The sequence below is a fragment of the Xenopus tropicalis genome, chromosome 7, assembly GCF_000004195.4.
Source record: "Xenopus tropicalis strain Nigerian chromosome 7, UCB_Xtro_10.0, whole genome shotgun sequence".
In the NCBI taxonomy this organism is placed as follows: Eukaryota; Metazoa; Chordata; class Amphibia; order Anura; family Pipidae; genus Xenopus; species Xenopus tropicalis.
This window is the reverse complement of record NC_030683.2, coordinates 131,159,669-131,303,847: the sequence shown is the minus strand read 5'-3', so window position 1 is coordinate 131,303,847 and position 144,179 is coordinate 131,159,669. Positions and strand designations below refer to the sequence as shown.

At 48.4% G+C, this 144,179-nt stretch overlaps 3 protein-coding genes across 27 annotated transcripts in view; 2 read left to right on the top strand and 1 right to left on the bottom strand.

The window, feature by feature from the left end:
- Positions 1-10,347, top strand: part of LOC105946182 (protein-arginine deiminase type-1-like) — a 14,568-nt gene extending 4,221 nt beyond the window's left edge. For 2 of the 4 annotated variants that reach the window (XM_031905645.1, XM_031905648.1), the window contains 8 exons: positions 1,638-1,749; positions 1,991-2,098; positions 4,751-4,905; positions 5,048-5,219; positions 5,954-6,047; positions 6,352-6,428; positions 7,935-8,066; positions 8,290-10,345. In XM_031905645.1, coding sequence (XP_031761505.1) covers positions 1,638-1,749; positions 1,991-2,098; positions 4,751-4,905; positions 5,048-5,219; positions 5,954-6,047; positions 6,352-6,428; positions 7,935-8,066; positions 8,290-8,523 — 1,084 coding nt within the window. In that variant the 3' untranslated portion in view covers positions 8,524-10,345. Of the gene's footprint in view, positions 1-1,637; positions 1,750-1,990; positions 2,099-4,750; positions 4,906-5,047; positions 5,220-5,953; positions 6,048-6,351; positions 6,429-7,934; positions 8,067-8,289 lie in introns of all 4 variants that reach the window. The other 2 variants (XM_031905646.1, XM_031905647.1) reach the window with 2 other exon arrangements.
- A 1,861-nt stretch (positions 10,348-12,208) lies between these two features.
- Positions 12,209-22,883, bottom strand: rcc2 (regulator of chromosome condensation 2). Of its 4 annotated transcripts, none has more exons than XM_031905644.1 (13): positions 22,751-22,883; positions 19,708-19,981; positions 18,429-18,522; positions 17,180-17,323; positions 16,933-17,064; positions 16,684-16,772; positions 16,460-16,574; positions 15,855-16,021; positions 15,286-15,466; positions 15,095-15,200; positions 14,903-14,975; positions 13,774-13,851; positions 12,209-13,682 (listed from the first exon to the last, which is right to left on the bottom strand). In XM_031905644.1, the coding sequence occupies exons 2-13, from the start codon at positions 19,963-19,965 to the stop codon at positions 13,578-13,580; spliced, it is 1,542 nt and encodes a 513-aa protein (XP_031761504.1). In that variant the 5' UTR covers positions 19,966-19,981; positions 22,751-22,883; the 3' UTR covers positions 12,209-13,577. The 4 variants fall into 4 exon arrangements, with proteins under 4 accessions (XP_031761504.1, XP_031761503.1, XP_031761501.1 ...); XM_031905643.1 differs by having other exon boundaries at positions 19,708-19,978; XM_031905641.1 differs by lacking the exon at positions 22,751-22,883 and adding an exon at positions 22,465-22,621.
- Positions 22,884-39,074: 16,191 nt separating this feature from the next.
- On the top strand, positions 39,075-130,071 carry arhgef10l (Rho guanine nucleotide exchange factor 10 like). Of its 19 annotated transcripts, none has more exons than XM_031904845.1 (29): positions 39,075-39,172; positions 41,770-41,843; positions 62,681-62,740; positions 65,687-65,896; positions 68,768-68,795; positions 88,788-88,879; positions 89,999-90,115; positions 92,733-92,947; positions 94,050-94,166; positions 95,639-95,747; positions 97,637-97,749; positions 97,873-97,950; positions 99,066-99,245; positions 100,130-100,246; positions 101,745-101,837; positions 101,911-102,084; positions 103,362-103,507; positions 106,143-106,324; positions 106,427-106,542; positions 107,908-108,035; positions 109,339-109,439; positions 115,201-115,322; positions 119,025-119,111; positions 120,509-120,726; positions 121,476-121,630; positions 121,926-122,068; positions 126,130-126,298; positions 127,646-127,768; positions 129,373-130,071. In XM_031904845.1, exons 1-29 carry the CDS (start codon positions 39,108-39,110, stop codon positions 129,900-129,902), a joined length of 4,062 nt encoding a protein of 1,353 aa, XP_031760705.1. In that variant the 5' UTR covers positions 39,075-39,107; the 3' UTR covers positions 129,903-130,071.
- Positions 130,072-144,179: the final 14,108 nt, after the last annotated feature.

Below are 144,179 nucleotides of genomic sequence, written 5' to 3'. Positions count from 1 at the left end.
CTGCAGGCAGCCTGTCTGTATTTGCCCAAGGTGAGAGCTGGCAGTGGGCAGGGCCCGCCCCTCTCTGTACCCAGCTTGTTGGGCGCCAGAGGTTTCTAAATATAATAGGAATGTTTATTCTGAGCGCAGCGAGGCACTTAGTCATGTGACTGAGCAAACACTCCGCCTCCGCACAGCGCAACCGTCTCCCAAATACCAATGGGCCGAGGCAGAACCTGCCCAACGCCTGCTGTTAACCCTATAGTTTCCCATCATATAATGACATAGGCTCCTATTGGCGCTCTGATTCTCTGTACTTCCTGCTCCTGGGCTGCTCTCTTTCCCATGGTCAGACTGGAACCTCCCCCTGGGTAAGTGAATCCAATCTCCCCCCAGTACTTACCCAGGTACAGAGCTCTGATTCTCTGTACTTCCTGCTCCTGGGCTGCTCTCTTTCCCATGGTCAGACAGGAACCTCCCCCTGGGTAAGTGAATCCAATCTCCCCCCAGTACTTACCCAGGTACAGAGCTCTGATTCTCTGTACTTCCTGCTCCTGGGCTGCTCTCTTTCCCATGGTCAGGCAGGAACCTCCCCCTGGGTAAGTGAATCCAATCTCCCCCCAGTACTTACCCAGGTACAGAGCTCTGATTCTCTGTACTTCCTGCTCCTGGGCTGCTCTCTTTCCCATGGTCAGGCAGGAACCTCCCCCTGGGTAAGTGAATCCAATCTCCCCCCAGTACTTACCCAGGTACAGAGCTCTGATTCTCTGTACTTCCTGCTCCTGGGCTGCTCTCTTTCCCATGGTCAGGCTGGAACCTCCCCCTGGGTAAGTGAATCCAATCTCCCCCCAGTACTTACCCAGGTACAGAGCTCTGATTCTCTGTACTTCCTGCTCCTGGGCTGCTCTCTTTCCCATGGTCAGGCAGGAACCTCCCCCTGGGTAAGTGAATCCAATCTCCCCCAGTACTTACCCAGGTACAGAGCTCTGATTCTCTGTACTTCCTGCTCCTGGGCTGCTCTCTTTCCCATGGTCAGGCAGGAACCTCCCCCTGGGTAAGTGAATTCAATCTCCCCCCAGTACTTACCCAGGTACAGAGCTCTGATTCTCTGTACTTCCTGCTCCTGGGCTGCTCTCTTTCCCATGGTCAGGCTGGAACCTCCCCCTGGGTAAGTGAATCCAATCTCCCCCCAGTACTTACCCAGGTACAGAGCTCTGATTCTCTGTACTTCCTGCTCCTGGGCTGCTCTCTTTCCCATGGTCAGGCAGGAACCTCCCCCTGGGTAAGTGAATCCAATCTCCCCCCAGTACTTACCCAGGTACAGAGCTCTGATTCTCTGTACTTCCTGCTCCTGGGCTCATAGTAATGTGATGGGGGGGGGGGGGCAAAATCAGGGGGGTAACTACAGAGGAAACAGACCCGGGAGCCCAGGAGTTATAGGGTCCAGATTACTTATATGATATTTTGGGGCCCTAAATTAAAATTGCTGGGGGGCCCAGTAACATCTAGTTATGCCACCGGGCAATATATTTTTGCAGGGGGGCCCCGCCGCTGGGTACCCCCCTTTCCTTCCATGTTGAGTTGAATGAGACATTCAATTGTTTCCCCAACTTATTTATTCTTCCCCCCCCTGGGGGGGGGGGGGGTTGTTGCTCCAGTGTGCAGGGCAATAAGAAATTCCTAAAGGAGCTGAAGGATTTGGTGCAAAAGGCCAAGTGCAAGCTGAATATCTGCCCCGACGTGGAGAATAGGGGAGACCGATGGATTCAGGTAGGAATAACTGCCCCCCTCATTGTCTCTATAGCCCCCATCAGCCTCTGGACTAATCCCATGATCTGTATCTTTAGTGACACAAATCAGTTTAATCAATGAGTAACATTGTATCACTCACAGGTAGCCCCGCCCCTTCCCTATTCACACTTCCTCTCCCTGAATCCCAGAGCCCCATACCAGTCCCTGGCAGTGCCCACTCGTGGGTAAATGTTCCCTTTTCTCCCCCCCCCCCCCCCAGGATGAGATGGAGTTCGGATACACAGAGGCTCCGCACAGGCGCTTCCCGGTGGTTCTGGACTCCCCGCGGGACGGGGAACTGGATTTCCTCCCTTTCAAAAAGATTCTGGTAATGGAAATCCTGTTGGACTTGGGGGGCCCTAGGGGGGCTCTTTGGCTTCTCAAGGCCAATTAGAGTAGTGGGTCCAGTGGTTCCGGAGCAATGGACTCTTTCAGTTTTGGCAACTTTTCAATTGGTCTTCATTATTTATTTGTTATAGTTTTTGAATTATTTGCCTTTCTCTTCAGACTCTTTGCAGCTTTCAAATGGGGGTCACTGACACTGTTCCCTCTAAGCTGTGCGCGTGTGCGCGCGCACACGACTTTCCGAACCCGCGCACACAAATTAAAATAGCGCGCACAAAAATTAAATTTTTGCCTAAAATGATTTTTGCCTTTGGAAATAACTCAGACGTCTCCTCGGTCTCCCGCCCTCGTTACCCCGGCAACAGGTACTTCTGGCTCCTGTCCGGTGCTGAACGTGCTCCTTGCGCGCACCCCCCCCAGACGTCCGTGCGTGGGCAAGTACGCGCGCAGGTACGCACGGACACTCTACACATTGCACCGGACAAGAGCCAGAAGTACCTGTTGCCGGGGTAACGAGGGCGGGAGACCGAGGAGACGTCTGAGTTATTTCCAAAGGCATTGCGCTGTGGGAAGTGCTGGATGGCACGTCATGAGGACCAGGTAGGTGTATACAAGTATGTACAGCACAGTTACACTGCCATCCCAGCTAACATGGAGATTCTGCTTTGGTAGTGCTGGCTCAGCAGCAAACAAATCAATGGGGGATTAATAACTTTGGCATCAGGCTTCATTTTTACCAGCCAGGGGGCAACGGTAGTTGGAGATGTGGCATAGGCACACAATGTATAGTGAAGGTCCTTCACTGAAGGAATGCTAGGTGAGGGTAAGGTTGGGGGAAAGACAAAGTCTTGTCCTGATTTCTAAATGTGTAAATCCTTATAGGCAGTTTTCGCCCCAGCAGCTCAGTTTTCATAAGGCCGGGCAGGTTTCAATCCTAGACACAACAGACAGGTCCTGGGCAGAGAGAGGTGAGAAAAGGTAAAACTGGGACTAATTAAGAGCTTAAATTGGTCATCCAGGGGCTAAGTTTAAGGGTATTACAGCCAATATACCAGCCAATGCTGGAGCCAGTATTACTTATACCACAGTTAAATACAACAATGTGCCTTGCCCTTCACCCAGGGAAAAAAAAAAAATCACAACTCTTTCTTCATTAAATTATGACGTAAATCAGTTTTTCATGGACACTCACCCCACTGATCCATTCCAAATTCAATTTGTACTAAGTCCAGCATCAAGAATTATTTTGCCCTAGTAACTACTGTTGTAGTACTGTGGTGGGACTTGGTGGTGAGGAATGGTCTGCTTTTGACTGTACAGCAATAGCACAATGTGACTTTGACTTTGGAATTGAACATATCCGATCTCTTTGTTTAAAGTACAAACAATTTCTTCAGGAGGAAAGTGTCATTATTCAACAATACAATGACTTTAAATTCCTTGTTGCAGAAAAAATCAAAAGCAATCTGATAAACAGCTTTCCAGATATGACGAAATTTTCATTTCAGAATGATCAATTTGCAGAATTAGCAAAATTGATGGACATTGGTGCCACATTCTTAGCTTCGAGTGCAGATTGTGAGCGTGGTTTTAGTTTAATGAACAATCTGAAAACGAAGCAAAGGAACCGTTTACAGTTAGAACATTTGGAAATGCTGATGCGTATTAAGAGTAACCTTCAAAATGGAGGCACGATAGATCTTGACAGAATTTATTCAGACTGGATAAATATGAAAGATCGCAGAGAAAAACTGTGAAAACTAAATTACTCTTAGTTTCGAAATGCTACCTATAAAATATAATTACACGTTATTAATAGGTATAGCATTTAACAATGAAACTTGTTTGAATAAACAGTGTTATTGATAACTGAAATAACATCGTGTTTTTGTAACTTGATTTAGACAAACTGAAAGACCTGCGCAAAAATGCCCATAACTGAACTCCAACAAACATTCTGTAGCGCACAAAAATTTAATCTTGCTTTAAAATGCGCACGGATGATATTTTTTGCGCACACAGCCTATAAAAAATTAGAGGGAACGTTGGTCACTGACCCCGGCAGCCAAACCCTATTGCTCTGTGAGGCTCCAGTTTTATTGTTATTGTTACTTTTTATTCCTTATCTTTCTATTCAGCCCCTCCCCTATTCATATACCAGTCCCTCATCCAAACCACTCCCTGGTTGCTAAGGTAATTTGGACCCTAGCAACACTTTCCAGCTTTCAAATGGGGGTCACTGACCCCGGCAGCCAAACCCTATTGCTCTGTGAGGCTCCAGTTTTATTGTTATTGTTACTTTTTATTCCTTATCTTTCTATTCAGCCCCTCCCCTATTTATATATCAGACTCTCACTCAAACCACTCCCTGGTTGCTAAGGTAAATAGGACCCTAGCAACCAGATTGCTGCTGAAACTCCCAGCAGATGACACACTGGGGGCCTTCGTTTATTCTGTGGGGCCCCCTTTTACTTACTAGGAGAACCCACCCCCGAGCAGCCAGTAGTCCAATAGTAATAATTGGGGCCCTGCTGACTTCATAGTATGGGGCCCCATGATTACTGACGGTGGCCCAGAAGGGCAAGTTTTTGGAGATGGGCCAAATGCCCCATTTCTTTGTGTTTTTCTGCCCCAGGGCCCGGATTTCGGGTACGTGAAAATTCAAGTGGAGCAAAGGGACAGCGTCAGTGACTTGGACTCCTTTGGGAACCTGGAAGTGAGCCCCCCAGTGGCGGTGAAAGGAAAGAATTACCCTCTGGGAAGGATCCTGATTGGAAGCCATTTGCCCCAGTAAGTTACCTGCAAAGCAACATGGGTAATGTGCAGGGGGGTCTCATACCCCTCTGGGGGGCAGCTATTGGTCAGATCAGGCCCATGGTGAGATCACATGATCTGTCATTACCCTGTGTAATTAGTGAATTTGATTTGTCAGAGACATTGAACCCCCCAACCCGCAGCCAATCAAACCTCGCAGGATGAATAAGGCGGTGCGGGACTTCCTCTCTGCTCAGCTGGTACAGTCTCCCGTGGAGCTCTACTCCGATTGGTTGATGGTGGGACACATAGATGAATTCATGTCTTTTGTACCCGTCCCCAACAAAAAGGTGAATGGAAAAATAATAAGCGAGTACTATAGAGAGTGCAGTGACTTACCCAGGGGGGGGGTTCCTGTCTGACCATGGGAAAGAGAGCAGCCCAGGAGCAGGAAGTACAGAGAATCAGAGCTCTGTACCTGGGTAAGTACTGGGGGGAGATTGGATTCATTTACCCAGGGGGGGTTCCTGCCTGACCATGGGAAAGAGAGCAGCCCAGGAGCAGGAAGTACAGAGAATCAGAGCTCTGTACCTGGGTAAGTACTGGGGGAGATTGGATTCACTTACCCGGGGGGGGGTTCCTGCCTGACCATGGGAAAGAGAGCAGCCCAGGAGCAGGAAGTACAGAGAATCAGAGCTCTGTACCTGGGTAAGTACTGGGGGGAGATTGGATTCACTTACCCAGGGGGAGGTTCCTGTCTGACCATGGGAAAGAGAGCAGCCCAGGAGCAGGAAGTACAGAGAATCAGAGCTCTGTACCTGGGTAAGTACTGGGGGGAGATTGGATTCACTTACCCAGGGGGAGGTTCCTGTCTGACCATGGGAAAGAGAGCAGCCCAGGAGCAGGAAGTACAGAGAATCAGAGCTCTGTACCTGGGTAAGTACTGGGGGGGTGGGTTGGATTAACTTACCCAGAAAAATATTGTAGTAGTGAAAGTTGATGCAAGACACATAGTTATTTTGGGTTGTGGTTGGTCCATCTTTCTGTCCAGAAGGTGTCTGTGTGACTCTGTATCTCCCCCCAGGGGTTCCGGCTGCTGCTGGCGAGTCCCAGGATGTGCCTGGAGCTGTTCAGGGAGAAGCAGAATGAAGGATACGGAGGAGCCATCATGTTTGAAGGTACAAATGAATTATACACATACACCTCCCGAATTGGGGGGGCGGCACTTACTGGGGGTCCTTCATGTAAACTCCCTGTAACTATGGAGCATTCAGTAAAGTAATCTTCCCTATGGCCGGTCCTGCTTGTAGCAAGAAGAACCCCCGGCGCTATCCAATAAGGACATATAATATATATATATATATATAAGGTTTCCATGGATACAGAACATAACAGTATCAGGACCAACCCCTGCCCCCCATACTGTTTGTATTGAGATGTCGATTGCTCGACTGCTGTATCTGATGCCTTTGGACCCTACAGGGTTAAGTACAGAGCCGCACACCATCGAGAAGCTTCTCTCAAATGAAAAGTTACTAAGGGATTCCACCTACACCCAGGTAAGTAGGTAACATTGCAGTGGGCTCCAGTCCTTGTTACCATAGAGATAATGTATTTAAAAGGGTAAATTGTCTTAGGATCAAACCAGGGCTCAAAATCTGCCCCCCCCCCCCCCCCCGGTAAGTGACTCCAATCTCCCCCCAGTACTTACCCAGGTACAGAGCTCTGATTCTCTGTACTTCCTGCTCCTGGGCTGCTCTCTTTCCCATGGTCAGGCAGGAACCCCCCCTGGGTAAGTGAATCCAATCTCCCCCCAGTACTTACCCAGGTACAGAGCTCTGATTCTCTGTACTTCCCGCTCCTGGGCTGCTCTCTTTCCCATGGTCAGGCAGGAACCTCCCCCTGGGTAAGTGAATCCAATCTCCCCCCAGTACTTACGCAGGTACAGAGCTCTGATTCTCTGTACTTCCTGCTCCTGGGCTGCTCTCTTTCCCATGGTCAGGCAGGAACCCCCCCCTGGGTAAGTGAATCCAATCTCCCCCCAGTACTTACCCAGGTACAGAGCTCTGATTCTCTGTACTTCCTGCTCCTGGGCTGCTCTCTTTCCCATGGTCAGGCAGGAACCTCCCCCTGGGTAAGTGAATCCAATCTCCCCCCAGTACTTACCCAGGTACAGAGCTCTGATTCTCTGTACTTCCTGCTCCTGGGCTGCTCTCTTTCCCATGGTCAGGCAGGAACCCCCCCTGGGTAAGTGAATCCAATCTCCCCCCAGTACTTACCCAGGTACAGAGCTCTGATTCTCTGTACTTCCTGCTCCTGGGCTGCTCTCTTTCCCATGGTCAGGCAGGAACCTCCCCCTGGGTAAGTGAATCCAATCTCCCCCCAGTACTTACCCAGGTACAGAGCTCTGATTCTCTGTACTTCCTGCTCCTGGGCTGCTCTCTTTCCCATGGTCAGGCAGGACCCCCCCCCCCCCTGGGTAAGTGAATCCAATCTCCCCCCAGTACTTACCCAGGTACAGAGCTCTGATTCTCTGTACTTCCTGCTCCTGGGCTGCTCTCTTTCCCATGGTCAGGCAGGAACCTCCCCCTGGGTAAGTGAATCCAATCTCCCCCAGTACTTACCCAGGTACAGAGCTCTGATTCTCTGTACTTCCTGCTCCTGGGCTGCTCTCTTTCCCATGGTCAGACAGAAACTACCCCCTGGGTAAGTGAATCCAATCTCCCCCCAGTACTTACCCAGGTACAGAGCTCTGATTCTCTGTACTTCCTGCTCCTGGGCTGCTCTCTTTCCCATGGTCAGGCAGGAACCTCCCCCTGGGTAAGTGAATCCAATCTCCCCCCAGTACTTACCCAGGTACAGAGCTCTGATTCTCTGTACTTCCTGCTCCTGGGCTGCTCTCTTTCCCATGGTCAGACAGGAACCCCCCCCCTGGGTAAGTGAATCCAATCTCCCCCAGTACTTACCCAGGTACAGAGCTCTGATTCTCTGTACTTCCTGCTCCTGGGCTGCTCTCTTTCCCATGGTCAGACAGAAACTACCCCCATCCCATCATTCTGCTCCAGGGCTGCATTGACCGAAACAGACAGATCCTGAAGGAGGAGCTGGGACTCTCGGAGGGAGACATCACAGACATCCCCGCGCTCTTTACTCTCCTTCCCTATTACAATAAAGCGGAAGCCTTTTACCCCAACATGGTGAGTACTGTAACGGGGGGCGGAGCCATGAGTTGTGTGCCAGGATTATAGGAATATAATAGATAATTGATGGCTTTTGATATAACTATCATTATATACTGTACTTATTCTCCCTTCTTCTAGTTTAGTCTGTCTCAGGCCCCATCGCCCAGCAGTGCAGTAACAGTATGGCAGCTCCTCCCAAACTCACTCAATGACCATTTTTTTTACCTTGTTCCTGCAGGTGAACATGTTGGTTCTGGGGCAATATCTGGCCATTCCCAAGCCATTCGGACCCCTCATAGATGGGAGGTGCTGCTTGGAGCAGAAAGTGTGTTCTTTGCTGGAGCCTCAGGGGTTAATCTGCACCTTCCTCGATGACTTTGCCACCTACCACCAGAACGCAGGGAACGTGCACTGTGGCACCAACGTGATCCGGAAGCCTTTCCCTCAGAAATGGTGGCACTGCCTTCCTTAGGCGCGACTTATTGCCCCTCTCTGGGGCAGTTGGGCCATACAGGCATCGCCATGGGGGGGCACTGCTCATATTCACTAATTAAAGAGACACAAACAGTGTCGGAATCTTGTACTGAACCTTTTGGCCAATTGGGCAAGGAATAAGTAGCTCCAGCTGCACCACTCTTCAACCTGCAGCCCTCTGATTGGTGCCCAGCTACTCCCAGCACCCTCTACTGCTCATACTGTACCACTTGGCCCGGGTACTTTGGGCACTTACCCATACACCTACTGATGCTCCTACTGTTTGTATTACAATTTCACTCTGATCATGTGACCATGCATGGCCTGGGCTACGGCCAATAGGGGGTCTGCTTTATTTCTATATAAAAATAGCTTTGAGACCCCTTTCTATGGGAGGGGCCCATCTCCTGGTTGTCTGTGGCCCCATGTGAAAGTCCAAGCAGTCCGGCCAAAAGTCAAGATTATAGCCCTCCACAAGTCTGGTTTCCCCTTAGGAATAATTTCCAAAAAGTCAAAGGGCCAATGGGCATCTGGCGAAGGACATGGAGATGTTGGGCACCATTGGTGAAAGAGGTGGAGACACTGCGCACCATTGGTGAAGGACATGGAGACACTGGGCACCATTGGTGAAGGAGATGGAGACACTGGGCACCATTGGTGAAGGAGATGGAGACACTGGGCACCATTGGTGAAGGAGATGGAGGCACTGGGCACCATTGGTGAAGGAGATGGAGACACTGGGCACCATTGGTGAAGGAGATGGAGACACTGGGCACCATTGGTGAAGGACATGGAGACATTGAGCACCATTGGTGAAGGACATGGAGACACTGGGCAACATTGGTGAAGGACATGGAGACACTGGGCACCATTGGTGAAGGAGATGGAGGCACTGGGCACCATTGGTGAAGGACATGGAGACACTGGGCAACATTGGTGAAGGACATGGAGACACTGGGCACCATTGGTGAAGGAGATGGAGGCACTGGGCACCATTGGGGAAGGACATGGAGACACTGGGCACCATTGGTGAAGGAGATGGAGGGACTGGGCACCATTGGTGAAGGAGATGGAGACACTGGGCACCATTGGTGAAGGAGATGGAGGGACTGGGCACCATTGGTGAAGGAGATGGAGGGACTGGGCACCATTGGTGAAGGAGATGGAGGGACTGGGCACCATTGGTGAAGGAGATGGAGGGACTGGGCACCATTGGTGAAGGAGATGGAGACACTGGGCACCATTGGTGAAGGAGATGGAGGGACTGGGCACCATTGGTGAAGGAGATGGAGGGACTGGGCACCATTGGTGAAGGAGATGGAGGGACTGGGCACCATTGGTGAAGGAGATGGAGGGACTGGGCACCATTGGTGAAGGAGATGGAGGGACTGGGCACCATTGGTGAAGGAGATGGAGGGACTGGGCACCATTGGTGAAGGAGATGGAGGGACTGGGCACCATTGGCCAGACAAACTTGCAGATGATCCCCAGGACACAGACCAACTGTGAGACGTGGGGGTGTTTGTACCCAGATAACAAGATATTACAGGTCACACCTGCCCCCTCCCCCACAGCGAGACTCGGCATTGGCTTCTGCTCATAGGCTGCCGAGTTGCCCCCATAGTCCAGTTAAAAACGGCCAAGGGAAAGGCAGTGGCAGTTACAGTGAGTGCAGGTACATCCCTTCCACCTTATTAGCAGGGATTCCTACTTACTGTATATAGTGCAGCTGTGTGTGCTGCCTACTCCCAGGCATTGTAGGGAGTTGTAGTTCAGTGGTATCCCTGCTGCTTTTATGAATTAAAATAGAGTGCAGCCAACACTGTAACATTTGGTTTCTTTTTTTATTCAAGAGCGTGTGCTTATTTATATACCTGTAACGTGCTGCCATCTAGTGGCCATACACAGACTGAACACCTGCACCATTGGTTCCCACTCCCCAATACCCATTCATCCCTCATTCTCACTGGGTTTATAGTTATGTGTAACTGTCACTGTGTCTGTCCCTTTCCCTTCCCTGCACTGCTGGTTCTGACTCCTGATACAACTCCCCAATACCCATTCATCCCTCATTCTCACTGGGTTTATAGTTATGTGTAACTGTCACTGTGTCTGTCCCTTTCCCTTCTCTGCACTGCTGGTTCTGACTCCTGATACAACTCCCCAATATCCATTCATCCCTCATTCTCACTGGGTTTATAGTTATGTGTAACTGTCACTGTGTCTGTCCCTTTCCCTTCCCTGCACTGCTGGTTCTGACTCCTGATACAACTCCCCAATATCCATTCATCCCTCATTCTCACTGGGTTTATAGTTATGTGTAACTGTCACTGTGTCTGTCCTTTTCCCTTCCCTGCACTGCTGGTTCTGACTCCTGATACAACTCCCCAATATCCATTCATCCCTCATTCTCACTGGGTTTATAGTTATGTGTAACTGTCACTGTCTGTCCCTTTCCCTTCCCTGCACTGCTGGTTCTGACTCCTGATACAACTCCCCAATATCCATTCATTCCTCATTCTCACTGGGTTCAGATAGCTAGAATCTCAGCCATAAAGCAGGAGAGGACTGCTGCTTACAATGGGGGGATCAGATAGGATCTGTGCCACTGTGACAGAATGCTCTGTTATACAGATAGCTAGAATCTCAGCCATAAAGCAGGGCAGGGCTGCTGCTTACAATGGGGGGATAGGATCTGTGCCACTGTGACAGAATGCTCTGTTATACAGATAGCTAGAATCTCAGCCATAAAGCAGGGCAGGACTGCTGCTTACAATGGGGGGGATCAGATAGGATCTGTGCCACTGTGACAGAATGCTCTGTTATACAGATAGCTAGAATCTCAGCCATAAAGCAGGGCAGGACTGCTGCTTACAATGGGGGGGATCAGATAGGATCTGTGCCACTGTGACAGAATGCTCTGTTATACAGATAGCTAGAATCTCAGCCATAAAGCAGGGCAGGACTGCTGCTTACAATGGGGGGATCAGATAGGATCTGTGCCACTGTGACAGAATGCTCTGTTATACAGATAGCTAGAATCTCAGCCATAAAGCAGGGCAGGACTGCTGCTTACAATGGGGGGATCAGATAGGATCTGTGCCACTGTGACAGAATGCTCTGTTATACAGATAGCTAGAATCTCAGCCATAAAGCAGGGCAGGACTGCTGCTTACAATGGGGGGGGGATAGGATCTGTGCCACTGTGACAGAATGCTCTGTTATACAGATAGCTAGAATCTCAGCCATAAAGCAGGGCAGGACTGCTGCTTACAATGGGGGGGGATCAGATAGGATCTGTGCCACTGTGACAGAATGCTCTGTTATACAGATAGCTAGAATCTCAGCCATAAAGCAGGGCAGGACTGCTGCTTACAATGGGGGGATCAGATAGGATCTGTGCCACTGTGACAGAATGCTCTGTTATACAGATAGCTAGAATCTCAGCCATAAAGCAGGGCAGGACTGCTGCTTACAATGGGGGGGGATCAGATAGGATCTGTGCCACTGTGACAGAATGCTCTGTTATACAGATAGCTAGAATCTCAGCCATAAAGCAGGGCAGGACTGCTGCTTTGTGATTACATCTAACTTACTACTCAAGTGTAATAAACCCCATTTCCCTGTATTTTGCTTTAGCAAAAACGAGTTATTTTTATACAAAAACCCACAGAAAAATAAAAATACACAAAGACGTCTTTTATTTAAACAGTGAACTCGAGAAATATAAAACTCAAAACCGAAAGATACAACAGTAACCCATTAACCCTGTAACCTCTGATGAAAAGGATTCCAAGTCCCCCCCGTGGGAAGACAGAGCTGCGGCAACTCAGAACCCCCAGAAAAAACCATTGGGGCCATAGCGCTCAAGTCCGAGGGCAAATAAAGCGCTCCCTATATACAGTAATACTAACCACTAGGGGGCAGACACCCTCGGTTCTAAATGGGGGGGGGGGGGGAGGGTACAAAAAAAATAACCCACTATACAAAAATAGAACAATGGCTTTCCCATAACCTAAACTGGATCTACAGGTGGGAGGGTTAAGGCAATGACATCACTTGCCTAGACACGCCCCTCTCACATATAATTAGCCAATGGGTTCACCTCCGCTAATTAATCTCAATGCGGTAACAGAGGATTTTTATTAATTACTCAACAAGTTAACGACCTGGGGGGGGGGGGGGGGGAGGATTACACTTCCACTTAAAAATATACAACAAAAATGCTGGAAACTTTCACCTGGAATCCTGATCCCCAATAAGGAATGCAATAGAGTAAGGATTTGCTTCTCTACAGTAGTAGCCCAGGGGCCGGCTAACCGGGTCAGAGGGTTTGGGCACGGTCATGCCTTTCTACAAAGAGATGAATTTCTTACATTGAAACAAACTAACATAGAACGAAGCTTTGTAACAGCTCGGGAGCAGGGGGGGGGCGGTGGCTAACCGGGCGCAACGGGGGTCAGTGTGTGCGCAGACAGGGGGTAAAGGCACCGTAAGTGCGGCACGGCTGGGGCAGGGGGACCGGGCACACTGCAAGGGCTCATTCGCAAGGCACCTGTTCCGAACAACTGAAATCAAATATAAATGTGTCGCTGCACAGTTTCTGGGGGGGGGGGGGGGGATAGTCGGCAAGATCAGGCAATGAGCCCCTTCCCAGACCTACCTGCCTCCCAACAGGACGACTTCCATAGGGGACACAATGCAGCCGGGGAGAGACATAGCAAAAGATTAATAGTGCATTGTGGGTTAAGGTACCAGTCTAGCTCCGCCCCCTTGAGACAATTGGCTGTCTTCTGTTCCCACCCAAACTTAAATTTTAACCCCATCGGACTCCGCTGTCCAGAAATAAGAGCAAATGGAGGAGGAATGTATAAGAAAAAAGTCCTGGTACCCATAGAGAGATACAGCTGCCTTAATGGTTTAGTGCTGGAGAGGCCTATGGGGCGGGCAGCACTAAGTGGGCAATGTAGGGGGGGGGGGGGAGGAGTGGTTGGAATATTGCATTTTCGGCATCTTGGCCCCGCCCTCTTGGGGTAGGGGGGCTGCTCAGCATCACAGAGTGCGGGGGTTGTACTCCGGAAGTTTCTTCAGCTTCTCTTTATCCTGCTCCGTTTCATCCCGCGCCACCACCAGAGTATGCGAGTAGCCCATGCAGACCTGCCGAGATATGGTACGAGCCCAGTCAGGCCAAGGGGGGACACACAAGGGACCCCCGACCCCCCAAATACTGCCCGAAAGGCATGCTCACCTGGTCCGAGTAGATGCCATCCAGCGTTTTTACTTCCTGAGCTGTGGTTGACGATTTGGCCTTGTTGTCCCCGTAACCCTGAGGGGGAAAAAGGAAAAGCCAATGAAAATCCAGATATTCAAAAATAAACAGAGGGTTAAAGGGGAACTAAACCCTGCGGCACAGCGCGGCTCAACCAAACGTTACTCAGCTGTTGCCGGACTACAAATCCCAGAATAATGTAACATATAATGAAGGGTGAGGCATGCTGGGAGCTGTAGTCCAGCAACATCAGGGCTGTATTCTTAAAGCAATATTGCCCAATAAAACTGCATTAAAATGCAAGAAATCCCCCAATGAGAATCCCAGCTGATGTGAGTAAATCCGGCTCCCTGTTCTCTGTTCCTGCAATTGGAGTTGGGAGCAATAAGCACAGTTTCCCAGCACTGAACAAGTCTGTCCCTTTATCCCCATGTCTGATTCCTGTGCCATATAATGAGGGGAAAATGCCATCATTATCTCTATATGTAAGGTACCAGCAAGGGGCCTGACACAGGGAATCAGCATTCTCATTGGTCACTTCTCTTGCACTTACAGTCACATTGTTGCTCAGTAGAATTCTCATTGGGGAATTTCCTTGCATCTAGAATTACGACTATAGCAACACTAGGGGGCGCAGTGGGGCAGTGTTATGGTTGGGTTTATATCCCCTTTAAAGGGCAAGTTCTGCTGACGCTGCAAAGGTATTGCATTTCACATCAACACCACCTTCCGCTGTCAGGACCAAACCCCATTCCCCTCACTATAGGAAAAGCTAATTCCATTGCCATCATCACCCCAAGATTTGCACCCCTTTTTGGCATTCTGATGACAGATACGGTGCATACTTAGCTACAATGCAGTGCATGCAGCAGCCCTTAGGCCGACTTCCCTTGTTGAGCAAGTGAGTAATGCACCAATAATGTTCAGACTGTTTGGATCAAGCCCCTCCCTCCCCAGCAGAACACTGGGAAAAAAGTGCCTCATCCCAAAAACTTGACAATTAATTGAACAAAGGGCAGATAAGGCTGATATTGCACAGACGCACCATTAATGATAGCGCCCCCCCACAATAAGATGGAGGCATTTGTACCAATAAGCACCTACTCACCAGTTCTCCAAATGTGGGCGAGGGTCCCCAACTTATTGTGCTCTCATCCGCTGCCAAAATGATACTGCTCTTCCTGCAAGAGACGCGCCACAGCCACATTAGCAGGATGGTATCTCCCCAGTAGCCCCCCCAAGCCCATTGCCCCCCCCCCAAGCCTGTGCCCCTAAGTGCCACACAGATGCCAATACTCACCCACACGCCAGGTTCCGTACTTTCCAGCCACAGAGATCCTGCACAGTTTTCGGGTACATGGTGGAATCACGTGAAGTGTTCGTTGCGCCCCAGAAAAACAATCCCCCTGGAAACAGGAAAGTATTTGTAAACATTGTCTGCTTAATGGGATAAAATTGTCGATACAGATGGCGAATCGCTAATGCACTCACCCATCTCGCTGACGGCGAAAGAACACGTGGCTCCGGCGTAGATCTGAGAGGCGCCACGGCCCGGGAAGTCAAACAGTTTAACCAGTCTGGGCACCATCTCGTCTCTCTGTTCTGAATGTCCCAGCCTGCCGTACCCCCCGAACCCCCAGGAGAAGACGCGCTTCTGGGAATCCAGTACCAACTGGCAAATGAAAAGTTACAGAACCAGTCAACCTCTTTGGACTACATGGGGGGGGGGGGGGGGGGTGCAAGTGAGCAAATAACCAGTTTCTATCCATGGCTGTTCAATAGCGGCTATTAAAGAGGAGCCCCGCCTATCAAAGTGCCTTTACGGAAGGTCAGGTCACATCAAGGGAGTTTGGCCATGACCAGTAATGCAGCACCCGCTAGTGAATGCTACAGTAGATAGGGACACATTGGGGCGACCCTCACAGGCACAGGGCGCCACTACTGGGGCGACCCTCACAGGCACAGATACACACATACATACATATTCTCTCACGTCACACAAAGGTCTATGGGAAAGTGAATACAGGGCAGGATAAGAGCCTCTGAGACTATAATCTCACCGAGTGATTGATGCCACAGGCAATGTCCCGCACAACCACGTTGGGAACTGGCAGAACCTGTCCATCCTTGGTTTTCTCTATAAATATGGCGATTCTGCGGGCGATCAGCTCACAGTCGTACTCTATGCGCTGGGCTCGGGCTATGTACTTGCCATCGGAGTTGTGGCCTAAAGTAAGGAAACAAGAAAGATTCAGGACAATGCAAACAAGTCTCCAGTTGAAGTAATTACAGTAACCTTCAGTCACACTTTACTGCTATGCTGCAAGTTGGAGTGATATCCCCCCCCTCACCCCCAGCAGCCGATCAGCAGGTCAATGGGAAGGGAGCAAGATAGCAGCTCCCAGTAGGTATCAGAATAGCACTCAATAGTAAGAAATCCAAGTCCGGCTTGGGACTCCTCCAGTTACATGGGAGTAGGAGAAACAATAGGTTAGCTGAAAGCAGTTCTAATGTGTAGCGCTGGCTGAAAGCTCAGACTCAGGCACAAGGCACTGAGATGGCGCCTACACACCAATATTACAGCTACAAATACATTTATTGGTTCAAGAATAAAATGTTAAATGGCAGAGGGAATTATATGCTGTGTAACAGTGTCAGTTCATACCTAGCTGGCCATACTCGGGGCAGCCAAAGGAATACAGATTCCCCTTGCAGTCCATGATCATGCTGAATTCAGCCCCACAGGCCACCTTGGTGATGGGTTGCCCATTATAAAGGATCTAGACATAGAATATATAATGAGATTAATGAGACACAGAACGATCCATACAAAATGGCTATCTGCCTCAGCAATACAGATTAGACACAGGGAAGAGAGGCATACGGTACCTGTGCAGGGCTTGGCACAGCATCAGTCTTGTTCCCCAGCCCCAGCTGACCCATTTTGTTTTCTCCAAAAGCATAGACGGATCCATTTTCTGGGGAAAGGAAAAGGGTGGAGTTATTATAAAGCACAAACATACTCTATGGCGCTGTACAAGGAATGGGTGTATACAGTGAGCATACAGAAACCCCTAATAACCGACACAAGAGACAGGCACGGCTGGGGCTATGAGTGATGGCTGCTGTAAGTCATACCTGTCAGTGCAAGGGTGTGGTTCCGCCCACATGCCCCATGCACAAACACTTCCCCCTTCAGGCTCTCGATCAGTTTAGGGACATCGATTCGCTTTACATCCCCGTGCCCAAGTTGTCCCTTGTCATTACGCCCTGAAAAATAAAAGCCATTAGCCACAAAGTATTTTTCCTCACTGTAACAGCCACTGGCCCAAGGCTTTTGGGCTCCCAGAACCTCTCTCTAAACAGCAGACATTGCCCTACTCACCCCAACTCCACAGTTTCCCCTCCACAGTGATGAGCAAGCTGTGAGCTGCGCAGGGACCAGCGGCCACAGTCCGTACTTGCACCCCAGTCAGACAGCCATATCGGTGGGGCCCCCACAGGTTTTGGCCCAAATTACGATAGGCAGCTGAATAAAGGAAAGAAAATATTGAAATTCCATTACCACGAGAGTTACAAAGGGACTATACCAGTCTGAGCATTTGCTTAAAGGGGAACTTCACCCAAACAACTTCATAAAAAAAAAAATTCATTTTTTCTATGCAACTTTCCAAAATGTTTACGGCTTTAAAAGTTATGTGTAAATGTAATTGGTATTGAAAGCAGCATTTTCTGAACTCCTGGTTGTTACTTTATAAACAATGTTGCAAAGCTCAGTCTCCTCCAGCGAGTCAGGTCTGTCAGGCTGCTCCCTTGTGTTACATTGTTTCAGTCTGAGCCCCCAAGGCAGGGAATAGGAAAGGCCAAACACTCCTAATAGCAATTATAAATACAAATAACCATAAAAACTACTGCACATTTAATAAATGTAGATTGCAAAGTTGCTTAGAATTTTCAAGAATAAAAAATTATATTTTGGGTTGACTTGTCCTTTAAGCTTTTTGAAAAGTAAACAGTTTCAAGCAACCTTGCAATATACATCAGCTAAAAAATATGCAGCCTTTTCATGATGTTTAATGTAATAATATGGTTTGGGACAGTTCCCTAAGACCCCTCTGTTCCCCTGCTGATTTGGCTGACTACTACTACTGTTGTCTGTCCTGAGCCTGCATCCACCCAATCCCACAATTCCCTGCTGCACACATGATGTCAATAAGGAAAGGAACATCACAGTGCAATGCATTGTGGGTTATGTAGTTCCAGGATTTCAAAGGATGCTGAATTTAGAACTACTGTTTTGCAGCTGGATTTCAGCATATAAAAATGGTATTTATTCACACTTTTGACTGGGCAGCCGGAGTTCCCCTTTAATATCTATTTTCTTGCATGAATCACACATGCACTTGCTACCATTTAAAGCCACAAATAAAGGGAACAACGTGCAGCTATTTACAGAACAGGAAGAGTGACCGTATCCTGCCTTCTGGGGGGCTTCACCCAGCCAGCGTAAATTGAACAAAAATTAGACATTAGCCTCAGGATAATGAACCCCTCGGTAAACAACAGAGATGGATTATCCAGGAATGCTTTCCCTGGGGGTTATTAGGACACGGTGTGGCTTCACAGACCCTTACCTTGTTGCTTAGGCACTTCTTTACGCCCAATGAGGTCCCAGTTGGTGGCACCAAAGATCAGAAGTTGACCTTTAGCTTTGGAGCCTTCAAGTTTCTGCAAAATACAGAAATGTTTCATTAAGTTAAATAAACTCAATAGATATAAATTCCTATAAGAAAGTATTTTTAGTACGGGTGAAGACACACAGAGCTACAAGTAGCAGCTACTTGATGTGGCTACTAAAACAGACAGTGCTGATCATTTACTGATCATTGTCTCTACATGTGTTTTAGCAGAGGCAATTTTCAGTATTGTCTATGGCAGGGGATTTTCTGGAGTTCAGTAGCCTTAAAAAATTAGCTGCTACTAGTAGCCCAGTGTGTTTTCACCCTAAGGAACACACCAATAATTTACCATTTCTGTAAGTCAAGATAACCTGGCTAAGGGCCGGGGAACACAGATAATCAAGACGGTCCGGACGTGTATCAGATCATTATTACAGAACCTTACATAATCATTGTGCTCTCCTGTATAATGTTTATTACATTATTAGTAACAAAATACAGCTCCTAAATACTGGAAAATGGGATTGCCACTAATAGAGAGAGGCAGGGACATGGTTCAACCCTGCGGAGGTAGGACCCTCAGTACGTGACTGCACTAAGGTCTGGCTGAATTACAGATGAATGGGGCAGACTTGCATCGAACTGCATGAAAAGGCGACTGGAAAGCGAGTCTGCAGGGTGAATAAGGGCTTATGGGGGGGGGGGGGGGGGGGTTTAAGTCTCCTTTGTATTCTCTGCTCTGCCTCTGTAACAAAGAAGGGCACTCATGCTGGTACTTTCCCATTATCTGCCATGTGTGTGTGTGTGGGGGGGGGGGGGTCGGACACCATTTTATCCCTCTGTGACCCCTCATAATAACAATACTGCTCATTACAGCAGGTAACACTCTAAAAAGGGTACAAACAGTACAATAAATCACTATAGAAGTGTAATAGTGAAAGACTCCCCTAAATGATGAACCATCTACATCACAAATTGGCATGGGGTGGTAAGGGGGTGCTGGGGCTTATTAATCATAATATAAATATGGGTGCTTTCCCCTATGTACAAGTGATGTTATACTGGGAATGCCCACACTCAGTACCCTAGGGCCCCCCCAATACACTTACAGTGCCCCCTAAAGTTTGACCCCACAGGCAGAGCTGTAGTTCAGCTGAACACTAAACTAGGTTATTGTGACTCCTTATCATAACAATATAAAAGCCCCCCAATAAAGAGGAGGGGGCCCCCTTACTATCTTCTCCTTGCTGTGCTCCGGTTCGGTGACAATGACGGCGGTGGGGGCTTTGGCTGCTCCCTTGGCGGGGCCCCGCTTGTTGTTGTTGCCCTGGAATCCCCCGTCGGAGCCCGGGCTCCCGTCCAGATCGTCGTCGTCGCTGCTGAACTCCTGGCGGGATCGCTTCTTGGCCGAGGCCGCGGCTTTCTTCCTGCTCCCGGGCCGCGCTGCCCCATTCCCCGGGCCGGAGCCCTCCGTCACCTTCTTCCGCGGCATCGTCCGTAAGGGTCTGCTGAACACAACGGGACACGGTGAGACACAGGGAACCCCCCGGGGCCACACAAGCGCAAACTGGGGGGCCCCATTCCTATAGCCCCCTAATGCACTTCCGTATCCCCCCAGGCAATAGTAACGTCTCTCAGCCGCCCCCATACTGTTCCCCGGCAACATAGGGGTCCCCAAGAGCCCCCTTCCCCACCACAGGGACTGGCCCTTTGCAATGAGTGGGTCCCAGTCCCCCTGTACCCCTGCGGGAGGGCCCCCCAGCAATGTAAGGGTCCCAGTACCCCTGTGGGAGGGCCCCCCAGCAATGTAAGGGTCTCAGCCCCCCAGCAATGTAAGGGTCTCAGCCCCCCAGCAATGTAAGGGTCTCAGCCCCCCAGCAATGTAAGGGTCTCAGCCCCCCAGCAATGTAAGGGTCTCAGCCCCCCAGCAATGTAAGGGTCCCAGTACCCCTGTGGGAGGGCCCCCCAGCAATGTAAGGGTCCCAGTACCCCTGCGGGAGGGCCCCCCAGCAATGTAAGGGTCCCAGTACCCCTGTGGGAGGGCCCCCCAGCAATGTAAGGGTCTCAGCCCCCCAGCAATGTAGTTACATCCCGTAACTACTGCGGCTTTACTCCCCCATTGCCCCCATCCTCACCAAAGCCCTTTAAAGCGATACCCCAAGTTCCTTCCAAACCAGCCCCCCCAGCCCCTCAACTGTACAGAACTTACTCCTTCCCGTTTCACTTTTTAAAGCCCCCCCAATGTACCCCTGCCCCGCTCCCTATAGAATGTAAAGCCCCCCCAATGTACCCCTGCCCCGCTCCCTATAGAATGTAAAGCCCCCCAATGTACCCCTGCCCCGCTCCCTATAGAATGTAAAGCCCCCCCAATGTACCCCTGCCCCGCTCCCTATAGAATGTAAAGCCCCCCCAATGTACCCCTGCCCCGCTCCCTATAGAATGTAAGCCCCCCCCAATGTACCCCTGCCCCGCTCCCTATAGAATGTAAAGCCCCCCCAATGTACCTCTGCCCCGCTCCCTATAGAATGTAAAGCCCCCCAATGTACCCCTGCCCCGCTCCCTATAGAATGTAAAGCCCCCCAATGTACCCCTGCCCCGCTCCCTATAGAATGTAAAGCCCCCCCCCAATGTACCCCTGCCCGCTCCCTATAGAATGTAAAGCCCCCCAATGTACCCCTGCCCTGCTCCCTATAGAATGTAAAGCCCCCCCAATGTACCCCTGCCCCGCTCCCTATAGAATGTAAAGCCCCCCCAATGTACCCCTGCCCCGCTCCCTATAGAATGTAAAAGCCCCCCCAATGTACCCCCTGCCCCCGCTCCTATAGAATGTAAAGCCCCCCAATGTACCCCCTGCCCGCTCCCTATAGAATGTAAAGCCCCCCCAATGTACCCCTGCCCTGCTCCCTATAGACATGTAAAGCCCCCCCAATGTACCCCCTGCCCCGCTCCCTATAGAATGTAAAGCCCCCCCAATGTACCCTGCCCTGCTCCCTATAGAATGTAAAGCCCCCCAATGTACCCCCTGCCCCGCTCCTATACCAATGTAAAGCCCCCCAATTACCCCTGCCCCGCTCCCTATAGAATGTAAAGCCCCCCCCAATGTACCCCCTGCCCGCTCCCTATAGAATGTAAAGCCCCCCCAATGTACCCCTGCCCCGCTCCCTATAGAATGTAAAGCCCCCCCAATGTACCCCTGCCCCGCTCCCTATAGAATGTAAAGCCCCCAATGTACCCCTGCCCCGCTCCCTATAGAATGTAAAGCCCCCCAATGTACCCCTGCCCCGCTCCCTATACAATGTAAAGCCCCCCAATGTACCCCTGCCCCGCTCCCTATAGAATGTAAAGCCCCCCAATGTACCCCTGCCCGCTCCCTATAGAATGTAAGCCCCCAATGTCCCTGCCCGCTCTATAGAATGTAAAGCCCCCAATGTACCCTGCCCGCTCCCTATAGAATGTAAAGCCCCCCAATGTACCCCTGCCCCGCTCCCTATAGAATGTAAAGCCCCCCCAATGTACCCCTGCCCGCTCCCTATAGAATGTAAAGCCCCCCAATGTACCCCTGCCCCCGCTCCTATAGAATGTAAAGCCCCCCAATGTACCCCTGCCCCGCTCCCTATAGAATGTAAAGCCCCCCAATGTACCCCTGCCCCGCCCTATAGATGTAAAGCCCCCCAATGTACCCCTGCCCCGCTCCCTATAGAATGTAAAGCCCCCAATGTACCCCTGCCCCCGCTCCCTATAGAATGTAAAGCCCCCCCCAATGTACCCCTGCCCCGCTCCCTATAGAATGTAAAGCCCCCCCAATGTACCCCTGCCCGCTCCCCTATAGAATGTAAAGCCCCCCAATGTACCCCTGCCCCGCTCCCTATAGAATGTAAAGCCCCCCAATGTACCCCTGCCCCGCTCCCTATACAATGTAAAGCCCCACGGTACGGGTGCCAGTAAGTCCCGGCCCTGCGGAGGCACAGTTACCCCCAGCCGGGGTAGTTACCTGCTCCCAGGCTACGGCAGGCAGGCGCTACAGAGTGTCCCTTGGGGCCCCAAGGCCGGAGTTGGGAGCGGAGCCGGCGGCCGGAGCTGCTGCCTGTTTAATTGATTGGGAACAATAGGATCTGTGTCTCCTCCGGCACCACGTGGTTCCGCCTTCCCTTTAGCCCCCCCTCCCCCTTTAAATCCATCACGTCTTCAAATGACTTTTAATTCCCCCCCCTCCTGTCCCGTCCCCCCCCCCTGCACCTCGGCACCCATGCTTGGGGGCAGTTACCGGGGGCAGTTACCTGGGGCAGATAGAAAAAGCTCCGGCTGGATCCGAATGACTGTGTGTCTGGGGCCCTCCTCCCTCTGGCACACTAACAGCCACCAGGAGCCGGCACAGAGCGATACAAACACTAACACATGGACGGGCACCAGCGAGAGAGCGCCGGCACACGGGGAATGGGGCGCACAGCGGCCGGGCAGCGCCCCCAGCGGCAAGGCGGACTCACTGCACTCGCTTTAACCGGTGCATCATGGGAAATGTAGTCCGACTGCGGCTAGAAAGTAGTTCCCGCCTGAAATTGGAATTGTAAACATGTCACATCCTTTCCCTTAGCAGCCTCTGGTAAATAATTCTACTGTGCCCAACCCCTAGCCCCCCAGCACTGCAGGAAGGCCAACCTATGGGGATAAACAGGCAAACATTCAGCCCTAATAATCACTTCCTATATACAAGTAATACTTTCCCACACCCAATGATATATAGAAACATTGGGGTAACAGTCACCCTGCTATAGTTCCAGGGGTACCCAGGGCACAAATAAGCACTCACCCCAAATCCCCCCCTAACTGGCCTTCAGGCTGGGCCCCCTTAGCCCATAACAAGGTTACAGATATATAGAAACATTGGGGTAACAGTCACCCTGCTATAGTTCCAGGGGTACCCAGGGCACAAATAAGCACTCACCCCAAATCCCCCCCTAACTGGCCTTCAGGCTGGGCCCCCTTAGCCCATAACAAGGTTACAGATATATAGAAACATTGGGGTAACAGTCACCCCGCTATAGTTCCAGGGGTACCCAGGGCACAAATAAGCACTCACCCCAAATCCCCCCCTAACTGGCCTTCAGGCTGGGCCCCCTTAGCCCATAACAAGGTTACAGATATATAGAAACATTGGGGTAACAGTCACCCCGCTATAGTTCCAGGGGTACCCAGGGCACAAATAAGCACTCACCCCAAATCCCCCCCTAACTGACCTTCAGGCTGGGCCCCCTTAGCCCATAACAAGGTTACAGATATATAGAAACATTGGGGTAACAGTCACCCCGCTATAGTTCCAGGGGTACCCAGGGCACAAATAAGCACTCACCCCAAATCCCCCCCTAACTGGCCTTCAGGCTGGGCCCCCTTAGCCCATAACAAGGTTACAGATATATAGAAACATTGGGGTAACAGTCACCCCGCTATAGTTCCAGGGGTACCCAGGGGACAAATAAGCCAATGGGAACCTGAGGCCAAGAGTTTCAGGTAGCAGTGAAGACATTGCAGCTAAAAGCAGCGCCACCTACTGGGCACCAGAGTGAATAGCACGTTTTAATATGAGAAATTAAATTTATAGAAAGTAGCCCAATGACCCGTAGTAAAACGTAGGGAAGCAGGGGCATGACAGATACGTTGGTAAGACTTAGCCACTCCCAGTTGCAGGTGATTGGTTGATTTGTAAGGGGTATAAAATGCGGGTAACTGTTCCCGCTTCTCAATCCATTTTAGTCAGCATAGTAAAACGCCCACCCTCCCTCCCTATAGAGGTGGAGATAGCGGAGTGTCGTTGGCGGGGTGATTAAGTTGGGGGAAAACAATAGTTGGGTTAGGAGGGGAGTTTTATAGTTAATTGGGGCTGGCATGCTTGGAACCTCAGGGGTAAGAAAGTGGATTAGGAGGTGATTTTGTTGGGTAGTTGGTTCCGGGCTAGAAGGGCAGCTGGCAGCGCCAGTTGCGCTGCGCAGTTATTGGATTGTTACAGTGTTTGGTTATTTAAAAGTTGGTTTGTTTGTTATACAAACATTTGTGTTATGTTTGAAATGTTGTTTCACATTTGTTATATATGTTATGTTTTAAATTAAAACTTTGATTGTTGTTAATAAATTATCTGCGGCCATTTTATCCGAAGAATTGGTGTCCGTGTTGTTTATTGGGGATGGTAAGTAAACAGGTAAAAAGGAGGGTGTTGGTTGGGAGAAGGGCGGGTCAAGATCCAACGTTACTCATGTCATGATGTTTTCAACCTTCTGTTGCTGATCTATAAACCTACTTTATGTGAATACAAGGTTGTTGCCTCATCGGTTTAACAGAGGAAACTGTCAGGGACTGGCATTCTGCGGACTACAAGCAACAATATTTATCTCCACTGCGGGAATGGATTGGGAATTACATCCTTTGATACAAGGGCCAATCTGCACCATCTCCTGGCATCACTATGCCCCAAATGGGGGCAACAAGGAAGGCACAACAGAGGATCAGACATAGTCCCTTAGCTCTTGCTCACGGCCCACAGAGTTGTAGGAAATCCCAGCCAAACCAGACTTCCTGCCCTATAAATGTCTATAAATGCGGTGCCTCAGTACTGCCCAGGCTACACACCATTACTGTACTACTCTCATATCTAATAACAAATCCAACCTACAATTCTTGTTTTCCATATTAATCCCTTTTTCATCCCTTCCCGACTGACTGACTCACAGTTGTACATGATCTCAACCTGCTTCATTCCTTCCTTAGCTGCCTTACTCCTTCCTCATACTCTATTCCTCCCTAATGGCTGCCACTTTCCCCTCTTTATCCAAACAGGCCTGTCTAACTGCCACCCTGTCTCCCACCTACCCCTAGCCTCTAAACCTGGAACATCTTATTTCTCCTGTTAGTAACCTTCTATGCACCCCTAATCAGCTGCTCCCCAAATAGCCAGGTTTGCTAACAACAGGGACACTATCCCCATTCCCCTGAATGTATCCTCTGCTTTTCATTCTGATGTCTTGCACTCTATAGCCAGGGCCGCCATCAGAAATCACGGGGCCCCTCACAACAAAATTTTCTGGGCCCTCCCTCCACCCATGCCCCCAATGGCCCCTCCCCCAGTGACCCCTCCCATCAATACAAAGGACACATAGACATTGGTAGCCAGGGCCCCCTAAAACATTGGTAGCCAGGGCCCCCTAAAACCTTGGTGACCAGGGGTTACATTTTGCATTGGTGCCAGGGCAGGTACCCCCTAAAACATTGCTAGCCAGCCCCTCCCCCAAATTACTCATACTATGGCCCACTCCCCGCTGCTTACTCCCACTCCACCATCCTCCAGCTCCCCCCAGCATCCTCCTGCTTCTTCCAGGGCTCCCCAAGCATCCTCCAGCTCCCCCCCAGCATCCTGCAGGGCCCCCAAGCATTCTCCAGCTCCCCCCCAAGCATCCCCCAGCATCCTGCAGGGCCCCCCAAGCATTCTCCAGCTCCCCCCCAAGCATCCCCCAGCTCCCCCGCCAAATCCTCCTGCTTCCCCCCAGGCCCCCCGAAGCATCCTCCTGCTCCCCCCAAGCAACCTACTGCTCCCCCCCAGCATCCTGCTGCTTCCTGCAGGGCCCCCCAAGCATCCTCCAGCTCCCCCCAGCATCCTCCTGCTTCCCCCAGGGCACCCCCAAGCATCCTCCAGGTCCCCCCACTATCCTCCTGCTTCCTCCAGCCGGCTCCTCCGCCCCTGCTCCTGCTTCCTCTGGCTTGGGTGCCCTCCTCCACTATGTCCCACAACTCCCCGCTTCATCTGAACTTTTATAAGATAAAAAAATGTCGTACGTGTGACATCAGTACGCACGGGCGCAACCTTATAAAAGTGCAGATGAAGCGGGGTGCCACGGGAGATAGCGGAGGACGCCAGCAATGACAGGGCCTGGGCCTGATTAAAGGGGGCCCGAGCTAAGAAGACTCTAGCACGGCGGGGCCCCCTTTAAAGGTAAAAACATAATGGATAAATGAAAATAACCCCTAACCCTGTAGGCAATTATGAATAATACATGGTACTGGTTTGCCTTTCCCTTCCTCAAAAAGAAACTCAGATCCTAGCTTCTGGGGCACTAGAACATTATCTGGCCCAATCTTTGTGTAATCTTGCCCTCTTATTTGTACCTGTATGTTATCTGCCTCTTTAGATTGTAAGCTTCTTGGGGCAGGGACATTCTTCCTGCTGTCATTTAATCTGTGTATTTATACTTAATTATTTATTATAATGCTTGTCCTCCCTGTATTTATCTATAGTGTAAGCTTATACAGTGCTACGTAGTACATTATATCTTTGGGTGCTGCTCTACATTCTTAAATGGTAAATCTTACCAATTGTCCTGGAGAAAAACAGAACACTCTGTTCTATGTGTCTTAGGTCCAGAATATTACTATATGCAATCGTCATCTATTGTAAGTGAGCCTGACGCACATCACTGTGACTATAAACAGCCTCTGATTCATTGCTCTGTGTTCCTAATAATTCCTCCCCTACACCCAGTCTGTATGTGCCCAACTAATACATGCAATATGTGCAACATAGCCCTTACCTACAGCCTGTATGGGCTAAGGGGGCCCAGCCTGAAGGCCAGTTAGGGGGGGATTTGGGGTGAGTGCTTATTTGTGCCCTGGGTACCCCTGGAACTATAGCGGGGTGACTGTTACCCCAATGTTTCTATATATCTGTAACCTTGTTATGGGCTAAGGGGGCCCAGTCTGAAGACCAGTTAGGGGGGGATTTGGGGTGAGTGCTTATTTGTGCCCTGGGTACCCCTGGAACTATAGCGGGGTGACTGTTACCCCAATGTTTCTATATATCTGTAACCTTGTTATGGGCTAAGGGGGCCCAGCCTGAAGGCCAGTTAGGGGGGGATTTGGGGTGAGTGCTTATTTGTACCCTGGGTACCCCTGGAACTATAGCGGGGTGACTGTTACCCCAATGTTTCTATATATCTGTAACCTTGTTATGGGCTAAGGGGGCCCAGCCTGAAGGCCAGTTAGGGGGGGATTTGGGGTGAATGCTTATTTGTTCCCTGGGTACCCCTGGAACTATAGCGGGGTGACTGTTACCCCAATGTTTCTATATATCTGTAACCTTGTTATGGGCTAAGGGGGCCCAGCCTGAAGGCCAGTTAGGGGGGATTTGGGGTGAGTGCTTATTTGTTCCCTGGGTACCCCTGGAACTATAGCGGGGTGACTGTTACCCCAATGTTTCTATATATCTGTAACCTTGTTATGGGCTAAGGGGGCCCAGCCTGAAGGCCAGTTAGGGGGGGGATTTGGGGTGAATGCTTATTTGTTCCCTGGGTACCCCTGGAACTATAGCGGGGTGACTGTTACCCCAATGTTTCTATATATCTGTAACCTTGTTATGGGCTAAGGGGGCCCAGCCTGAAGGCCAGTTAGGGGGGATTTGGGGTGAGTGCTTATTTGTGCCCTGGGTAGCCCTGTAGCCATGACAAGTAGCTGTTACTAGTACAAGTAGCTCTGGGTGTTTCCCCTAAGGCTGATGTCCCAGGGATTGATTTCTGGCAACTAACCGCTCCAAAAAGGCTTTCCACCAGCAACAATAGGAGTCACCAGTGGAAAGCCCTTTACATCGCTTTGGTAATCTGAAGTGGTTTGACGTTTCCTCCTGTGGGCAACTTTGCGCGACTTTGGATTACTGTACTGATATCATCCGAAAGATATTCGGTGCGTGTATGGCTGCTCGACAAGGCAAACGATATTGCAAAAGGCTGCGGATATTGGTCGACTCGTTGATCGGCAACGGCGCCCGAGCAAATTTTACGTTCAGGGCTGATCTACCCCTCTTGTGCCATGTGGTATGAGATACAGTAATGTGACCAATGGTCGCACGAAAGATCGAAAATCGCTATGTGTATGGCCAGCTTAAGGTGAAGACACGGACTGGAAAGCCATTTTTTGTCTCCAGAAAAGGGGACCCTATGGGATACACTTGTTGCCATGGAGATAAAGCACCCCCCCCCAACTACTCTTTTACCTCAGAGCCCAGACCACACCCACAATTTACCGGCACTACCCACTCCCAACCACTATACCCAATGATACCAGAGTCTTTCACCCTCCCCCAGACCTACCAGCACTGCTGCCCTACAACTGATTTACCTCAAGAGCCCTGAGCCCATATGAGCCCAGACTGCCCCTCCCACCTCAATATCTCTATTACCTCAGACTTCAACCCCTACCTACCGGTACTGCCCCCCAACATGCCATTATGACACACACAAAGCACTGTTACCGGCGAACTTCGCACCTCACAATTCCCTACGCTCCTCCCAGACCTGATTGGCCGCTCATAGGCCCTTCAGAGAGAGCGGCTGTCACATGACGAGAAGAAAACCAACTTGACCAATCAGCGCTCAGGGATTGCGGGAGCGGCGGGAAATGTCGCGCAGTCACCTGGTGCCTGAATGGCGCGGCAGAGTGTGAGGCCGGAGGGAAACAGCGCGGATATCAGTCGGTATCGCTCCTGCTGTTTTATTTGGAAGTAACAGGTTCTTGTTAAACACTGTTTCTGGGGTGGTTGTGGGTTGGGAGCCATTTTCACCTCAGAGGAACTGAATCAGTCAGTGCAAAACCTGGTGATATTATTTCCCTCTGCTCAGGAACATTAAGGACTGACAGACCTTTTACTTTAAAGTGTATATATTCTCTCATATAGGATGGGGGTAGTGCCCCTCCCCAGGGGAGGTCCCAATAATTATTAGGATATAGGGATTTTTAAACCAAGGCCTTTAGCTACTGCTAATACTCCTATAAGGGCCCCCAGGAGGGTAATGCAGTCAGGGGCCCATGGCAGGGGGGAACCTCAAGCGATAAAAGCTGTTTGAGGGGATTATGGGTGGGGTTTGGGTATAATGGGGCGTGGCCTGAGCCATCTTGCTCCTCCCTGCTTCCATGTGTGAAGGAAAGAGCCTGCCATTCAGCCTGTTGGGAGACCAGGTGACTATAGGGCTAAATATGAGCAGGGCCGCCATCAGAAATCACGGGGCCCCTCACAAAAAAAAATTCTGGGGCCCCCTCCCACTAGTACAAAGGACTCACAGATATGAGACATTGGTAGCCAGCAGGGCCCCCCTAATACATGGAAGCCAGCAGTGCCCCCCCAGTACATTGGTAGCCAGCAGGGCCCCCCTAATGCATGGTAGCCAGCAGGGCCCCCCTAATACATGGTAGGCAGTAGTGCCCCCCCCAGTACATTGGTAGCCAGCTGTGCCCCCCTTCCCCCAGTACATTGGTAGCCAGCTGTGCCCCCCTTCCCCAAGTACATTGGTAGCCAGCTGTGCCCCCCTTCCCCCAGTACATTGGTAGCCAGCTGTGCCCCCCTTCCCCCAGTACATTGGTAGCCAGCTGTGCCCCCCTTCCCCCAGTACATTGGTAGCCAGCTGTGCCCCCCTTCCCCAGTACATTGGTAGCCAGCTGTGCCCCCCTTCCCCCAGTACATTGGTAGCCAGTAGTGCCCCCCAGTACATTGGTAGCCAGCTGTGCCCCCTTCCCCCAGTACATTGGTAGCCAGCTGTGCCCCCTTCCCCCAGTACATTGGTAGCCAGTAGTGCCCCCCCAGTACATTGGTAGCCAGCTGTGCCCCCTTCCCCCAGTACATTGGTAGCCAGCTGTGCCCCCCTTCCCCCAGTACATTGGTAGCCAGCTGTGCCCCCTTCCCCCAGTACATTGGTAGCCAGCTGTACCCCCTTCCCCCAGTACATTGGTAGCCAGCTGTGCCCCCCTTCCCCCAGTACATTGGTAGCCAGCTGTGCCCCCCTTCCCCCCAGTACATTGGTAGCCAGCTGTGCCCCCTTCCCCCAGTACATTGGTAGCCAGCTGTGCCCCCCTTCCCCCAGTACATTGGTAGCCAGCTGTGCCCCCCTTCCCCCAGTACATTGGTAGCCAGTAGTGCCCCCCCCAGTACATTGGTAGCCAGCTGTGCCCCCTTCCCCAGTACATTGGTAGCCAGCTGTGCCCCCCTTCCCCCAGTACATTGGTAGCCAGCTGTACCCCCCTTCCCCCAGTACATTGGTAGCCAGCTGTGCCCCCTTCCCCCAGTACATTGGTAGCCAGCTGTGCCCCCCTTCCCCCAGTACATTGGTAGCCAGCTGTGCCCCTTCCCAGTACATTGGTAGCCAGCTGTGCCCCCCTTCCCCCAGTACATTGGTAGCCAGCTGTGCCCCCCTTCCCCCAGTACATTGGTAGCCAGCTGTGCCCCCCTTCCCCAGTACATTGGTAGCCAGCTGTGCCCCCCTTCCCCCAGTACATTGGTAGCCAGCTGTGCCCCCCTTCCCCCAGTACATTGGTAGCCAGCTGTGCCCCCCTTCCCCAGTACATTGGTAGCCAGCTGTGCCCCCCTTCCCCCAGTACATTGGTAGCCAGCTGTGCCCCCCTTCCCCCAGTACATTGGTAGCCAGCTGTGCCCCCCTTCCCCCAGTACATTGGTAGCCAGCTGTGCCCCCCTTCCCCCAGTACATTGGTAGCCAGCTGTGCCCCCCTTCCCCCAGTACATTGGTAGCCAGCTGCCCCCCTTCCCCAGTCATTGGTAGCCAGCTGTGCCCCCCTTCCCCCAGTACATTGGTAGCCAGCTGTGCCCCCCTTCCCCCAGTACATTGGTAGCCAGCTGTGCCCCCCTTCCCCCAGTACATTGGTAGCCAGCTGTGCCCCCTTCCCCCAGTACATTGGTAGCCAGCTGTGCCCCCCTTCCCCCAGTACATTGGTAGCCAGCTGTGCCCCCCTTCCCCAGTACATTGGTAGCCAGCTGTGCCCCCCTCCCCAGTACATGTAGCCAGCTTGCCCCCTCCCCAGTACATTGGTACCAGTGTGCCCCCCTTCCCCCAGTACATTGGTAGCAGCTGTGCCCCCTTCCCCCAGTACATTGGTAGCCAGCTGTGCCCCCCTTTCCCCAGTACATTGGTAGCCAGCTGTGCCCCCCTTCCCCCAGTACAATTGGTAGCCAGCTGTGCCCCCCTTCCCCAGTACATTGGTAGCCAGCTGTGCCCCCCTTCCCCCAGTTACATTGGTAGCCAGCTGTGCCCCCCTTCCCCCAGTACATTGGTAGCCAGAATGTGCCCCCCTTCCCCCAGTACATTGGTAGCCAGCTGTGCCCCCCTTCCCCCAGTACATTGGTAGCCAGATGTGCCCCCCTTCCCCCAGTACATTGGTAGCCAGCGTCTTGTGCGGCGGTTCCTCCTTGGCGGCGGCGGTGGCTTCCTCCGGCTTTCTCCGGCGAGGCCTTCCCTGTATGACACCTCGGCGCTTCTGAGTGCCGGCAGAAGACAGGCCCTTTTATAAGTTTGCGCCCCGTGCGTACTGACGTGATGTACGCACGGGGCGCGACCAATAGGATCCCCCGCTGACCACCGGGCCCCCTTAAAATCGATTTAAGGGGGCCCGAGCTACTAAGAAAACTTTAGCACGGCCGGGCCCCCTTTTAAAGTTAAAATCGCCCGGGCCCGGGACGGCTGTACCCCCTGTGCCCCCCTGATGGCGGCCCTGAATATGAGGGCCCTGAGAGCATTTGAAAGCCTTAAAAACAGCCCCGATACCGACTGTGTAATTCATATTTTAATACCGTATATACTCGAGGATAAGCCAGTCCGAATATAAGCCGTATAAACTCGAGTATAAGCCGAGCATGAGTTTTTAAGCACATTTTTCGTGCTGTAAACTCGGCTTATACTCAAGTCTATACGGTATATAACGTATGCATGTATGGCATCATAAAAACTCCAGAATAGGGTTACCCAGTTTCCCATAGGGTGCTGAGCAAAGATACAATGTCCCAGCACAGCAGATAAACCCCTCGCCCAAGCAGTGCTGCCTTCATATTGCCCCCGCCCTGGCTAAAGCCACAATTATAGTGAAGGTAGCGTTTTGAAAAGGGTTAGGGTGCAGACACACAGAGCTACTTAGTAGCAGCTACTTGTCACAGCTACTAAACGCCAGAAAATCTCCTGCCATAGACAGTACTGAGAATTCCCTCTGCTAAACGCACAGAGACAATTATCAGTAAATGATCAGCATTGTCTGTTTTAGTAGCCGTGATAAGTAGCTGCTACTAGTAGCTCCGTGTGTCTTCACCCATAGTGAGGTAGGTGGGCAGCCCCTGGGTGTGTTCCCATTAGCGCTCCAGCATGGTTTGCCCATAAATGAGCCCATTAGCTGTTAGTAAGTAAATGGGCTCAGTATACAAATAATGGCCAGAGAAGGGAGCAGGGGATGCTTATAGTACCAGGATATAGGAACCAATGGGAGGCATTTTTTGGGAATTTTGACCCTGACTGTTCTCTACAAGAACACAGCAGCAGCCGGATCTCCCTGTGTATCCCCCCATGTATCTCCCCCTGTATCCCCTGTGTATCCCCCCGTGTATCCCCCCCGTGTATCTCCCTGTGTATCCCCCATGTATCTCCCTGTGTATCCCCCCCGTGTATCTCCCTGTGTATCCCCCATGTATCTCCCTGTGTATCCCCCCCGTGTATCTCCCTGTGTATCCCCCATGTATCTCCCTGTGTATCCCCCATGTATCCCCCAGTGTATCTCCCCCATGTATCCCCCATGTATCTCCCCGTGTATCCCCCATGTATCCCCCAGTGTATCTCCCCCATGTATCCCCCAGTGTATCTCCTGTGTATCTCCCTGTGTATCCCCCAGTGTATCTCCTGTGTATCTCCCTGTGTATCCCCCAGTGTATCTCCCCGTGTATCCCCCCCCGTATCTCCTCGTGTATCTCCCTGTGTATCCCCCCATGTATCCCCCAGTGTATCCCCCATGTATCCACCATGTATCCACCATGTATCTCCCCGTGTATCTCCCCGTGTATCCCCCCCATGTATCCCCCAGTGTATCTCCTGTGTATCTCCCTGTGTATCCCCCAGTGTATCTCCTGTGTATCTCCCTGTGTATCCCCCAGTGTATCTCCCCGTGTATCCCCCCCCCGTATCTCCTCGTGTATCTCCCTGTGTATCCCCCCATGTATCCCCCAGTGTATCCCCCATGTATCCACCATGTATCTCCCCGTGTATCTCCCCGTGTATCCCCCCCATGTATCCCCCAGTGTATCTCCCCATGTATCCCCCCGTGTATCCCCCCGTATCTCCTCGTGTATCCCCCCAGTGTATCCCCCCAGTGTATCTCCCCGTGTATCCCCCCCGTATCTCCTTGTGTATCTCCCCGTGTATCCCCCCAGTGTATCTCCCTGTGTATCCCCCCAGTGTATCTCCCAGTGTATCCCCCCCATATATCTCCCTGTGTATCCCCCCCATATATCTCCCTGTGTATCCCCCCCATATATCTCCCCGTGTATCTGTGCCGTAGGCCTTGAAATATATATTTCTTTTATGGTTTTTTATTGTGTGCCGCTCCTTAATTGAGCCTATTTGCATAAGATTTGTTTATTTATTTATCAACCATGTTTTTTTAAGTAAAACTGCCATCTGTCTGTCCCAAGACAATAGGAATGTTTTGTAACATCTGCCATTGCTCCACCTTTATGTGGCAAGCAGGTTTGGCTTCAGGCATGTTTCTATACATAAACTATTTCTTTATAAGCCTTAGCTCCCCTATTACCCACTCCTATTGCTGTGCCCTCATCCACCAGTTACCCACATTAACAGTTTGTCTGCACTTCCTCCTCCCTTCCTACAGCAATATAGAAACCGCTTTCTGGGTAAATTAATCCACACACCCAGGTACAGAGTTCTGATCCTCTGTACTTCCTGCTCCTGGGCTGCTCTCTTTCCCATGGTCAGACAGGAACCTCCCCCTGGGTAAGTGAATCCAATCTCCCCCCAGTACTTACCCAGGTACAGAGCTCTGATTCTCTGTACTTCCTGCTCCTGGGCTGCTCTCTTTCCCATGGTCAGACAGGAACCTCCCCCTGGGTAAGTGAATCCAATCTCCCCCCAGTACTTACCCAGGTACAGAGTTCTGATCCTCTGTACTTCCTGCTTCTGGGCTGCTCTCTTTCCCATGGTCAGGCAGGAACCTCCCCCTGGGTAAGTGAATCTAATCTCCCCCCAGTACTTACCCAGGTACAGAGCTCTGATTCTCTGTACTTCCTGCTCCTGGGCTGCTCTCTTTCCCATGGTCAGGCAGGAATCTCCCCCTGGGTAAGTGAATCCAATCTCCCCCCAGTACTTACCCAGGTACAGAGTTCTGATCCTCTGTACTTCCTGCTCCTGGGCTGCTCTCTTTCCCATGGTCAGGCAGGAACCTCCCCCTGGGTAAGTGAATCAAATCTCCCCCAGTACTTACCCAGGTACAGAGCTCTGATTCTCTGTACTTCCTGCTCCTGGGCTGCTCTCTTTCCCATGGTCAGACAGGAACCTCCCCCTGGGTAAGTGAATCCAATCTCCCCCAGTACTTACCCAGGTACAGAGCTCTGATCCTCTGTACTTCCTGCTCTTGGGCTGCTCTCTTTCCCATGGTCAGGCAGGAACCCCCCCCCCCCTGGGTAAGTGAATCCAATCTCCCCCCAGTACTTACCCAGGTACAGAGCTCTGATTCTCTGTACTTCCTGCTCCTGGGCTGCTCTCTTTCCCATGGTCAGGCAGGAACCTCCCCCTGGGTAAGTGAATCCAATCTCCCCCCCAGTACTTACCCAGGTACAGAGCTCTGATTCTCTGTACTTCCTGCTCCAGGGCTGCTCTCTTTCCCATGGTCAGACAGGAACCTCCCCCTGGGTAAGTGAATCCAATCTCCCCCCAGTACTTACCCAGGTACAGAGCTCTGATTCTCTGTACTTCCTTCCCCTGGGCTGCTCTCTTTCCCATGGAACCTCCACCTGGATAATATTTGTGGCTAAGTGCACATATTAGCCATACATATTTGTGGTGATTTTCACATAAAATGACATTGTTGGACACAATCCCTGACCAATATGGAGTTAAGTATATAGTAAGCATCTCTGTGTGAGTAATAAATGTGCGACTTTGGCTTTACCCTTTATAGCAGTTATTATACTAAATATTGTTGAACTGCAACTCAATACTTATCTAGACAGCTGCCAGTTGACCACACATAATAAAATACACAATAGCTACACTTCCAACTACATTTCTTTCCGATTACCTACCGGGCAGACACACACCCGTACGGATATGGCCCTGTACTGAACTCAGTGCTGGGATTTGTCGGACTCTGATCTGGTTGCTGAGAGCCCAGACAGGGACAAATAATGGAAGTAACTATGGCAAGAAAAGCCGCGAGGGAAATGTGAATGGCAGCAGATACACCGAAGGAATTTTAATGTATTTCTCTGTCTCTTTGCTGAGCCAGAGGCACCAGGAGCAGATTTAAGGCTTTATACAATAAATACATGTATACTAATATATATTGCAGCCTTCTCTGCCCTCCGGTATCTGCATTTTTTAGCTGCTACAGTAGCCTTTATATTGTTCTTGATACCTAAGGTGCCCCGATATATCTGTCTGTCAGTCCCTTGGTGCCAGGCAATTATTCAGTGTTATGCTACATCTCCAGGCCAACTTCATCAACGTGAATATGTGTCATTTTATTACATTTAAAGGGCAACTAAAGCCACGGTTAAGATAAGCTACTACATAAAGCTTGAATAAGATAAGTAGATTTAACCCCTACTTTCACCAGTATCATGTTGCCCTTCTCCCACTACAAAGGGGGATACTATCTCTTGGCAGATAAAAGAGTTTAGTTTGGGGGCCAGGTTAAAGGAAAAGTAATACCAAAAAATGAAATTGATATATAATGTAGTGTTGCCCTGCACTGGTAAAACTGGTGTATTTGCATCAGAAACACTACTATAGTAATTGCAGAGAGTGGGCGGGGTTTGAATGGATTGTGGGCAGGGTTACATCGTAATGGGGTGTGGCTGAATAATCAGGGGGATGGTCTTAAAGTGTAATTTATGCAGTGGGCTGGATTAGAACATTAAAGAGGTCATCCAACTTTTCAATTAGCTTTTAGTATGCTGTAGAGCAGTGCTGTCCAACTTCTGTGGTACCGAGGGCCGGAATTTTTCCGGCCTCCGTGGTGGAGGGCCGATAATGGAAGCTAGTTTTGACCACTCCCCTTTTTAAAACCACACCCACTTGAAACCACACCCATGTTTTCACATGACCATAGCCATATTAATGGTGGTAGTACAGCAAAAACCTGCCATACTCTGCCTGCCCTACCCTGCCTGTGTGTGCCATACTCTGCCTGCCGTATGCTGCCTGTGTGTGCCATACTCTACCTTCCCTACCCTGCCTGTGTGTGCCATACTCTGCCTTCCCTACCCTGCCTGTGTGTGCCATACTCTACCTTCCCTACCCTGCCTGTGTGTGCCATACTCTGCCTTCCCTACCCTGCCTGTGTGTGCCATACTCTGCCTTCCCTACCCTGCCTGTGTGTGCCATACTCTGCCTTCCCTACCCTGCCTGTGTGTGCCATACTCTACCTTCCCTACCCTGCCTGTGTGTGCCATACTCTGCCTTCCCTACCCTGCCTGTGTGTGCCATACTCTGCCTTCCCTACCCTGCCTGTGTGCCATACTCTGCCTTCCCTACCCTGCCTGTGTGTGCCATACTCTGCCTTCCCTACCCTGCCTGTGTGTGCCATACTCTGCCTTCCCTACCCTGCCTGTGTGTGCCATATTCTGTCTTCCCTAGCCTGCCTGTGTGTGCCATACTCTGCTTGTCCTATGCTGCCTGTGTGTATGGCACATACAGGCAGCATAGGGCAAGCAGAGTATGGCACACACAGGCAGCATACAGTGACACAATGCTGGCATTGCTCCTACAGTCTGCACAATAACTATATATTAAAAACATTTTAATTGCAGTACCACCTCAGTATATGTTCTTTTTATAGTGTGCAGGGTTTATTTGTGGGTTTCTACTGCTCCTACAGTCTGAGGTGTGAACAGGGGAACAATGTGGGTGATTACAGCCTGAGCCTGAGGTGTGAACACTGCAGGGGTAGAACAATGCAGAGATTAAAAGGTGTGAATAACACAGGGGATTACATGTTTAACCAATACAGGGGGATTACAGCCTGAATCTGAGGTGTTAACCATGCAGGGGGGCAGTTAATTTCAGTACTGATACCATTTAAAGCTTACACAAAGGTAAGCCATCAAAGCAGCCAGACAGGTGGGGGGCCACACAGAGGGGGGTCACCAGTTGGACAGCACTGCTGTAGAGAGTCATTTTCTAAGACAATAAGCAGTTGGTCTTCATTTTTTGTTCAGCAGCTCTCCAGTTTGAAGTTTCAGTAGCTATCAGGTTGCTAGGAACCAAATTACCTTAGCAACCAAGGAGTGGTTTGAAGGAGAAAATGGTATATGAACATGAGAGAACCTAAGTTGAAAAATAAGGTAAAGTAACAGTAACAAAATAACTGGAGCCTCACAGAGCAATCGGGTTTGGCTGCCGGGGTCAGTGACCCCCATTTGAAAGCTGCAAAGAGTCAGAAGAAGAAGGAAATGAATTAAAAAGCTATAAATAATGAAGACCAACTGAAAAGTTGCTTAGAATTGACCCTTCTATAACATAATAAAAGTTAAAAAAAGGTTTTTATTCTTGTTCAACCTTGTCTAGACGTCTGTGGTCAGTCGGTTGCAAGAATTTTTTAGGTCAATCTTTATTGGAGGTCCTTCATTTGGTCAGGGCTTTAGCTTGTACTTACAGATAGAGGATATAAAACATTGGTATATTATCCATTTAGTCGTAGATCGCAAATCTCATCCTACTTGACCTATAAGCTCTTCCAGGTATATGTAGGAGAATAAAGGGGAAATCATTTGTAAATGTGACCATAAATCTCACATGGTTTCTGCCCAATTGACCAGCTCGCTGGACTGATGCCGTACGAGGGGCCATTTCCATGCGGCTGCTTTTCAATGGATTTGGCATACAGCCCAAATTATCAGAACAGTGAAAAGTGAAGAGGGACTGCAGCTTACACTGGCATTAAAGGGGAACTAAACCCTGCGGCACAGCGCGGCTCAACCAAACGTCACTCAGCTGTTGCCGGACTACAAATCCCAGAATAATGTAACATATAATGAAGGGTGAGGCATGCTGGGAGCTGTAGTCCAGCAACATCAGGGCTGTATTCTTAAAGCAATATTGCCCAATAAAACTGCATTAAAATGCAAGAAATCCCCCAATGAGAATCCCAGCTGATGTGAGTAAATCCGGCTCCCTGTTCTCTGTTCCTGCAATTGGAGTTGGGAGCAATAAGCACAGTTTCCCAGCACTGAACAAGTCTGTCCCTTTATCCCCATGTCTGATTCCTGTGCCATATAATGACGGGAAAATGCCATCATTATCTCTATATGTAAGGTACCAGCAAGGGGCCTGACACAGGGAATCAGCATTCTCATTGGTCACTTCTCTTGCACTTATAATCACATGTTGCTCAGTAGAATTCTCATTGGGGAATTTCCTTGCATCTAGAATTACGACTATAGCAACACTAGGGGGCGCAGTGGGGCAGCGTTATGGTTGGGTTTACTTCCCCTTTAATGGACAGCAATCGGATAACATTAAAATACACAACATTTATACTGTTTTCTTGGTCTCCCTCCCTCTCTTTTTCAGTTGCACTTTATCCGATGGTGGCACTAATCTCTCTAGAATGGGCCAATATCAAAAGAGTATTTTTGGAGCGTCAGTTAGCATCTCTTACAATGACCAGGGAAGGTAAGAACCACATCCGCTCACCTCTGCTTCCTACTCTGGCCTATTATATAATCAAAACAAAAACAAGTGAAGAATAACCTGATATTACTGGAAACAACTGGGAGCAGATTTACATAAGGTTTCACTAGATTTCGTAAGGCAGTCCAAGAATTCCGAATTTCAAGCCTATAGGGATCTCAGGATGTCTGTGCTGCTGTAATGTTTGGTCCATTAAACACTAACTAGAAGATGTGAGAAAACCGACTGCAGGATCTTAGCATTGTTGGTACTCCTACTTTTAGCTGGTCTAATGAGAGGCCCTAAGTAAGTGCCCCATGTAGGCAGTGGGATGTTTGGAAAGCTCCATGGTCAGGTGGGAAGGTTTTGTCTCCCGTAGGAAGAAGAAAAGGCCCATTTGTCCTCTTGGTTCTGTCCAGAAGAAGGGAAGAGCTTGTACCAGGATCCTTAGGAAGCCAGCCTCAGTACTGTGCCAGTTGATGGCCCATGAGCATTTCCATCAGGCTCTGCTAGTAACAAGCTGGACCTTATAATCGCTCAGCAGTTGTCCCCAACCAGTGGCAACATGTTGCTCCCCAACCCATTGGATGTTGCTCCCAGTGGCCCCAAAGCAGGTGCTTATTTTTGAATTCCTGGCTTGGAGGTAAGTTTTGGTTGCATTAAAACCAGTTGTACTGCCAAACAGAGCCTCCTATAGGCTGCTAGTTCATATGGGGGCTACCAAATAATCAACCACGGGTATTTGGAACCCCCAGGTATATTTTTCATGCTCCTGTGGCTCCCTAACTCTTTTAACATTTGAATGTGGCTCAAGGTTGAGGACCCCTGGCTTAGAGAGTAAGTGGCCAGAGCTAGGCTAGCAAGAATGGGCATCCATGCCCCAAGTAAGGATTTTAGAGGAGTCACTTATCAATACATATTACAGGCATGCTGGTTCTAGGCCTACTGCTAGCAAGGCCCTTATAAACCATTTCTGTGGGATCTCATATGGAAGCTGTAATGACCAGACCCCTAAGAGGGTTAAGGTCCCCATACACCATAAGATCCGCTCGTTTGGCGATGTCGCCAAGCGAGTGGATCTTATGCCAATATCCCCCACCTACGGTATTGGGAGAATCCAGGGTAAATTGATTGTTTGGCCCTGGGGCCAAACGATCAATTTATAACGGCAGGTATAGGAAAAGTCGGTCCGGGGACCACATCAACAAGCCGATGCGGTCCCCAATCCGACTAGATTTTCTAACCTGCCTGATCGAGATGTGGCCGATTTTAGGCCGTCAGTAGTGCCCATACATGGGCCGATTAGCTGCCGAATTGGTCCAAAGTGTAAAAAGAGTTAGGGAGCAACAGGAGCATGAAAAATGTACCTGGGTTACCAAATACGGGCTGTGGTTGATTATTTGGTAGTCCCCATATGGGCTGGCATCCTATAGGAGGCTCTGTTTGGCAGTACAACTGGTTTTAATGCAACAAAAACTTACCTTCAAGCCAGGAATTCAAAAATAAGCACCTGCTTTGGGGCCACTGGGAGCCCAATGGGTTGGTGAGCAACATGTTGCCACTGGTTGGGGACAACTGCTCTGAGCTGAGCAATTATATATATATTATATAACAGCAGTTATAGGAAAAGTCGGTCCGGGGACCGCATCAACGAGCCAATGGGGTCCCCGATCCGACTAGATTTTCAGGCCAGATATTGGTCGGGCAGGCCTGTCGGGAGTGCCCATACACGGGCCGATTAACTGCCGAATCAGTCCAAGGGACCCATATCGCCAGCTACTATCGGGCCGTGTATGGGGACCTTTAGCCCAGAAATAAGAGGATATCTGCCCTCTAGTGGTCGAGTACCAGGCAGGTAGTTGGGAATGTGTGGAACATCTATGGGTTTAAGTAATGCTGGAAATCTGTAGGAAACAAGTTATGAGCTGTTTATCTGCCAGCCTGGGTTAATCTCCCTTATGTTATAGTGAGTAATGCCTCCTTACAGGTGTGTTTGCCCGCAGGCAGGATCGCTCATTCTCTAACCCGTCTCTCCCACTTACCTGTCATGCTGTTTGTATGTGTCACGTGGTATAACTGATATACCAGATATGCGGAGAAGCCTATAAAAAATGTGGAATTTCCCATTTATTAACCCTTACTCTCCTGCTTAGTTCCACAATATAGGCTCATATTTCATCCAGTGCATTTGGCTGGTTAATTCAGAACTGGGCGCTGCAGCTGGCACACAATTTAGCACATTTGAGGTTTTTTGGGGACAAAACCAGAGGAAAAATGAAAAGCCTCTGGGGGGGGGAAGGCTTGCCCAGATCAATGCAATTTGTATTTATAGCAGGCTAATTATAGTAGCATTGTCATGTTGGCATCAGTCCTAATTGTACCGTCAGTACCTGGAACATAATTATAAGCGGGGAAGAGTTCAGTGTTGCACCGTCCTTCACTAGCAGGAATTGAGAAGCCAAGGCCGGCCTGCTCAGGTCTCACTCCCTGCAAGCTGAGCCTGTCCGACAGGGCTGTAAGCAGTGGGTGTGTAACGCATTCCCTGTAAGCAGGGGAATATATCAGCCCAGGGTACCTTTCTCTGCATTATTTCCTTCCAGGAGAGCTGTTCTATTTGAAGCCACGTTGGAACCCAAACATCCCAGACACCAGTTTAACCAACCGTCACAGAAGGGTAAGGACCTTATTTACTTTGGAGTCAGTGCTGAGGGTAATAGCCTAACTAGTGCCCTATGGATCCCAGTGTATATTAATCCTGGGCAAGCCAGGGGACAGCCTGATAGGGGGTAATGTGGCAGCAGACAGTCAGAGGTGGCAGCAGACAGTCAGAGGTGGCAGCAGACAATCAGAGGTGGCAGCAGACAATCAGAGGTGGCAGTAGACAATCAGAGGTGGCAGTAAACAGTCAAAGGTGGCAGTAGACAATCAGAGGTGGCAGTAAACAGTCAAAGGTGGCAGAAGACAATCAGAGGTGGCAGTAGACAGTCAGAGGTGGCAGCAGACAATCAGAGGTGGCAGTAAACAGTCAAAGGTGGCAGAAGACAATCAGAGGTGGCAGTAGACAATCAGAGGTGGCAGCAGACAATCAGAGGTGGCAGTAAACAGTCAAAGGTGGCAGAAGACAATCAGAGGTGGCAGTAGACAGTCAGAGGTGGCAGCAGACAATCAGAGGTAGCAGCAGACAATCAGAGGTGGCAGTAGACAGTCAGAGGTGGCAGTAGACAGTCAGAGGTGGCAGTAGACAGTCAGAGGTGGCAGTAGACAATCAGAGGTGGCAGTAGACAATCAGAGGTGGCAGTAGACAGTTAGAGGTGGCAGCAGACAGTCAGAGGTGGCAGCAATTAAAAACGTGGTGGGGTGAAACACCTAATATTGGCCCCCTGTCCAGCCCTATTAGGCAGTAGTGGAAGGAAGTTGATGCAAATTGGGAGGGGGTGGGTCTGAGGTGCCATCATACCAGTAAGTGGGCGCGCTGGCCTGGGGCATACAGTGTATAAATTAGGAACTGGGTATTATGTGCAAGTGTGATCCTGTGTGATCCTGTGGGAATTAGCGCAAGGGTTCTTAAAACTAAATATTAATAATAATCATATAAGCTCTAAACTGTCTTCCTTGTGGCTGTACTCACAGGGCTGCTTCTCTGTTGACTGTAAATAATGTGTGAGCAGCACAGGCATGTCCCCCTCTGGCTATTTGTGTTGTTTGTGGGTGCTGTCATTTGTACCGTTGCCATCTTGCCCTACTTTCTCCATTTTACTTGACTGTCTCCATCTTGTCCTACTGTCTCCATCTTGTCCTACTGTCTCCATCTTGTCCTACTGTCTCCGTCTTGTCCTACTGTCTCTATCTTGCCCTACTGTCTCCATTTTATCCTACTGTCTCCATCTTGCCCTACTGTCTCCATCTTGCCCTACTGTCTCCATCTTGCCCTACTGTCTCCATCTTGCCCTACTGTCTCCATCTTGTCCTACTGTCTCCATCTTGTCCTACTGTCTCCATCTTGCCCTACTGTCTCCATCTTGCCCTACTGTCTCCATCTTGCCCTACTGTCTCCATCTTGTCCTACTGTCTCCATCTTGCCCTACTGTCTCCATCTTGTCCTACTGTCCCCATCTTGTCCTACTGTCTCCGTCTTGCCCTACTGTCTCCATCTTGTCCTACTGTCTCCGTCTTGTCCTACTGTCTCTATCTTGCCCTACTGTCTCCGTCTTGTCCTACTGTCTCTATCTTGCCCTACTGTCTCCATCTTGCCTACTGTCCATCTTGTCCTACTCTTGCCCTACTGTCTCCATCTTGCCCTACTGTCTCCATCTTGTCCTACTGTCTCCATCTTGCCTACTGTCTCCATCTTGCCCTACTGTCTCCATCTTGTCCTACTGTCTCCGTCTTGTCCTACTGTCTCCGTCTTGTCCTACTGTCTCCGTCTTGTCCTACTGTCTCCGTCTTGTCCTACTGTCTCCTATCTTGCCCTACTGTCTCCGTCTTGTCCTACTGTCTCCGTCTTGTCCTACTGTCTCCATTTTATCCTACTGTCTCCATCTTGCCCTACTGTCTCCATCTTGCCCTACTGTCTCCATCTTGCCCTACTGTCTCCATCTTGTCCTACTGTCTCCATCTTGTCCTACTGTCTGCATCTTGTCCTACTGTCTCCATCTTGCCCTACTGTCTCCATTTTATCCTACTGTCTCCATCTTGCCCTACTGTCTGCATCTTGCCCTACTGTCTCCATTTTATCCTACTTTCTCCATCTTGTCCTACTGTCTGCATCTTGCCCTACTGTCTCCATCTTGTCCTACTGTCTCCATCTTGTCCTACTGTCTCCATTTTATCCTACTGTCTGCATCTTGCCCTACTGTCTCCATCTTGCCCTACTGGTTCCATCTTGCCCTACTGTCTCCATCTTGTCCTACTATCTCCATCTTGTCCTACTGTCTCCATCTTGCCCTACTGTCCCCATCTTGCCCTACTGTCTGCATCTTGCCCTACTGTCTGCATCTTGCCCTACTGTCTGCATCTTGCCCTACTGTCCCCATCTTGCCCTACTGTCTGCATCTTGCCCTACTGTCTGCATCTTGCCCTACTGTCCCCATCTTGCCCTACTGTCCGCATCTTGCCCTACTGTCTGCATCTTGCCCTACTGTCCGCATCTTGCCCTACTGTCCCCATCTTGCCCTACTGTCTGCATCTTGCCCTACTGTCTGCATCTTGTCCTACTGTCTCCATCTTGCCCTACTGGTTCCATCTTGTCCTACTGTTTCCATCTTGTCCTACTGTCTCCATCTTGCCCTACTGTCCCCATCTTGCCCTACTGTCTCCATCTTGCCCTACTGTCTCCATCTTGTCCTACTGTCTCCATCTTGCCCTACTGTCTCTATCATGCCCTACTGTCTCCATCTTTTCCTACTCCACCTTAACCTTCTCACTCCATCCCTAGTCTACTATTACTATCCTGCCCTTCCATATCCCTCTTGTCCTCCTTTCCCCCAAACCTTTATCTATATGGCTCTGCTTCCTCCCCAGTAATACAAGGTAATAGAAGAGACTCTGCTCCTGCCCCAGTAATACCAGTGAATATAAGAGACTTTGCTCCTGCCCCAGTAATACAAGTGAATATAAGAGCAGACAGAGAGCCCAGTGTAATACAAGTGTTTGCACCTGCCGGTCAGGGCACTAAATGTCACCCGCAGGGGCCAGTGCAGGCGTATGAGAGCGGTACCTATTTATAGAGTGTCATGAGTTAAGTTTCTGTGCCAGCCGTGCAGCAGCAGCACTAACTTTCCCACTGTCTGCTATGTGCTCCTGTGTGTGACGGTGGCGCAGAGAGAGGGCACAGAGAGGGGGCGCAGAGAGAGAGCACAGAGAGAGGGCGCAGAGAGGGGGCGCAGAAAGAGGGCGCAGAGAGAGTGCGCAGAGAGGGGGCGCAGAGAGGTAGCGCAGAGAGGGAGCGCAGAGAGAGGGTGCAGAGAGGGGGCGCAGAGAGGGAGCGCAGAGAGGGAGCGCAGAGAGAGGGCGTAGAGAGGGGGCGCAGAGAGGGAGCGCAGAGAGAGGGTGCAGAGAGGGGGCGCAGAGAGGGAGCGCAGAGAGGGAGCGCAGAGAGAGGGCGTAGAGAGGGAGCGCAGAGAGGGAGCGCAGAGAGAGGGTGCAGAGAGGGGGCGCAGAGAGGGGGCGCAGAGAGAGGGCGCAGAGAGGGGGCACAGAGAGGGGGCGCAGAGAGGGAGCGCAGAGAGAGGGTGCAGAGAGGGGGCGCAGAGAGAGGGCACAGATAGGGGGAACAGAGAGAGGGCACACTCATGCCGTAGCCCCAGTAGCGCAATAAGGGGAAGGGAAATGTGGCCGGACAATCAGAGTGGGCGAGCTAAAGGGAAAGAAGTGACTGGGAGGGAACTCAGGGAAAGGGCAAGCAGAGGCTGATTATTTACAGCCCAATGTGGCCTAGTGGCTTGGAATAGAGTCGCACCAGGCGATTGGTTGTTGGGGATGCTGACAGCTCTGAGAATAGTCGAGGGGAAGGGCTGCTCCTATTGATTGTAGCTGGGCTAAAGAGCAGACTGGGGAGCCACACTGGGGCCTCTCTCATCGCTGCCTTAGGGATTCTGTTTCTTTCTCCTTTTGTTGCTGGATAAGGGAATTCTGGGTGGCTGCTTATGGCACCGGCGGGGGCAGATTCACCGTGGATTTGCTATAGAGAAGCCCAGGGATGAGCCGTTACAGGGAAAAGCTCTGTATTGTGTAACAGCCACAACAAAGGCTCCGGTATCCAGTGGGTAAGTGCTTCTACTGACTGTCGCTGCTACTACTACTGCTACTGCTGCTTCTTTCATCCTCCCCCCAAACAGCTTTCCCCCCCCATTACCCCTTTTAAGCACTAATCACCCTCTCCTACACAGAAGCATAAAAGAAGGGGGCTTTGTAACCTAGTAACCAGGGTCCCAATAGGCAATAGAGATTGAGATAGGCACTCAGGCACCTGCAGGGGGGCAACAGGACTCTATAAAAGCCCCTGCAGCAACTTCCATTTCATCTCTTGTAAAATGTTCTTTTGTGTTTGCACAGCCGGCCCGAGCGGAATTATGGGTTACTCTGTATGCTGGTATCAGAACTTGCTGCGGGTATACAGCCTCATATATATATATATATATATATATATATATATATATATATATATATATATATATATATATATATATATACACAGTATGTATATATAGCACTTTGGGATCTTGCCCCTAAGCCGGGGGCCCTTGCCCTGTCTTGTAATGCTGCAATCTGGATCTATAGGACTTTGTATTCTTTTGCTGGACAAAAGAGAACCAATCGGTGTGCAGGGCAGAAACCTATAGTAACCCCTTCTCTGCTGATACTGCAGGGCAGTCGTACATTTGCCTTTAAGGGGATGTCCGCCCAAAGTTACCTAATTGCTATTTAACTCATTATCTGTCTGTGTATATCCCCTCTGCTGCTGGTTGTGACTCATGAAACAATGTAGCAGAAGTCAGTCAATTAACAGCAGATTTCTTCTACATTTCTGGAGTCAGAACCAGCAGTACAGAGAATATAAAGAGCCAGACAGACGGTTACACATGACTATAAACCCAAATAAATTGGGAATGAATGGATATTGGGAAGCTGCTCAAAACCATATTTTCTTTCAATTTTTGGGTGGAGATCCCTTTTCCCCCTCCCAGTGGATGTCAGTAATAACACAATTACAGACTAATCCCCAAATGTATTGAAGGGGTTGTTCACATTTGAGTTAATTTTTAGTTAATGATGTAAAGAGTAATATTCTGAGACAGTTTGCAATTGGTCTTTATTTTTTATTATTTGTAGTTTTTTAAGTATCTCTATTTGTGTTCAGTGGCTTTGCAGTTTGGAGTTTTAGCAGCTATCTGGTTGCTAGGGTCCAAATTACCTTAGCAACCAGGGAGCAGTTTGAATAAGAGACTGGAATATGAATAGGGGAGGGGCTGAACAAAAAGAGAAGTTAAAAAGTAACAATAACAATAAAACTGGAGCCTCACAGAGCAATAGGGTTTGGCTGCCGGGGTCAGTGACCCCCATTTGAAAGCTGCAAAGAGTCAGAAGAAGAAGGCAAATAATTCAAAAACTATAAAAAGTAAATAATGAAGACAAACTGAAAAGTTGCTTAGAACTGGGCATTCCTTAACTTACTAAAAGTTAACCTAAAGGGGAACTAAACCCTGCGGCACAGCGCGGCTCAACCAAACGTTACTCAGCTGGTGCCGGACTACAAATCCCAGAATAATGTAACATATAATGAAGGGTGAGGCATGCTGGGAGCTGTAGTCCAGCAACATCAGGGCTGTATTCTTAAAGCAATATTGCCCAATAAAACTGCATTAAAATGCAAGAAATCCCCCAATGAGAATCCCAGCTGATGTGAGTAAATCCGGCTCCCTGTTCTCTGTTCCTGCAATTGGAGTTGGGAGCAATAAGCACAGTTTCCCAGCACTGAACAAGTCTGTCCCTTTATCCCCATGTCTGATTCCTGTGCCATATAATGACGGGAAAATGCCATCATTATCTCTATATGTAAGGTACCAGCAAGGGGCCTGACACAGTGCTGGGAATCAGCATTCCCATTGGTCACTTCTCTTGCACTTACACTCACATTGTTGCTCAGTAGAATTCTCATTGGGGAATTTCCTTGCATCTAGAATTACGACTATAGCAACACTAGGGGGCGCCGTGGGGCAGCGTTATGGTTGGGTTTATATCCCCTTTAACTCACTTTCTCTCTACTTGATCCACTTCAGTCTGGTTTCCCCCGTTACATACAACTGAGACGGCACTAAGCAAAGTTACCAATGACCCTCTATCTGCTCAATCTAAAGGGAAATTCTCCATACTGATATTTTCTGTGTCTCTGCTGCTTCTGACAGTGAATCTCTGGCTCCTCAGTGACATGTTTCTCTCCCTTGGCCTATAGAGTACAGCACCTCTTTCTGAGATAAAACCTTCTCACCAATTAACTCTGTTAAACTCAGCAGCTAGGCCGACCTGATAGGGAACTGAAGCCTGTCTGTTCTTGTGTGACTGCAGGGCTGTGATTGGCTCTCCCTCTCCTACTGTGTTTCTGGCAGGGACCGTTAGGACACGCCCACCCCTCATTTGAAACACAGACAGGGACCTGAGAGTATCTATAGGGAGCTCCAATAAAGGGGCCATTTTTTACAGAGAGATACCATAAAACTATGGCAGTATAGGGATTCCCCTGTACTAAGCACAATTCAGCAGGAACAGCCCCCTAAATTTGCTCATAGCCTGTACAGAGAGATACCATAAAACTATGGCACATAGGGATTCCCCTGTACTAAGCAAAATTCAGCAGGAACAGCCCCCTAATTTGCTCATAGTCTGTACAGAGAGATACCATAAAACTATGGCACATAGGGATTCTCCTGTACTAAGCAAAATTCAGCAGGAACAGCCCCCTAATTTGCCCATAGCCTGTACAGAGAGATACCATAAAACTATGGCACATAGGGATTCTCCTGTACTAAGCAAAATTCTGCAGGAACAGCCCCCTAAGTTTGCTCATAGCCTGTACAGAGAGATACCATAAACTATGGCACATAGGGATTCCCCTGTACTAAGCACAATTCAGCAGGAACAGCCCCCTAAGTTTGCTCATAGTCTGTACAGACAGATACCATAAAACTATGGCACATAGGGATTCCCCTGTACTAAGCACAATTCAGCAGGAACAGCCCCCTAAGTTTGCCCATAGCCTGTACAGAGAGATACCATAAAACTATGGCACATAGGGATTCCCCTGTACTAAGCACAATTCAGCAGGAACAGCCCCCTAAGTTTGCCCATAGCCTGTACAGAGAGATACCATAAAACTGTGGCACATAGGGATTCCCTGTACTAAGCAAAATTCAGCAGGAACAGCCCCCTAATTTGCTCATAGTCTGTATAGAGAGATACCATAAAACTATGACACATAGGGATTCCCTGTACTAAGCACAATTCAGCAGGAACAGCCCCCTAAGTTTGCTCAGTTCAAAACTCTGCAGGGTAGGGGAGTGCCTGACGCTGGGGGTAATACATTCCATAGGTAGGGGGGAAACTGGTGAAGACCTGTAGGTGTGAGGAGGCTAGCAATGCGGTAGAAAGTGCGGTCGAGTGAAGCGGTCGATTTGGCAGAGAAGAGGAATATAATATAAGGTGGGACATTGTTACTGGGCACTCAGTAGGGGAAGGTGAGGAGGTTACATTTGATGCAAGAATATATGGGTATATTTGAGTGCAGGGAGTTGCAGAGAGGCTGTGGAACACTTGCAGGGGCCCAAACAGAGTTTAATTGGTGAGAAGGTTTTATCTCAGAAAGAGGTGCTGTACTCTATAGGCCAAGGGAGAGAAACATGTCACTGAGGAGCCAGAGATTCACTGTCAGAAGCAGCAGAGACACAGAAAATATCAGTATGGAGAATTTCCCTTTAGATTGAGCAGATAGAGGGTCATTGGTAACTTTGCTTAGTGCCGTCTCAGTTGTATGTAACGGGGGAAACCAGACTGAAGTGGATCAAGTAGAGAGAAAGTGAGTTAAAGGGGATATAAACCCAACCATAACGCTGCCCCACTGCGCCCCCTAGTGTTGCTATAGTCGTAATTCTAGATGCAAGGAAATAGACCAATGAGAATTCTACTGAGCAACAATGTGACTGTAAGTGCAAGAGAAGTGACCAATGAGAATGCTGATTCCCTGTGTCAGGCCCCTTGCTGGTACCTTACATATAGAGATAATGATGGCATTTTCCCCTCATTATATGGCACAGGAATCAGACATGGGGATAAAGGGACAGACTTGTTCAGTGCTGGGAAACTGTGCTTATTGCTCCCAACTCCAATTGCAGGAACAGAGAACAGGGAGCCGGATTTACTCACATCAGCTGGGATTCTCATTGGGGGATTTCTTGCATTTTAATGCAGTTTTATTGGGCAATATTGCTTTAAGAATACAGCCCTGATGTTGCTGGACTACAGCTCCCAGCATGCCTCACCCTTCATTATATGTTACATTATTCTGGGATTTGTAGTCCGGCAACAGCTGAGTAACGTTTGGTTATATAGGCAGTTATTACCTCTGAAACAGTAAGTGTGATTGATTTTATCTGATTCCCTGTGCTGCTGGTTCTGACTGCATATACACAGAATACACTTAATTATATATTTTTTCATTATGCAGAACGTTATATTTTTATTATTTGGGTGAAGTTTCTGGCCCTGTGACCAGGGCAAATCCATAGCTGCTGATCCCTCAGTGCCTGTGAGCCTTCCCTGGGTAAGATGGGAATCCCATCACCCCGTTAGGGCTAATAATAGTGCCTGTAAATTATATCCAGGCAGAAATAGCTGCTGCTCGCTCCGCACCCACGCTGGGTAATTGACACTGCACTTACACATGGCTGTTATAGAAGGGGTAATTATATCTTAGTTGGGATCAAGTACAGGTACTGTTTTATTATTACAGAGAAAAGGGAATCATTTAACCATGAAATAAACCCAATAGGGCTGTTCTGCCCCCAATAAGGGGTAATTATATCTTAGTTGGGATCAAGTACAGGTACTGTTTTATTATTACAGAGAAAAGGGAATCATTTAACCATGAAATAAACCCAATAGGGCTGTTCTGCCCCAATAAGGGGTCATTATATCTTAGTTGGGATCAAGTACAGGTACTGTTTTATTATTACAGAGAAAAGGGAATCATTTAACCATTAAATAAACCCAATAGGGCTGTTCTGCCCCAATAAGGGGTAATTATATCTTAGTTGGGATCAAGTACAGGTACTGTTTTATTATTACAGAGAAAAGGGAATCATTTAACCATTAAATAAACCCAATAGGGCTGTTCTGCCCCAATAAGGGGTAATTATATCTTAGTTGGGATCAAGTACAGGTACTGTTTTATTATTACAGAGATAAAGGAAATCATAGAGTCTATGGGAAACAGGCCTTCCGTAATTCAGAGCTTTCTGGATAACAGATCACATACCTGTATTGGGTAAAGTAGTGTTGGTTGGAAAGAGAAATGCTTTACATGAGACAGGGGCCACTGATTTTTTCTCGTGCTTGTCTGACTGGTTGTTCTTTTGTGCTGGCAAAGTACAGCACTGTTCCGTTGCTTTATGGCAAGGAGTCTTAACACACGCTCATTATAAGACTTACAAGATACATTATACTTCAGATTAAAGTGGCCTTATTTTCCAGAGACACCCTTGTGCTTTTGTGATTATAGGTACAACAACACAATCCCCTGTAAGTGGATAAAATCCCGTATAATGGGCCAGACCTGCAGTCTCACTGATTATCCGGATCCCCAGCGCCACAGGCATAGCCTCGCTATGGTTATTAGACGCTCTTCTCTTGGCTGAGTGGCGGGGCGTCTTATATTATAACAATATGGAATCACGGATATTTCATTCCCGTGGAGTTCTTTAGGCTTTTAGCATAGAGAGCATTGAAATTGGTGAAATTAAGGTGGACATTTGCCCAGAGATCCACTCCTTTAGCTGCCAGATTGGGCAGATCCAATTGGGCCACCATATCGATAATACTGGAAGTGCATTTTTAGCCAGAAATTGGTTGGGCAGACACTGTAAAGCCCCAGTACATGGGCTGGTAAATTGCCTACTTGGTCTCGGGGCCTGAGATACCCTGTATGGCCAGGGGATTGTTCACCTTTGAGTTAACTGTTAGTATGATGCAGACAGTGATATTCTGAGACAATTTGCAATTGGCCTTCATTTTTTATTACTTGTAGTTTTTTTAGGAATTTCACTCTTTGTTCAGCAGCTCTCCAGTTTTGAGTTTCAGCAGCTATCTGGTTGCTAGGGTCCAAGTTACCTTAGCAACCAGGGAGTGGTTTGGATGAGAGACTGGTATATGAATAGGGGAGGGGCTGAGTAGAAAGATAAGGAATAAAAAGTAACAATAACAATAAAACTGGAGCCTCACAGAGCAATAGGGTTTGGCTGCCGGGGTCAGTGACCCCCATTTGAAAGCTGGAAAGAGTTGCTAGGGTCCAAATTACCTTAGTAACCAGGGAGTGGTTTGAATGAGAGACTGGTATATGAATAGGGGAGGGGCTGAATAGAAAGATAAGGAATAAAAAGTAACAATAACAATAAAACTGGAGCCTCACAGAGCAATAGGGTTTGGCTGCCGGGGTCAGTGACCCCCATTTGAAAGCTGGAAAGAGTTGCTAGGGTCCAAATTACCTTAGTAACCAGGGAGTGGTTTGAATGAGAGACTGGTATATGAATAGGGGAGGGGCTGAATAGAAAGATAAGGAATAAAAAGTAACAATAACAATAAAACTGGAGCCTCACAGAGCAATAGGGTTTGGCTGCCGGGGTCAGTGACCCCCATTTGAAAGCTGGAAAGAGTTGCTAGGGTCCAAATTACCTTAGTAACCAGGGAGTGGTTTGAATGAGAGACTAGTATATGAATAGGGGAGGGGCTGAATAGAAAGATAAGGAATAAAAAGTAACAATAACAATAAAACTGGAGCCTCACAGAGCAATAGGGTTTGGCTGCCGGGGTCAGTGACCCCCATTTGAAAGCTGGAAAGAGTTGCTAGGGTCCAAATTACCTTAGTAACCAGGGAGTGGTTTGAATGAGAGACTGGTATATGAATAGGGGAGGGGCTGAATAGAAAGATAAGGAATAAAAAGTAACAATAACAATAAAACTGGAGCCTCACAGAGCAATAGGGTTTGGCTGCCGGGGTCAGTGACCCCCATTTGAAAGCTGGAAAGAGTTGCTAGGGTCCAAATTACCTTAGTAACCAGGGAGTGGTTTGAATGAGAGACTAGTATATGAATAGGGGAGGGGCTGAATAGAAAGATAAGGAATAAAAAGTAACAATAACAATAAAACTGGAGCCTCACAGAGCAATAGGGTTTGGCTGGAAAGAGTCAGAAGAAGAAGGGAAATCATTCAAAAACTATAGCAAATAAATAATGAAGACCAAATGAAAAGTTGCTTAGAATTGTTCATTCTATAACATACTAACAGTTAACTTAACCCTTTAGTAATCAGTAGGAAAAGTCTATGGACTGTCTATATGACTGTGGCACACAATGATTATTCCTTCAGAATTAATGTTATAGTTTCTGAATCCTACCTTAGACTATGGGGGGGAATTCACAAAAAAGATATAATAGTAGTCTTAGTTATTAACCAAAAGCAACCAATCAACAGTTAGATCTGGTCAGTACTAGTAAGCAGAGGAGAATTCTGATTGGGTGCCTTTGGTTTAGCAAAACTGTAATAACACATAAAACAAGACCCCCAAAACCCCCAGAAATGTGTCCAAACTGTACATAACCTGCCATATTTTATAAAATGGGAGTGGTAACAAAAGTGGGCGTGGTCAAAACATTTATCCGCGCTACATGTTCCATTTTGTCCCTCTGCTGGTTTCATATGTTGGGAGGTATGAAGTGATGTTGTGCTGAGATCTAGAACTAGAACCTGATTATGTGATGTTCTACAGTGTAATTAGGGGCAGGGGATTGGGGGGAAGCTCCCCACTTTGTACCTGTTCTTGCCTCTGGTTGGTTAATGAGCCCTGTAAATCAGCAATAGATGCTAATTGGTTGATAAGGGTCAATTGACAGTACCTAGTGAGAGCATTGGGTTTCCCTATAGCTGCTGGAACTTTCTGATTGGGCCCCATTCAGCAATGAGTAGTATGGGCCTTAGGGGATTTCATTGGGCATCTGAAATAATAACAAACCATCGGCCAATGGGAAGAGCGGCTGGTCCTGCCTGATTCCATTTAAAATATTGAGGGGGTTCCAAAAAGAAATAAATTAAAAAATCAAACAAATAAACATGTTTCTGTATTGGGGGCCCCACGGGGCTAAAGCAGATGGTGTTTTGCACATTTTCTGATGAACTGAGAGAGAACAGGGAGGGGCCCCTATTACTGCCTGCCCCCCCTCTGGGCAGTGATGGGATGGTACTCGTACCCCTGTTACACCACATATTCCTGCTGGTGCCCCCCTCTGGGCAGTGATGGGATGGTACTCGTACCCCTGTTACACCACATATTCCTGCCGGTGCCCCCCTCTGGGCAGTGATGGGATGGTACTCGTACCCCTGTTACACCACATATTCCTGCCGGTGCCCCCCTCTGGGCAGTGATGGGATGGTACTCGTACCCCTGTTACACCACATATTCCTGCCGGTGCCCCCCTCTGGGCAGTGATGGGATGGTACTCGTACCCCTGTTACACCACGTATTCCTGCCTGCCCCCCCCCCCTCTGGGCAGTGATGGGATGGTACTCGTACCCCTGTTACACCACATATTCCTGCCTGCCACCCCTCTGGGCAGTGATGGGATTGTACTCGTACCCCTGTTACACCACATATTCCTGCCTGCCCCCCCTCTGGGCAGTGATGGGATTGTACTCGTACCCCTGTTACACCACATATTCCTGCCTGCCACCCCTCTGGGCAGTGATGGGATTGTACTCGTACCCCTGTTACACCACATATTCCTGCCTGCCACCCCTCTGGGCAGTGATGGGATTGTACTCGTACCCCTGTTACACCACATATTCCTGCCTGCCACCCCTCTGGGCAGTGATGGGATGGTACTCGTACCCCTGTTACACCACATATTCCTGCCTGCCACCCCTCTGGGCAGTGATGGGATGGTACTCGTACCCCTGTTACACCACATATTCCTGCCTGCCACCCCTCTGGGCAGTGATGGGATTGTACTCGTACCCCTGTTACACCACATATTCCTGCCTGCCACCCCTCTGGGCAGTGATGGGATGGTACTCGTACCCCTGTTACACCACATATTCCTGCCTGCCACCCCTCTGGGCAGTGATGGGATTGTACTCGTACCCCTGTTACACCACATATTCCTGCCTGCCACCCCTCTGGGCAGTGATGGGATTGTACTCGTACCCCTGTTACACCACATATTCCTGCCTGCCACCCCTCTGGGCAGTGATGGGATGGTACTCGTACCCCTGTTACACCACATATTCCTGCCTGCCACCCCTCTGGGCAGTGATGGGATGGTACTCGTACCCCTGTTACACCACATATTCCTGCCTGCCCCCCCCCCCCTCTGGGCAGTGATGGGATGGTACTCGTACCCCTGTTACACCACATATTCCTGCCAGCGCCCCCCTCTGGGCAGTGATGGGATTGTACTCGTACCCCTGTTACACCACATATTCCTGCCAGCGCCCCCCTCTGGGCAGTGATGGGATTGTACTCGTACCCCTGTTACACCACATATTCCTGCCGGTGCCCCCCTCTGGGCAGTGATGGGATGGTACTCGTACCCCTGTTACACCACATATTCCTGCCTGCCCCCTTCTGGGCAGTGATGGGATTGTACTCGTACCCCTGTTACACCACATATTCCTGCCAGCGCCCCCCTCTGGGCAGTGATGGGATGGTACTCGTACCCCTGTTACACCACATATTCCTGCCAGTGCCCCCCATCTAATTACTCCCTACAGGATTGGGCCAACCTGCTGCCGCCCCACAGACAGTTCCACTCTGGGTCATTAGGGTGTGGGAGTAGTGAGTGGCGACTCCCCTAATTACTGGCGATGGCATCACCCCACAACTCGTTAGTGACTCCACTTTCCACTTGCCTCACTCCCTGCTGATCCAGCTAATTGTCTCACCCTTATATAAAGGCATTTCCTTCTCCTAATAATCCCGTCTATTAACCCCGACTGAAATACTGGCGTGACGTCTTCATTTAATTATGTTTTTGAGGCTCTTACTCATTGGCTCATCCTTGCCCAAAACCCCATTGTGGAGCCAATAAAAACAATTTCCTTTTTCCTGGTTACGCTGAGCAACCGCCCTGTGCCGTAGGACCCCTCCCTAAAATCCCCATTGGCTGTACATTATTGGTTGAACCATTAAATCTATTTAGTAGGAACATTTAGTTCCATAACTAATCTGGGATTAAAGGGAAAGTTACGGTGAAATTACTCCACACAGGTGTCAACATTCTGAGACAACATTAATACTGTTTGTGGAGGTCTGACACCCCATGAAGCTTCCAAGTGCTGCCTGGTTGCTAGGGTAAGTGGGCCCCTACCAACCAAAGCCCATAACATTCAGCAGTTGTCCCATCGATTCTTATAATAACACAAACTCCGAGGCTATTATGATGTGAGCCAATGGGCAGGACATGCCGTTCCACACATAGTTCTGTAATAGGAGGATAATTGGAACATGTTTGTCATCTGCCAATAAATTCATCTGACTCTCCTACAGCCCTGGTTACTCGCAGTAGCAACAATACAAACATTACTAAGGAGCTGGACTAGGAACTAGGGGTTTATTCCTGCATTTCGGATACTGTTGCGGTTGGTCGATTCATTCATGTGGCTGCTGTTATAAGGATTACGGCTATTTGTCTTCTATGGCCATTTCATTGTTATTGTAAAACTGACCAACTGCAAAGAACAATACTCTTAGCGCCAGAAATTCACTTCCATTGTCTCTTATGACTCAAAATCCCATCAGAGAAATGTGGGTTAATACAGAACCCGTTAAAACCGTCCCTAGTGTGTGAGAATGTCAGTATTCGGCCGAATCTTTCAGGACGGAGTTGAATACAAAGATAATGGTCTTCCTACTTTAAGCATGTTCTAAATCAGTAGTTTTCATAATTTAGGGGTTCAAGCCCAGGGCAGATAGCAGAGGGGTACAGTGGGTACTGCAGTCGGGGTCACATGACATAGGGATGAGATGGGAAGGTGCAATTCATGGTGCACAAGAGGTGGGGCTTGAGATACAAGTGAATCATGGGAAGAATTTGACATATCAGGTGCTTTAAAGGGGAACTAAACCCTGCGGCACAGCGCGGCTCAACCAAACGTTACTCAGCTGTTGCCGGACTACAAATCCCAGAATAATGTAACATATAATGAAGGGTGAGGCATGCTGGGAGCTGTAGTCCAGCAACATCAGGGCTGTATTCTTAAAGCAATATTGCCCAATAAAACTGCATTAAAATGCAAGAAATCCCCCAATGAGAATCCCAGCTGATGTGAGTAAATCCGGCTCCCTGTTCTCTGTTCCTGCAATTGGAGTTGGGAGCAATAAGCACAGTTTCCCAGCACTGAACAAGTCTGTCCCTTTATCCCCATGTCTGATTCCTGTGCCATATAATGAGGGGAAAATGCCATCATTATCTCTATATGTAAGGTACCAGCAAGGGGCCTGACACAGGGAATCAGCATTCTCATTGGTCACTTCTCTTGCACTTACACTCACATTGTTGCTCAGTAGAATTCTCATTGGGGAATTTCCTTGCATCTAAAATTACGGTTTTTCGGCAACTTCTATAGCAAAACTAGGGGGCGTGTGTGTGAATGTGATGGGTCCTTAGATTGTAAGCTCACTGGGGCAGGGACTGATGGGAATGGGATAGGGACCTTAGATTGTAAGCTCACTGGGGCAGGGACTGATGGGAATGGGATAGGGACCTTAGATTGTAAGCTCACTGGGGCAGGGACTGATGGGAATGGGATAGGGACCTTAGATTGTAAGCTCACTGGGGCAGGGGCTGATGGGAATGGGATAGGGACCTTAGATTGTAAGCTCACTGGGGCAGGGGCTGATGGAAATGTGATAGGGACCTTAGATTGTAAGCTGACTGGGGCAGGGGCTGATGGGATAGGGACCTTAGATTGTAAGCTCACTGGGGCAGGGGCTGATGGGATAGGGACCTTAGATTGTAAGCTCACTGGGGCAGGGACTGATGGGAATGGGATAGGGACCTTAGATTGTAAGCTCACTGGGGCAGGGACTGATGGGAATGGGATAGGGACCTTAGATTGTAAGCTCACTGGGGCAGGGACTGATGGGAATGGGATAGGGACCTTAGATTGTAAGCTCACTGGGGCAGGGGCTGATGGGAATGGGATAGGGACCTTAGATTGTAAGCTCACTGGGGCAGGGGCTGATGGGAATGTGATAGGGACCTTAGATTGTAAGCTGACTGGGGCAGGGGCTGATGGGATAGGGACCTTAGATTGTAAGCTCACTGGGGCAGGGGCTGATGGGATAGGGACCTTAGATTGTAAGCTCACTGGGGCAGGGACTGATGGGAATGGGATAGGGACCTTAGATTGTAAGCTCACTGGGGCAGGGACTGATGGGAATGGGATAGGGACCTTAGATTGTAAGCTCACTGGGGCAGGGACTGATGGGAATGATGTATAGTCTGTATGGAATATATCATACACACATTGATACAAAATACCCTATGGGAAAGGCCTCCTTGTACCATATCTCTTGTATTTATATATCAATAGTCATTTTCTCATATTTATTGTATGTTATTCTCAGCCCTATCTGACAGGGAAAGAATTATTTCTCTCTTTTCCTTCTATCTGATTTATCTGAACGTGGCAGAACCCGGCAAGAGCTGCGCTACGGCAAACCCGCTCCCCCGGCCCGAACATGAATTACCCTGTGTATTATTTCTATGAGATATGGAAACTATTACGGATTGGCGACACAGCATCATCTTTCATTCTATTCCTTATAAATAAGCGCATTGTTATCAGCGCTGTATTTACAGGCAGCTGCGCGGCTTCGCTCCTCCGGCACAATCATGGACGCCGCGTGGGGGTCAGGGCGCTAAATGACTACCCCAGATCCTTATCCCTTTTGTTGGGCTCGGCTATCAGTAATGAGCGGCTTCCCTATCGCTTCCTGCCCGTCTCATCTGCCAGGAAGAGATATTCCATTATTATTATGTTTGGGCTCATAAAAACCATGAAAGACAAAGGGGTTATATAAGCCATAGAGAAACAGTGGATCCTGATGGCGGGGGGGCATGTAAGGATGAACGTGTGAGAGCAGCATGAAGTGCAGTCACTCCATAGGGCACGAATTAGAGGACTAATAATAAAGAACTGGGAGAATAGGAAAGGGGGGATGTGTATATATGTGACTGCAGGGTAGAAATACAGGGAATAAATGTAATTTTCATCCATTGCTTAAATACTTGCTCTTGTGATAAAGTGGGAGTTATAAAGGCCCAAATAAAAGCCTGAACCTCTATTTATCCTGCTGTGGGTTCTGGGGTATTATACATGGAATTGGCACTGTATTTATCTGCTGTGGGTTCTGGGGTATTATACATGGAATTGGCACTGTATTTATCCTGCTGTGGGTTCTGGGGTATTATACATGGAATTGGCACTGTATTTATCTGCTGTGGGTTCTGGGGTATTATACATGGAATTGGCACTGTATTTATCCCGCTGTGGGTTCTGGGGTATTATACATGGAATTGGCATTGTATTTATCTGCTGTGGGTTCTGGGGTATTATACACGGAATTGGCACTGTATTTATCCCGCTGTGGGTTCTGGGGTATTATACATGGAATTGGCACTGTATTTATCCTGCTGTGGGTTCTGGGGTATTATACATGGAATTGGTGCTGTATTTATCCCGCTGTGGGTTCTGGGGTATTATACACGGAATTGGCACTGTATTTATCCCGCTGTGGGTTCTGGGGTATTATACACGGAATTGGCACTGTATTTATCCCGCTGTGGGTTCTGGGGTATTATACATGGAATTGGCACTGTATTTATCTGCTGTGGGTTCTGGGGTATTATACATGGAATTGGCACTGTATTTATCCCGCTGTGGGTTCTGGGGTATTATACATGGAATTGGCACTGTATTTATCCCGCTGTGGGTTCTGGGGTATTATACATGGAATTGGCCCTGTATTTATCCCGCTGTGGGTTCTGGGGTATTATACATGGAATTGGCCCTGTATTTATCCCGCTGTGGGTTCTGGGGTATTATACATGGAATTGGCCCTGTATTTATCCCGCTGTGGGTTCTGGGGTATTATACATGGAATTGACACTGTATTTATCCCGCTGTGGGTTCTGGGGTATTATCCATGGAATTGGCACTGTATTTATCCCGCTGTGGGTTCTGGGGTATTATCCATGGAATTGGCACTGTATTTATCCCGCTGTGGGTTCTGGGGTATTATCCATGGAATTGGCACTGTATTTATCCTGCTGTGGGTTCTGGGGTATTATCCATGGAATTGGCACTGTATTTATCTGCTGTGGGTTCTGGGGTATTATCCATGGAATTGGCACTGTATTTATCCCGCTGTGGGTTCTGGGGTATTATACATGGAATTGGCACTGTATTTATCCCGCTGTGGGTTCTGGGGTATTATACATGGAATTGGCACTGTATTTATCCCGCTGTGGGTTCTGGGGTATTATACATGGAATTGGCACTGTATTTATCCCGCTGTGGGTTCTGGGGTATTATACATGGAATTGGCACTGTATTTATCCCGCTGTGGGTTCTGGGGTATTATAACATGGAATTGGCACTGTATTTATCCCACTGTTGGGTTCTGGGGTATTATACATGGAATTGGCACTGTATTTATCCCACTGTGGGTTCTGGGGTATTATACATGGAATTGGCACTGTATTTATCTGCTGTGGGTTCTGGGGTATTATACATGGAATTGGCACTGTATTATCCTGCTGTGGGTTCTGGGGTATTATACATGGAATTGGCACTGTATTTATTCTGCTGTGGGTTCTGGGGTATTATACATGGAATTGGCACTGTATTTATCCTGCTGTGGGTTCTGGGGTATTATACATGGAATTGGCACTGTATTTATCTGCTGTGGGTTCTGGGGTATTATACATGGAATTGGCACTGTATTTATCCTGCTGTGGGTTCTGGGGTATTATACATGGAATTGGCACTGTATTTATCCTGCTGTGGGTTCTGGGGTATTATACATGGAATTGGCACTGTATTTATGAGCTTAGGGTTAGCAATCCGCCTATCGCTGGTTTAAGAGTATCGTTACTGATCTAAAAAACATAAAAAACACAGCACTTCGTCATCTTATACAGAAGGAATTCAGGTGAATCAGAATTCTATTGTGCAGATATTGTACACAAATTGGACTTATCCATTAAACAAACAGTTATAGAAATTCCTCCAGTGCCGCGAGTATTAGAACCAGTCCCAGAAGCCTCAGGATAGGGTGTATGGCAATTGCTTTGTGAATAAATATTGCCCTTTATCTATATTTACGATTAAACACTTGGGAGCAGGTTTATCGACATGTGAGATCAGATAAACTCACCCACGTTCTATTCATTCCTATGGGATTTGTAGAATTGTATGTATCTATGGGTATTTGGTATTTGATAAACACGTGTGTAAAAATCCCATAAGAATGAATAGAAAGTGGGTTCTAATCTCACATTCTGATAAATCTGCCCCTTATTGGTATAAGATTTTTCAGGGGTTATGTCCTTTAGTGTTTTTGGTTTGGTTTGAAACAGCTGATTTGTTGCTAAGGGTAACTAGACCCCGAGCAAAAGTCTTAAGCTTTATTTTCCTACAGCATCTATGTCCTGTATAGGATTCAGTAGCGGCACAGTCTGGAACGTGGACATATTCACCATTATTAAAGGGGAGGTTAACCTTTAGTATGTTCTTGAATGTCCTATTACTAGCAGCTTTGCAATTGGTCTTCATTATATTTAGGGATGCACAAAATCCCGGAATCTGTATTTTTTTTTATATCGTTTTCAAACTATTTGCCTTCCACTTCTACATTTTTCCAGCTTTCAAATGGGGGTCACTGACCCCTGACAGCCCAAAACGATTGCTCTATTGGGCTTTGGGGGGTCAGCGACCCCCATTTCAAAGCTGGAAAAATGTAGAAGTGGAAGGCAAACTTTGAGGTAAGTGCTATTGTTACTTTTTATTACTTATCTTACTATTCAAACCCTCTCCTATTCATATTCCAGTCTTTTATTTAACCCACTGTCTGGTTGCTAAGGTAAACAAGGCCCTAGCAACCAGATAGCTGCTGAAATTCCTCCAAACAGCAGGTCAAGGTTATAGGATTTGCCTCAAAGTCTGACCCCCCAGTTGTAATATCGGGCTTTACAGATGTGTTAGTAATGTGCTGTGACCCCCCATTGTATTTGGGCAGGGACATCGCCCGTTATGCAATAACAATATTAATATTGGATGTTCTGTGTGGCCCATTGTGGGTTCTATATGAAAGGTCTCTTTGTTGAGCATTAATGAGTAGTTGCCACAGGCCTATTAATGATTTACCCAATGGGATTCCCTTATACACAGGAGTGTTCCAAGTGCAGCTGGGGAATGGGGGGGCCCGGGGGCAGGTCCCTTTGCAGGGTTATTATGATAGGGAGTGTGCTGGCACAGATAAGGGTGCATATTGTTGTTGGGTGGAGGCACTGCGCTGGGGAAGGGATGGGGCTGCCCACAGAGCGGCCAATACACCAACTTCCATAAACACAACCGACCTGTTGTTTTGCTTCCTATTATGCAGGAAGCAGTGTCCCCCGGGCAAGGTGGGCACAGCTACGGGCACGGCTGGCAGGACAGGGTGACTTAGCTAATGTCACTGTGTTTCAGGCTCAGCAAGGAGAGACATGGATTCTGCAGAGAGTTCCCGCTTTCACTTCCATACAGTAGGTACTGTCACGGCAAAGCTCTCTTCTTTATTCCCCACCCCTATCCCTACCTGCGTGTGTGTAACTCACCTGTGTGTAACTCACCTGTGTGCAACTAACCTGTGTGTGTAACTCATCTGTGTGTGTCACTTACCTGTGTGTGTCACTTACCTTTATGTCTATGTAACTCACCTGTGTGTGTGTGTAACTCACCTGTGTGTGTGTATGTAACTCACCTGTGTGTGTGTGTATGTAACTCACCTGTGTATGTGTGTAACTCACCTGTGTGTGTGTATGTAACTCACCTGTGTGTGTGTAACTCACCTGTGTCTGTGTGTGTGTGTGTAACTCACCTGTGTCTGTGTGTGTGTGTGTGTAACTCACCTGTATGTGTGTGTGTATGTAACTCACCTGTATGTGTGTGTGTATGTAACTCACCTGTGTGTGTGTAACTCACCTGTGTCTGTGTGTGTGTGTGTGTGTAACTCACCTGTATGTGTGTGTGTATGTAACTCACCTGTATGTGTGTGTGTATGTAACTCACCTGTGTGTGTGTATGTAACTCACCTGTATGTGTGTAACTCACCTGTATGTGTGTGTGTGTAACTCACCTGTATGTGTGTGTGTGTATGTAACTCACCTGTGTGTATGTAACTCACCTGTGTGTGTGTGTGTGTGTGTGTGTAACTCACCTGTGTGTGTGTGTGTGTGTAACTCACCTGTATGTGTGTCTGTTTGTATGTAACTCACCTGTGTGCGTGTGTATATAACTCACCTGTGTGTGTGTGTTTGTGTAACTTACCTGCATTTATATGTAACTCACCTGTGTGTGTAACTTACCTGTATGTCTATGTAACTCACCTCTGTGCGTGACTTACCTGTATGTCTTTGTAGCTCACCTGTGTGTTTGTGTAACACACCTGTATGTGTGTAACTCACCTGTGTGTTTGTGTGACTTACCTGTATGTCTATGTAACTCACCTGTGTTTGAGTATGTAACTTACCTGTATGTCTATGTAACTCACTTGTGTGTGTGACTTACCTATATGTCTATGTAACTCACCTGTGTGTGTGACTTACCTGTATGTCTATATAACTCACCTGTGTGTGTGTGTGTGACTTACCTGTATGTCTATATAACTCACCTGTGTGTGTGTGTGTGACTTACCTGTATGTCTATGTAACTCACCTGTGTTTGTATATGTGACTTTCCTGTATGTCTATATAACTCACCTGTGTGTGTAACTTACCTGTATGTCTATGTAACTCACCTGTGTGCGTGTGACTTACCTGTATGTCTTTGTAGCTCACCTGTGTGTGTGTGTGTGACTTACCTGTATGTCTATGTAACTCACCTGTGTTTGTATATGTGACTTATAGACATATCCTGTATGTCTATATAACTCACCTATGTGTGTAACTTACCTGTATGTCTATGTAACTCACCTGTGTGTGTGTGACTTACCTGTATGTCTTTGTAGCTCACCTGTGTTTTTGTGTAACGCACCTGTATGTGTGACTTACCTGTATGTGTGTAACTCACCTGTATGTTTGTGTGACTTACCTGTATGTCTATGTAACTCAGCTGTGTTTGAGTATGTAACTTACCTGTGTGTGACTTACCTGTATGTCTGTGTAACTCACCTGTGTTTGTGACTTACCTATATGTCTTTGTAACTCACCTGTGTGTGTATGTGACTTCCCTGTATGTCTATGTAACTCACCTGTGTGTGTGTTTGAAACTTACCTGTGTGTGTGTAACGTGTCACTTCTGCTTGACATTTGAGTTTGAATTGCTTTTACCCCCAAACTAGTGATGTGCAGCCCCCTGCCCCTGAGTGTTCCGCTGCATGTAACCCCCCCGTTACTGATAGCTACATGTGCCTATGTGTGCAGCATGGGGAGACCCACGGGATCATTACGTTCATGAAATATATCACTTTTATTGGTAATTGTGCCCCCTGTGTGTTTGTGTTGTTACTCCCTACCCTTAAGCTGCCCATACACGGGTGGATTTAAACTGCTGATTGGAGACCTTTACACTGATTCGCCAGCTTATCTGCCCGTGTATGGGCCCCCGGCAGGCCTACCCATCGATATATGGCTGAAAATTGGCCAGGTGCCGATTGGGAAGGTTGCATTTTCCTTTTGGATTGGGGTTGGCATCGGCTCATTGACGCTGTCCTTGGCCCAATGGCACCAATACCCATCATTGACCAATTGGTTCACCTTCAAGTTAACTTTCAAAGCATGTTATAAAATGGCCAATTCTAAGCAACTTTCCAACTGGTCTTCATTATTTATATTTTATAGTTTTTAAATGATTTGCCTTCTTCTTCTGCCCTTTTCCCAGCTTTCAAATGGGGGTCACTGACCCCGGCAGCCAAACCCTATTGCTCTGTGAGGCTCCAGTTTTATTGTTATTGTTACTTTTTATTCCTTATCTTTCTATTCAGCCCCTCCCCTATTCACATACCAGTATCTCATTATAACCACTCCCTGGTTGCTAAGGTTATATGGACCCTAGCAACCAGATAGCTGCTGAAATTCCAAACTGTAGTGAAGACCAATTGCAACTTGTTCCAGAATATTGGTCTCTACATCATACTAAAAGTTAACTCCAATCCCTTTAGAATGTTACTCCCTAGTCAAAAGGACATATTTATTATATTGTGTAAGCCAACATCAACATCGCCCATAGCAACCAATCAGATCTTTGCTTTAATTTTCTAACTTGTAGGTGTCCATTCAATTGTTATTGCCAATTGGTTGCTATGGGCAACATCACCGGGGATGCTGGTTTACACACCATAATAAATGTTACTTCCTGCTTACTTTTAACTCATTAGAGCCCATTACATAAGGGGTTATGGGCAGATGTCCCTTATATTAGGGAAAATGTAAGTGCAGTAGTTATTCAGTATGGCAGCCTTTACCCCTGACTGTCTCATTGCTGTTCCTCCAGAAGATGTCTCTCCCAAGCTCATTGGCTGCTCCCAGCAGGAAGATGATGATGATGATCAGGGGGAAGCCTTTGACTTTGATAGTGAAGGGGAAGAAGAGGATTCTGGGACCATCCCAAAGGCAGAAGTCCAACTGAGAACGTCCTCCATCAGCATTGAGAGACCCCCCTTAGCCCATACAGGGGAAGGGACAGAAAATCTCCAGAACAAGACAGGTAATAATGATGTTCCTCCATGGAGCCACAATATCATTGTCACTGAAAGCAGTCTGTCTGTATAACTAAACACAACAGCCCTCCTTCAAGGGGAACTAAACCCTGCGGCACAGCGCGGCTCAACCAAACGTTACTCAGCTGTTGCCGGACTACAAATCCCAGAATAATGTAACATATAATGAAGGGGGAGGCATGCTGGGAGCTGTAGTCCAGCAACATCAGGGCTGTATTCTTAAAGCAATATTGCCCAATAAAACTGCATTAAAATGCAAGAAATCCCCCAATGAGAATCCCAGCTGATGTGAGTAAATCCGGCTCCCTGTTCTCTGTTCCTGCAATTGGAGTTGGGAGCAATAAGCACAGTTTCCCAGCACTGAACAAGTCTGTCCCTTTATCCCCATGTCTGATTCCTGTGCCATATAATGAGGGGAAAATGCCATCATTATCTCTATATGTAAGGTACCAGCAAGGGGCCTGACACAGGGAATCAGCATTCTCATTGGTCACTTCTCTTGCACTTACAGTCACATTGTTGCTCAGTAGAATTCTCATTGGGGGATTTCCTTACATCTATAATTACGACTATAGCAACACTAGGGGGCGCAGTGGGGCAGCGTTATGGTTGGGTTTATTTCCCCTTTAAACATGCTACTTTATCTTGTATACAAAAGGAATAAAGTTCTTAGGTGTAATGTAAGGGAGCAACGGATAAAGGAGAAATGTAGCCTACGGGGCTCGATACATTATTGATTAGAAAACCATTGGCAGAGCCTGAACCAGTTACAGGAGACAATTCCCCAGCCATATGTTATGGGCACCACCCAGTCGGCTGCAGGTTACTGTGGCATCTTACAGTGATAATAGAATATTCCGAGATTAAATGCTTACAGTAGATCTGTCTGTATCTTACTCCGATAATATAATACACAGGTAAGGAAAATAATAAAAGACATAAGTTCCCTTTCCTATATTTTCCTTCTCTATTTCTTATCAGTGTTTGTTCTGCCTGGTATCAGTGACTTGTCAGCAGGGATTATTTACAGCGCAGCCCATACAGTCATGTGGGAAACAGGCTTGTTATGTGGAGAGTTTTCCCAAACAGATTTTTTTCCGCGTCCCTGTGTCCCAGGCACAGACCAACGTAGCAAGTTAGCTTGAAAAAAGACACACATCCATCAAGTTCAACTTTAAAGGGGATATAAACCCAACCATAACGCTGTCCCACTGCGCCCCCTAGTGTTGCTATAGTCGTAATTCTAGATGCAAGGAAATTCCCCAATGAGAATTCTACTGAGCAACAATGTGAGTGTAAGTGCAAGAGAAGTGACCAATGAGAATGCTGATTCCCTGTGTCAGGCCCCTTGCTGGTACCTTACATATAGAGATAATGATGGCATTTTCCCCTCATTATATGGCACAGGAATCAGACATGGGGATAAAGGGACAGACTTGTTCAGTGCTGGGAAACTGTGCTTATTGCTCCCAACTCCAATTGCAGGAACAGAGAACAGGGAGCCGGATTTACTCACATCAGCTGGGATTCTCATTGGGGGATTTCTTGCATTTTAATGCAGTTTTATTGGGCAATATTGCTTTAAGAATATAGCCCTGATGTTGCTGGACTACCAATTTTAGGCCCCCCAAGGATATAATCAGATACACAATGATAATTCAGGATGATCATTCTGAGCCCACACATGGTCCGAAAATTGTAAGAAACTAGGTTCCGTACAGTTGTATTGGCGCGTGTATGGCCAGCTTTACTCCAGACAGACCACCAATATGGCCTCACATATACCACCAATACAGTGAAATGAGTTTATTACCCCCGGCCTATTACATACCTCCCAACTGTGCCGATTTTCGCTGGACAGTCCCAGATTCTTACTGGAAAGTCCCTCATTTCCCTTTGATCTCTTGCACTAAATGCTTAAAAAGATACAATGTTTCCCAAACTTAATTAGATAAGTAGCTATTGACAGAGAGCCCAGAATACTCATCCCCTGCACTGAGATACAACTGTAACTAATAAGCTAAGCAGTTTTCTTGGGGGAACTGAGACTCGCAGATTAAAGGGCAACTTCACCTTCATTAGCAAAACACATAAAACAAGACCCCCAATGTGTTTAAACTTTACATAACCAAAATTTTGTAAAATGGGAATGGTGTTTAGGGGGTGAGGTCACAAAAAAAAGAGTATTAAGCATTGCATTGGGCTTTTAGCATATTACCCCCCTCACAGTGCAATGGGGTAATACTTAGTACCAGTGAATACAGCGCAATACACATAATAACTGCACACAAAGTGACAGGCAGATATTTTCCCCGTGTCACTATAAATATGTTGTTTTGTGTAATTTACTGCAGAGAAGCCGGCGCAGGGGAATTGCTTTGCTGCCCCCTCTGGGGTAATATGCACAAAATGCCGTATTTGCAATGACACCGTAAAAATACGCGGATGTGGCTGTGAATGGAAAAGGGCAACATAATCACAGCTGAGGCTTTTTTCATACAGAGTTTATAAATAAAACCTAAATTTTCTGTATATAAGTGCTGGAAGTGAAGGTACACCCCGTAGCACCCAGCGTGGCGCTGTTGCACCCTGTTGGACAGGGTCCCCTTTCCCTTTCTCATTCTGTACCTGTGGGTGTCGCTGTGTCTGTTCCCTTGACCCTAAACCAAAAAACTTACAGCAAAATGAAAATACAGGTATGGGATCCCTTATCCGGAAAACCCCAGGTCCCAAGCATTCTGGATAACAGGTCCCATACCTGTACCACGTAATGTGAGACACAAAATGAGAAGCAATTGGGTGACTTTCCCCTGCCGTACGGTGCGTATCCACTAAACTGTCTTATGGTTTATTTACAGAGGCAGCGGCTCCCGTGTCCCTCTCCAGGTAAGTGGCTCATTATCTGCCCCCACATAATCATGGCCACAAACATGGGAACTGGGGGTGAAGGCTGTCAGGGAGGGGCCCATTCTACTCACTTTATCACTGTATATACATGGCTCATAGGGAAACATGAAATGGCAACACATTTACCCCCGGAATGGCTCCCAATAACAGCATCGCTGTACTGATCAAATGGCGCATGTATGATAATTACAGATATACAGGTAAAGGACCCGTTATCCAGAATGCTTGGGACCAAGGGTCCCGGATAAGGGGTCTTTTTAAAAAATCAATACAACATTAATTAAACCCAACAGGATTGTTTGCCTCCAATAAGGATTAATTATATCTTAGTTGGGATCAAGTACAGGTACTGTTTTATTATTACAGAGAAAAGGGAATCATTTAACCATTAAATAAACCCAATAGGACTGTTCTGCCCCCAATAAGGGGTAATTATATGTAAGTTGGGATCAAGTACAGGTACTGTTTTATTATTACAGAGAAAAGGGAATCATTTAACCATTAAATAAACCCAATAGGGCTGTTCTGCCCCCAATAAGGGGTAATTATATCTTAGTTGGGATCAAGTACAGGTACTGTTTTATTATTACAGAGAAAAGGGAATCATTTAACCATTAAATAAACCCAATAGGGCTGTTCTGCCCCCAATAAGGGGTAATTATATCTTAGTTGGGATCAAGTACAGGTACTGTTTTATTATTACAGAGAAAAGGGAATCATTTAACCATGAAATAAACCCAATAGGGCTGTTCTGCCCCAATAAGGGGTAATTATATCTTAGTTGGGATCAAGTACAGGTACTGTTTTATTATTACAGAGAAAGGGAATCATTTAACCATGAAATAAACCCAATAGGGCTGTTCTGCCCCAATAAGGGGTAATTATATCTTAGTTGGGATCAAGTACAGGTACTGTTTTATTATTACAGAGAAAAGGGAATCATTTAACCATGAAATAAACCCAATAGGGCTGTTCTGCCCCAATAAGGGGTAATTATATCTTAGTTGGGATCAAGTACAGGTACTGTTTTATTATTACAGAGAAAAGGGAATCATTTAACCATGAAATAAACCCAATAGGGCTGTTCTGCCCCCAATAAGGGGTAATTATATCTTAGTTGGGATCAAGTACAGGTACTGTTTTATTATTACAGAGAAAAGGGAATCATTTAACCATTAAATAAACCCAATAGGGCTGTTCTGCCCCCAATAAGGGGTAATTATATCTTAGTTGGGATCAAGTACAGGTACTGTTTTATTATTACAGAGCAAAACAATTTTTCAGTGTGAATGAAATGTATAACCCACTCCAGATACCTTGTGCTTCGGTTTAAACAAAAAAATACTTAACTCTGGAGCGCCCTCCTCTGTCCAGACTTCCCAGATGAGGTCTTATGGGGTAAAATAAAATAAATAAAAAAAAAAAATAGCGTAATACAGTAATGAGATATTAATAATCACCCCTCTAAACGTGTTTATATCTAAAACAAATCTAGTGAACACCGCTACTAAATTTACTTCACTTTTCTGTGAAAACACATAAATACAACCCACCGCAAAATGTTTAAAGTTCGTGTCTATTTAAATAAGTGAATTTCCGTATTTCACACTCTTCTGTGACTTCCTTTTATCCTTAGCCAATTGTGCAGATACTTACAGACCAACACTGTGGGCTTGGAGCTTGTAACAAATACCCTCGTGGTTGAACTATAACTCCCAGCTTCTCTTTTCCCACTTTCTCCTGCTGCTGGACAAATATACAACGGACATGTGTAAAATCCTAAAACTTTATTCTAAAACATATTAAAAGTTTAAACTCACAAACGCCATAAAAATTGCGCCCATCGGGAGTCCTTTTGTAAACAGCGTCGGATCCTTGCTTGCTTATCAGTCTCTTTATGCGATCTGCAGTACTCGCTTCCATCCTGGCTTGCAAATCTCTCCGTTCGCGTTCTCCCTTTGGCGTCTCTCTCCACCGCTGACGCGTTTCGCCGACTGGCTTCCTCTGAGCAATGATGTCACGTCCCTTGGTCCGTGTATTTAAGGGGTCCCACAGTTAACGTTTTTAAAAACTTTATTAGTCCAAATGTCTCTTGATTGCACCCTCCAGCTGAATCCCATTTAGTATTGGGTAGTAATGCTACAAACCATGATTGAATAACATAGGTTGTATAAAAGAGGAAAAAATATATAAATAAATAAATTGTAAAACCATTATAAAAAAGCTCTAAGATTGTCATCTATATTGAGGCCAAAAGGGGTTAGGGTTTCAATTTATAAATCCACCAACTCTCTCTACGTAATGTGGTTCTTACTATGTCTCCTCCTCTCCAGTCCAAATTAACCTTTTCTATGCCAGAACATTTTAATCCACTAGGGTTGCTATTGTGAACTAACTTGAAGTGCTTGGAGACACTACGGGGCACATTTACTTACTCACGAATGGGCCGAATGCGTCCGATTGCGGTTTTTTCGTAATGATCGGTATTTGGCGATTTTTCGGAAAATTATCTAGTGACAGATGAGAAGTTCGAAATAGAAACATTAATAAAATGCACAACAAATAATGTGATCTATACACTGGAATGCCCATGTGGCTTGCAGTATGTAGGCAAAACTAATCGTACTATAAGGGAAAGATTGGGAGAACATGTGAACAACATTAAAAAAGGCTTGGAGACACTACGGGGCACATTTACTTACTCACGAACGGGCCGAATGCGTCCGATTGCGTTTTTTTCGTAATGATCGGTATTTGGCGATTTTTTTGGAAAATTATCGCGACTTTTCCGTTGCCATCCGAATGTTGCGCAAAATCTGGCGATTTTTTCGTAGCGTTAAAACTTGCGCGAAAAGTCGCGCCTTTTTCGTTGCCATTCCGAAAGTTGAGCAAAATGTTGCGTTTTTTTCGTAGCGTTCGGATTCATTCAGGCTTCAGTATGGTGACTTTTCTTGGGCCAGGTTGGAGCTGCAGAGTGCCATTGAGCCCTATGGAAGACTTTTCTTGGGCCAGGTTGGAGCTGCAGAGTGCCATTGAGCCCTATGGGAGACTTTCCTTGGGCCGGGTTGGAGCTGCAGAGTGCCATTGAGCCCTATGGGAGACTTTCCTTGGGCCGGGTTGGAGCTGCAGAGTGCCATTGAGCCCTATGGGAGACTTTCCTTGGGCTGGGTTGGAGCTGCAGAGTGCCATTGAGCCCTATGGGAGACTTTCCTTGGGCCGGGTTGGAGCTGCAGAGTGCCATTGAGCCCTATGGGAGACTTTTCTTGGGCCAGGTTGGAGCTGCAGAGTGCCATTGAGCCCTATGGGAGACTTTCCTTGGGCCAGGTTGGAGCTGCAGAGTGCCATTGAGCCCTATGGAAGACTTTCCTTGGGCCAGGTTACATAGTTACATAGTTACATAGTTACATAGGGTTGAAAAAAGACCTGTGTCCATCAAGTTCAACCCATCCAAGTAAACCCAGCACACCTAACCCACACCTACCAATCTATACTCACATACATAAACTATAAATACAACCACTAGTACTAACTGTAGATATTAGTATCACAATAGCCTTGGATATTCTGATTGATCAAGAACTCATCCAGGCCCCTCTTAAAGGCATTAACAGAATCTGCCATTACCACATCACTAGGAAGGGCATTCCATAACCTCACTGCCCTCACCGTGAAAAACCACCTACGCTGCTTCATAGGTTGGAGCTGCAGAGTGCCATTGAGCCCTATGGGAGACTTTCCTTGGGCCGGGTTGGAGCTGCAGAGTGCCATTGAGCCCTATGGGAGACTTTCCTTGGGCCGGGTTGGAGCTGCAGAGTGCCATTGAGCCTATGGGAGACTTTCCTTGGGCCGGGTTGGAGCTGCAGAGTGCCATTGAGCCCTATGGAGACTTCCTTGGGCCGGGTTGGAGCTGCAGAGTGCCATTGAGCCCTATGGGAGACTTTCCTTGGGCCGGGTTGGAGCTGCAGAGTGCCATTGAGCCCTATGGGAGACTTTCCTTGGCCGGGTTGGGAGCTGCAGAGTGCCATTGAGCCCTATGGGAGACTTTCCTTGGGCCGGGGTTGGAGCTGCAGAGTGCCATTGAGCCCTATGGGAGACTTTCCTTGGGCCGGGTTGGAGCTGCAGAGTGCCATTGAGCCCTATGGGAGACTTTCCTTGGGCCGGGTTGGAGCTGCAGAGTGCCATTGAGCCCTAATGGGAGACTTTCCTTGGGCCGGGTTGGAGCTGCAGAGTGCCATTGAGCCCTATGGGAGACTTTCCTTGGGCCGGGTTGGAGCTGCAGAGTGCCATTGAGCCCTATGGGAGACGCGAAGATACGAGCGAATCGTAATGGCTACGAAAAACTCGCGTTTTTTTGCGCAAGTCGTATTGGTAACGAAAAAGTCGCGACAATTTCCGAAAAGTCGTAAAGGCGACAAAAAAATTGCAAAAAATACGAAAAAGTCGCAAAATGTTCGTTTTCTAATCGGAATTTTTCCAATTCGGATTCGTGGGTTAGTAAATGGGCCCCATAGTGTCTCCAAGCACTTCAAGTTAGTTCACAATAGCAACCCTAGTGGATTAAAATGTTCTGGCATAGAAAAGGTTAATTTGGACTGGAGAGGAGGAGACATAGTAAGAACCACATTACGTAGAGAGAGTTGGTGGATTTATAAATTGAAACCCTAACCCCTTTTGGCCTCAATATAGATTACAATCTTAGAGCTTTTTTATAATGGGTTTACAATTTATTTATTTATATATTTTTTCCTCTTTTATACAACCTATGTTATTCAATCATGGTTTGTAGCATTACTACCCAATACTAAATGGGATTCAGCTGGAGGGTGCAATCAAGAGACATTTGGACTAATAAAGTTTTTAAAAACGTTAACTGTGGGACCCCTTAAATACACGGACCAAGGGACGTGACATCATCGCTCAGAGGAAGCCAATCGGCGAAACGCGTCAGCGGTGGAGAGAGACGCCAAAGGGAGAACGCGAACGGAGAGATTTGCAAGCCAGGATGGAAGCGAGTACTGCAGATCGCATAAAGAGACTGATAAGCAAGCAAGGATCCGACGCTGTTTACAAAAGGACTCCCGATGGGCGCAATTTTTATGGCGTTTGTGAGTTTAAACTTTTAATATGTTTTAGAATAAAGTTTTAGGATTTTACACATGTCCGTTGTATATTTGTCCAGCAGCAGGAGAAAGTGGGAAAAGAGAAGCTGGGAGTTATAGTTCAACCACGAGGGTATTTGTTACAAGCTCCAAGCCCACAGTGTTGGTCTGTAAGTATCTGCACAATTGGCTAAGGATAAAAGGAAGTCACAGAAGAGTGTGAAATACGGAAATTCACTTATTTAAATAGACACGAACTTTAAACATTTTGCGGTGGGTTGTATTTATGTGTTTTCACAGAAAAGTGAAGTAAATTTAGTAGCGGTGTTCACTAGATTTGTTTTAGATATAAACACGTTTAGAGGGGTGATTATCAATATCATATTACTGTATTACGCTATTTTTTTTTTTTTTTTTTTTTTTAATTAATTTATTTTATTTTACCCCATAAGACCTCATCTGGGAAGTCTGGACAGAGGAGGGCGCTCCAGAGTTAAGTATTTTTTAAGTATTTTTTTATTATTGCAGAGAAAAGGGAATCATTTAACCATGAAATAAACCCAATAGGGCTGTTCTGCCCCAATAAGGGGTAATTATATCTTAGTTGGGATCAAGTACAGGTACTGTTTTATTATTACAGAGAAAAGGGAATCATTTAACCATTAAATAAACCCAATAGGGCTGTTCTGCCCCAATAAGGGGTAATTATATCTTAGTTGGGATCAAGTACAGGTACTGTTTTATTATTACAGAGAAAAGGGAATCATTTAACCATTAAATAAACCCAATAGGATTGTTCTGCCCCCAATAAGGGGTAATTATATCTTAGTTGGGATCAAGTACAGGTACTGTTTTATTATTACAGAGAAAAGGGAATCATTTAACCATTAAATAAACCCAATAGGGCTGTTCTGCCCCAATAAGGGGTAATTATATCTTAGTTGGGATCAAGTACAGGTACTGTTTTATTATTACAGAGAAAAGGGAATCATTTAACCATGAAATAAACCCAATAGGGCTGTTCTGCCCCCAATAAGGGGTAATTATATCTTAGTTGGGATCAAGTACAGGTACTGTTTTATTATTACAGAGAAAAGGGAATCATTTAACCATTAAATAAACCCAATAGGGCTGTTCTGCCCCAATAAGGGGTAATTATATCTTAGTTGGGATCAAGTACAGGTACTGTTTTATTACTACAGAGAAAAAGGATATTGGTTTTTAAATTCTGAATTATTAGATTAAAATGAAGTCTATGACGGGCTTTCTGTAATTTAGAGCTTTCTGGATAATGGGTTTTCGAATACGGGATCCCATACCTGCACTGTGTGTATAAGTAGTTCATATACTGTAAGTTAACTGCAATCCAAAAAATGTATATAATTGAACATACAAATACTTTATGTACACTGAATCTGCCAATACATATACTGTGTATATACTGTAACTGCCCATACATATACTGTATATATACTGTAACTGCCCATACATATACTGTATATATACTGTAACTGCCCATACATATACTGTATATATACTGTAACTGCCCATACATATACTGTATATACTGTTACTGCCCATACATATACTGTATATATACTGTAACTGGCCATACATATACTGTATATATACTGTAACTGCCCATACATATACTGTATGTATACTGTAACTGCCCATACATATACTGTATATACTGTTACTGCCCATACATATACTGTATATATACTGTAACTGGCCATACATATACTGTATATATACTGTAACTGCCCATACATATACTGTATGTATACTGTAACTGCCCATACATATACTGTATGTATACTGTAACTGCCCATATATATACTGTATATATACTGTAACTGCCCATACATATACTGTATGTATATCTTTATTTATAAAGCGCTACTTATGTACGCAGCACTGTACAGTACAGGGGGTTAAAGATAATGGATAAATACAAAGTACAACAATAAATACAAATAAATACAAGGTGCAGTTGCAATAAGAGTCAGAAACACAAGATGAAGGAGGTCCCTGCCCCGTAGAGCTTACAATCTATATGGGAGGGGTAACTAACAGACACAAATGGGCAAATATAAGTGCTGTAGGTCACAGTGGGTGACATTACAATATAAGTGCCAGTTCCCAGATCAGGGGCTGGGCGAGTGCTCCAAGAGGTAGTCTTTAAGTTTAGTTTTAAAAAGACTGAGGGAGGATTCTCTCCGGAGGAAATCAGGGAGGGCATTCCCAATGTAAGGGGCAGCCAGGCAGAAGGGTTTAAGGCGGGAAACATCAGTAGTAGTGGGGGGCGCAACCAAACGGTTGCTCTGCGAGGAACGAAGGAGTCGGCCAGGAACGTACGGAGACACAAGGGAAGAGATGTAGTGAGGAGCAGAGGAGTCGGCCAGGAATGTACGGAGACACAAGGGAAGAGATGTAGTGAGGAGCAGAGGAGTCGGCCAGGAACGTACGGAGACACAAGGGAAGAGATGTAGTGAGGAGCAGAGGAGTTGGCCAGGAACGTACGGAGACACAAGGGAAGAGATGTAGTGAGGAGCAGAGGAGTCGGCCAGGAACGTACGGAGACACAAGGGAAGAGATGTAGTGAGGAGCAGAGGAGTCGGCCAGGAACGTACAGAGACACAAGGGAAGGGATGGAGTGAGGAGCCACAAGGGAAGAGACACAAGGGAAGGGATGTAGGGAGGAGCAGAGGAGTCGGCCAGGAACGTACAGAGACACAAGGGAAGAGATGGAGTGAGGGGCAGAGGAGTCGGCCAGGAACGTACGGAGACACAAGGGAAGAGATGGAGTGAGGGGCAGAGGAGTCGGCCAGGAACGTACGGAGACACAAGGGAAGAGATGGAGTGAGGAGCAGAGGAGTCGGCCAGGAACGTACGGAGACACAAGGGAAGGGATGGAGTGAGGAGCCACAAGGGAAGAGACACAAGGGAAGGGATGTAGGGAGGAGCAGAGGAGTCGGCCAGGAACGTACAGAGACACAAGGGAAGAGATGGAGTGAGGAGCAGAGGAGTCGGCCAGGAACGTACAGAGACACAAGGGAAGAGATGGAGTGAGGAGCAGAGGAGTCGGCCAGGAACGTACAGAGACACAAGGGAAGAGATGGAGTGAGGAGCAGAGGAGTCGGCCAGGAACGTACAGAGACACAAGGGAAGAGATGGAGTGAGGAGCAGAGGGGTCGGCCAGGAACGTACGGAGACACAAGGGAAGGGATGGAGTGAGGAGCAGAGGAGTCGGCCAGGAACGTACGGAGACACAAGGGAAGGGATGTAGTGAGGAGCAGAGGAGTCGGCCAGGAACGTACAGAGACACAAGGGAAGAGATGGAGTGAGGAGCAGAGGAGTCGGCCAGGAACGTACGGAGACACAAGGGAAGAGATGGAGTGAGGAGCAGAGGAGTCGGCCAGGAACGTACAGAGACACAAGGGAAGAGATGGAGTGAGGAGCAGAGGAATGGAGGGCTTTGAAGGTTAAGAGAAGGAGTTTGTAAACTATTCTTTGTTTAATAGGAAGCCACGATAAGGCCTTTAGCAGGGGAAGGGCCTGAACTCTCCTGGGTGAGAGGAGGAGAATTCTGGCAGCAGTGTTTAATATAGACTGTAGGGGGGAAAGATGGGAGTTAGGGAGGCCGGTTAGCAGCAGGTTACAGTAGTCAAGTCGGGATAGGATGAGAGCATGCATGAGCAGCCTAGCTGTTACAGTAGCAAGAAAGGGACGGATTTTGGCAATATTGCGTAAGAAAAAGTGACCGGTTTTGACAGTGGAGTTAGTATGGTCAGAGAAGGAGAGACTGGAGTCAAAGATCACCCCCAAACAACGCATGGAATTGACAGGGTTGATGAGGGTGCCTTCAATAGAGATAGAAAAGGGGGGGGTAGGACCAGGTTTAGGCGGAAAGATCATTAGTTCAGTTTTGTTAGGTTCAGTTTGAGGTGGCGTTGGTTCATCCAATTGGAGATAGCCAGGGGGCAGTTAGAGATAGCCAGGAGGCAGTTAGAGATTTGAGTCTCAGTTTCAACTGTTAACGAAGGGGTCGAAAAGTAAATTTGGGTATCATCAGCATACAGGTGATATTTAAAGCCAAATGAACGGATAAGATCCCCCAAAGACAGCGTGTAAAGGGAGAACAACAACGGCCCAAGTACAGAGCCTTGGGGTACCCCCACATTAAGTACAGAGCCTTGGGGTACCCCCACATTAAGTACAGAGCCTTGGGGTACCCCCACATTAAGTACAGAGCCTTGGGGTACCCCCACATTAAGTACAGAGCCTTGGGGTACCCCCACATTAAGTACAGAGCCTTGGGGTACCCCCACATTAAGTACAGAGCCTTGGGGTACCCCCACATTAAGTACAGAGCCTTGGGGTACCCCCACATTAAGAGGAACTGGAGATGAGGTTTTGTTAGCGTAGGAGACAGTGAGGGAACGGTTAGAACGGTAGGAAGAGACCCAGGATGCAGCCTGACTGCGGAGACCAATCGAATGCAGAATTTGCATCAGGAGGGAGTGGCCAACCGTATCAAACGCAGCCGATAGGTCTAGGAGGATTAGTACAGAAAAGTGACCACTGGCTTTGGCACCTGAAGATCGTTCGTAACTCTGCACAGGGCTGTCTCAGTAGAGTGCGCAGGCCGAAAGCCAGATTGCAGCGGGTCCAGTAAATTATGTGCATTAAGGAAGTTAGTGATACGGGAGAAGACAATGCGCTCTAAGATTTTGGAGGCAAGCGGTAAAAGCGAGACAGGACGGTAGTTAGAGAGACAGGACGGGTCCAGCGTGGCCTTTTTAAGGATGGGCTTGGCACAGGCCTGTTTGAAAGAAGAGAGGAAACTTCCAGAAGACAGAGAAGAGTTGAAGATATGAGTAAGAGCCGGAGTGTAAGCTCAGCAGCACAGTGTTTGAGCAGAGAAGAAGGCATGGGGTCTAGAGAGCAAGTGGTGAGCGGGAGACTTCAGAGCCAGTTACGGGACCAAATGAGCTAAGACATACAGAGGGGGGCGAGGAAGGAGGAGCTGGTTAGTATTATTAGAGGGGGGAATTTGATTGCGGATGGACTCCACTATATATATACTGTAACTGCCCATACATATACTGTATATACTGTAACTGCCCATACATATACTGTATATACTGTAACTGCCCATACATATACTGTATATATACTGTAACTGCCCATACATATACTGTATATATACTGTAACTGCCCATACATATACTGTATATACTGTAACTGCCCATACATATACTGTATATACTGTAACTGCCCATACATATACTGTATATACTGTAACTGCCCATACATATACTGTATATACTGTAAACTGCCCATACATATTGTAACTGCCCATAATATACTGTATGTATACTGTAACTGCCCCATACATATACTGTATGTATACTGTAACTGCCCATACATATACTGTATGTATACTGTAACTGCCCATACATATACTGTATGTATACTGTAATATACTGTATGTATACTGTAACTGCCCGTACGTATACTGTATGTATACTGTAACTGCCCGTACGTATACTGTATATATACTGTAACTGCCCATACATATACTGTATATATACTGTAACTGCCCATACATATACTGTATATATACTGTAACTGCCCATACATATACTGTAACTGCCCATACATATACTGTATATATACTGTAACTGCCTGTACATATACTGTATATATACTGTAACTGCCCATACATATACTGTAACTGCCCATACATATACTGTATATATACTGTAAACTGCCCCGTACGTATACTGTATGTATACTGTAACTGCCCATACATATACTGTATGTATACTGTAACTGCCCATACGTATACTGTATATATACTGTAACTGCCCATACGTATACTGTATGTATACTGTAACTGCCCATACGTATACTGTATATATACTGTAACTGCCCATACGTATACTGTATATATACTGTAACTGCCCATACGGATACTGTAACTGCCCATACATATACCGTATATATACTGTAACTGCCCATACATATACTGTAACTGCCCATACGGATACTGTAACTGCCCATACATATACTGTATATATACTGTAACTGCCCATACATATACTGTATATATACTGTAACTGCCCATACATATACTGTATATATACTGTAACTGCCCATACATATACTGTATGTATACTGTAACTGCCCATACATATACTGTATATATACTGTAACTGCCCATACATATACTGTATATATACTGTAACTGCCCATACATATACTGTATATATACTGTAACTGCCCATACATATACTGTATATACTGTAACTGCCCATACATATACTGTATATATACTGTAACTGCCCATACATATACTGTATATATACTGTAACTGCCCATACATATACTGTGTATATATACTGTAACTGCCCATACATATACTGTATATATACTGTAACTGCCCATACATATACTGTATATATACTGTAACTGCCTATACATATACTGTATATATACTGTAACTGCCCATACATATACTGTGTATATATACTGTAACTGCCCATACATATACTGTATATATACTGTAACTGCCCATACATATACTGTATATATACTGTAACTGCCCATACATATACTGTAAATATACTGTAACTGCCCATACATATACTGTATATATACTGTAACTGCCCATACATATACTGTATATATACTGTAACTGCCCATACATATACTGTATATATACTGTAACTGCCCATACATATACTGTGTATATACCGTAACTGCCCATACATATACTGTATATATACTGTAACTGCCCATACATATACTGTATATATACTGTAACTGCCCATACATATACTGTATATATACTGTAACTGCCCATACATATACTGTATATATACTGTAACTGCCCATACATATACTGTACTGTAACGGGACCACTTTGAGGGGGTAGAAATTGGGCTGTTATTGGGCTAATCTTGGTTGGTATCAGACCCAGCGTATAACTGAGCTCACTAGGTGGCGCTCTTGGCCCGCGCCTAATGTCTATACGTTGGTTCCTTCTGTGCTGTTCCCTTTAGTAAATATAACTGGGAAACACAGAAGGACAAGTATGGTAATGTGTAGCCTGTGTGGGAGCTGCCATGATTGTTCTCTTACCTTAAAGGGGAACTAAACCCTGCGGCACAGCGCGGCTCAACCAAACGTTACTCGGCTGTTGCCGGACTACAAATCCCAGAATAATGTAACATATAATGAAGGGTGAGGCATGCTGGGAGCTGTAGTCCAGCAACATCAGGGCTGTATTCTTAAAGCAATATTGCCCAATAAAACTGCATTAAAATGCAAGAAACCCCCCAATGAGTAAATCCGTTTGGTTGAGCCGCGCTGTGCAGCAGGGTTTAGTTCCCCTTTAAATGGCTGTAAGTATTGATGTAGGCGGTACATTTAAAGACACGGGACCTGCAGGAATTTAAGACCCTGTTTCATCCCGTTCCTGAGGGGCCGTCACAGTCTGTGCTGTTTTTGTATTGAACATTCTGTGAGTGGATTTTCACTCCGTTGCTTCAGAGCTACAGAATCCCTATTCCCCCCCCCCAGTGGGCACCAATGATTTCCCAGGATCAGTGCAGCGGTTCCCCCCATCCCTCTCTCTGGCACCAACCAAACTGTACAAATATTATTCCCAGGCAGTTTTCCCTCCCGGAATGGAATATGAAATTCCTCCGATCCTGCGCCCCCCCCCAGGGGCAGAGATTGCTTCCAGATTGTGCAGCGAGGGGCTCATTTGTACGGGGCATTTACTCCTTCCCTTATACTCACACGTTACTCCCAGGGGCCGGGGAGTAGTCACACAGCGTTATAGGGATGGGGTTACAGTACAAATGCCCCATATTTAGCCGGCAAAACCGGTTGGGAGAAAAATGAAAAAAGCCGACTTTGCAAAGAGTCAGTTTCCCACAATGCATTGGGCTTGTTTCAAGAGTCAGAGCCAGCAGTGCAGGGAATAAAGATACTGCCCCCAGTACTATTTTATATTATACCATTAATGTATATTGGGGGGTTGCTTAGAATTCTATATATCAAGTTAACCTTTATACTGTTATAGAATAGCCAATTATAAGCAACTTTACAGTTGGTCTTTATTATTTATATACGTTTTATTTATTATAAGTTTTTGCATTATTTGTCTTTTTCTTCACTTTCCAGTTTTCAAATGGGGGTCACTGACCCCGGCAGCCAAACCCTATTGCTCTGTGAGGCTCCAGTTTTATTGTTATTGTTACTATTTATTCCTTATCTTTCTATTCAGCCCCTCCCCTATTCATATACCCGCCTCTCATCCAAACCACTCCCTTGTTGCTAAGGTAATTTGAGCCCTAGCAACAGGATAACTGACCCCGGCAGCCAAACCCTATTGCTCTGTGAGGCTCCAGTTTTATTGTTATTGTTAATTTTTTTTATAACTTATTCCTATTCAAACCAACCCCTGGTTGCTAAGTTAATTTAAACCCTAGCAACCAGATAGCTGCTGAAACTCCAAACTGCAGAGCTACTGAACAAAAAGTGAAATAACTAAAAAAAAAAACTACAAATAATAAAAAAATGAAGACCAACTGCAAGTTGTCTCAGAATATTACTCTCTACATCATAAAGTGGGTTGTTCACCTTTAAATTAACTTTTAGCATGATGCATAGTGATATTCTGAGACAATTTGCAGTTGGTCTTCATTGATTTTATTATATGTAGTGTTTTTAGTTATTTTACTTTTTGTTCAGCAGCTCTGCAGTCTGGAGTTTTAGCAGCTCTCTGGTTGCTAGGGTCCAATTGAACCTAGCAACTAAGCTGTGGTTTGAAAAAGAGACACAGGAATATGAATAGGGGAGGGGCTAAATAGAAAGATAAGGAATAAAAAGTAACAATAACAATAAAACTGGAGCCTCACAGAGCAATAGGGTTTGGCTGCTGGGGTCAGTGACCCCCATTTGAAAGCTGGAAAGAGTTCGTGGGTCCAAATTACCTTAGCAACCAGGGAGTGGTTTGAATGAGAGACTGGTATATGAATAGGGGAGGGGCTGAATAGAAAGATAAGGAATAAAAAGTAAGAATAACAATAAAACTGGAGCCTCACAGAGCAATAGGGTTTGGCTGCCGGGGTCAGTGACCCCCATTTGAAAGCTGCAAAGAGAACAAAAAGGCAAATAATTCTAAAACCATAATAAAATAATAAAGACCAGCTAATAAGTTGCTAAGAATTAACCATTTTATAACATACAAAACACTTAATTTAAAGGGCAACCACCCCCAACAATCTCTGCTTTGCATTGTGGGACCCCGAGTGTAATTCCCTGCCATAAAGCAAGATGGCCACAAAAAGTGCCAATGAATTTTTAGGGTTACTCCCCGCAACATCAAAGCCACTTTGCTGCCCAATCAGGTACGGAGTGCAACTAGTAGTGTCTGCATTTCCACATTCCATTCAACTGAACTGAAACAACATGTTTCTAGGCAACAGGGGCAGTAATGGGTTAATGGGGAGGCTTGTTATGTAAGCTCCTATGTTGCAGATCTGGTTCAGTCCATTCTAATAAAGGGCCGGGCCCTGTGTCTGCGGTTTTGTTCCTTTGTTCAGGTATCAGTGTGTCCCCTGCAGAATCACTGGGGCTTGATGTCTCCTGTGTATTCATTCCATGGGCAGGAACAGAACCGCCCTAGAACCGAGCCCTAAAGGGCATGTAAACCCAAAGCTGCAGTACACATTCATTTAAAGGGGAACTAAACCCTGCCGCACAGCCAAACGTTACTCAGCTGTTGCCGGACTACAAATCCCAGAATAATGTAACATATAATGAAGGGTGAGGCATGCTGGGAGCTGTAGTCCAGCAACATCAGGGCTGTATTCTTAAAGCAATATTGCCCAATAAAACTTTCCCCCAAATCCCCCAATGAGAATCCCAGCTGATGTGAGTAAATCCGGCTCCCTGTTCTCTGTTCCTGCAATTGGAGTTGGGAGCAATAAGCACAGTTTCCCAGCACTGAACAAGTCTGTCCCTTTATCCCCATGTCTGATTCCTGTGCCATATAATGAGGGGAAAATGCCATCATTATCTCTATATGTAAGGTACCAGCAAGGGGCCTGACACAGGGAATCAGCATTCTCATTGGTCACTTCTCTTGCACTTACAGTCACATTGTTGCTCAGTAGAATTCTCATTGGTCTATTTCCTTGCATCTAGAATTACGACTATAGCAACACTAGGGGGCGCAGTGGGGCAGCGTTATGGTTGGGTTTACTTCCCCTTTAATATCATTTTTGCTGGAATACTGACTGCAAAGCAATGAAAAGTGAGTGTTCCAGCCCCCCTGACTGTATTTCTATTCTATAGAGGTGCCCCCTGATATTTCACATGATCTATTAACCCTTTAGTGCCCCCGCCCAGGCATGGATACCCTGTGCAGCCTCCCTGTGAGTCCCAGGCTGCAGTGTTGTGTCTGTGAGTCAGGCTGGGGAGGAGGAGGAGGAGGAGGGTGGGAATTTCATGAGAACGAGGCACAGCCGGTCTGAATGCTACAGACGCTTTGGGATATTCACTTCCTGCTGCTGCTGAATTCCAATAGGATCCCTGGGACACAAGTGACCTTTTGCTGGGCCCGGCGTGGGAAGAGTTAACCAGAGAGGTACAGTACAAGGCCGGCTGGGGTTGCTGGGAAGTGCAAGCTCTGTGGCAGCTCTGGGTGGGATAAGGGTTTCCTTATGATACAGCTTTTCAATGGTTTCATTGTTACTTGTTTTCTAAAGTTCCCTCCCGATGGGAATGATCCTGATGGCTCAGTAGGGAATAATGGTCTGACCCGCCGCGCCGGAGCTGGACCCACGGTCACTTAGTAACCGGGCTGGATTTGGGGCAGGACACAGAGGGCAATTGTATCACAGGGTATTTTGTAATGTGTATATCAGGAATTGTCAGCCTGCAGCCCCCTAAATACTTATGTGCAACTCCCAGCATCCCATGGACTGGAGTCTGCAGAGCCCCCTAAATACTTATGTGCAACGCCCAGTATCCCATGGACTGGAGGCTGCAGAGCCCCCTAAATACTTATGTGCAACTCCCAGTATCCCACGGACTGGAGGCTGCAGAGCCCCCTAAATACTTATGTGCAACTCCCAGTATCCCATGGACTGGAGGCTGCAGAGCCCCCTAGATACTTATGTGCAACTCCCAGTATCCCATGGACTGGAGGCTGCAGAGCCCCCTAGATACTTATGTGCAACTCCCAGTATCCCATGGACTGGAGGCTGCAGAGCCCCCTAGATACTTATGTGCAACTCCCAGTATCCCACGGACTGGAGGCTGCAGAGCCCCCTAGATACTTATGTGCAACTCCCAGTATCCCACGGACTGGAGGCTGCAGAGCCCCCTAAATACTTATGTGCAACTCCCAGTATCCCACGGACTGGAGGCTGCAGAGCCCCCTAGATACTTATGTGCAACTCCCACCATCCCATGGACTGGAGGCTGCAGAGCCCCCTAGATACTTATGTGCAACTCCCAGCATCCCACGGACTGGAGGCTGCAGAGCCCCCTAGATACTTATGTGCAACTCCCAGTATCCCATGGACTGGAGGCTGCAGAGCCCCCTAGATACTTATGTGTAACTCCCAGTATCCCATGGACTGGAGGCTGCAGAGCCCCCTAGATACTTATGTGCAACTCCCAGTATCCCATGGACTGGAGGCTGCAGAGCCCCCTAGATACTTATGTGCAACTCCCAGTATCCCACGGACTGGAGGCTGCAGAGCCCCCTAGATACTTATGTGCAACTCCCAGTATCCCACGGACTGGAGGCTGCAGAGCCCCCTAAATACTTATGTGCAACTCCCAGTATCCCACGGACTGGAGGCTGCAGAGCCCCCTAGATACTTATGTGCAACTCTCACCATCCCACGGACTGGAGGCTGCAGAGCCCCCTAGATACTTATGTGCAACTCCCAGTATCCCATGGACTGGAGGCTGCAGAGCCCCCTAGATACTTATGTGTAACTCCCAGTATCCCATGGACTGGAGGCTGCAGAGCCCCCTAGATACTTATGTGCAACTCCCAGTATCCCACGGACTGGAGGCTGCAGAGCCCCCTAGATACTTATGTGCAACTCCCACCATCCCATGGACTGGAGGCTGCAGAGCCCCCTAGATACTTATGTGCAACTCCCAGTATCCCATGGACTGGAGGCTGCAGAGCCCCCTAGATACTTATGTGCAACTCCCAGTATCCCACGGACTGGAGGCTGCAGAGCCCCCTAGATACTTATGTGCAACTCCCAGTATCCCATGGACTGGAGGCTGCAGAGCCCCCTAGATACTTATGTGTAACTCCCAGTATCCCATGGACTGGAGGCTGCAGAGCCCCTAGATACTTATGTGCAACTCCCAGTATCCCATGGACTGGAGGCTGCAGAGCCCCCTAGATACTTATGTGCAACTCCCAGTATCCCATGGACTGGAGGCTGCAGAGCCCCCTAGATACTTATGTGCAACTCCCAGTATCCCACGGACTGGAGGCTGCAGAGCCCCCTAGATACTTATGTGCAACTCCCAGTATCCCACGGACTGGAGGCTGCAGAGCCCCCTAAATACTTATGTGCAACTCCCAGTATCCCACGGACTGGAGGCTGCAGAGCCCCCTAGATACTTATGTGCAACTCCCACCATCCCATGGACTGGAGGCTGCAGAGCCCCCTAGATACTTATGTGCAACTCCCAGCATCCCACGGACTGGAGGCTGCAGAGCCCCCTAGATACTTATGTGCAACTCCCAGTATCCCATGGACTGGAGGCTGCAGAGCCCCCTAGATACTTATGTGTAACTCCCAGTATCCCATGGACTGGAGGCTGCAGAGCCCCCTAGATACTTATGTGCAACTCCCAGTATCCCACGGACTGGAGGCTGCAGAGCCCCCTAGATACTTATGTGCAACTCCCACCATCCCATGGACTGGAGGCTGCAGAGCCCCATAGATATTTACGTGCAGATGGACATATACTAGGGCAGGATTTGCATTGCCTTCCTGTTTTCCTACAAGAGATTCACCTGAAGAGCTTACATTCTATTGCCAAGCTTCTCCTGCACCAAACTGTATCTGGGTGAGTCAGTGTCAGTGCTGTTTGGCTGGGGAACAATGAATGCAATATAATTAATATGTATTACAAATGTGCCCTATTGCAGTCATAATCCATAACCAATCAGCACTTACCATAGTGATACAGGTGTCGGCATTGGTGCCTTGCAGTGCAGAGATCCATTGGCTCATTTGGCTGGGATCTTTGGCTAGAGTTCAGTTGGCGGCTTTTATTGGCCGGTGTATGGGCAGACACTGCTAGGGAGTTTAGGGTATGGAAAGGGAAATTCTGACTGGTTGCTATGAGCAAAAATTCTACCAGATCTTTTAAAGACTTTCTGGTTTTTTTTTTTTTCATTTTAAAAACAATTTTGCTTCATTTTCTAACCTATTCCGTTTCCCGTGTTGTGGAGCTTCTAAACTGTTACAGATCGACACACATTGTATCAAAATTGCTGTGAAATATACCATTAGTAACAGTTGCTATGGGACAGGCGTTAGTAACGCTCAGGGAACATGCTCAGTAGGGGCTAAAGGGGCTGCTGGGAAATGGACCAACTAATGTATCAACTTTAACAGTTGCTATGGGAGAGATGTTAGTAACGGTCAGGGAGCATGCTCAGTAGGGGCTGCTGGGCAATGGACCAACTAATGTACCAACTGTAACAGTTGCTATGGGAGAGATGTTAGTAACGCTCAGGGAGCATGCTCAGTAGGGGCTAAAGGGGCTGTTGGGCAATGGACCAACTAATGTATCAACTTTAACAGTTGCTATGGGACAGACGTTAGTAACGCTCAGGGAGCATGCTCACTAGGGGCTGCTGGGAAATGGACCAACTAATGTACCAACTGTAACAGTTGCTATGGGACAGAGGTTAGTAACGCTCAGGGAGCATGCTCAGTAGGGGCTGAAGGGGCTGCTGGGAAATGGACCAACTAATGTACCAACTGTAACAGTTGCTATGGGACAGAGGTTAGTAACGCTCAGGGAGCATGCTCAGTAGGGGCTGAAGGGGCTGCTGGGAAATGGACCAACTAATGTACCAACTGTAACAGTTGCTATGGGACAGAGGTTAGTAACGCTCAGGGAGCATGCTCAGTAGGGGCTGAAGGGAGCTGTGGAATGGGAACTGCCCCTTTAAGTCAACTTTTTGAGAATTGTGATTCCCTCGATATTGAGCCCCCACAGGCCCCGACTGTGCCCCCCAATGTATTAAATGCTAAGGAGTCAACAGTGGGGGCCAAACCGGGTCAGAAGCATCAGTGGATACCTACAGACTCTGATACCATCAGGTATCACTTGGGCCTCACCAACTGCAAACATCTCTGATAAACTCACAGCCTGAGTTACAGCATTGCTGCCAAGCGTTTCCCTGGGTCTGGTTCCCATCATGCTCTGGGGTTGCCCATCCCTTCACTCCTATCAGATCGTCTCCCCCCAGAGGTACAGAGAATCCACCCCAGACGCACAGGTTTCGCTTCCCATTATGGGAGTCACTGCTGTGGGGTTTCTGCTCCAGTTCCGCTGCTCCCATCCCCGGGCCCCGTCACCTAAGGTGTGGGTTCAGCCATCCGTGCCTGCCTGCCCTGCCATCCGTGCCTGCCTGCCTGCCCTGAATGTGGAAATGATTCAAACGTCATATTTACCTCCCCGCACAGAATGCAGGGGCCCTGGGTGGTGTCTCATTGTCTGACTGCCAGGGGGTCTCCCCTGTTTGTGACCCAGCGACCCATAACCTTTGCCTTTCCTACCCCCGCAGGTCCTCCAGCTCCGTCAGTAATGGGGACCCCGTGGGCAGGAAGAAACTCGAGATTTATACCTGTAGCCTGAAGAGGAGCTCTGTGAAACGGGGTGAGTGCTCTTCCTTCTCTGGGGTTTTGCTAGCACTGGGGGGAGATTTGCATCTTATGTGTCACATCTGGGGTAATGCAGGCTCCTCCCCCTGTGTGTAACACGTGGGGCAGTGCAGGCTCCTCCTCCCCCTGTGTGTAACATCTGGGGGAGTGCAGGCTCCTCCCCCTGTGTGTAACATATGGGGCAGTGCAGGCTCCTCCTCCCCCTGTGTGTAACATCTGGGGTAATGCAGGCTCCTCCCCCTGTGTGTAACATCTGGGGGAGTGCAGGCTCCTCCTCCCCCTGTGTGTAACATCTGGGGGAGTGCAGGCTCCTCCTCCCCCTGTGTGTAACATCTGGGGGAGTGCAGGCTCCTCCTCCCCCTGTGTGTAACATCCGGGGCAATGCAGGCTCCTCCTCCCCCTGTGTGTAACATCTGGGGCAGTGCAGGCTCCTCCTCCCCCTGTGTGTAACATCTGGGGCAGTGCAGGCTCCTCCTCCCCCTGTGTGTAACATCCGGGGGAGTGCAGGCTCCTCCTCCCCCTGTGTGTAACATCCGGGGGAGTGCAGGCTCCTCCTCCCCCTGTGTGTAACATCCGGGGCAATGCAGGCTCCTCCTCCCCCTGTGTGTAACATCCGGGGCAATGCAGGCTCCTCCTCCCCCTGTGTGTAACATCTCGGGGAGTGCAGACTCCTCCTCCTCCTCCTGTGTGTAACATCTGGGGTAATGCAGGCTCCTCCCCCTGTGTGTAACATCTGGGGGGAGTGCAGGCTCCTCCTCCCCCTGTGTGTAACATCTGGGGGAGTGCAGACTCCTCCTCCTCCTGTGTGTAACATCTGGGGTAATGCAGGCTCCTCCCCCTGTGTGTAACATCTGGGGGGAGTGCAGGCTCCTCCTCCCCCTGTGTGTAACATCTGGGGGGAGTGCAGGCTCCTCCTCCCCCTGTGTGTAACATCTGGGGGAGTGCAGACTCCTCCTCCTCCTGTGTGTAACATCTGGGGCAGTGCAGGCTCCTCCTCCTGTGTGTAACATCTGGGGCAGTGCAGGCTCCTCCTCCTGTGTGTAACATCTGGGGCAGTGCAGGCTCCTCCCCCTACAGGAATCCGTACCCGCTAAATCGTTTGCTTTTGTTCCAGATTCTTCATCTGAGAAGGTGTGTGGCCCCCGCGGAACTCAGGACGGAGCCATTTATGAGGACGTTCCATGTGAGCAGGAGAATCAGGATGGTAAGGAACCTGCCCGCACCCCAACGTGTGAGTAAGTGGGGGCCAGATGTGGATACTTTCTGAGGGTCACTTCGCTGGCCCTATGGCAGGGACGTTCCATGTCCCCAAAATTGCCACCTGGTGCCCCATATTGTTGCCCCTCCCTTTCCTGGGGGTACGGGCATGCTCAGTGCGGCCGTGGCTGGGGTAGGTGCCCACTGGGCATTCTCACTCTTCTAGTGGCCATAATGAGCATAAGACTAAGGTGCCGTATTTTGGTGAAAGGTTGGACGCAATTAACCCTTTCAATACCTGGGAGTTCAGACACACTGTATCGGTTGCACTCAGCAAAGGAAACACCCACAGAGCCGTATGTGGAGCAGCCCAAGCAGGAACCCAACGCTATTGCCCCCAGGGGCTGTCACGGCATCACCCCTTCCCACCCCACAAGGATATTTGCAGCCAAGTCAGTCCCTCTCCTATTCATATACCAGTCTCTCATCCAACCCGCACCCTGGTTACTAAGGTAATTAGCCCCCTAGCAACCACATAGCTGCTGGAACTCCAAACTGGAGAGCTGCTGAACAAAAAGTAAAAATAACTTAAGGAGGGTACGCCTTTACTCCCCACTTCTTCCAGTCCCTGGATCTTTATACTAAGAATTTGTTTTAGTAATCTTGTAGTTTCTTAGTTGCTCAAAAGGCATCCGCCCCTTCCTTTTTCCTGTCTGCTGGGAGGAGCTACTGGTGAATAAAGCACCCGCCCCTTCCTTGTACCTATCTAATGTATCTGCCAGTACCACTGATTCAGGGGGGGGGGATCCCACAACTTCCCAGCCCCCCCTGTAACTCCCCTTCCTTGTACCTATCTAATGTATCTGCCAGTACCACTGATTCAGGGGGGGGGGTCCCACAACTTCCCAGCCCCCCTGTAACTCCCCTTCCTTGTACCTATCTAATGTATCTGCCAGTACCACTGATTCAGGGGGGGGGTCCCACAACTTCCCAGCCCCCCCTGTAACCCCCCTTCCTTGTACCTATCTAATGTATCTGCCAGTACCACTGATTCAGGGGGGGGATCCCACAACTTCCCAGCCCCCCCTGTAACTCCCCTTCCTTGTACCTATCTAATGTATGTGCCAGTACCACTGATTCAGGGGGGGGGATCCCACAACTTCCCAGCCCCCCCTGTAACTCCCCTTCCTTGTACCTATCTAATGTATCTGCCAGTACCACTGATTCAGGGGGGGATCCCACAACTTCCCAGCCCCCCTGTAACTCCCCTTCCTTGTACCTATCTAATGTATCTGCCAGTACCACTGATTCAGGGGGGGTCCCACAACTTCCCAGCCCCCCCTGTAACTCCCCTTCCTTGTACCTATCTAATGTATCTGCCAGTACCACTGATTCAGGGGGGGGGGGGATCCCACAACTTCCCAGCCCCCCTGTAACTCCCCTTCCTTGTACCTATCTAATGTATCTGCCAGTACCACTGATTCAGGGGGGGGGTGTCCCACAACTTCCCAGCCCCCCTGTAACTCCCCTTCCTTGTACCTATCTAATGTATCTGCCAGTACCACTGATTCAGGGGGGGTCCCACAACTTCCCAGCCCCCCTGTAACTCCCCTTCCTTGTACCTATCTAATGTATCTGCTAGTACCACTGATTCAGGGGGGGATCCCACAACTTCCCAGCCCCCCCTGTAACTCCCCTTCCTTGTACCTATCTAATGTATCTGCCAGTACCACTGATTCAGGGGGGGATCCCACAACTTCCCAGCCCCCCCTGTAACTCCCCTTCCTTGTACCTATCTAATGTATCTGCTAGTACCACTGATTCAGGGGGGGGATCCCACAACTTCCCAGCCCCCCTGTAACCCCCCTTCCTTGTACCTATCTAATGTATCTGCCAGTACCACTGATTCAGGGGGGGATCCCACAACTTCCCAGCCCCCCCTGTAACTCCCCTTCCTTGTACCTATCTAATGTATCTGCTAGTACCACTGATTCAGGGGGGGATCCCACAACTTCCCAGCCCCCCTGTAACCCCCCTTCCTTGTACCTATCTAATGTATCTGCCAGTACCACTGATTCAGGGGGGGGGATCCCACAACTTCCCAGCCCCCCCTGTAACCCCCCTTCCTTGTACCTATCTAATGTATCTGCCAGTACCACTGATTCAGGGGGGGGGGATCCCACAACTTCCCAGCCCCCCTGTAACTCCCCTTCCTTGTACCTATCTAATGTATCTGCCAGTACCACTGATTCAGGGGGGGATCCCACAACTTCCCAGCCCCCTGTAACTCCCCTTCCTTGTACCTATCTAATGTATCTGCCAGTACCACTGATTCAGGGGGGGGGATCCCACAACTTCCCAGCCCCCCTGTAACTCCCCTTCCTTGTACCTATCTAATGTATCTGCCAGTACCACTGATTCGGGGGGGGGGGTCCCACAACTTCCCAGCCCCCCTGTAACTCCCCTTCCTTGTACCTATCTAATGTATCTGCCAGTACCACTGATTCAGGGGGGGGGATCCCACAACTTCCCAGCCCCCCTGTAACTCCCCTTCCTTGTACCTATCTAATGTATCTGTCAGTACCACTGATTCGGGGGGGGTGCCCCATATATTTGATTCTTGATCCCAAGTGTTTCCTTCATTTCTGTAGTGGGAGCCAGTACAGTAACTCCCTGTGCCTCCGTAGGGCTGGGATACCACCTGATCTATGAGAACGTGCACCACGAGGGTTCCGAGCGGGACCTAGAGGACACGGGTTGGAGTTCTAGTGAATTTGAGAGTTACAGTGAAGACTCGGAGGAGGAGGAGGAGGAAGAGAGAAGAAAGATAAAGCCAGCCAAACCATTCGTTGCCTTCCAGCCTAAGGTAAAGTTAAGGGTTCCAATGCTCTAGATGTTCTAGACCAGCTGAATTGTAGTTCAGCAATATCAGTTAGGCCAGAGGTTGCTCCATTCTGCAACACATAGATGTGTGCACCCGTTACCCATAACAGCCAGTCAGAAATTCCCTTTCATTGTTCTATCTGCATGGGAGAGATGAAAGATCAATGCTGATTGGTTGTCACTGGTTTCTACACTTATTCCCACTGGCAGAATCTGATTGGTGCTGTAAATAAGACACTGGATTAATGTCAGTATGAAGAACATAAAGTCACTGCCTATTGGCCTGTACGTAGTGGATTTTGATACATGGTTGCCACCTAGTGGCCGTATCCTGCACTGACCTGAATGTCTGATTCCTGATACTGTAAAGTGTTTCCATGACTTGGTTACAGTGCAAATCTGTGTTTGTCTTTAGTGTGTATATAAATGGGAAAGGGAACATCCAGAGTTATATTTCTATTACTTTTATACTGTTCCCTCAAGGGAGGCCACTGAGAATATTACTAATATTGGCCTGTATGTTTAATAGGGAACAGGCAGAGACTAGAGCAAGCAGGCAGGGGAAAGAAGAATATTGTGAGTCGCTCCCTAAGCTCAGTGACATCAGCCAAGAGCAGACTGAGCATGTGCAGTAGTTGGGCAAAAGATGGAGAGCTACTGTGGGCATCTTCAGGGGCATGGGGCTTTATTTCTATAGAGCGTTGGTGGCTTTGGGCTGGTACAAGGGCCCAAAACACATAGTTAAACATTTCTAGACATATTCTTTGTTTGGCTTTAGTTGCCCTTTAAAACAGTACACTTTTTCTTCTGTTTATTACTGCAAGCTCCACCTAGTGGCGGAATGATGTATCTAATAAACATGTATGTATGACTGAATAAATACATTAACAATCCTGTAATCACTCGATGGCAGTGCTGCAAAAGCTAATGCTACTAACACGTTGCTATGCACTGCTTGGACCCCTGTGTTTGTTGCTAATACGTGTCTGCCTGATGTCTCCCTGTCTCTCCCCGCCGTGCCTCCTGGATTACCCATCCTGCCTTGCTTCTGCTTGTGATGCTTCCTTGCCCGACCTGCCCGGCAGCTTTCCCCAGACCTCAGTAGGCTAAAGGAGAGGTACAGCAGGACTAAGCGGGACCTCCTGGCTCTGAGGGGCAGGGGGAGTGGTGCTCAGGAGCTGAAACACACATACAACTGGAAGGTAGAGCTCCCGCTCCATTTTGTGTCTTACGGCCGGGGCAGTTGGGCCAGTGGTGTCACTAGACAGCCCTCGGTACCCTCCTTATAGGGTCTATTCCCAGTTACCCCAATAGCCCCAGCCCCTTGGGCAAGTAGGGAATTACCCACTTACAAGGCTCTGATTCTCTCTTACTCAATTGGGCTTGGTACCGGTGGGAGGGTTTCCAGTTGCCCCCACAGGTATCATAAAGCATGTTGGGATACTCCCTGAAGGGCATTAACCCTTCCAGCACTTTCACCCTTGCTCCTCACTGTGACCCTTTGTATCACCCAACTAAGGGAAATATTTATTTGGCATCAAACCACAAAGGTTATTATTAGCCCTGAGCCCCTGTATTATTCTTATATATGGGGAACGGCAGCGCAATGTAACGGGGTCTCGTACTGCCCCAGGGGTCTCTGTCAGCTGTCACGCACTCATTACTTGCCCTTGTCTTGTGCTCTCCCCCTGCTGTCTCTGCCCGTGGTGCCTGTAGGTGCATCCTCTGTGTGGGGCTCTCGTGGTTCAGCCCAAGACTGGCGCTGTGCCCATCTATAGCCCTCGCCCCATCAGTGTGCCCATCTATAGCCCTCACCCCATCAGTGTGCCCATCTATAGCCCTCGCCCCATCAGTGTGCCCATCTATAGCCCACACCCCATCAGTGTGCCCATCTATAGCCCTCGCCCCATCAGTGTGCCCATCTATAGCCCTCGCCCCATCAGTGTGCCCATCTATAGCCCTCGCCCCATCAGTGTGCCCATCTATAGCCCTCGCCCCATCAGTGTGCCCATCTATAGCCCTCGCCCCATCAGTGTGCCCATCTATAGCCCTCGCCCCATCAGTGTGCCCATCTATAGCCCTCGCCCCATCAGTGTGCCCATCTATAGCCCTCGCCCCATCAGTGTGCCCATCTATAGCCCTCGCCCCATCAGTGTGCCCATCTATAGCCCTCGCCCCATCAGTGTGCCCATCTATAGCCCTTGCCCCATCAGTGTGCCCATCTATAGCCCTCGCCCCATCAGTGTGCCCATCTATAGCCCTCGCCCCATCAGTGTGCCCATCTATAGCACTCGCCCCATCAGTGTGCCCATCTATAGCCCTTACCCGTCAGTGTGCCCATCTATAGCCCTCGCCCCATCAGTGTGCCCATCTATAGCCCTCGCCCCATCAGTGTGCCCATCTATAGCCCTCGCCCCATCAGTGTGCCCATCTATAGCCCTCGCCCCATCAGTGTGCCCATCTATAGCCCTCACCCATCAGTGTGCCCATCTATAGCACTCACCCCATCAGTGTGCCCAGCCCATAGACTCCCTGCAGCTTGTTTTTTTTCATGCCTTTTTTTTTTTTAACCCTTTGACAACCCCATGCCCCCAAGCAGGCACAGACAGTAGCCATATCATTGCGTGCCTTGCATTGTATTGCTCCAAGCTTATTGCTGCTCTCCCTGTTACAGATGACGCAGCTAATGAAGGCGGCTCGGAGCGGCACAAAAGACGGCTTGGAGAAGACTCGCATAGCAGTGATGCGCAAAGTCACTTTCCTACAGCGCAAGGAAACTACAGGTACGGGAACTATTGTGTTGTATTGGGCTCTCAGATTAGCTTACTTGGGACTTTGCATTTAAAGGTAAATACATCCCACTATAAACCCCCCCCCCGGGTAAGTGAATCCAATCTCCCCCCAGTACTTACCCAGGTACAGAGCTCTGATTCTCTATACTTCCTGCTCCTGGGCTGCTCTCTTTCCCATGGTCAGGCAGGAACCTCCCCCTGGGTAAGTGAATCCAATCTCCCCCCAGTACTTACCCAGGTACAGAGCTCTGATTCTCCGTACTTCCTGCTCCTGGGCTGCTCTCTTTCCCATGGTCAGGCAGGAACCCCCCCCTGGGTAAGTGAATCCAATCTCCCCCCAGTACTTACCCAGGTACAGAGCTCTGATTCTCTGTACTTCCTGCTCCTGGGCTGCTCTCTTTCCCATGGTCAGGCAGGAACCCCCCCCTGGGTAAGTGAATCCAATCTCCCCCCAGTACTTACCCAGGTACAGAGCTCTGATTCTCTGTACTTCCTGCTCCTGGGCTGCTCTCTTTCCCATGGTCAGGCAGGAACCCCACCCTGGGTAAGTGAATCCAATCTCCCCCCAGTACTTACCCAGGTACAGAGCTCTGATTCTCTGTACTTCCTGCTCCTGGGCTGCTCTCTTTCCCATGGTCAGGCAGGAACCCCCCCCTGGGTAAGTGAATCCAATCTCCCCCCAGTACTTACCCAGGTACAGAGCTCTGATTCTCTGTACTTCCTGCTCCTGGGCTGCTCTCTTTCCCATGGTCAGACAGGAACCCCCCCACCCTGGGTAAGTGAATCCAATCTCCCCCCAGTACTTACCCAGGTACAGAGCTCTGATTCTCTGTACTTCCTGCTCCTGGGCTGCTCTCTTTCCCATGGTCAGGCAGGAACCTCCCCCTGGGTAAGTGAATCCAATCTCCCCCCAGTACTTACCCAGGTACAGAGCTCTGATTCTCTGTACTTCCTGCTCCTGGGCTGCTCTCTTTCCCATGGTCAGGCAGGAACCCCCCCCCCTGGGCAAGTGAATCCAATCTCCCCCCAGTACTTACCCAGGTACAGAGCTCTGATTCTCTGTACTTCCTGCTCCTGGGCTGCTCTCTTTCCCATGGTCAGACAGGAACCTCCCCCTGGGTAAGTGAATCCAATCTCCCCCCAGTACTTACCCAGGTACAGAGCTCTGATTCTCTGTACTTCCTGCTCCTGGGCTGCTCTCTTTCCCATGGTCAGGCAGGAACCTCCCCCTGGGTAAGTGAATCCAATCTCCCCCCAGTACTTACCCAGGTACAGAGCTCTGATTCTCTGTACTTCCTGCTCCTGGGCTGCTCTCTTTCCCATGGTCAGACAGGAACCTCCCCCTGGGTAAGTGAATCCAATCTCCCCCAGTACTTACCCAGGTACAGAGCTCTGATTCGCTGATGGTTGGTATCCATGACAATCACTAGAAGTAGAGATTTGTTCTTATAAAGAGGGAAGTGGCTTGTGAGTCACAGAATGGCCCCTGTGGTGTCAGCAGATTCTCTAAGGGACAGAGCCGGGGCCCCTCCTCTCTTTAGATCAAGAGCCAAACCTGATCTCTTCCTCCTCTGTCACTTTATCCTCACCAGCGAGTGTTCCTGACTGTCTCTGGGGCAGGGAGCAGTCACTTGGGCTCAGGCACAGATCTGCCCCTAAGTATCACTGTGCACGATGTCTCGGAGAAATGGTTTGGGGCAAAAAACCCAGGGGTCAAAAATCTGGTTTCAGAGAAAGCTTTCTGGGCGCCACAGGGGGGAGCGGGGCAGTAGGAATGAGGAGAGCGTATCCTCCGGTAAGTCCCGGCCCTCTCCCCGGCTGGTCTTATCCCTCCGTCTCATCCCTCTGTCTCTTCTTCAACTCTCTCTTCTTCTCTACAGGCGACTCGGAGGAGGAGGAAAGTGGCTTTTTTGAGGTCATTGGGTTGGACTTGGACCTGAAGCCTCCACCGTCAGAGCTCGGACCAATGCCCGAAGGACTAAGTGCTCAGCAGGTCAGTGCCACATTGATGCCCACTGTGTATGTGGGGGCAATATACCCCCCCCCCCCCCCCGCGCGGTGGGGCATTACACACAGGGGAGGGGCTACATTCAATCTACAACTTGTTTTACTGTAGGTCCTGCGGCGCCACATTCTGGCATCCATTGTGCAAAGTGAGCGGAGCTACGTGGAGTCCTTACAGCGCGTTCTGCAGGTATGGGGCAACTGTGCTACTAGCCGCCTACTCTTACTGGGGAGCCAGAGGATACTCTCACTAGGACTGGGCACCTACTCTCATGGGGAAGTGAGTCGGGTTGTTTGCTGTGGTTTGATCTCTGTCAATCAATAGTTAATTCTCTTACCGGGCAGTCATTGGCCCCTCCATACGTCAGTGGCCCCTTGGTACAATTAGGTTTGGTCTCTTACTGGGCAGTCATTGGCCCCTCTATACATCAGTGGCCCCTTGGTACAATTAGGTTTGGTCTCTTACTGGGCAGTCATTGGCCCCTGCATACGTTAGTGGCCCCTTGGTACAATTAGGTTTGTCTCTTACTGGGCAGTCATTGGCCCCTCCATACGTCAGTGGCCCCTTGGTACAATTAGGTTTGGTCTCTTACCGGGCAGTCATTGGCCCCTCCATACGTCAGTGGCCCCTTGGTACAATTAGGTTTGTCTCTTACTGGGCAGTCATTGGCCCCTCCATACGTCAGTGGCCCCTTGGTACAATTAGGTTTGGTCTCTTACCGGGCAGTCATTGGCCCCTCCATACGTCAGTGGCCCCTTGGTACAATTAGGTTTGTCTCTTACTGGGCAGTCATTGGCCCCTCCATACGTCAGTGGCCCCTTGGTACAATTAGGTTTGTCTCTTACTGGGCAGTCATTGGCTCCTCCATACGTCAGTGGCCCCTTGGTACAATTAGGTTTGGTCTCTTACCGGGCAGTCATTGGCCCCTGCATACGTCAGTGGCCCCTTGGTACAATTAGGTTTGGTCTCTTACCGGGCAGTCATTGGCCCCTCCATATGTCAGTGGCCCCTTGGTACAATTAGGTTACCGGGCAGTCATTGGCCCCTCCATATGTCAGTGGCCCCTTGGTACAATTAGGTTACCGGGCAGTCATTGGCCCCTCCATATGTCAGTGGCCCCTTGGTACAATTAGGTTACCGGGCAGTCATTGGCCCCCACATACGTCAGTCAAGTTAATCATAGAACCTAAACACCTTTATGATATTCCTAAAGTAGTAGAAGAGCGGTGTGGGCAAATGTGGGTGCAGCACCCCGTTTCTTTCTCTGCCTCTCCCTGTACTGATATCTCTTTCCTTCCATGTAGGATTATCGCAACCCCCTTATGGACATGGAACCCAAACTGCTCAGTACTCGCAAGTGCCAGATGGTTTTCTCCCGAGTAAAGGAGATTCTGCACTGCCATTCCGTCTTCCAGATCGCGCTCTCCTCGCGGGTGGCCGAGTGGGACGTCTCCGAGAAAGTCGGGGATCTCTTTGTGGCTTCGGTACGGAAAAGGATCTGTATCATAGTGATTAAAGGGGAACTAAACCCTGCGGCACAGCGCGGCGCAACCAAACGTCACTCAGCTGTTGCCGGACTACAAATCCCAGAATAATGTAACATATAATGAAGGGTGAGGCATGCTGGGAGCTGTAGTCCAGCAACATCAGGGCTGTATTCTTAAAGCAATATTGCCCAATAAAACGGCATTAAAATGCAAGAAATCCCCCAATGAGAATCCCAGCTGATGTGAGTAAATCCGGCTCCCTGTTCTCTGTTCCTGCAATTGGAGTTGGGAGCAATAAGCACAGTTTCCCAGCACTGAACAAGTCTGTCCCTTTATCCCCATGTCTGATTCCTGTGCCATATAATGAGGGGAAAATGCCATCATTATCTCTATATGTAAGGTACCAGCAAGGGGCCTGACACAGGGAATCAGCATTCTCATTGGTCACTTCTCTTGCACTTACACTCACATTGTTGCTCAGTAGAATTCTCATTGGGCAATTTCCTTGCACCTAGAATTACGACTATAGCAACACTAGGGGGCGCAGTGGGGCAGCGTTATGGTTGGGTTTATATCCCCTTTGCCAAATCCCAAGCGGAATTCTGGATAAGGTTCATCCCTAATATAAAGTAACAATAAAACTGGAGCCTCACAGAGCAATAGGGTTTGGCTGCCGGGGTCAGTGACCCCCATTTGAAATCTGCAAAGAAGGAGGCAAATAACTATAAAAAAATAAATAAATAATGAAGACCATTTGCAATGATGCTAGGAATAGGCCATTCTATAACACCCTAAAAGTTAACTCAAAAAGGTGAAGCACCCCTTGTAACTGTAAAAGCAAAGCTAATTGGCCGACGCTCAGTCTCTCATTTGCGTTTCAGTTTTCCAAGTCCATCGTGCTGGATGTGTACAGCGAGTACGTCAATAACTTCACCAACGCCATGACGGTCATTAAGAAGGCCTGTCTCACTAAGCCCGCCTTCCTGGACTTCCTAAGGGTAAGCGCCATTGTATGTATTTATTTAGCTCCTCCCCCTCTTTCCCCATAAGGACTGTGTGTATTGCACTAAAGGGGAAGTTTCCCAAACAGCGTGTAACTCTCAGATCCACTTGCAGTTCTTAGAAACCGAAACCGGACCCTCACGTTCTCTATCCAGGAATCCCCCATCTGTCTGGGTAGGGTTGTGCGGCTCCTACATGAACTTTCCAGCAGGGGAATGACTGGTTATTATAGAGTCACATCAGCTGTTTGTATTGGGATCTATTTACTGAATGATATGAGCGGCTCCTACATGAACTTTCCAGCAGGGGAATGACTGGTTATTATAGAGTCACATCAGCTGTTTGTATTGGGATCTATTTACTGAATGATATGAGCGGCTCCTACATGAACTTTCCAGCAGGGGAATGACTGGTTATTATAGAGTCACATCAGCTGTTTGTATTGGGATCTATTTACTGACTGATATGAGCGGCTCCTACATGAACTTTCCAGCAGGGGAATGACTGGTTATTATAGCGTCACATCAGCTGTTTGTATTGGGATCTATTTACTGACTGATATGAGCGGCTCCTACATGAACTTTCCAGCAGGGGAATGACTGGTTATTATAGAGTCACATCAGCTGTTTGTATTGGGATCTATTTACTGACTGATATGAGCGGCTCCTACATGAACTTTCCAGCAGGGGAATGACTGGTTATTATAGAGTCACATCAGCTGTTTGTATTGGGATCTATTTACTGACTGATATGAGCGGCTCCTACATGAACTTTCCAGCAGGGGAATGACTGGTTATTATAGAGTCACATCAGCTGTTTGTATTGGGATCTATTTACTGAATGATATGAGCGGCTCCTACATGAACTTTCCAGCAGGGGAATGACTGGTTATTATAGAGTCACATCAGCTGTTTGTATTGGGATCTATTTACTGACTGATATGAGCGGCTCCTACATGAACTTTCCAGCAGGGGAATGACTGGTTATTATAGAGTCACATCAGCTGTTTGTATTGGGATCTATTTACTGACTGATATGAGCGGCTCCTACATGAACTTTCCAGCAGGGGAATGACTGGTTATTATAGAGTCACATCAGCTGTTTGTATTGGGATCTATTTACTGACTGATATGAGCGGCTCCTACATGAACTTTCCAGCAGGGGAATGACTGGTTATTATAGAGTCACATCAGCTGTTTGTATTGGGATCTATTTACTGACTGATATGAGCGGCTCCTACATGAACTTTCCAGCAGGGGAATGACTGGTTATTATAGAGTCACATCAGCTGTTTGTATTGGGATCTATTTACTGAATGATATGAGCGGCTCCTACATGAACTTTCCAGCAGGGGAATGACTGGTTATTATAGAGTCACATCAGCTGTTTGTATTGGGATCTATTTACTGAATGATATGAGCGGCTTCTACATGAACTTTCCAGCAGGGGATGGGTAACTGACTGACGCTGTTTATTTATGTTTGTTCGGCGCAGAAGAAACAAGCGGCCAGCCCGGACAGGGTCACTCTCTATGGGTTGATGGTTAAACCAATCCAGCGCTTCCCGCAGTTCATCCTCCTCCTACAGGTAACACCCACTCTTTAACCCTGCCTGCAGTCCCCTCTTGCCCTGCCTCTCTCTGACTATCTGCCCCCTGCAGGATATGTTGAAGAACACGCCCTGCGGGCACCCAGACCGCTTGTCCCTGCAGCTGGCACTTACGGAGCTGGAGACCCTGGCAGAGAAGCTGAATGAGCAGAAGCGGGTCGCCGACCAAATGGCCGAAATCCAGCAGCTTTGCAAGAGCATCAGTGACCGCAGCTCTCTCTATAAGGTGAGGCGCCTCCTAGTGGCCTCTACTACCCATAGCACAGCAAGCAGGTCCACTGGGGATTCTCAGCCTTCCATAGAGCTCCATTGTTCTACCTGGATACAACCAGAATTTGCCTACTTGTAGCCAGCAGGGGGTGGGCCTTGGGGGCCAAAGGGGGCATGGCCAGACAGAAATAGAATTATAAAGTCATATCATGAGTAGATTTAACTTTTAGTATGATGTGAACAGAGAATAATATTTCAAGACAATTTGCAATTGGTCTTCATATTTTATTATTTGTAGTTTGTTAGTTATTTAGCTTTTTGTCCAGCAGCTCTCCAGTTTATAGTTTCAGCAGCTATCTGGTTGCTAGGGTCCCAATTACCTTGGCAACCAGGAAGTGGATTGAATGAGAGATACAATAAAACTGGAGCCTCACAGAGCAATAGGGTTTGGCTGCCGGGGTCAGTGACCCCCATTTGAAAGCTGCAAAGAGTCAGAAGAGGAAGGCAAATAATTTAAAAACTATAAAAGATAAATAATGAAGACCAATTGAAAAGTTGAATAGAAGTGGCCAGTCTATAACATACTAAAATGGTGAACCACCCCTTTATATTTGCCCTTAGCCATCATGGGGTGATTCCAATTAAAGGGGCGGTTCACCATTAAGTCAATTTTTAGTATGTGATAGAATGGACAATTCAACTTTTTAATTGGTCTTTATTATTTATTTTTTATAGTTTTTTAATTATTTTCCTTCCTCTTCTAATTCATTCCAGCTTTCAAATGGGGGTCACTGACCCCGGCAGCCAAACCCTATTGCTCTGTGAGGCTCCAGTTTTATTGTTATTGTTACTTTTTATTCCTTATCTTTATACTCAGCCCCTCTACTATTCATATACCAGTCTCTCATTCAAACCACTGGTTTCTAAGGTAATTTGAACCCTAGCAACCAGATAGCTGCTAAAACTCCAAACTGGAGAGCTGCTGAACAAATAGTGAAATAACTAAAAAAACTACAAATAATAAAAAATGAAGACCAATTGCAAACTGTCTCAGAATGTCACTCTCTACATTATACTAAAAGTTAACTCAAAAGTGAACAACAGCAGCCCCCATCTTTCTGGGGGGGAATTCATAGAAACATGCAGCCTGGGGCCCTACAGCATTCCAGGTTAGTAGTTGAGCAGCTGGAGGGCTGCAGGCTGGCCGTTCCTGCTGGATATTCTATAACTAAATACAGGGACCCCCCAAGTGTTGCCGTACCCTCTCACCGCCCCCATTTCGCTCTCTTGCAGAGTCTGAGCTCCGGGCAGCACCAACTTCTTCTCTGTGAGACACTGACGGAGATGGTTTATGGGGACAAAGGGCAACTCCTCAAATCCAAAGAGCGGCGCCTCTTCCTAATGAACGATGTGCTCGTCTGCGCCAACATTAACTTCAAGTAGGTTCCGGCAACCGCACCGCCCAGGGAAGTGCGAGGGATACAGTCATGTGGCACGGCTTGGGTGGGGTTTAAAGGGGATACAAACCCAAAAAGTACAATTTCCCTATATCCATTCATTCCTCATTCTCACTGGGTTTATAGTTATGTGTAACTGTCACTGTGTCTGTCCCTTTCCCTTCCCTGCACTGCTGGTTCTGACTCCTGATACAACTCCCCAATATCCATTCATCCCTCATTCTCACTGGGTTTATAGTTATGTGTAACTGTCACTGTGTCTGTCCCTTTCCCTTCCCTGCACTGCTGGTTCTGACTCCTGATACAACTCCCCAATACCCATTCATTCCTCATTCTCACTGGGTTTATAGTTATGTGTAACTGTCACTGTGTCTGTCCCTTTCCCTTCCCTGCACTGCTGGTTCTGACTCCTGATACAACTCCCCAATACCCATTCATTCCTCATTCTCACTGGGTTTATAGTTATGTGTAACTGTCACTGTGTCTGTCCCTTTCCCTTCCCTGCACTGCTGGTTCTGACTCCTGATACAACTCCCCAATACCCATTCATTCCTCATTCTCACTGGGTTTATAGTTATGTGTAACTGTCACTGTGTCTGTCCCTTTCCCTTCCCTGCACTGCTGGTTCTGACTCCTGATACAACTCCCCAATACCCATTCATTCCTCATTCTCACTGGGTTTATAGTTATGTGTAACTGTGTCTGTCCCTTTCCCTTCCCTGCACTGCTGGTTCTGACTCCTGATACAACTCCCCAATACCCATTCATTCCTCATTCTCACTGGGTTTATAGTTATGTGTAACTGTCACTGTGTCTGTCCCTTTCCCTTCTCTGCACTGCTGGTTCTGACTCCTGATACAACTCCCCAATACCCATTCATCCCTCATTCTCACTGGGTTTATAGTTATGTGTAACTGTCACTGTGTCTGTCCCTTTCCCTTCCCTGCACTGCTGGTTCTGACTCCTGATACAACTCCCCAATACCCATTCATTCCTCATTCTCACTGGGTTTATAGTTATGTGTAACTGTCACTGTGTCTGTCCCTTTCCCTTCTCTGCACTGCTGGTTCTGACTCCTGATACAACTCCCCAATACCCATTCATCCCTCATTCTCACTGGGTTTATAGTTATGTGTAACTGTCACTGTGTCTGTCCCTTTCCCTTCTCTGCACTGCTGGTTCTGACTCCTGATACAACTCCCCAATATCCATTCATTCCTCATTCTCACTGGGTTTATAGTTATGTGTAACTGTCACTGTGTCTGTCCCTTTCCCTTCCCTGCACTGCTGGTTCTGACTCCTGATACAACTCCCCAATACCCATTCATTCCTCATTCTCACTGGGTTTATAGTTATGTGTAACTGTCACTGTGTCTGTCCCTTTCCCTTCCCTGCACTGCTGGTTCTGACTCCTGATACAACTCCCCAATATCCATTCATCCCTCATTCTCACTGGGTTTATAGTTATGTGTAACTGTCACTGTGTCTGTCCCTTTCCCTTCCCTGCACTGCTGGTTCTGACTCCTGATACAACTCCCCAATACCCATTCATCCCTCATTCTCACTGGGTTTATAGTTATGTGTAACTGTCACTGTGTCTGTCCCTTTCCCTTCCCTGCACTGCTGGTTCTGACTCCTGATACAACTCCCCAATACCCATTCATCCCTCATTCTCACTGGGTTTATAGTTATGTGTAACTGTCACTGTGTCTGTCCCTTTCCCTTCCCTGCACTGCTGGTTCTGACTCCTGATACAACTCCCCAATACCCATTCATCCCTCATTCTCACTGGGTTTATAGTTATGTGTAACTGTCACTGTGTCTGTCCCTTTCCCTTCTCTGCACTGCTGGTTCTGACTCCTGATACAACTCCCCAATATCCATTCATTCCTCATTCTCACTGGGTTTATAGTTATGTGTAACTGTCACTGTGTCTGTCCCTTTCCCTTCCCTGCACTGCTGGTTCTGACTCCTGATACAACTCCCCAATACCCATTCATTCCTCATTCTCACTGGGTTTATAGTTATGTGTAACTGTCACTGTGTCTGTCCCTTTCCCTTCCCTGCACTGCTGGTTCTGACTCCTGATACAACTCCCCAATATCCATTCATCCCTCATTCTCACTGGGTTTATAGTTATGTGTAACTGTCACTGTGTCTGTCCCTTTCCCTTCCCTGCACTGCTGGTTCTGACTCCTGATACAACTCCCCAATACCCATTCATCCCTCATTCTCACTGGGTTTATAGTTATGTGTAACTGTCACTGTGTCTGTCCCTTTCCCTTCCCTGCACTGCTGGTTCTGACTCCTGATACAACTCCCCAATACCCATTCATCCCTCATTCTCACTGGGTTTATAGTTATGTGTAACTGTCACTGTGTCTGTCCCTTTCCCTTCCCTGCACTGCTGGTTCTGACTCCTGATACAACTCCCCAATACCCATTCATCCCTCATTCTCACTGGGTTTATAGTTATGTGTAACTGTCACTGTGTCTGTCCCTTTCCCTTCCCTGCACTGCTGGTTCTGACTCCTGATACAACTCCCCAATACCCATTCATCCCTCATTCTCACTGGGTTTATAGTTATGTGTAACTGTTGAACTCTCTCTTTCCTAGGGGGCAGCCTGATATTGGGAATTTAGTGCCGCTCGGCCCTCGGTACGTCCTGAAGTGGAACACTCCGTTAGCACAGATCTACGTGGCAGAGCTGGGGCAGGAAGGCAACGCCTTTGAGAAAGATTTGGCGGCAGGGCAACAAGGGGTGGGCAGAAAGCATTCGTTCTCAAGTCAGTTACAAAGTACGTCCCTCTCTGTACATTTATATTGTAATCTTATGGCTCATGGATAAATCTGTATCCCCCTGAACCCCCTAATGAGTTGAGATATCCCCCCGCCTTTAGATAAAGTATCCCTGGGCTCCCCGCGCCTCTTCCAGGAGCTGCAGGATGTCAAGCGGGATCTGGAGGTCGTGGAGCAGATAACGCAGCTAATCAGCACCCTCCATGGCACCTATCAGGTACGGCCTGCAGGGTCACATGGTACAGAACCGGCTGCACCTCACAGAATTGGGCACTAAAATACTCTGATTTATACATGGATCTTTTGTCTCGTTTTGCTAGATAGGGGTTTCTATAGAGAAATGCTTAAAGGGGAACTAAACCCTGCGGCACAGCGCGGCTCAACCAAACATTACTCAGCTGTTGCCGGACTACAAATCCCAGAATAATGTAACATATAATGAAGGGGGAGGCATGCTGGGAGCTGTAGTCCAGCAACATCAGGGCTGTATTCTTAAAGCAATATTGCCCAATAAAACTGCATTAAAATGCAAGAAATCCCCCAATGAGAATCCCAGCTGATGTGAGTAAATCCGGCTCCCTGTTCTCTGTTCCTGCAATTGGAGTTGGGAGCAATAAGCACAGTTTCCCAGCACTGAACAAGTCTGTCCCTTTATCCCCATGTCTGATTCCTGTGCCATATAATGAGGGGAAAATGCCATCATTATCTCTATATGTAAGGTACCAGCAAGGGGCCTGACACAGGGAATCAGCATTCTCATTGGTCACTTCTCTTGCACTTACACTCACATTGTTGCTCAGTAGAATTCTCATTGGGGAATTTCCTTGCATCTAGAATTACGACTATAGCAACACTAGGGGGCGCAGTGGGGCAGCGTTATGGTTGGGTTTATATCCCCTTTACTTTTTGCTAAATGTTCCCCTTCAGCCCCGAGCCCTTCCCACTCCCTCTTTCTCTCTCTAGCACCTTCCTCACTGTTCACAACCAAGTGATACTTCCAGATATTTCCGTCTTGGTAACTTGCACTCACTTTCTTTTCCTTTCTAAAATGGAAATTTGCCTAAAACATGTGATTCAAAGGGGAAGTTCAACAAGTTGGTAGATGTGAATGTCACTATTTTAGGACAATTAACAGTTTGTGGATTTTCAAAAAATGTACATGTTTCTCTGCCACTTCAGTCTTGGGGTTTCAGTGCTTTCTTGTTCCCGTGGTTTAATTACCCTAGCAACAAAGGAAGCCATAATAGAAGAGGGAAAGGGCCTAAAAAAGAAGATAGAAATGGAACCATCACCATGGTTACTGATATCACTGACCCTAACGACCCCCCATGATTGCGGGGTCTGCTATATATATAGTTACCCCACTGAAAGGGGCAGCTCTAAGATGCCAAAGTCAGTCACTATTTATTGGGCCTGTGGGGCTCTTTGGGCCTCTGGGTACTGGGAATGCTGGGGTCTAGTTTTGATGTATTTTGAATAACGAAAATTGCAGTTAGAGTGGCACTTGTAGGTGTATTCACACACAGACTGTGGAACCCCTTGGCCCTGTGAGAATCTGACTTTATTTCATTGATCTTTCCAGAACCTGAACATGACGGTGGCACAGGATTGGTGCCTGGGGCTGCAGAGGTTGGTCCGGCTGAAGGAAGAAGAGATCCAGTCTGCTAACAAGTGCCATCTCCAGCTGCAGCTTCCCAGAAAGGCAGACAAGTGCGTTCAGATCACAAACCAATCAGCAGTTTGCTTTGATCTGCATATTGCAGTTGCACTGATAAAAGCAAACTGCTGATTGGCTGCTATAGTGTGCTAGCCACTTTAGTAACGGTTGTAGGAAAAGGCAATGTTGCAGTCTCTCTCTAGAGTTCACAGGGGATCTCTATCATCCCACCATTGGGGCAGTCTAGACACATCACATGTCCCATGTCCCTTCCCCACCCAGGCGCCTCTGAGATTTCCCCCCTCGTTTCCAGATTTGGCTTCATGTTGCGGAACTTGATTGGCATTTCCATGAAATATTCTGACTGTATATTGGGGAGAGTGTGGAACAGCCTGTGATTAATAGAGTGCTGAGTGACAGGTCTCTGTTCGTTAGTGACAGACGGGAGTCACATTGCCCTCTAAGATCCACTCTCTGTCTTATTCATTATTTAGGAGCCAAACAGAACTGATTGGAGTGGAACATTATAATAACTGTAACTGCCATAGCCCCCCCTTTCAGCCAGCGGGAATAGCGGTGACTGTTACCCCAATGTTTCTATATATCTGTAACCTTGTTATGGGCTAAGGGGGCCCAGCCTGAAGGCCAGTTAGGGGGGGATTTGGGGTGAGTGCTTATTTGTGCCCTGGGTACCCCTGGAACTATAGCGGGGTGACTGTTACCCCAATGTTTCTATATATCTGTAACCTTGTTATGGGCTAAGGGGGCCCAGCCTGAAGGCCAGTTAGGGGGGATTTGGGGTGAGTGCTTATTTGTGCCCTGGGTACCCCTGGAACTATAGCGGGGTGACTGTTACCCCAATGTTTCTATATATCTGTAACCTTGTTATGGGCTAAGGGGGCCCAGCCTGAAGGCCAGTTAGGGGGGGATTTGGGGTGAGTGCTTATTTGTGCCCTGGGTACCCCTGGAACTATAGCAGGGTGACTGTTACCCCAATGTTTCTATATATCTGTAACCTTGTTATGGGCTAAGGGGGCCCAGCCTGAAGGCCAGTTAGGGGGGGATTTGGGGTGAGTGCTTATTTGTGCCCTGGGTACCCCTGGAACTATAGCGGGGTGACTGTTACCCCAATGTTTCTATATATCTGTAACCTTGTTATGGGCTAAGGGGGCCCAGCCTGAAGGCCAGTTAGGGGGGGATTTGGGGTGAGTGCTTATTTGTGCCCTGGGTACCCCTGGAACTATAGCGGGGTGACTGTTACCCCAATGTTTCTATATATCTGTAACCTTGTTATGAGAAACAATAGCAGCCACGGGACTAAATCCTCCCTGAAACGTCTCCTTTTCCCCGTTGCAGGTCTGGGCGGCCAATGAGTTTCATGGTTGTTTTCATCACTCCGAACCCACTGAGCAAAATTTCCTGGGTGAACCGGTTGCACTTGGCCAAGATCGCACTGAGTAAGTGAAGCGAGGAGCCGGCAGTTTTCCTACTGGCAAATAGTAGCCAAAATTACCCTTAACGGGCCCCTTTGTTCCCACAGTAACAGGCGCAGGCACAGTAACTGCCCCCCGGGGGGCTCATTCTGCAGCTTGGAAGGCATTTCCGAGCCCATTACGCAGTCACTTATGTTATTCCGGCGCAGCGTAACTGCCTGCGTGGCTTTTGGCTCCGGTAAAAGCTGCTCCTGAGGAGCCGAGAGAAAGAGACTTTCTGCAACAAAAAAAAGAAAAAATTGGTTTTCCACTGTGCAAGCGTTTTAGCAGCGAATCGGCGTTATATCCAGCCGTCTGCGGAGAAAAGCGTCGGCAGCTGAATGGGCCGCGCCTGCCGTATCCAGCCCCCCCGCCTTTCATCGGATTCAGCCCCCTTTTCTCTTTCATCGTTATCTCCCCTCCAGCCTCCGCTGAGCCGCTAAATAGCAGCAAATTTCCCTTAAATCATCTCAAAAACACGCGTCTTAATGCCCCTACGCGCCGGCGCTTGGATGGCTGCCCCTGCCCGCTTTAACCATTTGTTCCTTTATCTGCCGAGCCAGAGGGAACCCGCCACAAAGGGACCATTCAAGTCTGATGGAAAGAAATTGCTTTCTTTATGCTTGATTGGTGACTTTTTAAGCCCCGGACTGCGGCCGACGCAGCGGATATATGTGTCACGCGGTGCGGCAGTGAGAGGGTTAAATAGTCCTTCTGTTACATGGGCGGCTTCAGAAATAAAAGCACATAAAGGGAAGAGGAAGGAAATGTAGCTATGGCCCAACTACCTTATATCTATATACTGGTTTAAATTGTACCCGCTTTACTATATATATATATAGGGTAGGAAATATATACAGGGTCTAACTGGGGCATTGGGAAAAAACCCGGTGGGACCTGCCGGCCCAGACCCGATCCCCACCGGGTGCTCCCCCGACACGCAGAAGGTAAGTTTCACTTACGCACGATTGGGCGAGGGGATTGGACGGATGGTGGGGCCCCTGCGGGGGGTGTAATGAAGGCAACTTGTGGGGGCCCATTGGGGGGTGCCCTGAAGCAGTAGCCCCAGTGGGCCCTGCACCCCCCAGTCCGACCCAGGCACTGAAGTTTAATTTATGCGCCCAGTCGGACCCTGAATATATATAGTGAATAAAGTGCCCCCTATTGTAACGTATAGGGATATTATAAGCCCCCGAGGGGTTCCTTATAATATATAGTGAATAAAGTACCCCCTATTGTAACATATAGGGATATTATAAGCCCCCGAGGAGTTCCTTATAATATATAGTGAATAAAGTGCCCCCTATTGTAACATATAGGGATATTATAAGCCCCAGAGGAGTTCCATATAATATATAGTGAATAAAGTACCCCCTATTGTAACATATAGGGATATTATAAGCCCCCGAGGGGTTCCTTATATATAGTGAATAAAGTGCCCCCTATTGTAACATATAGGGATATTATAAGCCCCCGTGGAGTTCCTTATAATATATAGTGAATAAAGTACCCCCTATTGTAACATATAGGGATATTATAAGTCCCCGAGGGGTTCCTTATAATATATAGTGAATAAAGTGCCCCCTATTGTAACATATAGGGATATTCTAAGCCCCCGAGGAGTTCATTATAATATATAGTGAATAAAGTACCCCCTATTGTAACATATAGGGATATTATAAGTCCCAGAGGAGTTCCTTATAATATATAGTGAATAAAGTACCCCCTATTGTAACATATAGGGATATTATAAGCCCCCGAGGAGTTCCTTATAATATATAGTGAATAAAGTGCCCCCTATTGTAACATATAGGGATATTATAAGCCCCCGAGGGGTTCCTTATAATATATAGTGAATAAAGTGCCCCCTATTGTAACATATAGGGATATTATAAGGCACAGAGGAGTTCCATGACCTCTATAAAAGCAAGAGGTTGAAGGCCGAGGCATGGAACTCCGAGGTGATCTCTAAAATCCTTATATTTTACAACAGGGGGTACTTTATTATTGTATACAAGTTTCAGTGAGTCGTGACAGATGACATCACTAAGCTCTGATTATAACTGATGACGTTTTGAAGGACGTTTTTCAATTGGTCTTCATTTTTTCCTTTGTAAGGTTAGTGAATTTTTTTCCTTCTTCCTCCACCTTTTTTTCCAGCTTTCAAATGGGGGTCACTGACCCCAGCATCTTAAAAAACCCACTGCTCTATGGGGCTACAGTTTTATTGTTATTGTTAATTTTTCTAAGTTGCCTTTCTATTTATGGCCTTTTTAATATATTTTCCAGTTTCTCATTTCGATCAGTGCCTGGTTGCTAGGGTCATTTGGACATTAGCGACCAGATCGCTGCTGAAATTCCAAACTTGAAAGCTGCTACATAAAAAGCTAAATCATTCCAAAATCACAATTAATAAAAAATGAAGACCAATTCATATACCAGTCTCTTATTCAAACCACCCCTGGTTGCTAAGGTATCTTGAACCCTAGCAACCAAATAACAAACTACAAATAATGAAAAATTAAGAATTGCAAATTGTCTCAGAATATTACTCCCTACATTATACTAAATGTTAACGCAAAGGTGAACAGCCCCTGTAAAGCAGCAGCATTGGATTAGGTCCTGTGTACATTGGGTATTTATTTAATGGTATTGGGCCTGGGTTTCTAGCTCGGTACTGCCTGCAGGGTAATCGCTGGCGCCTCTGTGCCCGGGCAGGATTGGTTTGTTACTCTCATCTGTACCCGTATTTCATTGTAAAGCAGGGAATGTTCTGTACCGGGAAGTGCTAGCTTAGGCCACTAGGGGGCGATCTTAGATAGCTGCTACTGGGAGCTCTGTTATAGTGCTATTTATATATATATATATACACATGCAGAATCACATTTATTCAGAGTTTATGGGCCTCAGCAATACAATGGGCTTATTCTTTAAAAATCCTTTATCATTACATTCATGGATCATGACAGGGGGTGGGGAAGGAATAAGGAATGAAAGTGGGTCCTGCACACGGAGGGTTCTGCACACTGAGCGTTCTGCACACTGAGCGTTCTGCACACTGAGGGTTCTGTATTCTGTGGGTTCTGCACGCTGTGGGTTCTGCATTCTGTGGGTTCTGCACACTGAGGGTTCTGCACACTGGGGGTTCTGCACACTGGGGGTTCTGCACTCTGTGGGTTCTGCACTCTGTGGGTTCTGCACGCTGGGGGTTCTGCACACTGGGGGTTCTGCACTCTGTGGGTTCTGCACACTGGGGGTTCTGCACACTGGGGGTTCTGCACTCTGTGGGTTCTGCACTCTGTGGGTTCTGCACACTGGGGGTTCTGCACTCTGGGGGTTCTGCACGCTGGGGGTTCTGCACGCTGGGGGTTCTGCACGCTGTGGGTTCTGCACTCTGAGGGTTCTGCGCACTGGGGGTTCTGCACACTGGGGGTTCTGCACACTGGGGGTTCTGCACACTGAGGGTTCTGCACACTGGGGGTTCTGCACGCTGAGGGTTCTGCACGCTGGGGGTTCTGCACACTGGGGGTTCTGCACACTGGGGGTTCTGCACACTGGGGGTTCTGCACACTGAGGGTTCTGCACACACTGACAAAAGCTCTGTGTTGGACTGATACTGAGATCTCAGGAATATATTGTTATAGTAATGCCCTGCACTTACCCAAAGGGCACTGTGAGCGCTGGCACCACTGGGTCTGTCCCTTCTATAGTTACACCCCTGACTGCCAGCTACACGGCCTGCACTTCCCAATCTGTTATCATTTCATATATTGGTTATTAAGTCTTTAATTACACTCAGGGAGCATGCTCAGTAGGGGCTGCTGGGAAATGGACCAACTAATGTACCAACTGTAACAGTTGCTATGGGAGAGAGGTTAGTAACGCTCAGGGAGCATGCTCAGTAGGGGCTACAGCTGTACTTGCCAGCCTTAGCCATTATAGCCAAGCTTACAGGGCCCCCGAGCCAGGGAAGAGACACTCAGGCACGCAGGGGCCCCCACCGGCAGGAGTAACAGCCGAAGAGGGATATCACTGGGTATAAGTACTGACAGAATGAGCGCACTCACTATTCTGCCTTAAATATAATCTGCTGGCCCTGCAAAATTAACCGTACGAGTTTAATTGCAATAGTAACATAGAGCTGCATAACTGCTCCCGGCTATGGGATATCTGGGCCTGACTCTAATTCTGTGTATGAGCTGCTCTCTTCCCCATGGTCAGATGTATGGAGGGCATCATTGGTCCAGCTTAGAAGCCTGCTGGGTGACCCCTTCCACCTTCAGTGGCCATGGGAAAGAGAGCAGCCCAGGAGCAGGAAGTACAGAGAATCAGAGCTCTGTACCTGGGTAAGTACTGGGGGGAGATTGGATTCACTTACCCAGGGGGAGGTTCCTGCCTGACCATGGGAAAGAGAGCAGCCCAGGAGCAGGAAGTACAGAGAATCAGAGCTCTGTACCTGGGTAAGTACTGGGGGGAGATTGGATTCACTTACCCAGGGGGAGGTTCCTGTCTGACCATGGGAAAGAGAGCAGCCCAGGAGCAGGAAGTACAGAGAATCAGAGCTCTGTACCTGGGTTAGTACTGGGGGGAGATTGGATTCACTTACCCAGGGGGAGGTTCCTGCCTGACCATGGGAAAGAGAGCAGCCCAGGAGCAGGAAGTACAGAGAATCAGAGCTCTGTACCTGGGTAAGTACTGGGGGGAGATTGGATTCACTTACCCAGGGGGAAGTTCCTGCCTGACCATGGGAAAGAGAGCAGCCCAGGAGCAGGAAGTACAGAGAATCAGAGCTCTGTACTTGGGTAAGTACTGGGGGGAGATTGGATTAACTTACCCAGGGGGAGGTTCCTGCCTGACCATGGGAAAGAGAGCAGCCCAGGAGCAGGAAGTACAGAGAATCAGAGCTCTGTACCTGGGTAAGTACTGGGGGGAGATTGGATTCACTTACCCAGGGGGAGGTTCCTGCCTGACCATGGGAAAGAGAGCAGCCCAGGAGCAGGAAGTACAGAGAATCAGAGCTCTGTACCTTGGTAAGTACTGGGGGGAGATTGGATTCACTTACCCAGGGGGAGGTTCCTGTCTGACCATGGGAAAGAGAGCAGCCCAGGAGCAGATAGAGAGTCAGAGCTCTGTACCTGAGGGAATTCTGGGGTAGGTATGGGAAGGGAGGAGGGGTACCTGGGTAATTTCATTTGGTTTGTCATTTGTGTTATCATTATCTCGTCTCTCTCAGTACACACTGTATATATATATATATATATATATATATAACACACACACACACCCCTATGTGTATAATCTTCGCAGCACAAAGAGCTCATTATAAAACTGAATACAAAATGCGCGTGAAACACATTTCTATAAAATGCAGATTATTTTTATTTTCGCAGCATTTCATTCATTTCCCAGCGAGTGCGTTGGGGGGGGGGGGGGGTAGGAACCGCTGTAATTTTCCACTCTATACATTTCCCGGCTCCTTTATCCCTAAATGCAGATGAAAGTGATCCCAATCTCTTCACAGCCGAATATTCTTTCCATTATGTTCCCTGTTATTAATCCTCTTTGCGTTCCCTTTGTGGGATCGGGGTCACGGCGGGATTAATACCCCGTAGTATTACATTAAGATTACCCTAAATTGTTTGGTTGCACCGCTCTGCGCCTAACCACTTTATATCCATTAATCCAATAGAGACGGCCCTGGGCAGGTAGCGCTTGGTTAAAGATGGAGTCTTTTTTGTTTTCTCAGGGGAAGAGAACCAGCCCGGTTGGTTGTGCCCGGAGGAGGAGAAGAAGGTGAAAGCTCCGTTTTGGTCTCCGACGCTGGTCTGCCGCCTACCCGCATTCTCCACCAAAGCTGCCGACCTGCAGGTCAGTTGCCGACATACGTCAGTATCATAGAAGCTGGTAAAAAAGTGCAATCACTAAGTGACTGCGAAAGTTACACAAATTACATATGTTACACATAAAGTTACGCTAAAACTTACACACTTAATTTCTGCAAAAACGGCCTAGAACCATAAGCAACTTGCCCAGAAGCATAGGTAACTTGCCCAGATACGTAAGTGACTTGCCTAGAACTGTAAGTAACTTGCCCAGAAGCATAGGTAACTTGCCCAGATACGTAAGTGACTTGCCTAGAACTGTAAGTAACTTGCCCAGAAGCATAGGTAACTTGCCCAGATACGTAAGTGACTTGCCTAGAACTGTAAGTAACTTGCCCAGAAGCATAGGTAACTTGCCCAGATACGTAAGTGACTTGCCTAGAACTGTAAGTAACTTGCCTAGAACCATAAGTAACTTGCCCAGAAGCATAGGTAACTTGCCTAGAACCATGAGTAACTTGCCTAGAACCATGAGTAACTTGCCTAGAACCATAAGTAACTTGCCCAAAAACGTAAGCAACTTGCCTAGAACCGTAAGTAACTTGCCTAGAACCGTAAGTAACTTGCCCAGAACCATAAGTAACTTGCCCAGAAGCATAGGTAACTTGCTTAGAACCATAAGTAACTTGCCCAAAAACATAAGTAACTTGCCTAGAACCATATGTAACTTTCGTAAACCATAAGTAACTTGCCCAAAAGCATAAGTAACTTGCCCAGAAGCATAAGTAACTTGCCCAGAAGCATAAGTAACTTGCCTAGAACCATAAGTAACTTGCCTAGAACCATAAGTAACTTGCCCAGAAGCATAAGTAACTTGCCCAGAAGCATAAGTAACTTGCCCAGAAGCATAAGTAACTTGCCTAGAACCATAAGTAACTTGCCTAGAACCATAAGTAACTTGCCCAGAAGCATAAGTAACTTGCCTAGAACCATAAGTAACTTGCCTAGAACCATAAGTAACTTGCCCAGAAGCATAAGTAACTTGCCCAGAACCATAAGTAACTTGCCTAGAACCATAAGTAACTTGCCTAGAACCATAAGTAACTTGCCTAGAACCATAAGTAACTTGCCTAGAACCATAAGTAACTTGCCCAGAAGCATAAGTAACTTGCCCAGAAGCATAAGTAACTTGCCCAGAAGCATAAGTAACTTGCCCAGAAGCATAAGTAACTTGCCTAGAACCATAAGTAACTTGCCTAGAACCATAAGTAACTTGCCTAGAACCATAAGTAACTTGCCTAGAACCATAAGTAACTTGCCCAGAAATGTAAGTAGTTTGCCTGATTATTATAGAGTCACATCAGCTGTTTATGTTGCGCACACAAGGGGCGGGGCCAGAATGTTAGTACTGCCCTTGTGTTAATGGGGGGCCCCATATAAATAACTTGTGCGGGGCCCCAAAGTTCCTGTTGGTGGTGGCATAGCGCTTTCTGTTTAATGTGACCAAGGCTATTGCCCCAGTAGGGGGCAGCGAAGGGGTTATAACCTTTAGGGCAGAGTGGTTTATGGGAAGCAGATAAGCGAAGCCATTGGGTTTCTCGTTACGAGTTAATTAGCAAATGGGTTTGGGAATCCGCGCAGCCCAGAGATAGAGGCAATTCGCTCCCTGGGAAGGAGTCATGTATAATGATGGGCGCATTAACCCTTCCTTGCCCGGCCGCATCCCGACCTACATTCCAACTTACCCTTTACTCTCAAGGTTACAGCTCCCTGGGGGGGACACAATGGCGCAGCCTCCCATAATGTCACTGCAAGCGCAATGGGGCCCCGCAAGGTCCTATTTAAAGGGCAATGCGCTCTAATTCTTTGCAACATCGTGGCCACATCCCCCTGCGTATAACAATTCAGGGCCCCTTGGGTCCCCCCTCACCCATGTGTTGGTTTCTATGGTTACACTACTATTTAGGGTGCACCCACTGCTTTCCTTCTACGTTGAAAATACATACAGGCAGGTTCATTGGCTTCAGATAGAAGTGACCCTAATGTGTGGGAAAGGGACCTTATACTGTCAGGGTCGGACTGGGCTGGTGGGGCACCAGGAATAAACCCGGTGGGCCCCACTGGCCCAGAACCGATCCCCATAGGCACTTCCCAGGCCCGCAGGCCCCCTCTCTCAATGTGCCTAAGAGGTAAGAATAAAGTATTCATGCTCAGGGGGAGGGGATTGGGTGAGCGGCGGGGGACCCGGGAGGGGTGTGTGGGGGCCACATGGGGGTCCCTTGGGAGGGGTGTTGGAGGGGGTAGCACGGGTGGTGGGGGCCCGGGGAGGGGTGTGTGGGGGCCATGGCGGGGGTCCCATAGGGGGCTGTCAAAGGGGGTTGGGTGCGCGGGGGCCCAGGGAGGGGTGTTTGGGGGTCCCTTGGGGGGGTGTTGGAGGGGGTTGCATGGGTGGTGGGGGCCATGGCGGGAGTCCCTTGGGGGGGTGTCGGAGGGGGTTGGGTCTGCGCGGGGGGCCTCGGGGAGGGATGTGTGGGGGCCATGGCGGGGGTCCCTTGGTGGGGTGGGGGGCCCCTGGGGCAGCAGCCCTAGTGCACCCTGCATCCCTAGTCCGACCCAGTATACTGTCAGCTCCACTGGGGACGTGGATGTATCATCTCTGTACGGGGCCTGTATATAAATAAAGGCTAAATAAATATTATTATTAACCTGTATTTATTAAGCACCAACATATCCCGCAGAGCTTACAGTCTATAACTAAATATAATAATCAGTTACTATACAGCGTCGGTGGGGGGTTCCAGCCATATAACCCCCAGGGATATGGCAGAAGTGTAACCCCTTGCAGCCCAGCGGGGGCCGCTCACCCCGTGACTGCTAACAGCTGAGATGTGACAGGTCGGCTGGCAGAGATGAGTTCCCGGGCAGCCCAGCGTGGCCCCTGTGGGAATGGCAAGCCTCCCGCCGCCGTCTCCTCCTCGCTCGCTGCTGCTGTTCCCTCTAATTAGAACAAATTGTGATTTCTCAGTGCCTGTCGAGAGCTGCCTTTTGTGGCGCGCTGTATCTGGCTGCGGCCCCCCTGCCGCTCACCGTGCCTCTGGGAATCCCACCCCTCTCCTTAGCAGTGAGAGCTCTTCTACCCTCTCATAGCAGTGGCGCCATGTCAATAGTAATATACGACTTGTCTCTGTATTGTTATATTTAGTGCAGACCAACCCAGCGGGGCCTGTTCTACCGGCCAACCTCGGCCCCTGGCCACTGTTTCACCTCCCTGGCCAATAAAAATAATATTTAAAACTGTTACTTATAGGGATTTAGTATGATGTAAAGAGTGCTATTTTGAGACAATTTGCAATTGGTCTTCCTTTTTTATCTTTTGTGGTTTTTGAATTATTTTGCTTTTTGTTCATCAGCTCTCCAGTTTGGAATGACAGCTGCTCTCTGGTTGCTAGGGTCCTATTTAACCTAGCAACCAGGCAGTGGTTTGAAAGAGAGACAGGAATATGAATAGGGGAGGGTCTAAATAGAAACATAAGGAATCTTTATTGGGGTTCATTCTGAGCCAATCCCCATTGCCCCTTTAAACCCACCCCAATTTCTCCTTTTTCAGGATCTGACATCTGTTTTTTTCCCCTCATTCTCCTTTTTCTTTCTTTGTCTTTTATGTTTTTTTTTTTTTTCCTTCTTTTTTCACTTGTTCATTTCCTCCACTTCTTCGGATTAAGAAGAAAACTTTCTTTTTTTGTTCAAGCTGGGAGGCGCGGTGCACACCCCCGTACAGAACTCGCTCTTGGGCTTCTCCTCCGTCAGCACCTCGTTACCTCAGGGGTATTTATGGGTAAGTGCATCTACCCCCCTGCAGCCCAGGCTCATTTGGCTCAGCCTTACCGATATTGGGCCTATTGGGTTTATTTAATGGTTAAATGATTCCCTTTTCTCTGTAATAATAAAACAGTACCTGTACTTGATCCCAACTAAGATATAATTACCCCTTATTGGGGCAGAACAGCCCTATTGGGTTTATTTCATGGTTAAATGATTCCCTTTTCTCTGTAATAATAAAACAGTACCTGTACTTGATCCCAACTAAGATATAATTACCCCTTATTGAGGGCAGAACAGCCCTATTGGGTTTATTTAATGGTAAAATGATTCCCTTTTCTCTGTAATAATAAAACAGTACCTGTACTTGATCCCAACTAAGATATAATTACCCCTTATTGGGGCAGAACAGCCCTATTGGGTTTATTTCATGGTTAAATGATTCCCTTTTCTCTGTAATAATAAAACAGTACCTGTACTTGATCCCAACTAAGATATAATTACCCCTTATTGGGGGGCAGAACAGCCCTATTGGGTTTATTTCATGGTTAAATGATTCCCTTTTCTCTGTAATAATAAAACAGTACCTGTACTTGATCCCAACTAAGATATAATTACCCCTTATTGGGGGCAGAACAGCCCTATTGGGTTTATTTCATGGTTAAATGATTCCCTTTTCTCTGTAATAATAAAACAGTACCTGTACTTGATCCCAACTAAGATATAATTACCCCTTATTGGGGCAGAACAGCCCTATTGGGTTTATTTAATGGTTAAATGATTCCCTTTTCTCTGTAATAATAAAACAGTACCTGTACTTGATCCCAACTAAGATATAATTACCCCTTATTGGGGCAGAACAGCCCTATTGGGTTTATTTAATGGTTAAATGATTCCCTTTTCTCTGTAATAATAAAACAGTACCTGTACTTGATCCCAACTAAGATATAATTACCCCTTATTGGGGCAGAACAGCCCTATTGGGTTTATTTAATGGTTAAATGATTCCCTTTTCTCTGTAATAATAAAACAGTACCTGTACTTGATCCCAACTAAGATATAATTACCCCTTATTGGGGCAGAACAGCCCTATTGGGTTTATTTAATGGTTAAATGATTCCCTTTTCTCTGTAATAATAAAACAGTACCTGTACTTGATCCCAACTAAGATATAATTACCCCTTATTGGGGCAGAACAGCCCTATTGGGTTTATTTCATGGTTAAATGATTCCCTTTTCTCTGTAATAATAAAACAATACCTGTACTTGATCCCAACTAAGATATAATTACCCCTTATTGGGGCAGAACAGCCCTATTGGGTTTATTTAATGGTTAAATGATCCCCTTTTCTCTGCAATAATAAAACAGAAGGTGCCCATTTACGTTGGTCTCTGTTATATTTGCCCCTACAGGTTGGCGGCGGGCAGGTCGGAGGGGCAGGACACATACAGATTTTCTCCCTCAATCACACATCCCCACGCATGCTGAAGGCTTTTCCCCTGCCATCTTGTGTGCTGTGTGTGGAGAACGTGTGCCCGAGAGCGCCCGAAGGGAACGACGAGAGGGATGAAGAAGAGAGTGCGGCTGGCTCTGCGCGTCCCGCTGTGTGCGTCGGGCTGCAGGACGGGAGGTGAGTATTGGGGAAATACGGAGGGATTTCTGGGTGCTGTTTGGCTTCCAACCTTGATATACTACATTTAGATTGTAAGCTCTTTGGCTCAGGGACCTTCTTCCTGAACATCCCCCACTTTCTCTCCTGTGCATACGTCATACTCATACGTACTAGGGATGCACCGACTTATCTTTGGGTTTGGCTGAACCCCCGAAACCTGAAAGATTTGGACAAATACCGAATCTGAACGGCAACTTGCATGGAAATTAGGCTACGGGTTAAAAAGTCACATGATTCTAAGGAATCAGGTTTGGCCCAGGGTCGGACTGGGCCGGTGGGGTTCCGGTTAGAAACCCGGTGGGCCCTACCAACCCAGAACTGGTCCCTGCTGTGCGCTCTGGGGCCTATGTATGCTCACTTGGGGGCAGGGTGTGTGGGGACTACAGCGGGGGTCCCTTGGGGGGGGGGTGCAAGACCCCTGTGGTGTTTGCCCCGGTGGGCCCTGCACCCCCCTATCCGACCCTGGTTCGGCCAGGCACTTGAATTCGGCCAAATCCTGCTGAAAAAGGCTGAATCTTTACTGAATCCCTTACAGGAGTCAGTGCACCCCTAGTTTGTACCAGATCTTAATTGTACTTATTGGGCACATAAATCCAGCCCCCCCCCGAAAATTCACAGGGCCCAGTAGTGCATATTGGTAGGATTACAAAGCACTTTGCCCATAGTCATACCCGTCTCTCTTACTATTGCCCTATTGTCTTTTGCAGCATCATGGTGTATGGGAATGTGGACACTGGCACCCCCTGTTTAATGGCGGTGGGGAGCCCGGGGGTGCAGCCTGTAAAGTGCCTGAGGCACAGCCCAAGCTTCCTGTGTGCGGGACTACAAGATGGCTCTGTGGCGCTTTACCCAGCCACCCAAGGTACGTTATTGGGGGCAGTGAGGTAAATACTGCTGGGGGCAACATCTTTGCGGTCGATGTCTGTTTTGCCCATTGGGAAATAAATAGGAAATCTGTATAAGGGGATTATATTGATAGCTTTGTCGCTTGCAGTACTACTTCTCACCAGTTTTGCTATGGGGCAGTTCTTTTTTTTTTTTTGTTTACTAATTTGCCCTCCAACAATATGGCGGTCAGACTGCAAGCAAGGGCAAGTATCCCACCTTTGAGGAGTGGCTGCCGTACCCCCTCATTAACATTCTCTCTTATCTGCCAGGAGGACTGTGGGACCCCGGGAGCCCATTGGTCGTAAAGGTGGGAGATGGCCCAGTTCAGGCCTTACTGGTAATCGATGGCTGCGTGTGGGCAAGTTGCCGAAATAGGGTGACCGTGTTGGAGCCAGGAACCCTAAAAACTCAGGTATGGAAACAAGTCCTATGTCAGAATGGAAAGGGTTACTCGTATAATACGAACACTAACAATCTAGCCATGGAGTTTATTGTTATTGGTTCCCAGGGTCACTGACCCTAGCAACCAGAAGCTCTAAGGGTTAACAGAATATTGTGACTTGAGACTGGCACTTCCCTGTTCCAGAGGCAGAAAACCTCTTGCGCCACAGCTTTACTTCTCCTTTATTTCTTGTCCCCTCGCGGCTCCTACGCTTTCAACACCCAAACTTTGCATCTATTATACTCCCATAACTGTGCCCGCTGCGGCCGGCCTGCCATGAATAATGTATGGGCAGCCCTGGGTTATCGCAGGCAGACATGTAGGGGACTGGCATCCTTATACAGCGCAGTGCATGCTGGGTAGGGAGATGCACGGAGATATGCTAATGGCTCTGCCACCCTTACCTTGAATGATCTGGGCTCAGATGCGCCGGGTCAGAACTTGGCCTCGAGTGAAACCGGCCGAGAAGCTGAGAAGTTTCAGTCCCACAGGATCAGTTTGTAGCAGAGTTTTTACTGGTTTTGCTTATTTACCATATTCTAAGGAAGAGGGGGCACTCAGATAGGAGTACTGGCCTTATATACCACCCCCCCCCTGTCCTGTATAGTATGGCAGAAGGGGCACCCAGTGGGTACTGGCCTTATATCCCCCCCCTGTCCTGTATAGTATGGCAGAGGGGCACCCAGTGGGTACTGGCCTTATATACCCCCCCCCTGTCCTGTATAGTATGGCAGAAGGGGCACCCAGTGGGTACTGGCCTTATATCCCCCCCTGTCCTGTATAGTATGGCAGAAGGGGCACCCAATGGGTACTGGCCTTATATCCCCCCCTGTCCTGTATAGTATGGCAAAAGGGGCACCCAGTGGGTACTGGCCTTATATCCCCCCCTGTCCTGTATAGTATGGCAAAAGGGGCACCCAGTGGGTACTGGCCTTATATCCCCCCCTGTCCTGTATAGTATGGCAAAAGGGGCACCCAGTGGGTACTGGCCTTATATCCCCCCTGTCCTGTATAGTATGGCAAAAGGGGCACCCAGTGGGTACTGGCCTTATATACCCCCCCTGTCCTGTATAGTATGGCAGAAGGGGCACCCAGTGGGTACTGGTGTTATATATCCCCCCCCTGTCCTGTATAGTATGGCAGAGGGGCACCCAATGGGTACTGGCCTTATATATCCCCCCCCCCCGTCCTGTATAGTATGGCAGAAGGGGCACCCAATGGGTACTGGCCTTATATCCCCCCCCCCTGTCCTGTATAGTATGGCAGAGGGGCACCCAATGGGTACTGGCCTTATATATCCCCCCCGTCCTGTATAGTATGGCTGAAGGGGCACCCAGTGGGTACTGACCTTATATACCCCCCCGTCCTGTATAGTATGGCAGAAGGGGCACCCAATGGGTACTGGCCTTATATCCCCCCCCCTGTCCTGTATAGTATGGCAGAGGGGCACCCAATGGGTACTGGCCTTATATATCCCCCCCGTCCTGTATAGTATGGCTGAAGGGGCACCCAGTGGGTACTGACCTTATATATCCCCCCCGTCCTGTATAGTATGGCTGAAGGGGCACCCAGTGGGTACTGACCTTATATACCCCCCCCCCGTCCTGTATAGTATGGCAGAAGGGGCACCCAATGGGTACTGGCCCTATGGGCCGGCTTTCCGATTTGGGCCCATTCTGGAGTAAGGCGTAATCCATGGGTCAGAACACTATGCTGTGACCCTTTTTTATGCAGTTTTTATTGGATAGAAACTGCCACCTTCTCTCTCTCTCATTGGTCTCCTGATTTCAACCATTGGTAGTTGCCATGAGTTGACCCAGTGGCACCCATAGGCAGGCCCGGGCTGGCAATCTGTGGGTTCTAAAGGTGCCCATACACGGGCCGATTCCAGCTGCCTATATTGCTCCTTTAGACTGATTCGCCAGCTTCTCTGCCCGTGTTTGGGCACCAGTGGCAGGCCTCCCTCACCGACATCTAGCCTAAAATCCGTCAGATCTCCATCGGGCAGGTTTGATTTTTCCATTGGATTGGGAACCTCATCGTGTCCGCCATTTTAATCAGCCTACCTACGGGTGGGCAATATCGGGAGAAGATCCGCTCACTTAGTGGCCAAATGAGTGGGGGTGGGACTTCACTGGGTAGGACAGCGACATGTGGGCGGGACAATGACAGCATGGGGGCATGGCTTTGATGTGGTGATTGGTGATTGCCTGATCGCCACGTCAATCTCAAATGCTCGGTTTTCCAAATTGGGGAAACTGGACAGGTGGTTTTGACCCGGACAGCTCTTCCGAAAACTGGGCTGTTGGGGTCCGGGGGGGTGGGCTGTTTGGGCCTCTGTGTACTGGATATACCAGGGTCTATTTTGACTCCCAGTCCAGACGTGCCCATAGGAAAAGGCCGAGTCCATATTGGCAGCCATGTTTCCAGCTAAGTTGGGGGGGGGGGGGGCTCTATTTGCCCTTGATTAGAAACGGCAGTAAAATTAGATTTTTGGGTTTCTATTTATCCTTTTCTGAATTGAATCCAGTAAAACATGATTGAGCCCCCGGCATTATGGGTCCCCCCCTCCCCGCCGGTTCCCTTTCTCTGAGCATTTATTTCTCTTGCGCTGCTTTATGCTCAGTAACCCAGACTACAAATGGGATTCTGCACCATTGAGCTTGCCCATTGAATTGCCTGCTAATGACACGGTCACAGTATATCGCTGGAACATTTCTAACCGGGATTTAATTAGAACTATTGATTGGCTCGGAGCGCGCGCACTGGGAGGGGTAAGTTAATTAGTCGCTTTCTCCCATTCTGTTCTCGGTCCTTGGCTCTGCACCCCCGGAGTCGCCACTTTTATCCAATTCCGGCTGAATTGCCACAGAGAGAGGGGGGGTTCTGGGTTTCACCGAGGAACCTGGGAACGTCTGTTCCGAACTGAGTGAAATGGAGCGAATTATAAGGCACTTTAACTTTGTGGGCCCCCCAGTGAGGAGCCCGGGCCCTAACCCTAATGACGGCGCCGGCAGCAGATAGGCAGTCTAATGAATTTCCAGGGGCCTCTCGCCGGAACGCTCTGCGGGCAGAGGTGCTAATTTGTGGGTGTTTAATTATGCACGCTCTTTGGGGTCAATGTCGCTCTCTTGGCTCTGCGCAGACTTAATTAGCCGCCCCGGTTTTGTCTTCCAGACGCGCAGTTCATCCCTACGATTTGCAGCCTGAGTGCGTCCTCGACACTTGCTCCTCTCTGTGGCTTTGCGGTTACAAACTGGCATTGCAAAGTGGCGCCCTACATTGTGCCGCTGCCGGAGATTGGGCTTTGCCTTTATAGGTGCCCATATAGCTGCCCCAATAGGGCTGTTCTGCCCCCAATAAGGGGTAATTATATCTTAGTTGGGATCAAGTACAGATACTGTTTTATTATTACAGAGAAAAGGGAATCATTTAACCATGAAATAAACCCAATAGGACTGTTCTGCCCCAATAAGGGGTAATTATATCTTAGTTGGGATCAAGTACAGGTACTGTTTTATTATTACAGAGAAAAGGGAATCATTTAACCATTAAATAAACCCAATAGGGCTGTTCTGCCCCCAATAAGGGGTAATTATATCTTAGTTGGGATCAAGTACAGGTACTGTTTTATTATTACAGAGAAAAGGGAATCATTTAACCATGAAATAAACCCAATAGGGCTGTTCTGCCCCAATAAGGGGTAATTATATCTTAGTTGGGATCAAGTACAGGTACCGTTTTATTATTACAGAGAAAAGGGAATCATTTAACCATTAAATAAACCCAATAGGGCTGTTCTGCCCCCAATAAGGGGTAATTATATCTTAGTTGGGATCAAGTACAGGTACCGTTTTATTATTACAGAGAAAAGGGAATCATTTAACCATTAAATAAACCCAATAGGGCTGTTCTGCCCCCAATAAGGGGTAATTATATCTTAGTTGGGATCAAGTACAGGTACTGTTTTATTATTACAGAGAAAAGTATATGAGTCTGTATGTTACTTACCCTTTCCCTCTGACCCACAGACCTTCGAGGCCGTACAGGACGAGGGTATCAGCATTACCCACATGGTGAGGTCGGGGGGAGGGGTCTGGATGGCATTTTCCGGAGGTTCCTCCATCCGACTCTTCCATACGGAGACGCTGGAACTGCTACAGGAGATCAACATAGCAACCCGCACCATGCTTCTGCCAGGTAACTGTGTGTCTTTGGTGGGTGCCCATACACATACCCTCCGCTAATGTTCAGGGCTGAATCGTAAGATATGGAGGTAGAAACAATAGGAACTGTACCCCTCTCTGAGGATTCAGAGAGGGGTAGAATTCCAACCCTTTGCAGCTTTCAAATGGGGGTCACTGACCCCGGCAGCCAAACCCTACTGCTCTGTGATTTTCCCATCGGATCAGGGACTGCATCAGCTCATTGGTGTGGCCCTTGCTCTGACAGCTCCTATACACGTTGTAATCATATAATTATTTGGCCCTAGGGCCAAACAATCAATTTAGCCTGATATTGGATCTGCTCGTTTGGCACCATCTTAAAGGGGAACTAAACCCTGCTGCCCAGCGCGGCTCAACCAAACGTTACTCAGCTGTTGCCGGACTACAAATCCCAGTATAATGTAACATATAATGAAGGGTGAGGCATGCTGGGAGCTGTAGTCCAGCAACATCAGGGCTGTATTCTTAAAGCAATATTGCCCAATAAAACTGCATTAAAATGCAAGAAATCCCCCAATGAGAATCCCAGCTGATGTGAGTAAATCCGGCTCCCTGTTCTCTGTTCCTGCAATTGGAGTTGGGAGCAATAAGCACAGTTTCCCAGCACTGAACAAGTCTGTCCCTTTATCCCCATGTCTGATTCCTGTGCCATATAATGAGGGGAAAATGCCATCATTATCTCTATATGTAAGGTACCAGCAAGGGGCCTGACACAGGGAATCAGCATTCTCATTGGTCACTTCTCTTGCACTTACAGTCACATTGTTGCTCAGTAGAATTCTCATTGGGGAATTTCCTTGCATCTAGAATTACGGCTATAGCAACACTAGGGGGCGCAGTGGGGCAGCGTTATGGTTGGGTTTATATCCCCTTTAATGTTTATGGCCACCTTAACTGTATTCCAGTCCACCACAGCTTTACTCCAATCACAGGGAGCCCTAAGCCGTACCATGGGCAGAGACTGGCAGCGGCCCACTTGCCTGGCACCGACCTAAAGAACATCGAGGAGTGGGAGGCCTAATCTGATCTGACGCCCAATCACGTTAATCCCTGGCACGGGATAAAGTGCTGCCTCCCTTTGTGCGTTAATGGTGCGACCGTCTCTGCTTGAAGATGATAACACAGTAACAGCCGCAGAACCCGTGGGGGGTTTTTCATTGGCACCGTTTCTTTTCAGCCAACTCTGTACTTGCAGTGCATCTCCTTATCACTCACAGTGTGGGGGCAAAACCAGTAGAATGTTCTGCTCTTCGGGGCACCCTGTTGTGTTACCTGGTCCTGTTTGATCTCTGACTTCTCTTCTTGTTCTTTTTATCTGCAGGACAAAAGAACCCGCGCATCACGGCCCTACTCATATGCCAAGGGTTGCTGTGGGTGGGCACCGATCTGGGCATCCTGGTCACGCTGCCTGTGCCAAAGCTTGAGGGGATTCCCAAAATCACAGGTAAGGGGGGGGGGGACATTACACTGACAGGCAAGTAGAACTCATTTATTGCCGATGTTATCCCTCTGTGCCACCCACGGAGCGGTAATCCCCGTATCGGCGACTCACTGCCGCGGTTACCCAGCCGGCGCCAACGGGGGGAAATTACAGAAACTCGATACAAATCCCTGAGATCAAGGAAAAGTCTTTCCATCATTTTGTGTTGAGCGACTGCCCTGTGTTTAGTGGAGAGGGAACATCACTGCGGCCAAAGGTGGCGCTCTAATCATAGCATTCGGCGCTGTCTCTGATAGCGAGGCTTGGGATTGGTTATTAGAATACATTGTTAAGGTTAAAGGGGAACTAAACCCTGCTGCACAGCACGGCTCAACCAAACGTCACTCAGCTGTTGCCGGACTACAAATCCCAGAATAATGTAACATATAATGAAGGGTGAGGCATGCTGGGAGCTGTAGTCCAGCAACATCAGGGTTGTATTCTTAAAGCAATATTGCCCAATAAAACTTTCCCCCAAATCCCCAGGGCCAGCGGCTGCATTAAAAAGCTCTTTTAGAGACTCAGTAATGCTCCACAGGTCTGTTAGAGACTCAGTAATGCTCCGCAGCTCCGTTAGAGACTCAGTGATGCTACGCAGCTCTGTTAGAGACTCCGTAATGCTCTGCAGCTCTGTTAGAGACTCCCCAATGCTCTGCAGCTCTGTTAGAGACTCCCCAATGCTCCGCAGCTCTGTTGGAGACTCCCCAATGCTCCGCAGCTCTGTTGGAGACTCCCCAATGCTCCGCAGCTCTGTTAGAGACTCCCCCAATGCTCTGCAGCTCTGTTGGAGACTCCCCAATGCTCTGCAGCTCTGTTGGAGACTCCCCAATGCTCCGCAGCTCTGTTAGAGACTCCCCCAATGCTCCGCAGCTCTGGTAGAAACTCTCCCAATGCTCCGCAGCTCTGTTAGAGACTCCCCAATGCTCCGCAGCTCTGTTAGAGACTCCCCAATGCTCTGCAGCTCTGTTGGAGACTCCCCATTGCTCCGCAGCTGTGTTAGAGACTCCCCAATGCTCTGCAGCTCTGTTGGAGACTCCCCATTGCTCCGCAGCTGTGTTAGAGACTCCCCAATGCTCTGCAGCTCTGTTGGAGACTCCCCAATGCTCCGCAACTCTGTTAGAGACTCCCCAATGCTCCGCAGCTCTGGTAGAAACTCTCCCAATGCTCTGCAGCTCTGTTAGAGACTCAGCAATGCTCTGCAGCTCTGTTAGAGACTCAGGGATGCTCTGCAGCCCTGTTAGAGACTCCCCCAATGCTCCACAGCTCTGTTAGACACTCAGTAATGCTCCCCAGCTCTGTTAGAGACTCTGCAATGCTCTGCAGCTCTGTTAGAGACTCCCCCAATGCTCCGCAGCTCCCCCAATGCTCCATACCCCCCTTGTACCCAGAGATGGGGAGCTGCATGGGAGTTATTGGGTGGGAAGGTGGGGGCAATATTGATATGATGTATTGATCTTTACTACTGCCCTGTCTCGCTTTATGGCAGGGATTCCATGTCACACATGGTAGTAGCCACTATGACTAAAGATGAATCCCCTTTAACTCTTGTTTCCTGCCCCCCCCACTAGGAAAAGGAATGGTTTCCCTGAATGGTCACTGTGGGCCGGTCCAGTTCCTCACGTTGGCCTGCAGTTCCATTGCCCCCGATGAGCTTAGGACTGATCAAGGTTCTGGGGAGGACATCAGCCAAAGCGACGGGCCGGCAGAACCGAAGGAGGATACACCAGATGGGCCGGATCTCCCCTCTGACAACGCCCCGCCTTCCCGCCTGAAGGGGATCCTCCTGCAGTACCGGCTGAGGGGCACCTCCCACCTCCCGGGGCTGCACCTTTCGGCCAGGGAAGGTTCCAGAACTGATAGCTGCACCCCGGCAACCAGCGAGGAGGACGGTTCTATCTACGAGATGGCGGATGAGCCGGATGTTTGGTGCCGGAGCCGGCCCTGCAGTAAGGACGCTAACCGCAAGGAGATCACCTCGGTGGTTATAGTGTCGGGGGGGGCGGGGCATCGTACCTTCCACCCCTCCCCCTGCGCCTCCCAGCCTGGGGGCGACACAGACAGTACCCTGCTGATGTGGCAGTTGCCCCTGGTCCTATAGCCCCCGCCCTCGCTATGGTCGGACTCTAGTACATACGGCTGCGACCCGGTCCCTTTAGCTGGTCACTTAGATACTCAGGAATGTTCATAATGTGGCGCCCCCTGTCCCTGGGGGGGAAAATATCAACTGTTTCTATTTAAACTAAATATAAGTCATATTTATAACTAGCGCCCTGGCTGTGTCACCCCTGCCTAACGCTCGCCCTGATAGGGTAAGGACATATGGGAGGAGCTTCCTGGGTAGGCGGGGTCTGTCTGAGGCCTCAGTGGCTTAACTATGTATACAGCAGACCCAGCGGTCACGGGTGTGGGGGGGGGGGAGGGCAACAGGGGGGCCTGGGGGGCGGGTCTGCTGTACCATAGTGCCCCCTCCCCGGCCCTCCGCCTACTTTTAAAGGGGATGTTCACCTTACACTTAACTTTTAGTATGACGTAGAGATTGATATTCTAATTCAGTTTGCAATTGGTCTTCACTTTTTATTGTATTTACTTATGTGGTTGCTAGGGACCCATTTACCCCAGCAACCTGGCAGCGGTTTGAACGAGAAGCAAGAAAATGAATAGGGGAGGGGCTGAATAGAAAGCTAAAGAATAAAAAGTAACAGTAACAATAAAACTGGAGCCTCACAGAGCAATAGGGTTTGGCTGCCGGGGTCAGTGACCCCCATTTGGAAGCTGCAAAGAGTCAGAAGAGGAAGGAAATAATTCAAAAACTATAAGAAATAAAAAATGAAGACCAAGGCAGAGGGGGTGGGCGTGTACTTTATATATATATCCAATGATTGGCCAAGAAAAGGACAGGATGTTCATGCACCAATCACAGGAGAAGGGGGCGGGCTTATGTCTGGAAAGCACCGGGCAGAGCACTCACTGGGTTTTATCAATACGCTTTCTCCATGGTACCAGCCCATCACTCAATTACCCAGCAGAACCTCCTTTCTGTGACTCAGCTGGTTGGTTCCTACAGACCCACAGCCAATCAGAACGTTGCACTAGGGTAAGTACAAGACGTGGCATGGGAGGCACTTACCTACCGGATCCGGAGCGAATGGGCCCTTTAATAAGTTGTTGTTGTTCCCCTTACTGGGCTCTCCATATTCACACTAAGCTTTGTACTGGTTCTGTGTCAGAATGTTAGGGAGGGATATATGTCTGGGGGCCACAGGGCCCTGTGTGCTGCACTGTACATGCTCTGTACCTGGGTAAGTACTGGGGGGAGATTGGATTCACTTACCCAGGGGGGGGTTCCTGCCTGACCATGGGAAAGAGAGCAGCCCAGGAGCAGGAAGTACAGAGAATCAGAGCTCTGTACCTGGGTAAGTACTGGGGGGAGATTGGATTCACTTACCCAGGGGGAGGTTCCTGTCTGACCATGGGAAAGAGAGCAGCCCAGGAGCAGGAAGTACAGAGAATCAGAGCTCTGTACCTGGGTAAGTACTGGGGGGAGATTGGATTCACTTACCCAGGGGAGGAGGTTCCTGCCTGACCATGGGAAAGAGAGCAGCCCAGGAGCAGGAAGTACAGAGAATCAGAGCTCTGTACCTGGGTAAGTACTGGGGGGAGATTGGATTCACTTACCCAGGGGGAGGTTCCTGCCTGACCATGGGAAAGAGAGCAGCCCAGCCCTGTGTTGGAACAGAGCAAATCATTTACTGGGATAAAACTGTTAAATAAAACAAGGCGAGTCCTGTATGCGGCGCTGCCATAGCAATTAGCCACAGTGCCGCCATGGGCGTCCGCAGAAAATTTTCCAAGGGGGGGCAAGTAAGCTAGTATCATCCTGCAACAGACAAATATATATATATATAAATATATATATTTTTTTTGCAGGATGATACTAGGGGAGGCTAAAGATGGCCCATACACAGACTGACCTACAGCTAATGTGACACTTAGTGGATTCGCTGCTGGCGTATAAAGTTAACCTCCCAACTACCTCTTGCCGTTCCCACTGACTCCCAGGGATACTGTACAAAAGTGCGGGGGGGGCTTTTTTGTTTTTACCCTAAAATGTTTAGTATGTTAAAGTATTTATACGCGCATTTCTGTGAGGGGATCTGCAAACATTTGTGTTTGTGATCAGGGCTAGTTCGCATTCAAATTCACTTTTATTTTTAATGGTTTTTCAGTTATTTAGCTTTTTGTTCAGCAGCTCTCCATTTGGTATTTCAGCAGCTATCTGGTTGCTAGGGTCTTATTTACCCTAGCAACCAGGTAGTGGTTTAAACAAGAGATGGGAATATGAATAGTTAAGGGGCCTACTTGGAAAAATAAGTAATACAAAATTATAATAATAATAAAATTGTAGCCTCACAGAGCAATATTTTTGGCCCCCATTTGAAATCTGTATAGAGGCAGAACAGAGGCCTGTGTATAGTACCTGTGTATAGTACCTGTGTATAGTGCCTGTGTATAGTACCTGTGTATAGTACCTGTGTATAGTACCTGTGTATAGTACCTGGGTATAGTACCTGTTTATAGTACCTGTGTATAGTGCCTGTGTATAGTACCTGGGTATAGTGCCTGTGTATAGTACCTGGGTATAGTGCCTGTGTATAGTACCTGTTTATAGTGCCTGTGTATAGTACCTGTGTATAGTACCTGGGTATAGTACCTGTGTATAGTACCTGTGTATAGTGCCTGTGTATAGTACCTGGGTATAGTGCCTGTGTATAGTGCCTGGGTATAGTACCTGTGTATAGTGCCTGTGTATAGTACCTGTGTATAGTACCTGTGTATAGTACCTGTGTATAGTACCTGGGTATAGTACCTGTTTATAGTACCTGTGTATAGTGCCTGTGTATAGTACCTGGGTATAGTGCCTGTGTATAGTACCTGGGTATAGTGCCTGTGTATAGTACCTGTTTATAGTGCCTGTGTATAGTACCTGTGTATAGTACCTGGGTATAGTACCTGTGTATAGTACCTGGGTATAGTACCTGTTTATAGTACCTGTGTATAGTGCCTGGGTATAGTACCTGTGTATAGTGCCTGTGTATAGTGCCTGTGTATAGTACCTGGGTATAGTACCTGTGTATAGTACCTGTGTATAGTACCTGGGTATAGTGCCTGTGTATAGTACCTGTTTATAGTGCCTGTGTATAGTACCTGTGTATAGTGCCTGTGTATAGTACCTGGGTATAGTGCCTGGGTATAGTACCTGTTTATAGTGCCTGTGTATAGTACCTGGGTATAGTACCTGTGTATAGTGCCTGTGTATAGTACCTGGGTATAGTACCTGTGTATAGTACCTGGGTATAGTACCTGGGTATAGTACCTGTGTATAGTGCCTGTGTATAGTACCTGTGTATAGTACCTGTGTATAGTGCCTGTGTATAGTACCTGGGTATAGTACCTGTTTATAGTGCCTGCGTATAGTGCCTGGGTATAGTACCTGGGTATAGTACCTGGGTATAGTACCTGTGTATAGTGCCTGGGTATAGTGCCTGCGTATAGTGCCTGCGTATAGTGCCTGGGTATAGTGCCTGGGTATAGTGCCTGTGTATAGTGCCTGTGTATAGTGCCTGGGTATAGTGCCTGCGTATAGTGCCTGCGTATAGTGCCTGGGTATAGTGCCTGCGTATAGTACCTGTGTATAGTACCTGGGTATAGTGCCTGTGTATAGTGCCTGTGTATAGTGCCTGTGTATAGTGCCTGTGTATAGTACCTGGGTATAGTGCCTGTGTATAGTACCTGTGTATAGTACCTGGGTATAGTGCCTGTGTATAGTGCCTGTGTATAGTACCTGGGTATAGTGCCTGTGTATAGTACCTGTGTATAGTACCTGGGTATAGTGCCTGTGTATAGTGCCTGGGTATAGTGCCTGGGTATAGTGCCTGGGTATAGTGCCTGTGTATAGTACCTGTGTATAGTGCCTGGGTATAGTACCTGGGTATAGTGCCTGTGTATAGTGCCTGGGTATAGTACCTGTGTATAGTACCTGGGTATAGTGCCTGGGTATAGTACCTGGGTATAGTACCTGTGTATAGTGCCTGGGTATAGTGCCTGGGTATAGTGCCTGTGTATAGTGCCTGTGTATAGTACCTGTGTATAGTGCCTGGGTATAGTGCCTGGGTATAGTGCCTGGGTATAGTACCTGTGTATAGTGCCTGTGTATAGTACCTGTGTATAGTGCCTGGGTATAGTACCTGTGTATAGTACCTGTGTATAGTGCCTGGGTATAGTACCTGTGTATAGTACCTGTGTATAGTGCCTGGGTATAGTGCCTGGGTATAGTGCCTGGGTATAGTACCTGTGTATAGTGCCTGTGTATAGTACCTGTGTATAGTGCCTGGGTATAGTACCTGTGTATAGTACCTGTGTATAGTGCCTGGGTATAGTACCTGTGTATAGTACCTGTGTATAGTGCCTGGGTATAGTGCCTGGGTATAGTGCCTGGGTATAGTACCTGTGTATAGTGCCTGTGTATAGTACCTGTGTATAGTACCTGTGTATAGTGCCTGTGTATAGTACCTGGGTATAGTACCTGTTTATAGTGCCTGCGTATAGTGCCTGGGTATAGTACCTGGGTATAGTACCTGGGTATAGTACCTGTGTATAGTGCCTGGGTATAGTGCCTGCGTATAGTGCCTGCGTATAGTGCCTGGGTATAGTGCCTGGGTATAGTGCCTGTGTATAGTGCCTGTGTATAGTGCCTGGGTATAGTGCCTGCGTATAGTGCCTGCGTATAGTGCCTGGGTATAGTGCCTGCGTATAGTACCTGTGTATAGTACCTGGGTATAGTGCCTGTGTATAGTGCCTGTGTATAGTGCCTGTGTATAGTGCCTGTGTATAGTACCTGGGTATAGTGCCTGTGTATAGTACCTGTGTATAGTACCTGGGTATAGTGCCTGTGTATAGTGCCTGTGTATAGTACCTGGGTATAGTGCCTGTGTATAGTACCTGTGTATAGTACCTGGGTATAGTGCCTGTGTATAGTGCCTGGGTATAGTGCCTGGGTATAGTGCCTGGGTATAGTGCCTGTGTATAGTACCTGTGTATAGTGCCTGGGTATAGTACCTGGGTATAGTGCCTGTGTATAGTGCCTGGGTATAGTACCTGTGTATAGTACCTGGGTATAGTGCCTGGGTATAGTACCTGGGTATAGTACCTGTGTATAGTGCCTGGGTATAGTGCCTGGGTATAGTGCCTGTGTATAGTGCCTGTGTATAGTACCTGTGTATAGTGCCTGGGTATAGTGCCTGGGTATAGTGCCTGGGTATAGTACCTGTGTATAGTGCCTGTGTATAGTACCTGTGTATAGTGCCTGGGTATAGTACCTGTGTATAGTACCTGTGTATAGTGCCTGGGTATAGTACCTGTGTATAGTACCTGTGTATAGTGCCTGGGTATAGTGCCTGGGTATAGTGCCTGGGTATAGTACCTGTGTATAGTGCCTGTGTATAGTACCTGTGTATAGTGCCTGGGTATAGTACCTGTGTATAGTACCTGTGTATAGTGCCTGGGTATAGTACCTGTGTATAGTACCTGTGTATAGTGCCTGGGTATAGTGCCTGGGTATAGTGCCTGGGTATAGTACCTGTGTATAGTGCCTGGGTATAGTACCTGTGTATAGTACCTGTGTATAGTGCCTGGGTATAGTGCCTGGGTATAGTACCTGTGTATAGTACCTGTGTATAGTGCCTGGGTATAGTGCCTGGGTATAGTGCCTGGGTATAGTACCTGTGTATAGTGCCTGGGTATAGTGCCTGGGTATAGTGCCTGTGTATAGTACCTGGGTATAGTACCTGTGTATAGTGCCTGTGTATAGTGCCTGGGTATAGTGCCTGTGTATAGTACCTGTGTATAGTGCCTGGGTATAGTGCCTGGGTATAGTACCTGTGTATAGTACCTGGGTATAGTACCTGGGTATAGTGCCTGTGGGATGAAATCTGCAGCAAAAGTTGAGAGTTGGTTCTCAGGTAAAGTTACAGCTGCAGATTCTTCTTTTCAGTCTTCATTTGTTTCCAGTTTGCAAAATCTCCCGATCCCTGTGTGCATCTGTGCTCTGATTGGTCAATTTTACTGTCTGTCAAGGAAGCTGTGCTCTGATTGGAGAATCCACGAGAAGAAAGATCCAATCGGAGCACAGCAAAAACGGGCTTGAGGAGACAGTGCAGAAAGTAAGGTTTTTTTTGCTACTTGTCCAGGGGGGGGCAAGTGCCCCCTCTTGCCCCCTTCTGTGGACGCCCATGAGTGCCGCCTTATTGATCAAAGCTGCGCTCTCTCCCTATGTCTCTCCCTCTCTCTCGCTGTCTGGGCAGGATCTAAAGGGAACCTGCCTTTAGTTGCCCCCCCATCAGTAGCAGTAGATGCCCCAGTAGAAAGGAGATGAATTCTAGTGAATATTGCCGGGGGGGGGGCCTTTCTAGTGTAAATAAACCCGACTGCGTGGGGCTCGGCGCTTCCTTATGAAGATCATTTCCCAGGGTTCCCTTCTCATCTCCCTCATTTACATGTTAGAGCCGGACTGTAACTCTAGGCTTCTCTCTCTCTGAAAATTGCTTCCCTCCCCAACTGTCTCTTCTCATTATTTGCTGTATGAGCGAGAGAGAGCGCAGAGACATTAAGTGACTGCGGGTCAGCACCGCGATAATGATCCTGTCCGGGGGTTTGAAGAGCTGTTTCTCTGCAGCCCTGACAGCCCTAGTGAGTTGTACCCTAAGCTCCCTCTCCCAAAGTGTAAGTGCCACAGAGACAGGCAATAGCCCCGCCCATAATGGGGCCCCACGGGGCAGCAGGTGTCAGTGGGAATAGTGGAGAGCAGGTAGGGTAGGTCTATGTGGCTACAGAAGGACAAGATGGAGACAGTAGGGCAAGATGGGGACGGTAGGGCAAGATGGGGACAGTAGGGCAAGATGGAGACAGTAGGGCAAGATGGAGACAGTAGGGCAAGATGGAGAGAGAACAATATGAAGACTGTAGGGCAAGATGGAGAGAGAACAATATGAAGACTGTAGGGCAAGATGGAGACAGTAGGGCAAGATGGAGACTGTAGGACAAGATGGAGACAGTAGGGCAAGATGGAGACGGTAGGGCAAGATGGAGACAGTAGGGCAAGATGGGGACGGTAGGGCAAGATGGAGACAGTAGGGCAAGATGGGGACGGTAGGGCAAGATGGAGACAGTAGGGCAAGATGGGGACGGTAGGGCAAGATGGAGACGGTAGGGCAAGATGGGGACGGTAGGGCAAGATGGAGACAGTAGGACAAGATGGAGAGAGAACAATATGAAGACTGTAGGGCAAGATGGAGATGGTAGGGCAAGATGGAGACTGTAGGACAAGATGGAGACGGTAGGGCAAGATGGAGACGGTAGGGCAAGATGGGGACGGTAGGGCAAGATGGAGACGGTAGGGCAAGATGGGGACAGTAGAACAATATGAAGACTATAGGGCAAGATGGAGACAGTAGGGCAAGATGGAGACTGTAGGACAAGATGGAGACGGTAGGGCAAGATGGAGACAGTAGGACAAGATGGAGACAGTAGGGCAAGATGGAGACAGTAGGGCAAGATGGAGACAGTAGGGCAAGATGGAGAGAGAACAATATGAAGACTGTAGGGCAAGATGGAGAGAGAACAATATGAAGACTGTAGGGCAAGATGGAGACAGTAGGGCAAGATGGAGACTGTAGGACAAGATGGAGACAGTAGGGCAAGATGGAGACGGTAGGGCAAGATGGAGACAGTAGGGCAAGATGGGGACGGTAGGGCAAGATGGAGACAGTAGGGCAAGATGGGGACGGTAGGGCAAGATGGAGACAGTAGGGCAAGATGGGGACGGTAGGGCAAGATGGAGACGGTAGGGCAAGATGGGGACGGTAGGGCAAGATGGAGACAGTAGGACAAGATGGAGAGAGAACAATATGAAGACTGTAGGGCAAGATGGAGATGGTAGGGCAAGATGGAGACTGTAGGACAAGATGGAGACGGTAGGGCAAGATGGAGACGGTAGGGCAAGATGGGGACGGTAGGGCAAGATGGAGACGGTAGGGCAAGATGGGGACAGTAGAACAATATGAAGACTATAGGGCAAGATGGAGACAGTAGGGCAAGATGGAGACTGTAGGACAAGATGGAGACGGTAGGGCAAGATGGAGACAGTAGGACAAGATGGAGACAGTAGGACAAGATGGAGACAGTAGGGCAAGATGGAGACAGTAGGGCAAGATGGAGACAGTAGGGCAAGATGGAGACAGTAGGGCAAGATGGAGACAGTAGGGCAAGATGGAGACTGTACAGAAAGATGGTTTCAGTAGGAAAGGAGGGCAGTATTTGGGCAGATGTAGATAATAAGACAAGAATAGAGCGCGATGGCATCAGTGGGACGGGATGGGGACAGTAATACAAAGTGACAGTACGGCGAGATGACAAGGGCAAATCACGATGACTATTAGAAAGGTCGGCAACAGAGGGGCATGATGGGTAGTGCTGCTCATTTTTATGCCTTTATTTATTGTTAAGGGCCAGAAATGATGGGGGGGGCAGTAGGGGCACGTGCCTGGGATACACTGGGGGAACACCAATGTGGGGCGGGGGGTACAGTGAGGCCACATAGCACATTGGCACATTACAACTTGGCTCAGGTCAATTTGCCATCCACATAGATCATTGTTTCCCTTCTATGAGACAACAGGGGCCTGTAAAGGGGCTACATACAGGATAGATTGGCCATTAGCCTGTCTCTTGGGGGAGGAGAAGCCGCCATTTTGTTTCTGTGCTACAGCAACGCCATTACCCAGGGTCACTGTTTATACCGTACCATAGAGAAAGAGGGAATAGACTCCCCCTATGCTGATGGTATGATCCCCTGTTTCCCTCATTAATTTGATTGTCACCTGTGTAGCTTTTCAAGTTTAACGACAGGCTGTTCTTCAAGCTTTAACGTCTCCAGTAGCAGATAAATTGGGAAGGTGCTACATTCCCCCCCCCCATATCCACTGGAGACTGTGACACGGTGGCGGCTACGGGGGGGGGGAGTCACGGAACAGGTGCCTAATTGCCGTGATTCCCTGCCACAAGCCCCATTGTTACAGGCATGTGAGTAATTACAGGGTTGTGCAGGAACTGCCTGAGGAACAGAACGGATTTCTCAGCCTCAGAGCAACAAACACCCACAATATCCCCACGTTGGGGCGCCAACACGTAACCTTTCTCCCATATTAGCTCCCAATCTGTCTCTGAAACTGCCTATCCTATTAGCTGTCAGCAGAATGCTAGGGAGTCACAACCAGCAGTGACAAAGGGATTAGGGGGCAAATCTATAAGGGGGGGGCACAAAGCTTATACATTGAAAGGTTCTTGCATGCAATGTTGGACTCATTTTTTAGATAAAGGGTTTGGGTTCCCAGCATGCAGTTCTTTCCTGATTACAGATCCCCCCGCAGGCAGTACTTCCACGCCGTACCCCTCCCCTCTCCCCGCGCTCAGACGGGGCCCATCAGAACAGAATGTCTCGCGGGCTCGGTTCTCTCACCCCTTTTGTGCTGACGCGGCGCCAGCCATTCTGCTGCATGGATTCATCGCTACTTTTCTGTACAGTAATCACTTTCCCTAAATATTGTTCTTGGGTTTTGGATTATTGTCTGAATCTGGGGGGGGGGGGGGCAGAAAAGGAACAGGAATGGAGAACTCTGCTTCAAATCACACTCGTGTACTAATATACTCATAAATGGACTAATAGATCTCAGGGGGGACAGACAAATGCATGTAACACAGTAGAGATCCCTGACCCAAAGAGCTTACAGTTCAATCCACAATCAAGGGAGAGACGTTAGTAATGCTCAGGGAGCATGCTCAGTAGGGGCTGCTGGGAAATGGACCAACTAATGTACCAACTGTAACAGTTGCTATGGGAGAGACGTTAGTAACGCTCAGGGAGCATGCTCAGTAGGGACTGAAGGGGCTGCTGGGAAATGGACCCACTAATGTACCAACTGTAACAGTTGCTATGGGAGAGACGTTAGTAACGCTCAGGGAGCATGCTCAGTAGGGGCTGAAGGGGCTGCTGGGAAATGGACCAACTAATGTACCAACTTTAACAGTTGCTATGGGAGAGATGTTAGTAACGCTCAGGGAGCATGCTCAGTAGGGGCTGAAGGGGCTGCTGGGAAATGGACCAACTAATGTACCAACTGTAACAGTTGCTATGGGAGAGACGTTAGTAACACTCAGGGAGCATGCTCAGTAGGGGCTGAAGGGGCTGCTGGGAAATGGACCAACTAATGTATTTGAGTAAAGGAGGGCTGATAGTGTTCCAGTAGATCGGGTCGGTGCCGCAGTTCAGCAGGGAAGGGGTTACGCTGCCCCCACATCACACACTGGTTCCCCCCAGCACAAATCTATTATTCCTGACTTGGGACTCTCTCGGCAGAACTAGAAATGGACCCGCACAATGAAATCCCTGTAAGAAAGTGCATCCCGGGGGGAAGGTGCCGGGAGTCAGAGAGCGTTTGTGTGTTTGTGGCCCCCCCCGGGACAGGCTGAGATGTAAGAGCGGCGTTATACCCCCCCACGGCGCCGCGCTGGGAGCTTCAAAAGCAAAAAGATTCTCAGAACCTTCCGCTCAGTGACACGGGGGCTGCGGGGAGTTGTACGGCTCAAGGCTCCCACATCAAAAAGAAAAATGGAGGATTTGGTTTTATCCAGCAGATACCCAAACCCTGCCCCCCCATTCCCAAACCCTGCCCCCCATTCCCAAACCCTGCCCCCCCATTCCCAAACCCTGCCCCCCCCATTCCCAAAACCTGCCCCCCCCATTCCGAAACCCTGTCCCCCCATTCCCAAAACCCTGCCCCCCATTCCCAAAACCTGCCCCCCCATTCCGAAACCCTGCCCCCCCATTCCCAAAACCTGCCCCCCCAATCTGATTCTGGATTATTCCATTAATTTCATGCCCAAGGATTAACACAGTAACAATTAAATGATTGGTTGCTATTGGCAACAGCTCTGATACCATTTAGCACCGACTGTATGTGAACCCCTAGAATGACTGCCATAAAGCAACACCAAACTGCTGCGCACACAATAATTCCTGTTGTTTTAAGGGACAAGTAGGCACTTTCTATTATGGCGGCAACCCCCCAGCATAGGGACGAGTTTAGGATCCTCAGATCCCCCCGCAGCTCATTATCTGCCCAGAACCAACGCGTTTCACTCTGAGATCCACTCGGCAGTTTGATGGATGGCACCTGGGCCGGCTGCACTGTCATTAAATCTCAATTAAAATGATAAATGGGAAACGTATTGTCTCTCATCTCCCTGTAGCAATTACTCCAACCCTACGGGCACTGACTTATCTGCTCACCAACGTGTCCCCCCTCTGGGCGCAACTGCCCCCCATCCTGTAACAACTCCTACATATTTATATTCTCTAACAACTCACCCTGTCACCCTGGGACTAAACTACAGCTCCCATCACTCCCCCTGGGTAAGTGAATCTCCCCCCAGTACTTACCCAGGTACAGAGCTCTGATTCTCTGTACTTCCTGCTCCTGGGCTGCTCTCTTTCCCATGGTCAGGCAGGAACCCCCCCCGGGTAAGTGAATCCAATCTCCCCCCAGTACTTACCCAGGTACAGAGCTCTGATTCTCTGTACTTCCTGCTCCTGGGCTGCTCTCTTTCCCATGGTCAGGCAGGAACCCCCCCCCTGGGTAAGTGAATCCAATCTCCCCCCAGTACTTACCCAGGTACAGAGCTCTGACTCTCTGTACTTCCTGCTCCTGGGCTGCTCTCTTTCCCATGGTCAGGCAGGAACCCCCCCCCCCCGGGTAAGTGAATCCAATCTCCCCCCAGTACTTACCCAGGTACAGAGCTCTGATTCTCTGTACTTCCTGCTCCTGGGCTGCTCTCTTTCCCATGGTCAGACAGGAACCTCCCCCTGGGTAAGTGAATCCAATCTCCCCCCAGTACTTACCCAGGTACAGAGCTCTGATTCTCTGTACTTCCTGCTCCTGGGCTGCTCTCTTTCCCATGGTCAGGCAGGAACCTCCCCCTGGGTAAGTGAATCCAATCTCCCCCCAGTACTTACCCAGGTACAGAGCTCTGATTCTCTGTACTTCCTGCTCCTGGGCTGCTCTCTTTCCCATGGTCAGGCAGGAACCTCCCCTGGGTAAGTGAATCCAATCTCCCCCCAGTACTTACCCAGGTACAGAGCTCTGATTCTCTGTACTTCCTGCTCCTGGGCTGCTCTCTTTCCCATGGTCAGGCAGGAACCTCCCCCCTGAGTAAGTGAATCTCCCCCCAGTACTTACCCAGGTACAGAGCTCTTATTCTCTGTACTTCCTGCTCCTGGGCTGCTCTCTTTCCCATGGTCAGGCAGGAACCTCCCCCTGGGTAAGTGAATCCAATCTCCCCCCAGTACTTACCCAGGTACAGAGCTCTGATTCTCTGTACTTCCTGCTCCTGGGCTGCTCTCTTTCCCATGGTCAGGCAGGAACCCCCCCCCCTGGGTAAGTGAATCCAATCTCCCCCCAGTACTTACCCAGGTACAGAGCTCTGATTCTCTGTACTTCCTGCTCCTGGGCTGCTCTCTTTCCCATGGTCAGGCAGGAACCTCCTGGGCTACTTTGATTTTATACCTTCATACCCCACCCACTTTCCTCTAAGCCCCACCTTTCACTGGCAGGGGGTTGGTTCCATTTCATTGAGTTGTTTGGACAGTGAAGAACCAGAAATCACTGCTCCATTTCAGAGGCCCCGGGCCACTGACTGCAGTACCCCCTGTACCCGCTTGATGGCGCTGCTGAGCAGAGGGGTATGTGGGGCACCTTATCTCTGTGTGAGTGTCAGCTCTTCTGCTCCCTGAAACATTTGAAATAGAGCTTACAATCCAAATGAAGAATTCTGGGTGGAACATTTTCTGCCCTGTGATTGGCTAAACCCATAGCCACGCCCAGATTTCCACTTTCACTGTAACATTGTATCAATTCCTCTGTTTCCTCCGAATATGAAGAAACTTCTTCCCTTTCTGCAGATTTCGCTCCGACTCTCGTTTTGCTGCTAAATAAATCGTTTATTCTCCACTCAGCGCAAACGAGCCCTCGAGGATCTTCTAATCGCTAATTAATCCAGAATTATCATAGAAACGTCTTCTCCGTACTGTGAATTTGTCTCCTCAGTCTCGTCAGCAACAGGGATCTCGTATCCGCCGTATAGAACTAGAGTTAAAGGGAAAGTCACTTACATTTTCACTCATTTATTTGTCATCTCCCCAAAAATCTCTAAATGTTCTAAGTTTGTTCAAATCATGGAACCCCCAGTGATTCATTGGCGGGGAGGAAAGGAGATCTCATCATCAGCATAGGAAGGGGTTCCTTACTGTAAGGGCAGTCAGGTTATGGGGTTCCCTACCAAGAGAGGGGGAATGAGTGATACATTGGGGGTGGGGGGGAAAGGGGATCTCACCATCAGCATAGGAAGGGGTTCCTTACTGTAAAGGCAGTCAGGTTATGGGGTTCCCTACCAAGAGAGGGGGAATGAGTGATACATTGGGGGTGGGGAGGAAAGGGGATCTCACCATCAACATAGGAAGGGGTTCCTTACTGTAAAGGCAGTCAGGTTATGGGATTCCCTACCAAGAGAGGGGGAATGAGTGATTCATTGGGGGTGGGGAGGAAAGGGGATCTCACCATCAGCATAGGAAGGGGTTCCTTACTGTAAGGGCAGTCAGGTTATGGGATTCCCTACCAAGAGAGGGGGAATGAGTGATACATTGGGAGTGGGGAGGAAAGGGGATCTCACCATCAGCATAGGAAGGGGCTCCTTACTGTAAGGGCAGTCAGGTTATGGGGTTCCCTACCAAGAGAGGGGGAATGAGTGATACATTGGGGGTGGGGAGGAAAGGGGATCTCACCATCAGCATAGGAAGGGGTTCCTTACTGTAAGGGCAGTCAGGTTATGGGGTTCCCTACCAAGATAGGGGGAATGAGTGATACATTGGGGGTGGGGAGGAAAGGGGATCTCACCATCAGCATAGGAAGGGGTTCCTTACTGTAAGGGCAGTCAGGTTATGGGATTCCCTACCAAGAGAGGGGGAATGAGTGATACATTGGGGGTGGGGAGGAAAGGGGATCTCACCATCAGCATAGGAAGGGGTTCCTTACTGTAAGGGCAGTCAGGTTATGGGGTTCCCTACCAAGAGAGGGGGAATGAGTGATACATTGGGGGTGGGGAGGAAAGGGGATCTCACCATCAGCATAGGAAGGGGTTCCTTACTGTAAGGGCAGTCAGGTTATGGGGTTCCCTACCAAGATAGGGGGAATGAGTGATACATTGGGGG

What these genes read in the sequence shown, in the direction of transcription:
- rcc2 (XM_031905644.1), bottom strand. Translation starts at nt 19,965, where the DNA reads ATGCCGCGGAAGAAGGTGACGGAGGGCTCCGGCCCGGGGAATGGGGCA. An exon ending in AGCACAGCAAGGAGAAGATA is followed by an intron (nt 18,523 to 19,707) that starts GTAAGGGGGCCC and finishes TGTATTTTGCAG; the next exon opens with AAACTTGAAGGCTCCAAAGC. An exon ending in CCCCGAGTATGGCCAGCTAG is followed by an intron (nt 16,022 to 16,459) that starts GTATGAACTGAC and finishes TCCTTACTTTAG; the next exon opens with GCCACAACTCCGATGGCAAG.
- arhgef10l (XM_031904844.1), top strand. Translation starts at nt 39,108, where the DNA reads ATGGGCCAATATCAAAAGAGTATTTTTGGAGCGTCAGTTAGCATCTCT. An exon ending in CCTTCCTGGACTTCCTAAGG is followed by an intron (nt 100,247 to 101,744) that starts GTAAGCGCCATT and finishes TGTTCGGCGCAG; the next exon opens with AAGAAACAAGCGGCCAGCCC. An exon ending in ACCGCAGCTCTCTCTATAAG is followed by an intron (nt 102,085 to 103,361) that starts GTGAGGCGCCTC and finishes GCTCTCTTGCAG; the next exon opens with AGTCTGAGCTCCGGGCAGCA.